This window comes from Epinephelus fuscoguttatus, linkage group LG3 (genome assembly GCF_011397635.1).
Source record: "Epinephelus fuscoguttatus linkage group LG3, E.fuscoguttatus.final_Chr_v1".
In the NCBI taxonomy this organism is placed as follows: Eukaryota; Metazoa; Chordata; class Actinopteri; order Perciformes; family Serranidae; genus Epinephelus; species Epinephelus fuscoguttatus.
In genome coordinates this window covers 40,443,629-40,553,458 of record NC_064754.1, presented here as the reverse complement: position 1 = coordinate 40,553,458, position 109,830 = coordinate 40,443,629, and the positions used below count along the sequence as shown (strand labels likewise).

The 109,830-nt window shown below is 41.3% G+C and overlaps 4 protein-coding genes across 4 annotated transcripts; 1 reads left to right on the top strand and 3 right to left on the bottom strand.

Annotated features, from left to right (window-relative positions):
• Positions 1 to 726: 726 nt before the first annotated feature.
• On the bottom strand, positions 727 to 66,682 carry LOC125883963 (ankyrin-2-like). The gene is made up of 44 exons (XM_049568648.1): positions 66,233 to 66,682; positions 40,972 to 41,073; positions 33,407 to 33,505; positions 30,684 to 30,782; positions 30,465 to 30,563; positions 30,145 to 30,330; positions 29,723 to 29,746; positions 28,010 to 28,108; positions 27,483 to 27,581; positions 26,742 to 26,840; positions 26,392 to 26,589; positions 25,890 to 25,988; positions 25,668 to 25,766; positions 25,383 to 25,481; positions 25,005 to 25,202; positions 24,762 to 24,860; positions 24,466 to 24,564; positions 23,962 to 24,159; positions 23,551 to 23,649; positions 23,001 to 23,099; positions 22,065 to 22,163; positions 21,853 to 21,951; positions 21,649 to 21,721; positions 20,091 to 20,217; positions 19,883 to 19,961; positions 19,637 to 19,740; positions 19,170 to 19,205; positions 16,861 to 17,085; positions 16,619 to 16,717; positions 15,475 to 15,629; positions 15,063 to 15,274; positions 14,759 to 14,966; positions 14,454 to 14,550; positions 14,105 to 14,333; positions 13,685 to 13,810; positions 13,431 to 13,553; positions 13,292 to 13,324; positions 13,172 to 13,193; positions 3,245 to 3,322; positions 2,930 to 3,061; positions 2,440 to 2,580; positions 2,126 to 2,336; positions 1,038 to 1,827; positions 727 to 741 (listed from the first exon to the last, which is right to left on the bottom strand). The coding sequence occupies exons 1-44, from the start codon at positions 66,362 to 66,364 to the stop codon at positions 727 to 729; spliced, it is 5,838 nt and encodes a 1,945-aa protein (XP_049424605.1). The 5' UTR covers positions 66,365 to 66,682.
• Positions 66,683 to 69,577: 2,895 nt separating this feature from the next.
• On the bottom strand, positions 69,578 to 75,546 carry LOC125885573 (histone PARylation factor 1). Its single transcript, XM_049571222.1, has 8 exons — positions 75,415 to 75,546; positions 73,298 to 73,481; positions 72,259 to 72,445; positions 71,972 to 72,070; positions 71,529 to 71,682; positions 70,619 to 70,706; positions 70,348 to 70,520; positions 69,578 to 69,897 (listed from the first exon to the last, which is right to left on the bottom strand). Exons 1-8 carry the CDS (start codon positions 75,529 to 75,531, stop codon positions 69,763 to 69,765), a joined length of 1,137 nt encoding a protein of 378 aa, XP_049427179.1. The 5' UTR covers positions 75,532 to 75,546; the 3' UTR covers positions 69,578 to 69,762.
• A 1,810-nt stretch (positions 75,547 to 77,356) lies between these two features.
• Positions 77,357 to 93,850, bottom strand: pde5aa (phosphodiesterase 5A, cGMP-specific, a). Its single transcript, XM_049572329.1, has 20 exons — positions 93,521 to 93,850; positions 92,632 to 93,295; positions 91,747 to 91,830; positions 90,895 to 90,975; positions 90,618 to 90,707; positions 90,378 to 90,530; positions 90,211 to 90,278; positions 89,890 to 90,038; positions 89,404 to 89,579; positions 89,241 to 89,291; positions 87,395 to 87,541; positions 87,078 to 87,206; positions 84,972 to 85,066; positions 84,712 to 84,799; positions 84,420 to 84,520; positions 80,918 to 80,995; positions 80,767 to 80,830; positions 80,593 to 80,667; positions 79,267 to 79,350; positions 77,357 to 78,091 (listed from the first exon to the last, which is right to left on the bottom strand). The coding sequence occupies exons 1-20, from the start codon at positions 93,802 to 93,804 to the stop codon at positions 77,918 to 77,920; spliced, it is 2,835 nt and encodes a 944-aa protein (XP_049428286.1). The 5' UTR covers positions 93,805 to 93,850; the 3' UTR covers positions 77,357 to 77,917.
• Positions 93,851 to 93,938: 88 nt separating this feature from the next.
• On the top strand, positions 93,939 to 107,257 carry ppp2r2ca (protein phosphatase 2, regulatory subunit B, gamma a). The gene is made up of 11 exons (XM_049572328.1): positions 93,939 to 93,975; positions 97,190 to 97,504; positions 97,992 to 98,362; positions 98,898 to 98,995; positions 99,195 to 99,378; positions 100,767 to 100,879; positions 101,109 to 101,286; positions 102,418 to 102,582; positions 103,749 to 103,918; positions 104,190 to 104,281; positions 104,600 to 107,257. Exons 3-11 carry the CDS (start codon positions 98,299 to 98,301, stop codon positions 104,895 to 104,897), a joined length of 1,362 nt encoding a protein of 453 aa, XP_049428285.1. The 5' UTR covers positions 93,939 to 93,975; positions 97,190 to 97,504; positions 97,992 to 98,298; the 3' UTR covers positions 104,898 to 107,257.
• The last annotated feature ends 2,573 nt before the right edge of the window (positions 107,258 to 109,830 follow it).

The following is a 109,830-nucleotide window of genomic DNA, read 5'->3' as shown; positions in this document are numbered from 1 at the left end:
GGTGCCCTTTCTTCAGCTCTCACGTGTCGTGTCAATGAATCCTGTGCATCTGTGCCTTTTTCATCCCACTGTATATCAAGAGATGATAAAGGAGCATTCATAGAATACTGCAAATAGTCTGAAGCTACAAATTCTGGTGTGACAGAGCCATCCCTACCCACTTCCTCGCCGACTGTAGTGTAAAGTGCTGATGTCAGTAGTAGTGAGGGTGGATTTTCTCCTGAATATTGTAAATAATAATCACAATATTGACTGATAAGTTGTGCGCGTATAGGTTCTGAGAGCAAGAGTTCAAGAAATGAGAAACTGCACTGAGAAGTCTGTGATTCTGGTGAGAATGGTCGGCAGTCTCTTTCTGAAAATTCATCACACTCAGTATTTGACGTCACAGGTGGGAATGTTCTGAAGTTTCCCCTTGTTGGTTCATCTTCAGGTATAGGTGTAATATATTTAGGTACTTGAGAGTAAGGGGACAGTGGCCTATACTTGTTCCAAGACTCAGAGTACTCAGAACAAATGGAATCTGAAATTTCAGCAGTGGCAAAATCCTTTGAAGCAGACACACATTCATGTGTGTGTGACTGATTGGAGTATAATTCATGTCCAGTGAAATTAACTGTAGCATCTGGTGAACTACATGCATCAGACCTTGGAGAGAGTGCCCGGCTGCCATCCAATATACTGGAAAAGTCTGCAGGCAAGACCCATTTTTCCCCCAGAGGAGAGTCAGGTGACATTGCCCTATAATCACCAATGGACATGACAGATTCAGGGGATGGCAGTCTAGCTATGGGGTCATATAATATCCATGCCTCTGCAGGGAATACACCGTTTTCACTAGCAGGGTCAAATAAGTCACACAGTTCCTTAGATGCCAAAGAATCAGGGGACAAAGGACTGTACTCTATAAAAGTGAAAGGTAATGTCACATCTTGCTCAGATGATTGGAGTGCAAGATAGGTAATATCAGTTGAGTCACAAGCCATGTGAGGAGGACCACTCATTTTCAGACTGTGTGGCACACTGTTCTTTGTTACCTTCATTTTGAATGGTTTCACCATGCTGTACTTAGCTGTAGGAATAATAGGTTCAATTGAATCATCAATGAAGGGCATGTTTTCTGGATACCCATAACTGTACCCCTGGGGTTTCATGTTTTCTTCCTTGCTTGACTTGAAGGGTTTGAAGCCCATATCCACACCTGAAACCTGTGGGATCTTGTCATGACCAGGCAGTACTTTGAAGAACTGGGCTGTTATCTCATCAGTTAACTTCTGAGAGCACCTGTTTTTTTGAGCTATTTTTGTGTCATCTTCAGTCACAGCCAGGGTTGCTTGGTGATCCGCAGGCAGCAAAGCTACCAGGCTAGGGTCAGATTTTCTTCTGAAAATGGTTTTAGCTGCATCTGTATGGTGTGGCGTATAGCTAAACTCACCACAAAGCTCACTGAAGTCAATTTCAGCTTGGTCTGACTCTGACAGGCTCAAACCAAAGTCTCTGATAGATACAGATGATGGTAACTTCAGAATTTCAGGTGATTGCCCTTGCTCATCTTCACAATCACACTGCTTCAATGGTAAGGTTTGGCTGGAGTCATCTTTGTCTTGGCACTGAGTGCCACTTTGGAAAGGTCTGATGAAATGAACTTCAACACTGCAGCAATCTTGCTGGTCTTTCACTTTGGGATCATAAACCTGGGCTGCTTGGCTTCCCAGTGCTGCTTCTTTTGAAGTGGGAAGCGTACTTACTTGCTCATCAGAGTTGTCATAACTTGTAGGTTCTTGTGTAATTACATCCTCAGAGGTCCACAGGTTAGGGTTCAATTCACTGTAACACAAAAGGAAGGCTAGATCACAAACTATGACTTTGCATCAATGTAATATGTCAAAGCCCTAATAAAACAAGACTACATGGCAACATCCACAAACAATGGGACTGGGGCCAATACCTGCAGCCTCCTGGCATCAGGATATTATATTGCTCTATTCGCCAGCATAAATATACTGGGAAATAGTGGCCTCCTTAGAAGCAGCAGTTCTGACAACTTCTTTATGTCTTGACACCTATATGGCATGTCTGGTAAGTGCAGTGGGTGTCATGTAAAGAGTGTTAAATGATCATTTACTGTGGGATCTCAAGCTCTTCCAGCAGGTCACCATGCATGCTCTCGGAGTGAGTGTGTCCAACAGGCTCTGCCCATGAAGGAATATCCAGTAGGGAAGCAACTGAGAGATCTTCTTCAGAAACAGCTGGGGGTGGTCTGCGATCTGACTCCACCCTTCTCACAACTCTGGGGCTGTCTGCATCCTCTTGCACTGAAGATAGGGCTACTGACACTGAAAAACACAGATCACATGGATTAGAGTGCTAGCAAATACAAAAATACAGTTTGCTGCCTTCAAACTGGTTGCCCATTTGAATGTTTGGAGGTATTACTACCTTCACTGTGATCCAGTGTCTTCTCTATTTCTGCATAAGTTCTGGATGTTTGCTCCTGAACTGACTTGTTCATCTGGGTTTCAATAAGATGGACGATGTCCATGCGGTTGATCTTGGTTAGTCTCTTAATCAGACAGTCCTCTGTGAAAGGAGTTATCAATCATTAATGGGTTGTAATAAAGCATTAAATAAACACAAAAAGAAATCATTTAAAAATAGCAAATGTAAGATTTTATTGAATCTACAGTATGTATATAAGTCTTCCAAATACCCAAATCATTTGATAGGTTTAAAACCAAAGTTAAAATGGACTCACTCATTGGATAGGCAGTGTTCAAGCAACTGCTTAGAGTCCAAGAAAGTAAAATGCTAATAGTACATTCAGTACCGTCATATAAATTAGCAATGTTTACAGGATTTCAAATATCCTTGTAATAGTAAATGCTAGTTTAATGTCAACTGAAATCTGTCAGACCAAATTGCCATGTACCTGTGGCATGTTTGCCTTCCCGCTCAACCCAGCGCTGCAGCAAGGCATGGCTCTGCTCTTGGAGGGAATTAGGATTCTCTGATCTCACTAACTGGATATCATCCTCACTGAATTCCAGTTCTCTTGCCAGTTCTAAGGGAATGGGTAACAAAACAAGGGATGAAAATGAAAAAAAAAAATCTTGAACCATATTTATGTGTTTTTCTGCAAGGACATGGATACATTTTCAGGGATACCCCCAGTTCTGCTCACAAATGCATCAGCTCCAATTCAGTCAAAATATTTGAAAAATGATTGCAATATCTGGCAGCTTACCAGTCCAGCTAAAGCCAAGAAGATCTGCAACGATTGCTAATGTCTCTTCTTTCCTGTCAGCATCATCCTGCCAATCCACTAAAAATGTCGTCAGAGCCAAACATTCAATTTTAATATCATGGTTAACGGTTCAAGGTGTAGCTTTTATTCACATATCAGGTAACAGTCATGTAAGACACACTTTGCAAGTGTGGATATAAAATGTCATTTCCTTAGGATTCTATGTTATGGGCTGTAATACTCTGAAATTAAATGTGGGTCTGTGATGTTGACATGGATGATAACATGAAGGTTGGATTCATCACTGCTGCTGACTTGTTTTTGGACTATAATAATTTGGTCACAATAAGCACATCATTTTTTTATCATTAGTGTAAGCAATGACATTAATGTGCTGAATAAGCAATGTGGATGTTAATATTAGTAAAGCAGTATTAGTAGTACAAATACCAATACAATAGTCAAAGTCTGCATCAAAATTGTTAAAGCTACTCCTTCTTTAACAACATGGCGACTGAATCTTGAGACTGTATATACAGTATACAAACAGATGGAAAAGTGACTTACCAACATGCAAAACACCACAACAATCACAGAGGCATGCACGTACACATGCACACACGCACGCACGAACACACACACACACACACACACACACACACACTCAAAACAAACAAGAAAACACAAGCACAATGAGACAAGACAAATAACACATGAAAACAACACAAAATGACCAATGGTGACAGTATGATCTTAGGAAGAGGAAAAGGCTCTTGCTGCCGAGGAGAAGAGAAAGGAAAGCAAAAGCTCATGTAGGTCTGGCCATACCTGGCGTACACTCTGGAGTTGGCTCATCGATGATTCTCTGCATCTGAGTTTCCACCGTGTCATCCCAGGCAGGCCTGGATTCAAATACATCCTCTCTCCCAGAAGATGGTTGCACACATGGCAACGGGGTTCCATCAGAATCAGAACTGTGTGCGGCCGGGATGTCATATGTAAAGACAACAGGGTCCGGACTCCTGTGACTACCACTGCTTATATCATCAACATCCAAAGAAGACTTAACGGATGTTTCTGTTGTCTTAGAGAGCTGTATTTCCTTCTTTTGGGGAGAGGAGGAGGAGAATGTCTGAACTGGAGGTTTCTGTTCTGTCATGACAGGAGGTTTGGAGGCAGAAAGGTTAGACTTATCAGTGGGTTGACTACTGTCGGAATAACTCCTACTGTTTTTATTGGAAGCTTTACTTGTGTCGCTATCAGCCTCAGATCTAGTCCTGCGAGCCAAAGTTGAGCTTTTTCCTGCTTTTCTTTGAACACGATCATGCTCTGATTTCTTTGGGTCTTTAATGGTAATTTTCAAAGATGGAGGTGAATCCTGATGATACGCTGGGATGCCAGCTTGTGCAGCTGAAAGGGACATCTCTATAACTGAGCATTGGTCCTCTTCATCTTCCTCCTCCTCATCATCAGGAGAAGAGTCTGAGGAATCATGGCTCTGCTCTGAGTATGCTGAATGGCCGAGTGTGGATGTGTCTGATTGAAGGTCAGCTATGGTAGAATCTAGATAGCCCAGACCAAGGCTTTCAAGGTTTACTACCTCACTTTGAATGTTGGTTAGTCTTTCCAAAGCAGTGGGAGAACCAATCTGAACCTCTATGGAGCTGCCAAGATTAGCCTCAGAAAGTGGTTTTTCACTCTCTGACTTGTCACTCGAGGGTTTGATGAGAGTCCTGGGAGTGGGAGTAGGAATTGTTTCATCGGCACCCTGAGGCAGAGATGATTTGGGGATATCTTGAGGGGTTGTGTCTATAATGGAATCACTACTCTGTAAAGTTAAATACTTTGTTTGATCTTCCCCAGCCTCCTCTGGCACAACTTCATCAACTGGATGATCCCCTATATGAAAAAATGCATATCCCTCCCCTTCATCAAAGCTTCTTCTTGTCATATCAATAGCTCCCCCTCTGGTCATTTCAAAAAGCTTCCCCTCTTGAAACTGAAATGGATCAGGGGTTCTCTCATCAGCTGGTGTTCGAACAGATGTTTTATCAGGTGTTTTTCTGTCCTCTGCAGGAGAAAGATTCATCTGTTTTTCAGCCTCAAGCTGTGCATTGAGGACTACATCATTCTTACCATCACACCCTGGAATAACATTTTCTAGTTCTTCAGTACATACCATATCCTGAGGTTTGCTAACAGAACCTGAACCATCTGTCAGCGGTGATTGAACTTCTTTGTCATCATCTGAATGGTGATCATCTCTCACACAGCTGTAAAACCGTGTGTCAGTGAGTGTCGAGTGGTCACCTTCTAAACTGTTTTTATCATTGTGTATTTCAGCTTCTCTTTCTGCTAACAGCAACATGCAGTCCTCACTTTCTGAACACAGTGAACCGTCCACTGTTTTTAGTTGTGACTGAATTTCCACCTTCTCTTTAATGCTCAGACTAATATCTGTTGCCTCACTTAGTATGTCAGTGCTGTCTATAACACATTTTTCTGAAATTTTCTCCAGTGTATCTTGTGAGGAAGACTGTATAACTGGGCCAGATTTTAGATCTAGTTCATCATCTCTGAGATCGCCTGTCTCAGATTTTTCTCTCCTCATTTTAGCCTCTTGTTCCATCTCCTCAAATGTTTTGATCTTTGCAGCCATTATAAACATCTCCTCCTCTGGGGTGAATTGTTTATTCGCGGCATCATCTTCACCATCATTTGAGTCGAGAGAGTCTTGCCTCATGAGCATGTGGGTGTTCTCACTGTCACATATTTTGGTGTCAGAATACATATTGCCAATAATTACTGCCTTGGCTGAGCAGGAATGTATGTTCTCCTCTTTCTCAGTTTCCATTTGGACGATATCATGGTTGTTTTCCTGCTCATCATGCTCTCTTTCATCTCTGTAAATATTTTTGTCGTAAGCATAACATGCTTTGAGCTGGGAGGCATAATCCTCGTACACTGCTGTCTTGTCTGGCATCTTAAGTTCTGTGTCCTTTGAATGAGTGGGACTTCCTTCAAGAGAATCTGGAGTAGGGGATTCTCTGGTAGGGCTTGGCTCAATTGAATCAGGGGATTTGTCTGAAGATCTGTCCTCCATGAGAGGACTCGCCTCTAGTGAGTCTTGATGACATGGTTCTTTTGCTGGGTCACCAATATCCACCTTGTTTAGGTTATTCAAATTGACTGGTCTTGGTATGTCAGAACTACTTGATGTGTGCAAAAATGTGTGTGTTTTGAGCACTGTATGAGCAGCAACTTCATCAATATCTTTATGATCACTGTTGAAGTCATCCATTGTCACATCTGACTTTATAATCCCTACAACCCTTTCAGTCGAGTCATTAAGACGTGACGCTGCACATAGGGAAGTTTTAGTCTCGCCCCTCTCAGATGAGAAACTCTTGGGACCTTCATCTTGATGGGTACATGTCTGCCATGCACTCTCCAAAGCTCCCTTTCTGTTGAGGTCCACGATCTCTAGATTTCTATCTTCTGGTGACATCATCTTGTGTTCAGGGGAGAATGTATGAGTTTCTGTTTCAGTGTCTTTTGTCAGTATAATTTCTTTGTAGCTCTCATGGACTACCTCCTCTTCTGGGTGGTATTTTATCTCCACTGGCTGTTCATTTAGATATTGATTTAAGTCACTACTTAGCAGTGACAACATGCCTGACATATCCCTCTCAATTGCAGATTGTTGTTGCTGTGTTTTTCTCTCGATGCAAACTTCCTGGAATGGTGTCTCCAGTACAGAACTTGGTAACAGTTCTCTGACTTCATCTATGTTGGTCTGCATGTTTTCATTTTCTCCTACATCTACCTTATCCTGTGAACTACTACTCCTCAGTACAACTTGTTTGTAGCTCTCATGGACTAGATTCTCCTCTTCTGGGTGGCACTGTATTTCCACTGGCTTTTCCTTGAGATACTCATCCAAGTCACTACTGAGAAGTGACAACATGCCTGACATATCCCTCTCAGTTGCAGACTGTTGTTGCCGTGTCTTTCTCTCAATGCAAACTTCTTGGACTGTTGTCTCCAGTACGGAACTTGGTGTAAGTTCTTTTAGTTCAACCACATCAGTCTGTCCACGTGTCTCTCCACATATATTATCCTCTACATCAGTACTAGCTCCTTCTTGCATTTTTTCACATATTGTGATTATTTGCTCCTCACTAGAGGGTTTTTGGATTTTGGTGATAATAGCTTGTTCAAATTTCTCCTGGATTGAGTCCTCTTCTGGAGGCCTACAAGTCACTGGCCTGTCCTCAAGGTACTTGTCTAAGTCAGCGTTAAGCAGTGACACCATGCCTGACATCTCCTTTACTTTTGTAGACAGCTGATTTGAAGCCTTTCTCTCTACCCACTCTTCCTTCATTAGGAGTTCTTCAATGAAGGTTGCTTGGGTCTCTTTAAAGTCCCTTGCCATTTCTTCACTTTTGCTTGTGACTTTATGTTTCACTGCAGCGTAATCTGTCTCTTGTATTGTGTCATCCACTGTCACTCCTTTATTTTCATCAGAGAAAGATGAGACACTTTCAAATTTCTCCTGCATATTATCCTCTTCTATTGGTCGCGTAGCCACAGGCAAAGCATCGGGATACTGATCCAACTCATTGTTCATGACTGATAACATCCCTGACATATCTTTTACTTCTTTCACTTTTTTAAATTCACGCTGTGCTTCTTCACCTCCCGACCCAATTTGATGTTCTTCCATTGGTGCATGAATTTCTTTATCTTTGTCCTTTGTTAAAATAATTTGCTCAAATTTCTCCTGTACATTATCCTCTTCTGGTAGCTGACTTGCCACGGGCCTAGCTTTTAGATACTGATCCAAGTCACTGTTCATTAAGGTTAACATCCCTGACATATCTTTTACTGCAGTAGATGCCTGGCTTAATGTGTTCCTCTCAATGTGGACTTCCTGAAGTTGTGGCTCCTCGATTTCGACTTCTGTTACTTCAGTGTCAGTTTGTGTAAAGAATATTTTGCTTCCATGATCAGTTGTTTTGTTATCTTTGTTTTCTTCGTGAAATCTCTCCTCCTGTGAAGGTAAGATGTATGTTTCGTCACTCCTACTAGAGTAAGTAAGTATTTCATTGGTCATTTGATCTGTCAATGAGTTTCTTTCATAATTCTCACTCTCCCCTGAGCGGGAACAAGAGGTCCTAATATCAACACTAGTGTTTGAGGACTCAGCCATACCTTCATGTTTGGGACTCTCAGGACTTAGATCATAATCTTTTATTTGATTCTCAATAAGAGAAACACCTTCCCCAAAATAACTTTTCATACAGGGACTGGAGATGGATGGTGGATTTGTATCAGAATCAGCCAAGGTTTCCTCCTCAGGTGCCTGAAGTTGGTCACTTACATCTTCAGCTGTTGATGTTCGCTTGAAAAGCTGGTACTCAGGACTTTCTTCCAGCTCAGCCTTTATATCAGCACTGAAGTCCTCAGAAGGTCTGCGATCAGGGCTTATCTGGACATCTTCAGATAAACTCCTGCCAGTGCTTATGACTGGCTCTTCTAACTGCATTCTGTTCGCACTCTTTCCTGACAACTCTAGCTCTTCTCTCTGAGGGCTAACCCTTCCATCATCAGACTGAAGTGTATCGTCAATTTCTACTGTCTCTCCAAAGAAAGCAATACCTGAAATTAGCTGTAATTCCTCAGAGTTATCTCTCTTTAAGCTCACCAATTGAGCCTCTGAATCCAGTGGTCCACATATGTCAGCATCAGTTTGGGAATGGAAAATTGTGAGAGTCTGTTTTTGGGTTTGTGATGTTGGATCCTGTGCTGGTTCAGTCGTCTGAATCTCTTCAGCACCTACAGATTCAGATATCAGTGTTGAAGTACACGAAGAAGCAATGGCTTTGTGTTCACCCAGCCCATCTTTACTTTTCAAAGTGTCCTGCCCAGTTTGGAATGCTTTCATTAGCTCCTTAACAGATGAAGTTTCTTTCTCTGAAAACTTTGTTGCATCTCTCTGTTGGCTAACACTTCCATCGTCACATTGAACTGTATCAGCGAATTTTACTGTCTTTCCAAAATAAGCAGTATCTGAAATGAACTGTGATTCCTCAGAGTCATCTCTGATTAAGCTTGCTGGCCGATCCTCTAAGTCTGTTGTGTTACACTTCTTGACATCACTCTGTTGATGGAAGATGTTGAGGCTTTGAGTTTGGGTTTGTGATTTTGGTTCCTGCGTAGGACTTTGTTCAGTCCTTTGTATATTTTCAGAATCTCCTGATTCAGATATCAATGTTGAAATGCAAGAAGCCACAACTTTGTGTTCATGAAGCCCCTCTTTAGTTTTTGAGGGATCATGCCCACTCTGGAATGTTTTCAGCAGGTCCCTCACGGACACAGTCCCTTTGTCTGACAACCCTGGTGCCTCTCTCTGTGGGCTAACACTTCCATCATGACACTGAACTGTATCAGCAAATGTTACTGTCTTTGCAAAAGAAGCACTACCTGAAATTAACAGGGATCCCTCTGAGTTATCTCTGCTTAAGCTTGCGGGCTGATCCTCTAAGGCGGTTTGGTCACATTTCATGGCATTACTCTGTTGATGTACAATTGTGAGGTTCTGAGTTTGGATTGTTGATTTCGGCTCCTGCATAGGACTTTGTTCAGTCATCGTTGTCCCTTCAGAATCTATTGATTCAGATATTAAAGTTGAAATACAAGAAGTCACAACTTTGTGGTCAAAAAGCCCTGCTTTAGTTTTTGAGGGATCTTGCCCTGTCTGGAATGTTTTCATCAGCTCCTTCACAGACATAGTCTCCCTCTCTGACAACTCTAGTGCCTCTTGCTGTGCGCTTCCATCGTCACATTGAATTGTATCAGCAAATGTTACTGTCTTTCCGAAAGAAGTGCTATGTGACATTAACTGTGATTCCTCAGAGTCATCTCTGATTAAGTGTATAGGTTGATCCTCTATGTCTGTTCTGTTGCGTTTCTTGACATCACTCTCTTGATAGAAAGTTGTGAGGCTCTGAGTTTGGGTTTGTGATTTCGGTTCTTGCAGAGAACTTTGTTCTGTCATCAGTATGTGAGCAGAATCTCCTGATTCAGATATCAATGTTGAAGTACAAGAAGAAGGCACAGCTTTGTGCTCAAAAAGGCCAGCTTTATTTTTTGAGGGGTCCTGTCCAGTCTGAAATGCTTTCATCAGTTCCTTAACAGACATAGTCTCCTCTAATCTTTCTGTCTGAGACCTGGGGGATTTAGGGGACTTGGGAACTCTGGGAAGTTCTGGCATGCCTGCCTCATTTTTCTTTATGGCGACAGAAGATTTTGCCTGAGGCGTTAGTTCTTCAGTATTTTTTTGCACCTCCTCCTCTTCAACTTTGTTCTGTAAAGCTTTAACTCTGTCCTTTATAGAGCCTATAGGTGTTTCAACCACTAAAGGAGAGGCTGGAGGATCCATATCTGTGGTAGGTACAAGGGCACTCTCCTTTAGAACAACATCACCATCTAAAGACTCCTCAGAGCTCATCCTTTCCAGCTCACCCTCAGAGCTGCTACATCCAGAACGCTCTCTGTCTCTGAGTTTTTTCCTAATAGGTTTCTTGATATCTGGGGGACGGCGTTTGCCATCACGCTTTACAATAATCTGTTCAAATCTATCTTGGACAAGGTCTTCTAGAGAACCAGATGTCACTACAGGTCTCTCTTCCAGGTACTGGTCCATGTCAATGCTGAGGTGTGAGACAATGCCTGTCATGTCTCTGACCTGTGTGACAGATCTACTCGAAGTCTTCCCCTGAATGCAGATCTCCTGGAAGACTGGTTCTTCAACAGGGGGATACTTCATTTCAGCAGTCTTAGTTTCATAGAGTGAACCCCATTTCTCTGTTTTAGCATCATCTCGATGTACTTCCTGTCCACTAACATTTATGCCACCTCTTTGAATCCCTCCAGATTTTTCCTCCAGCCCTCTAGCTCCAGTTCTCTCTTCATACATTAAGTGCTCCATTTGCTCTGCAGTTAAGGTAGCAGACAGTTTGATGTCTGACATGTCTGAGAGAAGGTCCGGACTTGCAAGAGTTGCAGGGTCAAGAGGTTGGTTAGTTCTCAGGGAGAACGTCTCAGTTGATTCAGACTCATCATCTTCAATTAAAAAAGTTTCGTAACCAAAAAGGGTAAAGAACATAAGGGACAAATGAAGTGGGGAAGAGAGACATCAGAAAACTGTGATCAAGACAATGCCATCAAAAATCCATCTTCATTTCAAAGAGTCAGGAGAAGAATGACAGGGCAGAGGATAAGGAAGTCTTGAAAAGAAGACCAAAAAGAAGATGACAAAGAGATCCAGAAGAGTTTGGAAGGGAGAAGAGCAGCAACAGCATAAGCAAAGCTGGGAGTAGTAACAAAACAAGTAGAATATGGACAAGAATAATATAAATCTAATTTTTTGCCTACATATTCTGAAAGTTAACACAAAACATACAAAAGCCAATGGGAGCAGAGAAATTTACATATGGAACAAAGGGACAGATAAAAGGATAACAGACAAAATTTCTCAAGATTGCTGCTGACATGAAGAGTCATGTCTGCTGACAAATTAAAGTTTTAAAACATAGAAAACATAATTAACTCTAAATACAAAAATCAATAGGGTTTGTAGTAAGAGGATGTGTGAGGTAAGGTAAGGTAATTCCAATCAAGTAATCAGGTCTTTGTTGTTTTTTACTCTGTTTTAAAGTTTTATAATAATACGTATATGAAAGCAATGCAAAGTGCTGAATTTACTCACTTAACTTTGAAAAAATGTGTAATATTTAAATCGTAAAACACTAAATTCATGAAAAATTACCACTTTATTTTAAGGTATGCATTTTCCATATCAATTATCTTGTAGGTTAAAATGTGTAACTGATGTTATATCCTAATTTACTCTGTTCTGTGACCTTATATCACTATTGCTTCACATACAGAAAAGAAGTGGTGACCTAAAGTAACAATAATGTAAAAATGTGAATAGGGATTTGATTTACAGTGCAAGTCAGTGAGAATGAAAGCATCTCAGGGAATGTGGTAAATGAAAGTTGCGAAAGTAAAAGTAAAAAAAAGAGATGATTGGCCAAATTCATACAAAATGAGTGATAGTAATGAAAATAAACCAGCAATAAAACTACACACTTTAACACAGAACAAACAAATCTATGTTGTTTGTCAATTATTCCTATATGGAACAACAGTTCTTCAGCATGCCACTGCTAAAAATGTTGGAATATGACATAAGAAAATAATCAGTCAAAATGAATACTTTTCATACTGTATATTATTACCACAAAACATAATTATTCTCAATATAAAATGAAATTATAACACACACCTTGAAAATCAAGGCAAAGTTTAAGTGAATTTGAATAAAAAGTATTATTTTGACCTTATGATTGATTAAAAAAAGGTCATACATGAAATTAAAATATTGTGGGTGGGAGAAAGTCAGTGGGGTTTGGAGTGAGGGAAATGCAGAGTACATCAGCCATAGCATAGCTGCTAGTAACAAACATGTAACTACACACAGTGTTAGTAGAGCAAAATAAGAGAGCGGGGTTAATCCAAATGGAAAGTAACATACAGCGTATCAATCAATGCATCTCTTAGCACATACAGATGTTCTTATTTTTTAACTAACTTTACAAACTTTATGACAAGACTTCTCATACTAATCACATGATGTGACTCCAATTTAGACTGTGTTGTACTGGAAAAATAAATATATATATATTTATATAAAATGATATATAAGCACCCTCAGTACAAACACTCACCACTGCAAAAATGATTGTCAAATGTCTCAAATGAATCAATCTATGTCTGAAAGATTCAAGTAAATAAATCAAAAACTTCTAAAAATATTTAACACTAACACAAGACATAAAACAATACAGTTCAGCTTACATTTCTTGTCACTCCTCTCACTCTGCAAAAAACATTTAAGAAAAAGCATAGTTAGCTACAATCTTAATATGATATTGTTCTTTCTTTGTTGTAGTACTACATCACGTAAACTTTATTCACCTCATCATCTGCATCTTGGTCTGAATCAGACTCCTTCAGAAAAGAATAAAAGAGAGAGAAAGCAAACAATTCAGTTACTGCAATTAAAAATAGTTTACTATTGTTACTTAAATACAAACCTAGATGTATTCAGACTAACCTTTGAATATGTTGGGAGAGTGATGTTAAGGTTGCAGATGGCGTTGTGGTTAAGAGTACGATACGTGCGTGGTTCCTTGGTGAAGGACAAGCGACCACATGGCTCCTGTGCTGTGTCTCTGATCTGTCCATTAATTAAACAGCAATTCATTCCATTAATTACATATATTTTCATGTCTATATATCTGAATTCCTGAATCTCTTAGTAAATAAGTAGAAATTTCAGAGAATTTTTTATCTAATGTGTACTCATACCTTGATGAAGAGGGCCAGTCTGTTCTCTTTGAAGGCATAAAAGCTGAACACATGGTGCTGTCCACTCTTGGTAAGAGGCACCAGGTTTCCAAAGCAGTCAGCAAATATGGGTTTTCCCTCCAGCACCTGTGTTTGAATATGAGAGCTGTTTTCATGTTTCAGACAAATCATTAAGGTCAAAAATTGTTGATCAATATGGTTCTTAGATCTCGGAAAACAGCATTGTCAGAGTTTTTAAAGTACATAAACTGTAATAATAAGAACCAGGTAGTAGGCTGTGTTTGCACTAACCGCTTTCTCCTTTATACCTTTGCAACGTGGCGACAAACTAATTAAGCATTCCTTCTCTTATTTCTTGTCTCAAGCCCCTTTAAAAAACCTTTCTTGCTTCTTTTTTTATTCCCCATCATCACACCTCACCTCAACATCTCGGCTACGGGCAACTTCAGTGAAGTTCTCTTGCTGCTCTAGTGTCTTGTCCATCTTGTCGTCCGTCATGCAGAAACAGCGCAAGCGGGCCTCAATGGGGTCCAGCGTCTTTGCAAAAATCACAAACTTGGCCATGTATGGAACACAAATGATTTCTCTGTACAGCTGAGAGCCAAAACTAACAGACTCCTGGGTCTGTCTGCAGTCAATCAGCCAGAACCTAGGAATATGAATGACACATTTTGTCAAATAATCTACATAAGTGAAAGAAACAAATCAGATCAGAGCTTCTGTGTGAGGGATAACTGACTCCACATTTAAAAACTTAGGCAGAATTTACCTCGCTGACACATTTGTGGTGAAAGAAACACATTGGTTAACAAATGTGAGAGGCGTGGAGCCAGTGATGTCCTCCCACTGGGCAGGAGTGGTTCCACCTGAAACCCAGACCCAGGATTTGTTACCCAACTTGTCACAGTTGTACACTATATTTTGAAGACTATATTTTTGTATTTAGGAAAGAAAAATGATGGCAGGATTTCTCTACCAAAGCATGCATTGATGGCAAAAGCAAAAACCCCACAAGCATGTTAAGTTTTTAGTGTTTGCTGATGTTGATGATGAGTGATGATTCTCCATTCTTACCTGTAATGCTGCAAAGCAAACGTAAGGTGGGTGTCTCCCCACTGTACACTCCACTTGATGCGTCACTATTTGAGCTCTTGGGAATAGGGATCGTCATGGTGATTGGTTTGTGGAACTTCCTCCGTCTTGGCTCCAGTGTGACGATTGCGCTGAATGTGGCCTTGTTACCAAGAATCTTTTTTACCACCTCAACATCAATGGGCTGAGCCTAGGACAAGGTACAAAATGTATCGACATAAATCTATTCATTGCTTTAACTCTGAACATGGGATTTGTATCTGTCTAAGAAATGCTCTGTATGTACCTGAAGCCCAACTCTGATCTTCTTGGTGAGTGCTCCTTCGGGGAAGACAGCCTGGACCTGGGGAACAAGAGTGCTACTGAGGACCCCGCCCTCTGGTCCAATCAAATGACTGTCCTGCTTTATCCGTGACACCACCGCAAAATATTGTGGGAAGTCTCGGGTGATGATACGGCATATTCTTTTCTTTTCAAGCTCCTCAGGGGAATCAAGTTCTGTGAAGGTCAAAAATATTTTAGTATAAATACCATATAAGCAGTCAATTTTGTGAAGTTTGGAGAGTTACGTTTCAGGTGTAAGATTATTTCAGTCTCTCCTTCATTCATTACTTCCTCTACTTTCTGCTTCCTATTGGGTAGAGCAACCCCTGTCAACAACCCTTGGTTAGCATCACAATCTAGTTAAGACCTCTTACTTTCATCCATGCCATTCAGTATCTGGTTCAATTCCTCTTCAGTGAAGTCACAGTGGTGTTCCCTCCAGCTCTCCCCCGTCTCACTCCTTAAGATCACTAGCTCTCTTTCTGTTCCCCGCAGGGCTGCAAAATGGGGAATCTCCACAATCACAGGCCTAAAAAGAGTGACAAGGCAAAGTCAAACACAAATTAGACCTAGAAGTAAGTTTGTGGTAACAGTTTGGCAGAGCTGGCTCTAGCAGATATAATATGATGTTTGGGTTGATTTATGCGACTAAACAAACAAAACAAAAAAAGAACACGATTCAGATTTAAGTTAAAAAATATCAGGTGCATTTCATGCCTGGTAAAACAAACATATCCATGAAAAATCATTTGAAAAATATTTGAAGGGACTGAAAGCAAAATTCAGAGCATATATGTTGTCTGGAAATGGCTCTTGATATGTAGGTGGCTCAGCCAGCGGCTAGCAGCTAACAGTGCTAACTTCATAAACAGCACTAAACAATGGTGGGAGGATGGGCGCTACACTTCTGTGATGCTGCAGTCCCGATATCAGCAGTAACCAGCGTATGAGCGCAGTGCAAAGTTACTGCAATGAGCTAGCCGGTTGCGATACACACATGCCCTAACATGCGCAAGCGGACCAGCTTACTACAACAAACCACAGAGAAGCTTGGATTACAACATACAGAGGTAGCATGACCTCCCTCTCTACTCAGGATGCCATTAGTTGTCTATATCTTTACACAGCAAATAGCGGTTTTCTACTATGTTAATGCTCTGAATGTTGCATACGGAACCTTTAATTAAACAAAAAGAAAAAATCCATTCCACATCAGGAGCAAAATCCAACTTGAAACAAGTCTGGTGATCAATACTATAGACTGAGGAAAGCATAGGGATACCGCAACAACACAAGGCAACAGATGGGGTGGTTTTAAACAAAGGCTTGCACTTTTATCGTGCCAAAAACAAAGGAATTAATAAATTAAAAATAAAAGAAGTTACTCATAAAAGTCATGTCACGGAAAACAAAAAAACAAAAAACAAAACAAAAACCACAGGTGGACACAGTGGAAAAATTTGGGTGGGTATGTGACCACTTCCAGAATGGTAGGGTGTCCCCCAACCATGGTCCTACCCGAGGAACTTGGTTCCTGGAGGACCCAGCTGCAGGATGCGACTGACCAGGCTCTCACCCTCATTTAGAGGGGGCGGAGCTGTGGGAAGGTGGAGCTTACTGATCCATGCGCAGCACAGAGGGGGAATGAAGAAGAAAATATGAACACACCACACAACAGTGTAAACACACTCACACAAGCAAAAACACACACACAAACTCAAACACACATACAGTACACACACATTCAATCACACACTTACCCCAAGAACTGGGCTCCAGTGGGTCCCACTTCAATGATGCGACCAGCCAGCCCCTCACCTTCCACCATAGGAGGCATAGAGGCCAGACGGTGTCTCTTCACCAGCCTGCATGTCACCCGTGTGGGTGCAGAACACTTTCTTGGTGGCACAATGATTCGCAGGCCGTTGTGACGGCAGCCACGCATGGCCCCGCCCCTGGCATCTACCATGAAGCTAACCAGGAAGCTGCAGAAAAGGGTCAGGCAAGATATCAAATTAATTGTATTTTAAGATGGGTTATTAATAATTTTAATACTTTGGGCACAGAAATTAAGTCTGTTGACGATGAGCCTCCATGCAGACAAAGCAACTAACATTACAGTAAGAAGGAACCATTTTCATGACACCATTCAGTACTGATACAACAACAAACATATCTCAGCAGATAATATTCCATTCCGGCCACTTCTCCCTCCAGTTTCATTCCACTCAAAATTTTTATCTGCAAGCCAAGCAAGAACAGAGGAGGGCACTGAGCAGGATTATTTCTGGATAATCCTATGTGTCAAGGAGCAAACACACATCAAATATTAGAGATCTAGTACAAGCCTGTGCTTACAGTAAAGATTCCAGTGCTAACTTAAAGATGCTATAGTCAAACTGTGAGACCAGTAGTACCCTGGTTGAGTAACATGTCCCTTTTTTTTAGGAAACTACTGAGTGATTTTTTTTTTATGGAACTATACAGTTGTGAACAGTCTTTAAAGGTTTTTGTCTTCAGCAGGAAGAAATGGGTTTGGAGTTTTGTTCCACAGGCAGGTAGGGCTGGGTTTCGGTACCTGATACCTTTAAGGTAACAACCACAATAACCCAGTGCCAAACAGTATTGAAATTTCTCCAGTCAAATCATACCTGCATTTGATCCTTTCTGTACCCATATCTAGGAAAAAGTAGTATTTGTATGGTTCTGCAATCACCGTATGCATACAAATGGCTCACTAATGCGGCAGCTACAGCTCATATATTCTGTAGTGTGGTGAATTTGAGCATCATGTCTTTGACAGAGTTGGCAGTTCAGCGTGCCGAGATGCCAACAAAAGTATGCCTATACTACGCGTCTGTGGCATCTGGTGCATTTAGAATGCTTCTATTCACATAATGGGTATCGAAGGAAGTACAAAAAAAAAGTATCAAATGAAGTTCTCTATTGGTATCAGTATCACTTTAAGGATGCTGGTACTGGTACTGCTGTTGTAACTTCTTAAACGATACCCAGCCATACAGGTAGGGTAAGGAAGTCAGAAGATTCTGAGAGATGCACTACCACATTACTGATTTACAGCCTTTCATGGAATTTGCTGATGATGAGAAAAACATAGAATAATACTATGCTGTGTATCAAATCGCATACATCTGTACTTACACTTACTATTTTGAGTGCATAAGTGCGTTCACACTGAGAAGTATGGAAAAATGCAGTGCACTGTGAGTACGCGGATGGTGCACTCAAAACGGTCAAAAAGTTGAGTGTGGAACTATGGACACTTCTCGTCATCAATGGTCGCCATCTTGGCTACGTAGCGGAAGGGGAGAGATCACTTTTCAAACTGGAAATAGCGGCCTACGACTGTGCGACTGTGAACGTTGCTGCATTGTACAAATACACATGTTTTTTGCACTAAGCACCCCTATACTGTTGTTGGGTATAAGCCAGCAGTATATTTAAAGGGTTAATTTAGCAGTCTGTAATGATTTGGTACCGCGAACGATAACGTGAATCCAAATTCTAGTTTGCTAACTAGCTAATTTGCGGTCGTCATTTCCGGTAAGTGCACAACAGTCGTGTTTGGTTTGAGACAACACTACCCTTTCGAAATTTACGCACTACACCAGTGAGTACATAGTGCACGTAGTATACTACATAGAAGTATACTAACGGAAGTATGTGATGTGAGACACAGCACTAGTCTTATTCTGTAAGGACTATCAAATTAAGATCCAGCTGTCATGAACGCCAATGTGCAACATTCCTCTCAACAAACAATGCTATTTTATGAGGCAGAAAAATAAAAACAGTATATTAGGTTTATGTAACAGCAGATGCTCAAGATTAAATTAGTCAGATCTACATCAAGGATAAATAAACTTGGTTGAAACATCTCTAGTAAACAAAACCCGAACCCTGAAAATATAAAGTCATGCATAATTAAATCATGCAGACAGATAGAATGGGAATGAGAAGATCATTTAATAGTGAATGAGAAAAAAAGTAGGGGCACAGAGGAGAGAAGACAGAGAGAGTAGCCAAAATAAAGAATAAAGAGTATCACCTGCTGTTGTCATGGTCTAGGCACGGAGAGGAACGGCTAGAAGCAGAATACAACAACACACACACACACACAATCACAAAGACAGCCAACACAAGAGAGTGCACAAAGAGGCAACGAGACAATAAACAAAAAGAGAAAAAGAGAATAAAGAATACGTAAAAGTGAGAAAACCTGACCAGAGACAGAAAAAAGATTGAGCAGCAAAGATAAAAGTATGGAATAGAGTAGAAAACACAGACGTGAAGGAGTGAAAAGTAATGTAAGGAGAAATTAAAATCAATTCAGAGGTGAGTCATACACTCCTGACAGTGAACAAAAGCAGGTGAAGGATGGAGTCTCCATTTCAGGAAATAAATAAACATCTTCAGTGTCACTTTAACACCAGGGAACAGAGTGAATTTGTTTGTGTTTGTGTTTGTGTGTGTGTGTGTGTGTGTGTGTGTGTGTGTGTGTGTGTGTGTTAATACCCAGAGTGAAGCAGACTGGAGGACAGCACGACATTATCAAGGTGCTCAGCACCCCAGCTCAGACGGAATGAGTCCTTGTCGTGCTCTCTAGACAGTGCCGACACCTACAGACCAACAAACAGCCAAATTGGAGTAAGAAAACATCAAAATATTCTCAAATATTTCAAACTAAGAATACCTTAAGTCAGGTTATCTTAGATATCACCAACAGAATGACAACCATACTTTTTGTATGCTTGTCCTCACCTGGTGGCTTGTAAGCATGTCTTCGATGAGAACTCCCTCTCTCTGATGGTAACTTTGGTGAATGGGAGTGTGCTGTGGCCTGTTGGAAAAGCAGGTTGGATATTCTGACTGTCACTGTATATATCTGCCTGTTTGTATGTTTGCATCATGGTAGTGAATGAAGGTATGAGTTTTTGTTAAAGGTGAGTATGTATGTGTTACTCATCACCTGTCCAGGTTGTGGCTCATGTAGCTGAACCCGTCCAGGTAGTGTCCTGGCAGAGAGTCATCTCCCAGCTCTCTTAGATCCTCTGCTCTCAGATACTCTCCTCCGTCACCTGTCATTGTGTCCTCACCTGGGAAACAAAGAAGTGCCATTTGAGATATTGCAGAGAAAAAAGATTAATCACTATGAGAAACTAAAGTTGTCCATCTGGCCAGGAAGGTCTGGATGTTTACCTGCCGTGACAACATCACAATGGCTGGTATTATTTTGACCTTGTAAGTCTGTGTGTATGTGTGTCATAATGGCGAAATGTGGTCATGGTGACACATAGAGTAACGATAACTTCCAAAGAAGCAGGTCTAAGGATTTTGCCTGGTGTTTATATGTCTGTCTGTCTATGGCCTGATCTTGTCAACACAGTAGCATCACAACTGACAAGATGCAGTCAGGAAACTTTTTACAGGTGTGCAGTTAAGATCAAAATGAAGACCAAGTTCAAAGATGGGTGTGGTCTGAGCAAGGGGGGTGGAAGTAGAGGGAAAAGAAGTTGAGAAGAGCCTATCCCAGTTGACATTGGGTGAGAGAGAGGGTACACCCTGGACAGGTGTTTATTTAGCGTCACCAATTAACCTAACCTGCATGTTTTTGGACTGTGGGAGGAAGATTGAGTACCCACAAAAAACACATGCTGATACAGGGAGAAAGAACATGCAGGAACCCTCTCTCTGTGATGCTAACCACAGCACTGCATTTGCAACTTCTTGCTTATTTTGACAAGTTTGACTCCTCAGAACACATGATACTTCTGGTACATGCATGACTGGACTCACACATTTATCTGCAATCTGTAAGTGGCAATCACTTCAGATGTGAAACATGATGTTGCCAATTTTTGTTGTTGTATTTTTGTATGTCAGCATTCCTTAATAGCAGGTGCATTCCTTAATAATCCATAATAGTCTGAAATGTCATGATCATATCAATAACCACAGCACATTCAATGCATTTAGTTTCCACCACTGCATTAAAAACACAATCAAAGTTGTAATAACACAATAACATCAAGGTGTTAGATCAACGAAGGTCTGCTTGTGTAAAATCAGGTCCATAAACTGCACAATAACAAAACTCAGCCATATTGAGGGCATAGACTCTCTGGGGATTATGGATTTGGAGTAAAATGCTGGAGACGGAATTCTCATATTTCAGTGTTTTAGCAATAAGTAAATGCTCTACTGTACACCACTGATTAGTAATACAAATAGAGCCCACACCAAGCTGGCGGAGCAGGGCAGACATTTTGTAGTACCTTCCAGCTCCACAGACATCTCAGATAATGGCTCATCTTCCAGCCTCAGAGCTACGAAACATACAGCTTTAAGACCCACAGCTACAAAACTACATCACCAACAACACATAGCTCTTTATGACTACTGAGCAAAGGGAACTAGAGCTAGCCCATTTTATCCAAGGTCAGTTTTGAGTTATAGTATCTGATGATAGGGGTAGCCTAAAAAGTGAGTTATTTGTGTTTTTGTGGTCTTTGTTTAAAGTAACTCACCTTCTTCATCAGACACATCAAGGATCTCAGTCATGGTCTCAGGAACATTAAGCTTGTGTTTCTCTGTGACCGTCTGATGTGACCCCCATTCACAGTCATGGAAAAAGACAACCAAAACAGAGAAATGTTAATTGGGTTTTCTGGTAAATTTAGGACAAAACATACTGGTTGCAGATTTGGAGTATAAAGTTAACACAAGCTTACCGTTGTGGTAGTGATGACCTCCTCAGTGACGACTTTTAATGTGTCTACGACAGAGATGTAACCCAGACGTCTGGCAATGGACAGAGCAGTGTTTCCATTCTAACAGAAAGGCAAAGACAGTGTTCATGTGACATTAGAGAGATTACTCATTAACTTTTTTTTAACAAAACATTGCTTATTAATGCGAAGAGAGTAAATACTTTTTCTCTTACCACTGTAGTAGCATTGGGCTTGGCTCCATGTTGTAGCAACACATTAATAATGTGTGTGTTCCCTTGTTGTGCTGCCTGGTGAAGTGGTGTGTATCCATTCTATATAACGAAAATTGTTATCACTGTAAAAACTAAAACAGCCGAGACTTTAACTGTATTATGTCTCTTGCAAGTGGTAATACTCAGGGCTGAAAAATGCAGCCAACCGGCAGTGCTAAAAACTGCAGTTCCTTGAATAGCCACTTGAGGCTGGCCCCAAAAGTGAGTCAATCCCCTTGTACCCCCCATTTTAAAATGTCCAACTTTACAGCAAAAATAAATATGTTCACAGTCTGGTTCAAAAAAACATTTTTATATAAGTCACTCGTTTAAATATTATAGAGGCTTTAAGTTATGTATAATTAAGGGCACAGCTGCTTTGAGTGACAGGTGGATGCCGTCTGTTGACACATCGCAACCACGATGACAATGTTAGGTTAAGTAACCATGGCGTAACCACAAATTCACAGAGTATAGGTCTAGCCGTAGCTAACGTTATTTCTGTGTGTTTTCAGTTCATACAAGTCAATTATAATGTTTTGTTTGCCTGGTTGTACTCAACGACCTTCTTACGTATGTTTCAAATGTTCAGTTTATTCAGTACATTTAGTTTGAATGGTTTTAAGTCTGTTTCTTGCTAGCAAAAAATTAACCATAGCTGTAAATGCACTGTGCTAACCAAGCTAGCAGCTAACGTTAGGGTTATCTCCACCCTATCACCCAAATGTGGTCACTTCTAGCTCAAAAAATCCAGGATTGCAACAGCCAAAATGCCCAACTCAAGGCTTCAAAACAGGAGTCCACAAACCAATGGGTGTCATTACATTGGCTATGTCCATTGTATTTTTACAGTTTAAACTGAGTTTCTACACTACAAGTTTGACATTTGAATCCTACCTTTGTTTTGGCATTGACGCTAGCACCTTGCTGTAACAGGAAGTTCACCATCTTGGCATTTCCATAGTGACAGGCCACTATTAGAGGGGTATATCCGAGCTGAAGCGTAAAGAGGATGAGGAGATAAAAAGAAAAGAAAAAAAGGTTGTTTTTTTTTTTGTTTGTTTGTTTGTTTGTTTTTTTACAAAAGTCTACTTTGTTGTATTTATTTGTGAAGAAGCTGTGCATAGCAACAAACAGTCACAGATACAAAAACCTCCGAATGATGTAGACATGTAATTTGGACATTGCCATGCTCCCCTAAAGCCAGCAGGTGGCAGATATGTTGTGTATGCATGTGCTACTTTTTATGATTTACTGGAGGGGAGATTCACGGCTGTGAATACATACACAATAAATAACATAATACACACATTAAATAGTCAGCATATATAATTCCATGACGCTCTAGGACTTCACCAAAGAATTTCCATGAAGTCATTAGTGCCTAGTCTTTGTCTGTTTATGCTCTGTAGTGTATTTGTGTGTACATTCATGTGTGTATTTGTACCTTAGTTTGCTGATCCAAGTTGGCATCATGTTTGGTGAGTATTTCTGCTGCACTGACCCTGTCCTCTTGGGCTGCGAGATGCAGTGGTGTCAGTCCGGTCTGTAACATACAAAGCACAGAGTACTGTTAGTGTCTTTGTGTCTGTGGTGGAACTACCCATAATTTGTAAATTATATATACAGTTATTGTTGTTGTTGTTGTTATGTGGGGCACGACAGGAAAACCTGTAACTCTATCCCTGTTGCATATTCTGAATGGATGCAAGATTAAAGACATACGACTCTATGCTTACGTCATGTGAAAATGTGAGAAGCAATGATGCAACCTGCACACTTAGTAATAGATGTAGTGTTCGATCAATATCAAAACAAGTGTCTGACAGAAATATTAAAACGTGTGTTTGCGTGTGACCTTGGTGGCTGTGTTGACGTGAGCTCCTTTGACCAGCAGCAGGCTGGCCATCTCAGCGTGTCCTTCCTGGGCTGCCAGGTGTAGAGGGCTGACTCCCTGCTTGGTCAGGACATTGGTCTCTGCTCCATACTGCAGCAGCGCTAATGCGATGTTCGTCTGATTCTTTTTGGCTGCGATGTGGAGAGGAGTGTAGCCATTCTGGAAAGGGAGGACGGTGAACACACACAAAATGAAACTCTGGGTGAAACAGCAGGCATTTATGTTTGTTCTCAGAGCAGCTCAACTCTTAAACATCAAGAATATCTCAGATTTTATTATCAGTTCTCTGAAGCTCTTGGTATCACCACTGTAATGTAAAACTGTCAACAAGATCTTGTGTTAATGTGAAGAGAAGGGTACACCCAAATGTAAACTGCAGTGCTGCTTGATCACTAAATAACTGCAACAGCAATGCATCACATTTTGTGAGAGTACTTTTCTCCTTCAAATCCTTTGTCTTCTAACCTTTGCCGTAGCATGAGGCGATGCTCCTTTATCCAGCAGAAGCAGAGCTACTTCTTGGTTGTCATAATGAGCTGCCACATGTAGCGGAGTCAAGCCATTCTGTAGGAGGAAACATTTGATCAGATGATTTATGTTTGTGTTACGGTAAAGTGCTTTATGTTTTTGTTGTGTTTTGTATTCCTGCTTACAACCTTTACATTCCACTCTATAATGACTCTATTTCAGAGACACAGTTGCCTGTTTCTATAAGTTATAGTCAAAATATTGTGTACAAATAATCCTGACTTTTGCTTTACCTTGCCAGCATCATCAGGAAGAGCTTTGCGTTGAAGGAGAAGTTTTGCTACATCGAGGCTTCCATACTTAGCTGCTACATGTAGTGGAGTGAATCCTTTCTGTGGAGGGAAAGAGGGAAAAGTTTGTGTCAAACCAGCATGTCCACACTGTTAATGTTTAACTGTATATTTGTGAGTCTATATAAGAATCTGTTTGTTTGATATTTCTCTGTCTGTGTGCATCATGTTCTATCCCCGGCTCACCTTCGTGGCCAGTGAGTGTGAAGCTCCAGCCTCTAGCAGCACCGCAGCAGTTTCTACCTGGCCCTCCCTGGCGGAAATGTGGAGGGGAGTGTAGCCGTTGGTGGTGGCGGCATCTGGATGTGCCATGTGCTGCAGCAGCAACTGGACTATGTCAGTTTTCCCCAAACGGGATGATATGTGGAGGGGAGTTTGGTCCTCCTGTGTATGAGGGATGAGGAGGCAACCGCATTAGAAAAGACAGACACACAGTAGTCAGAGCTGAGGCAGGCGACATGACCCGTGAGTATTTGTAAGCAACTCCGTGGATGGAATATTGCTTATTTATGATAAACAGAAGGAAAACAGTGATTGACTCTGATGATGCGACGGCTGACTCACCCTGGCTATGGCATCCACCAACGCTCCGTTCCTCAGCAAGCAGCGAACCACTTCCATTTGACCTGCTCGTGCTGCCATGTGGAGAGCTGTCTCACCACGCTGATATGCAAACACACGACATTTATGAGCATTACGATGCTGTACTGAATGAACCACTCAGGATCTCTGAAAGTACCTGCTAGGTGGTAGCATTGGGAAAAATACTGAAAATATTGCTGACTTTATGCCATACATATTTCTGACTACTGACTGTAGAGAGCTGAACAACTATTTGTCCATACTCACAATGTTACGGACGTCAGGAGATGCTCCGTTTTGTAGCAGAAGTAAAACAATGTTGAGGTGGCCCATGAAGGCAGCTACATGGATGGGAGTCAGGCCAGACTAGAAAAAGTGAGAGACAATGAGAAAGAGGCAGAAAGATGAGCATAAAATACAAAGTTCAACACAGAAAAATGTTCTGTATGTACAGGTGCTGTTCTGAGACATTCCCACAAAGTGCCTCACCTCAGTGATGGCCTGAATGGAGGCTCCGTATTTGACCAACAGTTCCATCACCTTCACCCTGTTCTTCTTACAAGCGATATGGAGAGGAGTGAAACCATTCTGGTAGAGAGAAATATAAGAGAAATAAACAGATAAATTCTGTATGTACATCTGGAGAAAATGGAGTGTCATTTTATTATTGGCCCTTTATTTGATTCTTTCAGATGATCTGGCATTCCTCAGGAGCATTTACATGGTAAGTAATGAAGTGGTAATGAATTGTGTATCAGTAAATGATCATATGATGTCTATTTCGCTGCTTGCTAATGGTCTCATGTCTTACTAAGGAGAATGGACGGCATTTTCCTATGTTTAATTTAATTTGAAAGTTATTATAGGAATTAGAAGCACCTATTATATATTACCCACTCTTCCTGTTTGCTGCATGCTGCTTTGTATCTATTTGTGATTGTTAATAGCTATTTGTTGGCCTGCACAATTGTTATTTTCTAAGAATCCCTACCAGTGCTCTAGCATTGGGATTGGCCTTCTTGTCCAGCAGAAGCTTGGTGACTCTGTAGTGGCCGCAGTGAGCTGCGACGTGCAGCGCTGTGAGGTAGTCCAGTGTGACATCATCAACAGGCGCCTTGTGCTGCAGCAGGAGTTTAACACACTCTATGTGGTCTCCCTGGGCAGACATGTGCAGAGGCGAGAGTCCGTTCTGTGTGAGGACAAAAGGGACAACAATAATAATAATAATTTATTTGTTAATTTATATGCATGGGTAAGATGCAACAGGTCAGAAAAAGCAGTACATTGAAGAATGAAAATCTATGGGTACACTGACCCAGTAATGGCATCACCATACACTACCTTAGTTCTGGCTAAGATGGGAGCTCCTCTCTCCAGCAGAATTTCCACTGCTGGGTCATGTCCACTCCTGGCTGCACAGTGCAGGGGGGTCAGCCCATCCTGTGGGACAATCACACATGCACAGACAAACACATATTTACAGTATACAGATTAATCTAGTGTGTGTGTTTAAACTAATGATGGCAACTAGATGGCACTCAGCTTGTGGTGCTCAAAAAACCCAAAAATACATTTGAAAAACTCAACAGCAATGTCTCTTTCCAAGAATCATGACCTGGTTACTCAAGATAATCCACAGACCTTGTTGTGAGCAGTTTCATGTGGGAACAATTTTACCATCATAAGTATCACCACGCATAAACATTGATGGGGTCCTCCTTGCCTGAAGTGTAATGTTAGCTAGCTTAGTGGTGCTAGGTGGGCTAGATTTCTGGAGTGAGACATAAGTGTTGAGTTTTTCAAATGTATATTTTCTTTGCGCTTTGAGCATCACAAACTGAGTGCCATCTAGTTCCATCATATTCGAAAGAAAGCAGAAATCTCGGCCGATATCTCTAACAGTCTGCAACTGACATTAACACAACTTGGAAAGATAACTAGCACTACAGAAAAGAAAAAATAGGTTCTTTGGAGTTTGAACTGTCTCTTAAAGCAGCCACTAGGGGATGGCTTGTGACTACTTACTAAAGTTGATGTCCAGTCTTGAATAAATATTAAAATTATACTGAGTAAGAGTCTCACCCTGGTTTTAGCATCTATCTGAGCCCCACGGTCCAACAGCAGGGCCACCATGTTAGTGTTGCCTCTCTTGGACGCCACATGGAGAGGCGTTATCCCATTCTGATAGGCAAAGAAAAAAGTTTCACCACCACCTCTTTTAACTTTACACAGCAAAATGTGAAAATGTTCCAACCAGAAAGTCCCACAATCAGTTTTAATAATAGTGTGTATGCTCTTATCTTTTTGTTTCTGAGTTGATAGCAGCATCAGAAAGTTATATCACAAACTACTCAACTGAATTTAAATAAAGTGAAACTAGCTTCATGGACTAATCTCAAGAAAGCAATGTATCTAGAAACATGCCCAAACAAATGCAACATTTGACAGACTATGGGGGAATGCAGTTAATAAAAGCTAAGATTAAAAGTTAAAGTTATATGGTAAACAGTAAACACACAGATCTGCAAGCCTCACACATGTCAGGTTTTAATAGACAACAATACAGTCCAGTAAATGCCTTGATTTGATTAGTGGAAATGGGGCAATACCCTGGCTGTGAAGTCCACAGCAGCTCCTCTGTTCAGCAACAGGGTGGAGACATTCACGTTACCATAGTGAGCTGCGATGTGCAGAGGGGTAAACCCACTCTGTTTGAGACAGACAAGGAGAGAGGAGGGGAGGAGAAAGTGACAGGGAAAGGGAAAGAGGTTGGAGGACACAAAGAGGAAGAAACAGAAGATTGGTTGAAACAGCAGTTGAGGAAAAAGGAGAGCAGTTGCAAAGGAAGAGCCAAGTAAAATGAAATGAGACGAAAAGAAAGAAAACACAAAAGCACTGAAGAAAGCAAGCCGGAAAGAAAAGAAATGTAATAAATAAATAAAATACAGAAAGAAAGAAAGAAAGAAAGAAAGAAGGAAAGACAAAGAAATGATAAATGAGTGAAAGTAATACAGAACACAAGAAGAAAAGAGAAAGAAAGAATAAAGACAAAATGAAATGATAAATGAACAGAAGAAAAAAGACAGGAATGAAAGACAAAGGAAAATAAATAAAACAGAAAGTAAGAAGGGCAAAGAAAAGAAAAATAAAAGAAAGAAATATAGAAAGAGAGACAGAAAGACAAAAAGAAAGGAAGAAAGAAAGACAAAATGATACAAGTGAAAGAAATACAGAACGAAAGAAAAAAGAGAATAAATAAAGAGAAAATAAATGATACATGAACAGAAGAATAAAAGACAAGAGGAAAGAAAGAAAGAAAGAAAGAGAATAAAGAGAAAAAGAAATGATACATGAAAAAATACAGGAGGAAAGACAAAGGAAAAATAAATAAAACACAGAAAGAAAGAAAGCTCAGATTGCTTTTCTGTGGCGGATACAGGACAGAAACCTGACTCTACTGAAGCAGTATTACGATGAGGCAGCATGCTGAAAAAAGAAACTAGACACATCAGTGAAAGAAGAAGCAAGAAAAAAATGAGCATACCTCAAAATAGCACAGGCAATACATAATACATGCAAAAACCCTGTAATTCTGCCATGCTTGCTTTAAACTAAATGGTGAAAAAATCAAAGCAGTTTGGTTTTTGAATATCAAAGGTTCAAAGTAAAGGACATTAAAAACCAAAACTGAAATACACAAAGCAACTATACGCACTATGTGTCTCTGCTTGGACAGACAAATGGACATTTACATATCAGCTACATATCTACGGTACACAGTTGTAGGTGGGTTCACTCCTTACCTTCCCATTCTGATAGACATGGTGCAATTTAATTAAGAAACAGAGTTAACTTAAAGATCAACAACGTGTTTCAGAGAGGAAAAACAATGCTATCAACGTGCTTAGAAGTACACATGCTGAAGGTTATGCAGAGAAAAAGCAGTAAATAAGGAAGTGAAGTTTGACTCGAACGCCGTCAGCGTTTCAGTCACAAATCTGTAACACTAATACAATTTAAAGAGTGACTCATTCATTTAAAATTAAAATAAAAAATGTAAAACAACCTGTAATTAAAATGCAATAAACCTGACATTCTCTGGGATCTATTGATACAACACAGTGTCTTATGCTGTCAGCCATGCAGGAGTGTGTAGTAAAGCATAGTCTGCTGCATGCATCATATTAATGGTACATAATTCTGACATGCAGGACTTCACAAATCCTCGTTAAATGAGGGAAAGATCAGGAAAAAAAGCTCAAAGACATGGTCAGAAGTGATCATAAAAGGCATTAAATGAAGAGTTGATAGAGTCTGTATACCTCTGTGGTTCTATTGACCATCATCTGGTTAGGACGCATAGGGAGAGAAAGGGGGATAGGGTGTAGGATTGTTAGGGAAAGGGCTTATCACAACATTCACATAAAACACAGGGTAAGTTTACACAAATAGAAAACAAAAGGCAAAGACGAGGAAGGAAACCAGAAAGCCTTCTGATAGAGGCTCTGTCCATTAATATTATCAAACTCCTAAATGGCAGCCAAATAATCGATAAAATGAATAAAACTGTCAACATGAAAAATCATCCATTCACTATGATGCATTATCATACACTTCCTCTTTCGCTCTCCCATTTTGTAATACACTCTCCCCTGCTTTTCTCCCTTCATCTCTCTCTCTCCACTTCCATTTGGCACTCCACCTTCGCCCTTCTCCCCTCTCCATCAGCGACGCCCTCCCTCACCTTAGACTGGACGTCAGCGTTGTGGTCGTTCTGGAGCAGTAGTGCAGCAGACTTCGTGTCGTCTTTGCGGGCTGCGATGTGCAGGGCCGGGAGGCGGACCTTACCCTTGGTGTCGTGCTCCAGCAGCAGGGAGACCACTGAGTTGTGGCCCTGCTGGAGAGCGATGGCCAGCGGAGTGAAGCCATCCTGGAGGAGCACAGAGGAAGGAACAAGAAAAATTAATACAATCAATTCAGAGAGACGCAAAGGAAAATAGGGATATTAGTATTATTTAGCTTCATAATTCAACACATATACAGGTACATAAGGTGCAAACTTACCTCTGTTGCAATGCTTTGGTTCCCATCATTTTCCAACATATATCGCACCACCTCCAAGTGATTCTCTTGGGCTGCCATGTAGAGTGGAGTAAAGCCATTCTGTAGAGGCAAAAGCATACAGTCCATATGTGCACACACATATAATGTACACCCTTGGTGTTGGGGTTACACACTTTTTCATGATTTATCTAATAGATTTTGATCCTTGAAGCTTCTCACCTGTGACTGAGAGTTGACATCTGCTCCTCTCTTCACCAGTAGTCTGACTACTTCTTTTTGTCCAGCCAGTGAGGCAATATGGAGGGCAGTGTTTCCTTTCTGCAGAGATAAACAGGGTTAGGGCCACCAGCCAAGTGTGCATATTGTGTGGATATAAACACCTTAAAGACTGCAGCTGCTTGAAAGGGATACAAGTGCAAAGGGTGTAATGGCACAGAAACCTCAATTCCCATCTCCTCCTTAAAACTAAATTATGCAAACTGATAATGCACTTGTGTTTATGGTCTTGCATCTGTTTTAATTTTCAGGACTTACTGACTGATTGAAGGGCAAAACCAGCTGCAAGGTAATCCCTGCGGTCAATGAAGTACCGTTAATTTATCAGTAGAACCCCCAAGAAGGGGCCGGGGGCCACAGCCGCCCTGATACAACTGCTGCCCACCCTTTCCCAGCAAAAAGAGGCTGTGGCACACTCATGTTTTAAGCTAGATAGTGGTATTTTTTGAAACTAGACAAGCTAAGGCATCCAGTGGGAACAACCTTGTCAGCACAGTGTTGGGAAGGGGGCTAAATAATGCTCCAATGTTAGGCTAAATTTTGGGGAGGGGTCACTGGCATGGCCATTTTCAAAGGGGTCCCTTGAATTCTCAATTCTCTCAAGATATCTGAATGAAAATGGGTTCTATGAGTACCCATGAGTCTCCCCTACACTTGAGAAGGCTTGTTCCCAGTAAATGTTTTGTTCCTTATAATCAATGTACTCCCTCAAATTAAAGCTATTTGTTTGTCTTTTCGAGGAAAAGGACAACTAGCCTATTTGAAGACCACTGTACAGATATACAACATATTTAAACGGGATAATTGTGGAACTCAAAACATTATATGTAGTGTACCAGTTTTAGTCTATACAAACAAGATAATTAGTAAGATTAAATGGTAAAGGTAGACCTTTTTGTTACAGAGTAAGATCCTATTTGTTTGACCAGAAACAGACCCGAAATCGCCATTGCCAAACACACCAGACGCCAATTAAATAAACAGTCATTTAGGTGAGTATAGAGCCAGCACATTTTCACATCTGACTGTATGAATGAGGGGTTGATTTCAACCACATCGGAGTTGGTAATTGTTGGGACAGTGGAAAGACAAACAAAGACTTTTTCTGTGAGTTTTATTTTGCTTATGTCCACTTTAAATGAAGTGAATTTCACCATTACAAAATTACTGTACATTTAAAAGAAGTCACCACTGTATGGATCCTTTCCATAATGTTGTCAGACACTTAAAATAAAAATGAGTGCGGTCAGTGGCCAAAACTAGCAATTTTGGGGGAGGACTAGACCAATTTTAAATTACTGCCCCGCAGTCCGTGCACTAGTCAAATTTCTCTTACAGTTTACATGCATGTCTTTCTAATCAGTTCATTCTTCAGTCCAAGTAGATGTATCTGTCAAATTTTTAAAAAAACATCCACACGGTATTCTTGAGGTATCATGTAAACAAGAATGAGACAGATGAGCTCACATAGACCTTGACTTTTGACCTATGACTACCAAAATCTCATCAGTTCATTGAGTCCAATTGAATGATTGTGCCAAATTTGAAAAAGTTTCCTCAACCTGTTTCTTCTGTTCTTGAGATATTGCATTCACGGGAATGAGATGAATGCAAGGCCACAGCAACCTTGACCTTCAACCCTTGACCACCAAAATCTAATCAGTTCATTCTCAAGTCCAAGTCAACCTTTTTCGCAAATTTGAAGAAATTCCCTTATGGCGTTCACAACATTGAGACTGACAAGGTCACAGTGACCTTGACCTTTGACCACCAAAAACTAATAGTTCATCGTTGACTCCAAGTGGACATTTGAAACAAATCTGAAGAAATTTCCTTGAGTTGCTCTTAGGATATCGTGTTTACAAGGACAGGACGTACTGTCACTTAGACATAAAATCATGGGAAATAGGGTCCAGGTGTAAAAATACCAAAGGTACTCTTAATATCAAAGGCCAAATTCATAGCAGTCCAAGGACATGGGCAGCGGGGTGACAGATTCTTTGGTGGCTGTTTACTGGCACTAGCTGTTAAACCTGACACATTAGACATCCACAGAGTCACATGACAAATAGCTTGCATTGCAGCTTACTCTCACTCACTCTCATCCCTCAATCTCTTTACCAGTAAAGGTAGAATATCTAATCATGATGCACTGCAACCTTTTTCAAAACCACCTCTCTGAGTGCCACAGTTGGCGAAACTGATTTTAAATTTTTTTTATAGTCTCAATATATATATTAAAACAGGAAACCATGAAAAAGAAGAAAATCTGGAAATGCACAACACATTCATGTTAGACTTGTTGGAGAACACTTGGTTATTGTGAATATATACAGTTACAAAATTAAACTCTTCTCACATGACTTCCTTCCACTTCAATTACCCTAAGGTCCAGCACCACCCTTGCAGATCGAGTTTCATAGCTCAGGAGAGAAGCAGTGATTTACATAGTACATCCGATACCACTATATATTACTTTTATTCATGCGCACTGCTTCCTGTCATCTCCTCCTCTCTCTTTTGGTCACCCAGCTGTCTCTGTCATCCCTCCCTCCATTCTTTTTTCCCCAAGTAGGGCTAAAGAGCAAACTGTGATATGCACGTATCTGAAAATTTGATTAAGCATAATAACTAACAGCTATCATAATATGAATATGTGTGTGTACCTTGGTTGCTGAGTCAACAGGTGCTCCCCTCTCCAACAGCTCCTCCACTAAATCCTTGTGTCCCTCCTTTGCTGCCAGATGTAGTGCGTTCAAACCATTCTGGAGAGAAAACAAACACAAAAAATAAGACTTCAAGAAAACACATGTGGTAAAGTGATAACTGAGTGGCACTCATGGAATTATATTACAAGCATGCATCAGCTTTTGTAAATCCTATAGTGTTATGTTCAATTGCTGAAGTCTTTATGTGTCATACTGCTATGACGTAATGTGAGGTGCTGCACTGAACTACACTACATTCTATGTTATTGTGTCCATCCCATTAATATTTAGTGCAGTGGTCAATATTACGTCGGGACAATGTAATATGAAGTGGACACATTTTTTGAATCAGAAAAACGTATTTAAAAATGATTTTGCATGTGAAATATGCACTAAAAAACAAAATTTAAATCATTTTTACGTTAAAAAACTGGGGTGATTTACAGTTCTAAAAATGTCGCCAAAATAACAAATTAGACGACAAGATCAGAGATGCTTATTTATAGAACTGTTTTGGGAGATCAGCACCCAGCAACTCAAATACAAGAAGTACAGTCAGAAACAATATGGCTGATTTTCCCCTCAGGCAGGTTTGGTGTGAGCATTGCATTAAAAGGCCTCTGACCCATCAACCAGAGCTACAGGTTAGTAGCAGCAAAAGGAGGAGAGCGTACATATTTCACACTGACAGGCAATTGCGGTCAGGACAACTGATGTATTCATACAACACCCATGCAGAAACATGTTTCCTCGGCGACAGACATGTATAAACACACAGAATGATTCACCTCATCCTCATCTTCTTCCATTCTGCGCCGTGTCTCTCTGAAACTAAGAGAGTATCTTAAACCGTGGCCTCTTTTTAATCCTTCAGGTTCCCTGCTCCTTTTTTCTTTCCTTTCTGTGCGTTCCCTTCCTAAATCTTTCTTTGCTCTTTTCTATTTTTCGTCTTCTTAAATGGTGCTTTAAGCTTTAAAACTGGATTTAGAAGTGATGGAGCTCTGACCATCAATGCCGGTCCCCTGCCTCCACTGCCACTGCCCCCCTGGTTTAGATCCAAGCTTCTGGGTCTGTCTGCCTTCTTCTCCCCCCCTGCAGGGAGCCACTGTGCCTCCTGGCTGTATGAGCTCTCCTGGCACTGATGTAAAAGAGGAGCCGTTATGTTGCTTACACCTCTATCATTGCCTTCTTCTTCCCCTCGCACACATACAACACACATGCACATACACACACTCTCTCTCTCTGAATTGCCAAATGCCAAACAGCCAAGGGGGTGTCATATTTCTGCACAGTCATAGAGGGTATGTAGGACATAACACACACACACACACACACACGGATACTCATATTTAGAAGCTGCTGAAAATGTCAACCTTTCAAAAAGAAAAAAAAGGGGCATTCCTCAGAGGCCAAAGTATGTGAGTGTCTAGTCAAGTGTGTCACTGTGGCAGATATATGACATGGCTTTAAAGGTTAAACATGAGAGTCACCCTAGTGTCATAGAATAAATACTTCAAAATTGAATACATGTCTTCATGCATTTAGTTCCTTTGGAATAAAAAAATGATTTGTATTACCTTATTTTGCTAACTTACTGTGACACACATGACCCTGATAGGGTGAGGCTTAAATTAGCTGTAGAACTAAGCTTAAACACCCTGGTTGCAGTTACCAGTTACACAACACATAGCACACAGACACACACACGCACACACATATCATATATATCTACCATTTAGCAACTTGTAAGCAACCGCCTTAATTAAGACACATAAAAGCTTCAAAATTCAGGAGTGGAGTATTTACTGAGGTACTTTTATGTCGTAGAACAAAGCGTGTGTTAACCACAGACTTTATTTCAGATATCTAACAAAAACCCAATTTAAAATACCCACTGACTCTGAAATGAAGGGACCAGGATGGGTAAAATGCAAACTCATTTTGGGGTTTTAGAACTCATTCCTGGGGCACTCTATAATCTGAAATTAGCATTTTAGTCACAATTTAGTCACAATTCCCAAAACCTAAGTACTGTATTGTACAATTAGCCCTTCCTAAGCCCCACCCATTTTCACCCAACTTTACCCTTTCCTGTTACGCTTAGATCAGGCTGTTCTCCAGTATTGTTTGTATGTTTTCCTATGAAAAGTAATGCACTAAAATTTGTGCTATCAAATATAACCATGAGCCAGTAATTCATGTTAACCCATGTCTGCAGTAAAGAAAGAAGTGGTGTCCTCAAGGTGCAGGTTGGGGCGGTCGATAGGTTGCAAAACACAGGACTTTTCCCAGGAGACCAGTATTTGGAACCTTGGGAACTTTGAGTCATTTTAAGGTACATGGTCAAAATGTCTCTTTCCCCACACCTAACTACAGTAACTTTACTTGCCTAAACCTAACCTCTGTAACTTTACGTTTTCAGGCTACATAACGTTATTCATGGTACGCTAATTCATAGGATATTATATGAACCGTTGCATGGACATTTTTGAAAGATGTCACAGACTCATTATATGAGGACACATTGCTTGAATATGGTATGTAATAGGCTCATCTAGGTTGAATGGCAAACCAAATTTTGATGATGGTCAAAAGATGTTGCTGGGGGACTGTCACAATGTTCACAGACACATTATATATATTCACATTGTTTGCTAATGTTGGCTAAGTTTCTAGCTAACATACAGCTACAGCAATAGCAGTTAGCCCAACATCAGATCACCAACAGTCAGGTTTGTTTACTTCTTATTTCTGTTGTCAGATTGGTTGGTTGCTGACATATTTGTCAAGATGACATGAATTATCATTCGCTAACATTCCTTTGTTAATATTATCTCTGTACACTGTGTGCCACCCCAAAGTCACTTTCAACAGTAAAGTGAGACTAAAATTAGGTCAGCACCATGGTATGTCTTTAGTAATAAATACATTTATTGATCCCCAGAAGGGGAAAAGGGACACACACACTTGGCAGCAAGTCCTTAAATTAGGAGTTTAAAAAAAGAAGAAGAAAAAAGCACCAAATCATCACATTCAAAAATTTTAATCAGTAAATTGTTAACACTTGTGCTTGAAAAATGACTTACATCATTCGTCAAGTATGAAATTGCTGTCGATGAATTTTTGGTTTATCAGTTAGCTGACCGACCTTTTAAGCACTATCATGGACAACATCATCATCATTAGATGATGGGTGTGGTCTTACTGAGCTTAGATGCTTGTCATACTCTCCTATAAATAAATGTTTATCAGGTTTGTGTAGTCACGATGTCAGTGTTTCTAATGTCTTCACTCCAGTAAATCATAAATCACATTACTTAGTCAGCCAGTCCATTTTCACTGTGGCGCCAACAGGCGAGATGAAACAACTTCCAAATGTTTGACCAGATGCTCTTTGCTTCATTTGTCTGAACATTCAGAGAGCTGAGTTTCAGCTTTAGCCGTCAGTTTTGAAATGGTGTACCCAGTGACACAGCAAGAATTATGCTATCTTATTAGAGTTTCAATCACATTTTGACCATTATGTATTCCAGGAGAGACAGGCAAAACCCACCACAGACTCACACATATACTATCTGTCACACAAACTGATCTAAATCTCCTTTACTCTGAGCTGTAAGTGAAAGCTTCATTTAGCTAATGGACGCTCAGCCCAACACAGTGATCCCTGGCAGTTTGTAGTGCTTCCTGGCAGGAGGGACACTGCTGAGCTCAGTCCAACGCAGATTAATATTCCTGCCCCTATGACCGCTGACCTTTGTTATAATCACACGTGGTAATAAATGGTCACGTTTATTTGGTGTCGTTTCATGGGCCAAATTGTCAGGGGGGATGAATTTAGAGGAAAAAGAGGAAATAATGTAAATGCGTGCAGATTAAAGAGCAATACCACTCACCAAGGATTAACATTTGGGCAGATTAAAGGGGAAGTCTGGCCTTTAATTGTGAGGACATGGAAATGAAACTGCTCACATACACAATCACACTCAAGAAAGGACACACTCATATGGAACAAACTCTGTCACACACAGATAAGCTCAAAATGTACAGATATTATATTATAAACTTTAAAAAAAAACATACTTGCGTGCTCACAAAGTCACGCCAGTCAAAGCTGAGGGCTAATGTTTTCTGTAAAGCAGGAGTTTCATTTATCTCACTTACTCACTGCAACAGTCTGAGTGTAGATTTGGCAGACAGGGAGTATGTCTCTTTCTCTCCATCTCTTTAACTAACTTGGACAGCCCTCTGCCCTTGGCGCCAAACTGGCCCTTGCCACCCTGTTGCTGCTTTCTAGGATCTGACTCTTTAGTTAGCAACTACTACACACCGCCAAGGGCAACACTTAAAATTCCTGTGTGACGTTCCAGCTTCTCATTCTGTCTTCCAGATGTACAGTTTGAGTTAAGTCAAGAAACTTCTGATGACATTATATCTTTTATTGTTAATTTTAGGATACAATTCCCGAATCATAACACTACAGAATATAACTGTATGTATGGTGCCTATAAGACTGCAACACACTCAGCTCTAAAACAGGATGCTATTCCATGACATGTGCTGTCACAAACGGTGCTTTATAAGCTGAGCTAAGTGATTGTAGCATGTATGCATGTATGTATGTAGCATGTTCATTGTTTAGCCTACAATTCTGTGTTTCTAATATGCTATTACCCACTTAGACAAGTCTTGCTGGGCTTAAATACTTGTGGCCCTTAGAATAATGAATAAATATCAAATAGACGCCCATGTTGCTGGAGAATGTGATTTCACTTGTTGCCACTGCAGATACCAATACATCAGTGGGCTGAAAGGAGAAGATGTGTTGAATAAAATCTTGTGGCTAATAGACAGTTTTACAGTTGGAAGACAGCCTCTCAGGATAAATGTAAATGTGGCAATACTCAAGGGCAGAGGCCTTTTTCTTTCTACTACTGCTGCAATGTTGTCCCCTCCACTTGCAGTCGCCATTTTTCTTAGCTCAGCTGCCCAGTTCCACCAGTAGGGACTGACCTCTGGTGGCGGGTGCTGTGTACTACAGTATATTGCCTCAATACAGCATCTCCGTACCAGATTACTAGAAAGAGGAGCATCTGAATTTGTGATATACTGCTGATAGGCTGATATTTGTAAATAGACGACTAAGTTACAGTAATTCAATTTGTATGTAGAGACAATGAAGTTCCTCAGTTTTATAGTCACTGAATCGATTGATACATTTTTGATCTATATAGCTTCACGTCTGTTGTTGCTGTTATCAACAGAGCTCTGACTCTCTTGACTGTGATGCTGACACTATTATTATAGATAATGGATCTGTAATTGTGTGGAGTGCTTTTCCACTGACATGAATCTGATCCACCCATTTCCTTGAGCGCAATTCTGCTGCTAATCACAGGTAACGTAATACGTTTGAATCATTGCCTAGGTCTCCTTTCACCATGGTAGATGTGGAAATTGTCATTTCCTTGAAATATCATTAAGCTTCAGATGGCATCACATCTACACACATGTCAATTACAACTTTCAGGATGGTCACAATAACATGAGTGCATCAAACATACTGTCAAAACCACAGCCTGGAGGAGGAATACAAGTACTGGACTTGTAAGAATGTGTGTCAGTATGTGTGTAAGCTTGTGCATGTATAGTTAGAAACTCGCACGCGTACATGCTCATGTTCATTTGCATTCATGTGATGTATATTTGAATGCAGCCATTGACAATGAAACTCAGGGATTTGTGCGTCTTCAAATTTTGAAGGGGGAACGTCACACTGCGCATTTATCCTCCCAGTAAAAACATCAAAGTAGCAGACGATTTTTTTTATTTTGACAAAATTAAAGAAATTTACAGCATATATTGATAGAGAAAATCCACAAAGTAGGTGCATAAAAATCCACCAGAATGCAGGAAATCAAGTTTTTGAAATTTTCTGACAGAGGAACCCCAGACTCCCCTGTTTCATATGTGGCCCCAGTATGTTGAAACAAAACCTACGTGCTTGAATGTACGTGTGTGTGTGTGTGTGTGTGTGTGTGTGTGTGTGTGTGTGTGCGTGCACGATCCATGTGACCAATTAATCAAGTAAAATGAGCTACAGTTACCTCATTATGAGTAAGGTCATATGAGCTGAGTGGAATTTATCTCTTGTGACTCTCTAATAAATACATCTACTGTGTTACAGTATACTGGCCACTCTCTCTCATAAACAGTCACACCCAAACACACACACACACACACACAAGCAAAGTGAGAGCATCACTGGGATATATATATGAAAATGTCACTTGCATTTTTGGGCACTTGCAAGTGCTCAAATGTGATCATCTGACCCCTGACAGATACTATGAAGGGCAGGGCTCTCCTGTTGCAAAGAGGGAGCGGTGTATGTTTGTGTGTGTGTTTGCAAGAGAGTTTGGAATCACAGCCCTGAAGAGTCAAGCTTCTCTCTTGGTACACAAAACAAAAGCCATGGTGCCCGTGACAACAAATAGCAGAGCTATGGGTGGGCAGTTGCCACTTTTCTGTATGCCAACCAATTACAGCCCAGTGTATAAATAGCTGCTGTTACACTGCTGGAGAATTACAAAAGGCCAACAGCAATGAGACAGTACAAAATACAAGGTGCTGATGAAATGCACGCCCGCACACAACACGCACAATCAGTCACACACAGTCACACTCTTTTAAGCTACCTTGTGACTTCTGTAAATCACACTGACACAGACAGGACGGGGCGGGTGTCCTGAGATCTAAGGGGAAGTATTTTACACCCTCCTAAATCCCTCCTCCCCAGTGGAAAGATGTTGAGGGTGGGTATGGGGGGTAGGGGCAGCTGTCAGAGGGGCCGTCACATACGGCTGAGATTGGAGGGGAGAATGGGTGTGGTGGAGGGTGGAGGAGGAGAGTTATCATAGATGGGAGGGTGGTTATGATCCTGTGAGGGCAGCATGGCAGGTTAAAGAATGCGCTGACCGAGCTTGGTTGTGTGATGCCGCCGTGACACAGCAGAGTGAAGGTTAGTTTCAGCAGGTTTGACAAACAGAGCAGCTGACAGCTTTGACCTACTTCTGTGGCATTAGCATGTGTTGTTTGTTACTTACATATGTGCTCGGTGAGGCAATAAACAGCAGATTTAAGAAAACAATTCTGGCCAGATGTGCTAAGAAAAAGTTAAGTTAGAGTTAAACTGTATGTCTATGTTGAAACTGCTGTAAAATGAACATGACAAACGTATTTATCAAATAAAACAAAAACTAGATTTATCTGAATATAAAACAGCTTGTTTTCCTACAAATATTCATTTTGCTGACAAGATCTAGACATTGATTGATGACAACAGAATGAGTAATAAAGAAGCACAACTAAGACTGTTTGTCATTAAGTCAAAGGGCTTAAGACTTAATCCTTCCATGACTTTTCGACCCTGCATTGTCTTCTGATGAGTTGTGTTGCACAGCGGGCATCACACAGTGGCGTAAGCAACAGCTGAAACAGAAAGGTCATCAAAGTTTCCTTACCTGGTTACAGGTGCTGATGTCTACTCCATTTTTCAGGAAGTCCAGGACTTTGTCAATGTTTCCCGCTCTGGCAGCCCGCAGGAAACTGGTGTTGCTGTCAGACTGGAGAGAAAAAGGAGGATGATATTAGGAACAGGAATACAAGAATGTTTTCAGTTTTTGGTTTCATTAAGTTCCAGGCTGACTTTCGCTATTTCTGGTGGAGGTGGAATTATATAAAGGTAACAGTAAGAGTTAGTTCAGAATGTATTTGGGTCAGACTGTATTATAAATATGTATTAAAAAACATGGTGCATATAAACATTTTTTTTTACCCAGCACACACACACACACACACACACACACACACACACACACACACACACACACACACACACACTTTTCTTTTTTGGGGCTTTTTGCATTTTGTTAGATGGTACAGCTAAAGACTGTCAGGTGAGGGGCAGGACAACAAGCTCAGGGTGTCTCAGGCCACTGCTAAGGACTCCTTAGCCTTAGTACATGGGGTGCACACTCTACCAGGTGAGCTACCAGGGTGCGCAGCCCCCCCAACACACACATACCACCAAAGATTGAATTTGGCAGACTATGAAGAGTTTTTATATGAACTGGCCTTTAATTTTGTTATTTTAAGTGATCCAGTTTTTTGTCTTAGTTCTGTTTACATCCATAGAAAAAGATGGGAGTAGCTTGTTATTACTGTGCATGATTGCAATTAATTTGATATAAAAAGCTAGTACAAAGGGCTCAGAGAGTGTTTTATGGAAGTAATACTTCCTGCTTGTATCAATAGTTTCTCTGAGTAGGCTCTTCTAAATTTAACCACCAGACATCTAGGCTGCACAAGCAGCTGCAACACACACACACAAACACAAACACACGCCCTGAATAGTGTGCTGCATTTATGTGTATGTATATTGAGTTCCTCAGACATACCTTGAACTTCACTGGAGGGTATGTTAAAGTTGTATTTAGGAGGATAAGGGTTGGAAAATGTAGAAAATAAAAATATTCATGCTTTACAATTTATATTTGTATATCTACATACACAGATGCCTATATATCTATGATAGGCCAACATCAGCCAATAATAAAAGTACCACTATGTTGATATATGTAATGCTGCAAGTAACTACTGTTTTCTTTATCAGTTAATCAGGGGATTCTTTTTTCGATTAATCAATTTAGTCCATAAAAATGTCCGAAAAGTGCATACAGACAGTTCTTAAAGCCTGAGTTAATGTCACTGTATTATGTTTTTTCCAAAAAAAACCCCTCAAAAACCAAAAGAACTCAGTTGACTGTCACAATAGCAAACACAATAATTAATTTTCTGTCACTCAACAAATCAATATATCAACTAATATGAATATTTACAAAGATATTACTTCATCAGATTAATGAAGCTTCTGTTCTGCTAAATGAAAGCCATACTACTTTTGTAAAGAACTAAGGGGTGAGTTAATTTCAGAGGGTGCTGACAAGGTTGTAACCTGTTATCAGTCTTAGGACACTAACATGTCAATCAAACACCACTGCGTGTTAACGTGTGAGGTCAGCAGCACAATCAAACTCCTCATCGCACGTCTGTGATGAGTACACACCCGTTTGGGATCAAAGGTCAAACCTCTCACATGGGATGTCACCACACACACACAGACACAATCGCCAGCAGCACAGCAAAGAGATTAACACAACACGTTTTCTTGAAAACTCCATCGACATGACAGAAAAGACATAAGCTGATGAACCATGCTTCTTTCTCCACCTCTTACCAGTGAATCATCAACTTCAGATCCAGAGTCAGCGGCTCCGTAGTAGTCAGAGTGATGGTTTAAATCGTTGTCACTCCCAGTGGTCTTTAAAGCTTTATCTGATCCACAGGCCTTACATGTTGCTGCATTGCCCATGGTTACCATACAAAATCAGTTAATAACTTTCCAGCTACACCTAAAAAACTGTGGCCTTTCTTCCCTTCACTTCACTCACTATATGGTGTTCTATGGTCCAATCCCTGCAGTTTTTCACTTTGCGTCCTTAGGTAAAAGCCTCACCGGCCCACTTTCCTGACACTTAGCTGCATCAATCAGTCTTACATTCCATTAAATCTGTCCACATCTCCACTTACTTTACTATTACCACCATCCTTTCCCCTCACAGTGCCCTTTTATCTCTTGCCCAGCAAACTCTCTTCCGCCTTAGATACCTCTGCCTCTGTCTTACTGTGTGAGCTGCCAAGGCCCAGTCCTGCCTACTACTCCTCTAGCTCTCCTTTAACCCTCACTGTCTCTCCCGCCTTGGCTATTTTTACCCTCCCAGACCCACTCCTCAATGAAGACCACAACCCCTTGCTGTGTGTACCCCGGGTGGGGATCATGACAGCTGGGTTTGAGTCTGGCTGGAGACCGCATGGCTTGTTGCACTCTCCAGGAACGTCAAAGGGTCATAATGTAGTGACAGATGTTGAGCCTGAAGACAATACTCAGATCACTTTACGCAAACCTTTGAAAACATTGTTCATAGGAGAATGTAGAAAACGTCTGACATGTATGTATGTAAGACATGCCTCAGAAAACTTGACACCTTTTACCCATGTGCATTGAGTTTCATCTCAGCACATGCTTTTATAGCCACCATTGCAGAATATTCCAGATGCTAGTTCATACTTTGGATAACACAGTTACATACCTTTTCAGATCACAAATGCACATTATAACAGACCTGCAAACACATATGTTTGTAATTGTCTGCCTGTGTTGACGTATGCTTTTTTTCCAGTCACTTCATGTTGCCTCTCTGCCAAGCAAACACACTCAACAGAGATTGGATTGATTGAGAACCAGCTGTAATCTCTGTATCTGCACAGGATTTGACCTGCAGTTGGTCATGTAACAGAGGATACTGGATTATACACTGTACTGTACTGTGTCCAAGTCTGTGCTTACATTGGAGGAACACCAAAACTCTACTCAGTATCATAAATATCTCATTAGCAGGCACAGCTGCATTTATGTTATTTTATAAGGCCACTTATGGTTATTTTTTTATCACTGTCATGGCCTGTATTATAACACACAATAATAACTTGATGGGGAGAAGTGTTGCCAAACAAAGGATCCCAATAAAGTGCGTGGCAGTATGTTTCTGTGAAGATTAGACCACTGGATCTATTTGAAGGTCATTACATCTCTAACCACTATTACTAACTGTTAGCTGTAGATCTGATTGGCGGGCATAAATTAAAACTGTTAACTAGACCAGCTCAAATGTTGCTTTGTTCAACAGCTACACCAGCATTCTGAATCAGCACTGAAGGTTTAAGGCAAAGTATTGAGCGCAAGTCACTGGAGCCCAACACAGAATCACTCTAGTTAGATACATGAAACAGATGAAAATAGACACAAAAAGTTAAGTGGCAGACAGTTTAATCAGGCTGATGTCTGTGCTCATAAGGCCGATAACAAAAATGTCTGCAGACACATTGCAGGCCCTGCTTATACCTGGTATTAACATGCCTTTTGGGGGATCTGATCAGAAGTGGACAGTGCAAAATATAAGTCTGAATAGCCACCAAGACGCATTGTGATCACACCACTCAAACCACTTGTTAAGGTGGTCTGGGACACATTTGACCACATATCTTTTATAGTGTAAATGCTAATGCATCCTGATGTGCCCCTGACAAGGACTACATCATCAGTGCAGGATGTGGTGATTGTTTGGGTGACAGCACACTCATGCTCTATAACTTACCCATTTTATGCTGAGTTGGAAAAAGTGCTATGAGACCATCTATCATTTTGCCCAGTGGAAGTAGACGTGTTGAATTCTGCTAACAGCCACACCTCCAGCTGTACTAACACAACCACTACTGTGGCTAGCAAGCATGCTACAAAGCAGCTAGCAAAAGTGTTGCTGGAATAATTGTGCACCGTGCAGACACAGATGTGAACAACGATGTATCTCGGCTGTCCACTTCTGTTCGGATCACTAAAACACGTTAATACCTGGTCTAAACAAGCTCTCAGTCTAGCTTTTGGATTTGAGAGAAAGTTATTCATGTTTACTCCGATTTTATGACTGTCTGAGACCATAAGAATGATGAGTATAAATTTTGAAAATGAGCTTAGCTACCCTTCAAAGTCACCATATTTTTTGTTTTATCCAAACAATGCTCAAAACCCCAAATAAATCAGTTCACTGTTATATACAGTAAGACCAAGCAATCCTCTCATCTGTTTTAATTAATTTTCTGTCAATCAAAAAACTGATTTATCAACAAATAATGAACATTTACAAAGACATTACTTCACCAAATTCATGGTGTTGCTGTTCTTTTACTTTTGAGGAAAACAGATGAGTAAAAATGGTGGTAGACTGATAAAAACAAAAAAAGGTCTGCAGACACATCTCATTGTGCTCTGACACTGTATTATGGGGGCAGCCCAACCTGCCTCACTTAAAAATATAGTTATTAAAAAATAAATTTGACATTTAATGTTGAAATAATGTGCCCTTATCATGTATAGTTCATGTATTGCATGAATGAATGTTGCAGTGTTATTTCTGCGTAAGCTGAGACAGTGTAGAATTTAACAGCGTTAAAGAAATGTTCATTTAAGTTCAGCACCTTTGTGGCTCATTTATTATTGACCTAATATAATTATAACACATATCAGTAGACCACTAGTAAAAACTGTTTAAAGCAGAGGCATGTTTAAAAACCCAGCAAACACTTCCTGTGTAGACCTGCTGTAACCAAACTATAGGTTAATTAGCAACAAGTCTACTTCAAATAGTGATGATGTATTTGTCAGTGATATATACATGTGATATATATTTTTTAGAAAAAATCTAGTTCTTTACTTGGTGGTAAATAAATCTGGTAATCTACCCAAAATATTCTTTTATCTCAAACATTACCAGAATGTTGCTACATGGTCTCAACATGTGAGCCGTGGTCACATCTGTCATCTACTCCACCATCATCCATCTCCCAGTACAGGATAAATCGTCTGAGAGGACAGCTGGACAGCAGCAGCAGCACACTGCACAACCACATCCACATTCCAACCCCCACAGCCCACTCTCACACACAATGACTCAATGTCTAATGTCTGAAAGAGTATGTGCTGTTGAAAATATGAGATGCACAATACATGACACAAAGTTGTTAACATAATTGTGTCAGGAGATGATATGCGTTTTACCTGCCGCTTTCGTTCAGCTCTCTCTCGGTGACGTCTCCTCCTCTCCCTGGCTTTCTGTAGAGCTCTGTACTCTGGATTTGCCTCAAGCTCACGAGCTTTCTTCAGGTGAGCCGCAGCATGGGCCATGACTTCACCTTCCTACCTTCTTTTGTCTCAAAAAGTAGTTTTACTGGGTTACACTTTAACTTTCATACGTCCTTCACAAACAGTAAAGACACATAACCACATAACCTTTGGAAATGCTAAAAAACTGTGTTTTACTGTCTGAATTTTAAAAAGTTATTAAGCCTCAATCAGGCTGTGTAAACACTGTGCTACGTTACATGAAGAAAAGCAACACATTTTGGTTAATTTTCCAAATAATTAAAAGAAATCCACCGTCAAAGTAAAGTTCATCTGAACACCTCAAATTAAATCCTATAAATGCTCCAAAAAAGATCCCATCTTCAAGGTGACACTGGAAATAAATGACAGATGGGTATTACTCCCCTCCTCTTCAATTATCCTATTTTCTTTGCTTCAGTCTTCACTCTTCTTCGCAGAAAGATCAGGAGGAAAATCCGCTTTTGTCCCCCAATACCAACAGCTGGATTTTGACATTCTCCCAAAAAAAAAAAAAAATGCTCAGAGGTCCACACATCCATACATGCCAACTGAACCATTCACAAATATGAGAGGCAATGACTGAAAAGGGTTGCTGAATGATGAGACCCATCGGCTTACTCACCACATGTCCCAACACACACACATGTTCATGAAAACCCTACTCCATGTGAACAGATGTGGCCACAAAGTGTGTGTGTGTGTGTGTGTGTGTGTGTAGGTGCATGCGCACGTGCATGCATGTGAGTGTTACTGTGTATGTGAGGAAAGTGTTTATTGTGTAAAGGGTTTAGGAGGGCTGCATGCCAACAGCCAGCTGACAGCCACCCTTGCTGCTGCAGCAAAAAATGCACTCTGTCCTGAGGGAAAGGGGGACAAATGAGGAGAAGGAAAGGTTATTGGGTGAGGAGGGAGGATGGGATGGATTAGAGGGGGAGAAAAGGATACAACAGGGGAAATGAGGTGAATATTAAAGTCATTTTGTGAAGAACTTTCCGATGTTGGTGCTCCTCAGGTGGTAGCATAAGGAAAGGTACACCCCATGGATCTGACCTAGGGACACTGAAATAAATGAGCTTAACCTCCTGAGACCCAAACTTTTGTTTAGTATGCGTTTTTATTTTCTCCTAGCTGTTTGGGATCAGTAGGACCCGATAAGTATAAAAAACAGAACATTGTCAACAATAATTAAGCCCCAGTGTCCTTAAATGTGACACTCATAAAGTCCCAAAGTCTTTATACGAGAACTTACCAAATTAACAGTGTCTTAGTTTGTTACTGTTGCTAAAATTGGTCAAATGTGTTGCCATATCAAACTACAAACACTGTTAATCACAAATAAACAAGTTTCAACCACAAAATGTGATCAGGTTTTGGACCTTGTCCACTTTTGTGATGGGATCAGCTGGAGACTGACCTGGCAGAGATGGCTGACATCTTGTTTTTACATAGATTCTTACTACCACTAGATGGCACAAAAAGTGTCCATGAACAGGACAATAGGATTAAGCAAAGTAGAATTAAGCATAAGGTCAAGTAAACCCAAAATGTAATGTCCTCATACAAGGACACGGGGTCTCAGAGGTTTAAGTACATTTTTGACTGACTAATTGGCAGAAATAAGATCCAATTTTTGGGTATTTGCAAAGGTTCAACCAACAAGTCAAATTAATAGAAATGATACAGGTACAGGGCTGGGCAATATACCAATATTATATCAATATCGTCATATGAGTCTAGATGATGTCTTAAATTTTGAATATCCCCGTATCCTAAATGTCCATGTCATGTCTTTATGTCCGAGCCTTTCAGTGCTTGACATAACTTGGTATTTCCAACGTGGTTATTTCATGTTATATATCAGGCAACGATGTGCATATCATATGACTCTTATAATCTTTTAACTTGGGCTGATCAATATCTCAACATTATATCAATATCGTGATATGAGACTTGATATTGTCTTAGATTTTGGATATCTTAATAATGTAGTCTTTTCCTAGTTTTAAAGGCTGCTTTACAGTAAAGTGATGTAATTTTCTGAGCTTTTACCCACTTATTCATTATATTCACATTATTGATGATTATATATAAAAAATCTCAATGTGTAAATATTTTGTGAGAGCACCAATAGTCAACCCTACAATATTAATGCAATATCCATATTGAGGTATCTGGGCAAAAATATCAAGATATGTGATTTTTTTTTTTTCATATTGCCCAGCTCTACATCATCATAAATTATGTCCAACAGTTAGCTGGATTTCTTGTGTCATTTTAACATTTGTGCAAAAAAATATTTCTACTATGCACAACAAAGAAGACAGTACAAAAGAAAGTGCGATACTCTGGGACATAGAGAGGATATAAAATTAAAACAAAGTTGATTACATAAATTAAAACAATAATGAGGAGTATCTGCACAGAAGACAAAAAAGAGTGGGGAGGAAGAGAGACAGGGTGAACTTGGGTACAGGCTGTCCTGTGAGCAAGCAGAGAAGACGGGACACACCACTCGGTCCAGAGGGGGATCAGTGAGCAGTGAGTGCAGAGCAGTGGCTCCCAGTCACCTACAACTTACAGGCTTCCCCCTGCGTGAGGGGAAAATGGGTCAGTCTGAATCTCAACTGCACTGCACCGTTGGTACTGGTGTCTGATGGAATATGATTTGACAGCTTGTGTGTGTGTGTGTGTGTGTGTGTGTCCACCAACCAGCAGACGGTTGTCAAGGTCTCCCTCTGTCAATGCAGCTAATATTAGGAGTTTGAAATTTCAGCACCAGGGACAGGGGCACTATCTCACACCTCTATTCACACATTTTGCCTGGTGTGTTTTCAAAGGCTCAGACAACAACAACAACAACAATAACTTCAGCAACATCTCTTTGGTGATCATGAATGGGTCAGATCTGCTGAATCTCACACACACACTGTAATGCTGTCCAAAATGCTCTACCCTGGTGCATACAGCCCGACCGCTTCATTCAGCTCCATAATGATGCCGTTTGAACATTTCTGTGGTTGTGTTCTGCTCCTCTGGCACTCTCTGCTGGTGGAACAAAGAATAAGGCATTTCTTTCTTAAGGCAACAGCTAGATATCTTTAACACAAAATCAAAAAAATAGAAGTAACAGAACATTAATACAGAGATAATGACTGTAAAAAATAGAAGAAGGAATTTCTTTTTACTTCTGATTCTTTTGCATCATTATTCCATGATACTGAAATTCCAAAGATAATTATAAAAAAAAAAAATTCTCAGATCTACCTGCTCATTTTTGAGGACAAAAGTTTAAATATCTTTACTTATCAGAAAAGGAGGGTGGCTGGAGTGTGACTTTTTTTTTTTATTTTTTTTTTTTTATGTTGTTGTTTTTTGACCCTCTGTGAAGCTCTGAGGCTTCAGCCTCCCTGGCTGAGTTGGGGAAAATGCCTGACCCTGCCTCAACCATAAATGTGTTTATTTTTTTATTCATTCATTCATTCATTCATCTTCTAACCGCTTCATCCTCTTGAGGGTCGCGGGGGGGCTGGAGCCTATCCCAGCTACATCGGGCGAGAGGCAGGGTACACCCTGGACAGGTCGCCAGACTATCGCAGGGCTGACACATAGAGACAAACAACCATTCACGCTCACATTCACACCTACGGACAATTTAGAGTCTCCAATTAACCTAGTCCCCAATCTGCATGTCTTTGGACTGTGGGAGGAAGCCGGAGTGCCCGGAGAGAACCCACGCTGACACGGGGAGAACATGCAAACTCCGCACAGAAGGGCTCCCACGCCCGGGATCGAACCGGCAACCCTCTTGCTGTGAGGCGAGAGTGCTAACCACCACACCACCAAATAAAAGGGCGGCACCCTTTTATTTTTTTATTTTTAGCCAAATTTAAAATTATACATAGAATAAAGTGATTTTGAAGGAATATCACTTTTTTAAGCTCAGGTATGGTTATATTTTTTTTTCTGACTGAAGCGTTTGTTGCATATAATGTGTCCAAGGACTGTCAAAAATGTGAAAATCCAACTATGATTTTTGGTTTCACAGTTTCTGGCTATGACAAATGGTGTCATTTTGGTGATTTTTAAAGAAAACATGCCTTCAGGTTTAGAAGGCCCCCTAACCCAAACCCGTTTTAACCCCAACCTAACCTCAACCCTTCCCCTAAACCAAAATAATAATAATAAAAAAAAAAAAACAAAAACCACAAGTCCCTTCCATGTCCTAAATAATTTATTTGACATGCCTCCCCCTTTTAGCACCACCCCTCCCCCCTCATAAACAACAAACAGTCCCTAAGAAAACCTTCCCCATGACATAGTACAGTATACTGTACAATGCAAGCAAATCTACACTTCTAAAAGTGACCACTGCTGTACTGTATTTCTCAAGTTACAGTTTTAGCAGACACAATCTATAATCTTATTGATCAGCGTGTTAGTTGAGCCTGAAACACTGTTCTTACAGTAATATAGTTACAGTTGTGTGTGTGTGTGTGTGTGTCTGTGTGTGCACACAGTATGTTTTTATGAATGCTAACTTTCCAGTGTCTATGCATCAGCAGAGGCTGATCGATGACCCTTATTGATCCCTTCCATCAATCGTGCAAGATAATGAGGATCAAGGAAATACATTATAAACTAAAGTGTGTGTGTGTGTGTCTGTGTGTGTGTGTGTGTGTGTGTGTGTGTCCGTCCATTTAGGAGTCAGATTACATTGAGGGGGTGCTCTGAGGAGTGCTGATGGGAGCTCTTGTTTCTATTGTTTCAGTGGATCTCATGCATAGGGAGGGGTTAATGGTCTGCTTTTCATTTTATGGATCCAAAGGCTTTTATATGGCCCATTAGGACTCTATGATTGACAGATATGGGCGACGCAGAGACCAGCATCCATATCACTGCACGTGCCTGTTCATGTGCTTCAAATTGCGAGTGGGTGTGTATGTAGGTTTATATATTAAAATGTAGGGGAGAGTGGGGTTGGTTGACACATTTTTGTATCGACATGAAACCTGTTACTCACAGACCACTTGAACAGCAATGAAAATAATTTGATCCCTCAACAGATACATGTATCTGACAATAATTTATGGTTGTCGATGTTCTGGGACGCCGTGTCAACCTCAGCCTGTTTCATGTAGTAGCTGATTTCAAAATACACTTCTGTTTTCACAGGAAATGTACAGTCTGCATACAGTCTCTTTCAAAATAAACACACTACGTCAGTACAACACCGTGAATTGACGTTTTTTTCCTTCAACAACAAACTCACATGATTACATTTTGCTAACACATGCATGTGGTTGAGCTTAGGAAAAAAGAAAAGGGTTTGGCTTTACAATCTTACAGGAAGCCAACACCAGCCTCCCAGGTGAAAGTCGGTAGTTGTTGGACCCACCCATCACCCCACCCACCTGCAACTACTAGGACTTTCGCTGCCTCAACTTTTGCTGTTGTCCTGCTGCGTTTCTCCTTGACACCGCCCGGTGCCATTAAACAATAACAGCGACCGGTGGCGTATCATGCCGACGTCAAAGGACTGCTTTCTTTTGTCTGTGTCTGATGCCGGAAGTCACTGACCAAGCCCCAGTTTTTGATGACTTCGGAGTGAGACTAGGTTGGTCTTCCAAGTCTTCATTTCAGTGGCTTGGTGTGGTTACCATAGGCTACATTTAGCTTATTGGTTCATGAAGACTATTGTGTTTGTTTCATTTTGAAAAGAAAGAAAGAAGGAAAGAAAGGCAACAAGTCAATAACAACAACTTGAGAGTAATAAAAAAGTTAAACAGTTGAACTTGTCAGGGGTTTAAACATAGACCTGCAGAAAAGATACACCTCTACTCTGAGTGCCCTGAAAAATTGTGCAGATTGACAAATAATAAAGTTATTTTATTTAATTTAAAGAGATTCTTGCAGGCTTTTTAATGATGACAAATTACAGAATTAACATGTTTTACCATCTTCATGTTTATTCTTTGTCATTTGTGTGTAATTTTCCAATAACAAATATTGAGAATTCAATACTGCTCTATTCAGTTCTTTCTCTGAACTCCATTATCAAGCACAAGAAAAGTAACGTTTATAAATGAATACTGTGTAAAAAAACAAAACAAACTGTGACAGATTGCCTATTCACAACCTGCTTGTCTCTGCAAGTTCATTTTCATATCATACTCAGCATGAACTAAAATGAACCGGTGGCTGCCGGGGAGAGGGTTGAAATGTGTTTATTGATTTAATGATATGCTTTGGAACATAATTAGCTGTAATGTAAAGTACATCATTTGTAGTAAATTAGCTAAAACATACAAACCCACCGGTGTGTTTCTCTAACTCATCTCCGCTCCTGGGAGCCGGTATTTGTTTTTGCTTTGTTTGTTATTTCTATGGTTGTTTTGGATATTGCTGCTGTTGTTGTTTATGATTTGTCTGCCTGCTAATGGAGCTCCAGTGCTGCTGACTAGTGGAGTTCTGCCAGTGATGAGTGTCTGGCAGCATATAATGCATGTGGAATTTAATGCAGGGAGGATCTTTCTGTTTGAGATGACTCATTTAGACTTCTAGAAGCTCATACATTTTTCATGACCGCAATTTTCAATCCCCTCCCCACTGTGTCTCACTGAGAAATGCTAGTTTGCATTGGTGCTTACATCTGTTTGGTTTAAGCGATGCATTAAGCTTATGTTAACCTGGTGAGTGAGTGTGTGAGTGGCTGAAAGGTCTTTCTGGGAGTAATACTGTACAGTCAAAGGCCTAAATCCCTTGTGCTTCACCAACAACCTCTGGACTCGAGGCAGATACAGCGGACTGGAAGGCCAAAACCAAAGAGACCCAGCTATTTCCCACGCTTTAAAGCATTTTAAATTACTATCAACACAAGTGAATCATTGACCAAGGGCCATGAGATGCTGGCCAAGAAAACTCCTGCACAGAAGACAAAACGTACAATGCCAACTTGTCAAAAAACAACACATTCTTTTCCAGAGAAAGCTCAGGTCTGAATAGTTTAGTCAGTTTCTGGTGTTGAGAAATATTATGTTCTATCACAGAGATGTCAGCGCTCAAAAGAATAGTTCCCAGGAACAGCGCCTGGGGAGAAACAGTTCCAGTGCATAACTCCCTGTAAATCCACAGCTTGTCATTTTTACATTTGAGCTTGTGCATGGATTAAACAAACAAAATGCCATGGTTACTTTGTGAGCATAACAGATGCTGGTAGGTGTATTTTGGAGCTTCGGAGAGAGCTACACTAATTGTTTCCCTCTGCATCCCATCTTTATGCTAAGCTAATTAACTCTTGGCTCCAGCTCCATACCTTCCCATTAAAGCAAAGTGAAATCTGTTTTGGTATGCTTTTAGCCTATCACAGTCAGCCGTGGTAAGTAAGACCTGCAGCCTTTGCTTCACTTTATTTTCTTTCATGGCTTCTTAATAATGACAGCACATCCAGAAATTTGGAGGAATATTTTTGTATAAGTCAATGCTCAAAACAAAACAAGAGGTCTGCAGCACTCACACTGAACTTTAGAATATACACATACAAACACACACTTATTCTTGTACTTCTATCGTTGTGAGGACCCTCAACCCTATCCTTAACCATCACAACTAATCCCTAGTCCTTCCCTTAACCTAAACTTAATTGTAACCTGAACCTTAAAACTAAGGCGCAACCCTCAAACAAAACAGTAAGGACTAGCCAAAAAATGTCCTCATTCTGTTGGTTAAAAACTTGTTTTGGTCCTTACAATGTAGCAAATACACACACATGTACACACACACTCATACTTCTATTTTTCTGAGGATCCTCAATGTTGGGCTGTCTGTTAGCGTCTGTTGACCTAGTTGGCGCAGTGTGTCCCGTACTATTGCCCCTCGTCAACCTCCCGCTGACTTTTTTTTTGGCTGATTCAGCATGCCGAACTGGCATCAGCAATGGTGGAGCAAAACAAACAGCTAAAGTCCAGAGGGAGTAAAGCAAACGTTTTATATAAGCTAAGATTATTTTTCTTTATTGATTGAGCTCTTTAGCAGAAACGTTTCGTGATGTGTTATTGTTCATTGGCACACAGTAAGAATGCTTTGTTCTTTCAACATTGGATTATGTTGTGAATGTGCTAACTGGCTAACTTGCATCTGCACCTGCACTTCAGATCACACTTAAGTGTATATTTTGTATATATTGTTCTATTATTCATACATTTTATTTTATCTTGTTTTTTATATGCCTTCTTTTGCACCGAAGTGGACAGTATCCCAATTTCGTTGTGCTGTGATACACAAGTATGACTTTACAATGACAATAAAGATTTATCTTATCCTATCTTAAGACCATCTTCCGGTTTCCCCTTTTAAATGACGAACACAGACTGCCACTATCTGCTGGTCTGCCAAAGTCGGCTTTGTTGCCACTAGCTCCTTGACATCAGTTTGGCGTGTCTGGGCCTTTACCCTAACCTTAACCATCATAACTACATGCTACATGTCCAACACCAACCCTTACCCAAACCCTAACCTAAACCTAACTGTAACCTGTACCTTAAAACCAAGTCTTCAACCTCAAGCAGGCCTTTGAAGAAGTGAGGACCGGCCAAAATGTCCTCACTTTCCAAAAATGTCCTTACGCTGTTGGTTAAAAACGTGCTTCAGTCCTCACTATGTAGCACACGCACGCACACACACACAAACACACACACACACATGCTCATCCTTTCCCTTTGGGATATTGATTCGAAACTGCAGCTGAACCCTGCATCACATGACTGTAACATGAGAAAACATACACAACTACCTGCCTGATTCCAAAAACTGTATCTCAAATTCTAACAAATGCCGTTTCCTGTTGAAAAGGTTCTTCATGTACAAGGTGAGTGTGTGCTAAAATGCCAGTTAAAAAAACAACTGATTTTGCACTGTATAATGTTGATGGTGCCACTGTATAGGCAGGCTAGTGTAAATATTCGTAATGTCTAAATTGATAGTTTATACACCATATCTGCCTTGCTTGTGAAGGGTGAACAAAATACAGAGCAGAGACAGTAATGGATCGGTTCACAGATATGATTTAAATGTCAAGTCATTTTGCAGCCTCTTTTACTGCTTAAGAAAGGTCAGAGCCATAAAGTATACAACATACATCTCTCTCTCTGTCTCTGTCTCTCTCACAAAACCAAATCACACAGAGTCAAATCTGATTGCGAGAGGACGAAGCAGACAGCTAAGAATCCAGATCGGACCACACCCAGATATGGTGCGTAATGACACCAAGACATCAGTGATGGTGGTGTGTGTGTGGGGTGGGGGTGGGGGGGGGGGGGGGGCTGGAATGAGAAGAGAGGGAATAGAGAGACGCACTGTAGATGGGACATATAACCTTGATACAGTCACATGATATGCCCAGAGAGTAAGACGACTGGAGGGCGAGAAAGTCAAGACGACCACACCCTGCTGTAACTGAAGTAGTACCATGTCTACACACCAGCCAACACACAAATAGAAACATCTGATTCGTGACTTCGCTGATTTACCAGGAACATGACTTGCTCTAATCATCCTTCAGTGTCGATACAATATTAACGACCCTCCCACTTCTACAGGCGGCAGCCGTACAGGCAGACAGCACCACATTAACTGATTGCTTGCAGCTCCTGGTTTTTGCTATATTACACCACAGTCTTCAATGTGTTTCTGTCAAAGCAAACTGTGAGGAAAAATTCTAGAAGAATCCAAAAAAGCAGAGTAAGAATTCATAAATTCCTTATTTATTATTTACTTCCTGCATCTTTCGCCAGGTTTATGAGGTGAAATATCTAAAAGCTGAGTCAGTAAAATCCATGACCAATATCCACTGCCCTTCTGTCTGTGATACAGGAGGGTTGCTGTGATACCCGCTGCCTTGGAAGTGGGCGTCATGCTAATTTACAGCATTCTCTTTTCTTTCCTCTTTGAAGCACTGCCCAAGTCCCTTGAGGACACATGACGTCAGTTTGCCATTTCTGTTAATGAGATGAGAGAAAGACCGAGAAGCCACTGGAAAACAAATATTTCCATCAAACTGGCATCCCACTGCAGATGCTATTAATGCTCAGTAATATCAACTAGGGCTGGGCAGTATATCAATTTTATATTGATACTGTAATATAAAACTAGATACTGTTGGATATTGTAATATCATAAATGTTGTATTTTCCTGGTTTTAAAGGCTGCATTACAGTAAAGTGATGAAACCTTCTGAACTCACCAGACTGTTCTAGCTGTTCTGTTATCTGCCTTTACCCACTAGGTCATTATATCCCCATTACTGATGATTATGTATTAAAAGTCTCATTGTGTAAATATTCTGTGAAACCACCAATAGTCAACCTTACAATATGTTGAGGTATTTAGTCAATTAATATCATGGTATTTGACTTTATCCATATTACCCAACCCGAATATCAATACCATGGTATTAGGGAGTTATGGACCTCAGATTGTAGGAAGTGTGTGAAGGAGCCTGCAAGTTACTGGTTCGGAGGAGCAGTTTTTCAGGCCACAGGATCTGGCAGATGTGCAGGCTATGAGTTCAGAACAGTGGGCTACAACACAAAGTATTCAGATACCCACTGAGCTGGAATTGTAAGAACAAATAAAATTATGTAGGAGTTACAGATTTCTTGCCAAAAACTCCAAATTGACTTATTTTTTAAGCACATTGTGTCTGAAAATGAAACAAAACTGAACTGAGCAAAGAATCAGATACTGTGAACAAAAGCAAACTGTCCATATGTGTAAAACGTATCTGCTTCATCTCCAGACCACATCACAAAAAGTCACTCAAATACTGCGTGCATATGCAGTACCAGAGAAAAACAGTTTTTGTTTAACCACCCTGTCCCTGACCCACTCTTTGTGTGCTAGCATTGCTAAAAATGTTGTGAGAATGTATTTCCAACTGACGGCTGATCTCATCCAATGTCAGATGACAAAGGGTATTGAGGCAGAAATGGATTTCACCTCCAAGTTGAATGTATGATGAATAATGAAGCGGGTGACCTAAAATTCGCAGCGGCACACAGTCATACCGGGAATGCTGAGTGATGCTGTCAGACGCAGAGAGAGAGAAATAACCAGGCAGACAATTAGTCAGACAGAAAGACACAGTATAACACTGTACAGGATGTGTGTGTGAGAGAGAAAATAATCCATTACAATACATTGAAAATATTTCATTAGGAGTCACAATTTTTAGTTTTGGGTTAAAACAAAACATGATAACACAATAAAAGTAACAGAAACTCCAGATCTAGATTACTGTTTGGGCATAAAGAAGGCATGAAGGTGGTCTGAACTAACCTCACTCTTCTAATTCTCCAACTGCAAGAGTTAAAAATTGCATCACAGCATCTTCCTCAGCATGTGGCAAAAACAGTCTCCCGCTTGCAGGCATATATGTGTGCTTGGGTCTGTTTGTCTCTGTCTACGTGCAGCGCTGTGAGCCCTGCTATTCTCAACAACACAGCGAAAAGCTTTGATGTGTTTTCCTGTGAGAAAACTGTCACTTACCCAACTCAAACATGGTGAGAGGCAGGGGAGAGAGAGGGAGAAGGAGAGGAGAAATGTTAGGAAGGAGATGACGAGAGCTATAGAGAAAGAGAGAGAGCAGATTTACGTTGAAGGTGGTTGAGCTGAGCTTCTGAGAAGTCCATTGATCACCAACCGCGCCCTGCTCTCTCTCCCTCTTTCTGACGGGAAACAGAGTTATAAGGCCATAATGAATAATTAACGTCTAAATGCCTCCTACTCCCCCCAGTCCAAAAACACCTGCCCTTTGCAGAGCATGACTGGCAAAGGATACAAAATCCTACATCATCCTTCCTTTCTTAGGACGCATTTCAATGATCTGTCCCTTTTTGACTTTGTCTGTGCTCTTTCGATGAACAAGCTTTCACCGAGATGACGAACTATGACTCATCAAGTGATGCTATCTCTGCCCTTCAAACATCCATCAGGGTAAAATGGGGCAGTAGGGGAGATGGTGTCAGATATAACTAGGCCACCCTAACTAGTACCAAGACAGCCAAGACGGGCAGTCCAGTATACAGTGTCAGGAGCTGTTTGCACCCAAATATAGACATACTGATGGTCCATATAGATTTTGGATCTGTGACAGGAATACCAATGCTTTCTCACCACCCTATCACTGTTACACGGTATGGAAACTCATACTTGTTGCATGTATATTGCATCAGAGGTGGCCGACAAAGTGGCTCCTTGGTATTTGAAGGCCTGATGCCAAATATGGTCACTCTCTGAGGTGACTTTACCCAAGTGGGATATGAGTATTTCTGTGTCAATTCCTCAGGTCAGCTTTGTACACTACAGTAGACACGGTTCAGAAAAACTGAGATAAGATTGGAGCTGCAATGATCTGATAACACTTCCGCCGGCATGGTGATTCGGTTGGCAGGTAGAATGAAAAAAGTTCCTACATGAAACTGCTCACAATAAGGTCTGTAGATTATTTTGAGTAACCAGATCATGATTTCTGGAAAGAGACGTTGCTGTTGAGTTTTTCAAATGTGTTTTTTGGTGCTTTGAACACCACATGCCAGGCGTCATCTAGTTCCATCAGATTTGAGAGATGGCAGACATCTATATGGCCAATATCTCCAACACTCTGCAACTAACACCAAAACAATCTAGACTGATAAATAGCACTACAGAACAGGTAGGAGGAAAAATATATATTTTCGTTTTGGGGGTTACTGTCCTTTTAATATTTGCTGTTTCTTTCTGTTTTATATCACTATAAATCCAATATATTTGAGTTGTGAACTGTTGATGGAACAAAATAAGACACTTAACAAACAATTTACAGACAAATTGAATAACTGCTTACTTGCAAAAAAAAACTGCAGATTAATCAATACTGAAAATAATCATTAGTTGCGGCCCTTAAGAAAATAACAATAATGCTTTAATGATTATGCAATTATTCCGTCAATATTTGAAAAAAAACAAACAGTTTGAATAATCAACTAATTATTTAAGTTATACCATTACACCAAACTTGCTTGTAAGTTGCTGGTCAGACAAAACATGGCAACACTTAACGTTCCATTGAAAGATGACATAATATCAAAAACAAAGAGTGCATACCAACAAATGTAACTGAATGGGTTTTGTTTTGTCAGAACTGCACTTTGGGACATTGTGGCATGACGCCATCTACTGACAATCAAGTGTTTCTGATGATGATGTTTCTAGTAGAGAGTGGGCCAGTGTACTGGACGGACATATTTTGCTAAATCCTGCCTAACTACAATAAACAATAAAGCAGTACCAAGCAGGTATTTCACAGGAAACAATGATTAATTCTTAATGGCATTTGGTAACCATCAGTAGGAGGTACTGGAGGGGTTGACGTGCGGTCATTCACAGGTCTCTGTGTAAGCACTTATAACCAGACAAGTGCTCTAACAGCTCTGGTAAATACAGCTATGTAATGCTCTATGTATGTGGGTGTGTTTGGGTGATTGTACATGTACATACACCCTGTATAACGGCACCCACAGAGACCCCAATTGGTCAAACCATTGGACATCATGCATTGGAAGACAGCTATGACTGTCAGTGTGTGTGTGTGTGTGTGTGTGTGTGTGTGTGTGTGTGTGTTTGTGTGTGTGTGCGTGGCTGTAGTTGTTCAGAGGTAATGTAATGAAGGCCATGGCTCCATTAGGACTCCCTTCCTGCAGAATCCCATCACACCACTCCCAGTGGAGAAATAGAGATAGACGGATAGGCAGGCGGACACAGAGAGGCAGAGGAGACACAGAAAAAGAGATGCAGAAAAGAGAGAGAGAAGAAAATGTCAAAGGCTGCCGTGAAATCTGACCTCCCTGGCACATCAGGATCTTGGTGTAGGGACCAGTGGTGGGGAGGAGTGTGGGGCAGACAAGGTGAAGAGAGAGGGAGGGAGATATTTTGGAGGGAAATGAGAGATGAACAAGAATAACAGCCAACTAGGGTAAAGAGTCAAAGCCCCATTTTAAGGCAGTGAGAGGAAGTGAGGCTCTCGAGGAGGAAAGATGGATGGTGAGCTGAAAAGCAAGTGGGGAAGGAATGCAGGAAGAGCTGTAAAATGAAGGGGAAGAGGGGATAATTCAGTAAGTTCACCTGAAAAGAAATCTTCCCATAAAGCTTGAAAAAGGTCAAACTGTCATGTCACACAAGTCATGTCTAGATATAACACCAGAACATGTAAAACACTGACATTTGTGTTTGGAGATTTTAAAAATGATTTTTATTCTTATGTTCTGCAGGATTCATACTTATATCTGACAGCTTACATCTAAAAGTAGCCAGCATGTCTCTCTCTACTGAAGCCTGGAGGTTCAAAGATTTCAATTACTGACATCACACTGCAGTGGACATAAAATCCAGTCCTGAATTGATCTCTGCAAACTGAGCTCTATAAGTATCCACTATTCCACCACAGGAAAGTGGACCGGCACAGTTAGAGTGTTGACAAATTATGACGCAGTCTGTGTATTGTTCAAATAGAGGAGAAAGCGGACTGCGGGGAGGCAATCACTCAGCGCCAGCCCGGAGCAGAGCGTAAATACCCAGTGACACAGGCTCAGTGAGCACAGAGACGCGGACACACAGCCACTTGGCTCAGAAGAAGCTATTTTTCTCCAGGACAATCACACGAGAGACGGGCAGTATTTTTAGATCTGCAAGTAAGAGCCTCACATCACACTGTGTCCCTCTGTCAGTTTCTCTTTTTGCCTCACATGCGTAGATCTGTTATTGCTGAGTTTTATACTCCATTTGAAGTTTCCTTTGCCAACAATTCATGTTTTCTGACTCTACCACAGAGCCTTTACCAGCATATAGAATCAGTTCCCAACCAAAATCTTAACCTTACTTAATCTCTATAGGAAAACTCAACAACAATATCTCTTCCTAGAAAGTGTCCTGTTTTGTAATTTAAAAACACTGGTGTTGACAATTTTTATTGTAAAGGTATTTTCTGTCAAAGGTAAGAGAAAGTAGAAAATAGCAAGGTCTGCAGATTAGCCTTAGAAACCAGGTTATTGTTTCTGGAGAGACATTTCTGCTGACATTTTCTGTTGTATCCAACAAATAGAATCCAAACAATCTAAGGGCCTTGGTGCAGCTACACACTCAGAAGAAGGTCGATATAATGGAACATTTGGAATACAACAGCTACCATTACCCAACTCTACGGCTCTTTAAAGTTCTCTTAGCTCATTACTGAGGTTTTAACCTCCAGCACGCAAATTTACTTCACTGGTTTCATCAACTCTAATTTGAACAGCAGCATGACATGTCTTCAGCAATAAAGCACTAATAAAACCACTGTATGCTACGTCCCCAGCACCAAACTGCACAGAGACAAATTAGCAGCTATAGCTGGCAAAGAAAGTCAAACATTACAAGAAAACAATACAGATATTTTTCCACAGGAGCTGGAGGAGACCCAAACTAGAGCTAAAAGGAAAATAAATATTAGACCCATATTTGTCAGGAAGCTAGAAACAGACTCCAAATGAATGCTAATGTTGCTCTACTGTGTTTGTAAAAAGTCAAATGTCTGCTAACATGTTAGCCAAAAAAAAAACTTAATACACCAATATTAGGGATGTTCCGATCCGATATTCAGATTGGTACCGGCCGCCGATACTAGCAAAAAACGGGCATCGGCATCAGATTGGACTGCATGGAAAAATGCAGATCCAAGAACTCCGATCCAGTTTTTCATGGAATCCGGGACCATAGACCCCACCCACTCAACTGAGCAGGCTTGCATTATTGGTCTGGCATACTTCACTGAATTTGTAATTTATCTCATCCAAACGATGGATGGACCAATGAACGCCGGGGGTGGGGGCGGGTCTAGCGATTAGCCAATCAGCGCCACGCTGATGTCAAGCTGTACGCCGGTGAGTAACTGGTGAGGATAGCAACAATGGCGACCACTACAGATCCTACAGACCACATTAACAATGCTATCGAGGTATTTCGCCACTACTCGCGTTAATGGAGGACCAAATTAAGGAAGCTGCCAAACTGGATTTAACAGCGACTCAGCTGGGCGTGCACGACGACGGAGACATTTTAAACGGGCAATGCTCGCTTGTTTTCGGTACCTCCGAGGCATGGATACTAATGACGTCAGATTCTGAGTGAGTCGTTGATCTCTACTGATTGGTTAGGGAAAAATCAAATTCCCTCCCCCTTGTAAATCGCCTTCAGTGGAAGCCATGTCAGACTGAAGGTTCTGGGAGCTTCAGTCTGACACTCAGGCTAGGTTTTCCGGCCAGCCCAGTGCTCCGTGAGTCAAGCAGTCTATTCCAGTGATCCGCTCCAGCTCTTACTATCAATCCACCAGGCCAGCATGCAGATGGCAGACACACACACACGGAGGATAGGAAGAGTAGCGGTCAACTTAGTTAACTGACTATTTGTTTTCTGCTCTGGTTTTTTGATATTTTTATTTGGTTTACACTCTTACTGTTTAAGTAAAGAGCACTGATGGCATTGTTTTGGGCACAATTAGTGAAATTGGAGCCATGGATGGACTACAAAAACACTACTAAAATAACTGAAAAGGAAAGGCTGCATTGTTTGTTAAATGCCAACAATGTCTTGTGGTGTTAATCTTTTTTTTTATTTATTAGGGGAGCAAAGCACAAGTGTGTGGAGTCTTGCTGCTATTTTAATTCCATTGTTAGACATTTTAAAGATTTCTTGTGTTGATTTATTTTCTATTTATTAAGGGGCCAAAGCAGCCAAAGCAAACCAGCTATATTTTTTATTTAATGTTAATGTTCAAATTTAAAGTTTGTTTATTTAACCCTGTTAACAATAAACAGGTCAGATTCTCATACCAAGTGTTGTGGATCATTCTAACTAACCCCATTAAGTAGTTGTTCTTGTTAGAGTAATACTGCTTGATCAAACCTTTTCTAACATGACTGACAACAAAATAAGTGAATATGTATAATACGCGCTTGGATCAGATCTGTATCAGTATTGGCCAAAACTCAAGGCTGTAATATCAGTATCGGATCGGAAGTGAAAAAGCTGAATCGGGACATCCCTAGCCAATATGTCAGTGTTGTGGCAGCTTTGGAGTTCTTCTGCCCCTTAAGTCGCCAAAAAAGAGCCACAACAAAAAACTAAAAAATGGTCTGCTCATACAGGTGTTTTCACTTATCTGGCCTGATTAGATCTCTTGTCAGGACTGTGAGGGCATGGACCAACTGTGCTTGATGGGCATTGTCCTCATTCATTGTGCCTATTAATGAAATGAGGAACAACTTAGGCCAAATATTCAGCTATGGTTCACTTCCATTCAATGCAAACAGAGGGGCAAATGAAACATTCGCTTCTGGCAGCAAAGCAAACTTATATCTTCACATTGTGGAGAGTTCAACTTTGGTGAACTTTGACTGGTGAAGTCACAGCCTCAACCAGTAGCAAGAAAGTATGTGTGAAAGAGGACACTGATTGTTGCTGTGTCTGACCAGCTCATATTTTGTATTGGCCACAAAAAATACAAACTGCCCCACATGAGAGATGCTGCCTGGCTGGCAGTCAGTCAGGGGCAGGCATGGATTGTAAGAAAATGGAAAATGTACCACTAACATTTTATTTCACTGCATTTCTTAGCAAGCTAGCTATGGTTAGTTAGCTTTCTACGTTCGTCACATCAGGCACTGCCCACATTCAGCACGAATATTACCTTGGCAGGCATTCACCACTCACCTGCAGTTGCTCATGCATGGCCACACCCTATAAAAGTTGCTTAGTCGTGTTTACAGCCAAATAAAAGTTTGACTTCACAGGTATAAAATTATCCAGATCTTCTGGATTGTTGGGCCCACAGAACAAGCGCACCACAGACTTTCGCCAGTCAAGTGTCTGCTGCTGATCTGGTGACTAATTTCCAGTTTAGCCCTCCACTAACTTGAATGGGGATAAATTATTTATTTGTGCTGCTCTTCTAGACTTTAGAAAGGTTATCAGACCAAATGGATCAAATTCCGATAGCAAAACGGGTCATTTCGCGGGAGTTGTGACGCTCATAATCAAACATATCTCACTGGCTTGAAATCCTGGCACTGTTCTTCAGCGACTGGTAACCTATGATGGTACGTTGACATTAGTGACCTCACATAATTCCCAGCATATTCTCACCCAAATTAAAGCTTCTGGTGGGTGTAATGAGCCTTTAAATAATGGTATAATCAAAAAGCAGTTTTGGAAATCAGAGTGACAATTTTTGGTATTTTAGTACTTTTGCCTTCCAATCTCAAATTCTACCTAGCAGAGGCAGCTGAAGTCAAAAGCACAAACCACAGACAGATCAACCAGTAAGACTCTCTGGTGCCATGACAAGGACATGATCATTCATCACCACTGCCACTTGTGATCGATCAATAGGGCCTATTGGAGGCACTGCTGCTAGAGACTAAGCATGGATCTCTGCAGTGGTAAATGATTACTCCCCTGCACCATCCTGGCACTTAAGCTAGTGTGCTACCTTAACAAATTTGAACCCTGAACTTTCCAAAAATATCTCTAAGCCTTTACTGTGGATCAAAAGGAAGACATTTATTCTCACGTGCCTTTCATGGGATATTGATGTATGTTTAGGTAGAGAATGAACCTCTCTTTAGTTTAATTGGTAAACAGAATGACTTCAAGCTGAAGTACAACTGTAATTGTGTTTACTTAATCTCGAACGCACCAACACCTGTTTGAGCAGAGTCGCTTTGGATTTCTAAATGCGAATAACACAGTAACTCCTAATTGCATCCAAGTATGTGAGCATCAACGGCCCCACCCAGAAAGAAGACACTAAAGTGTGTGTCTATGCGCGTGTGTACTTGTGTGTGTATATGTGGCACTACAGTCCATTACTGAAATCACATTAGGCTGAGAGAGTGCACTGAGACAGGAAACAACCATCTACCATCTCCTGACTCACTTTCACTGAATACACAAACACACACATTACATGATCGGATCTAGATAGTAACGCTGAACGTTGTTTTTCTTGTTTAAGCCGATGCATTTACGACATAAACAGACTCATGGATATGAATAAAATAGGTCTGACATGTGATGAAGTTGTTTTGTGGAGAGGAGAGGAGAGGAGAGGAGAGGAGGAAGCTGCATAGTAATACCAGAATTTCAGTCCACACAAGGTCAGAAATACTTACTGGCAAACCAACCAAGCCCATGAGTGGCTTGAGAGAGCTCATAGTGGGAGCACACACACACACTTTACCCATCAAGGCATTATTCCTAAAGAGAACCACAAACAAGCAGACTTTATACACAGTGTGTGTAAATATGTCAGCTTGTGCATCTCAGATAGAAGGCTAAAAACTACCAATGTTAGACACAGTACGCCCACTAAAATCCACAGCAGCCTAGTATCACAACTAGCCTACTTGCAATATGTCATGTTTGGGTAGAAGGGTAAATGGACACAACTCAAGGACCAGTAAATATGCTCCATGTAAACAGTAAACCTCCAATGGTGTACGTGAAGTTGTAAACGCTCCTCACTGCAGCATGTAGTAGTGACTAGTGAAGTCAGTGCAAGTCTGGTGGTGTTTATTTTGACGGCCGTAACAACTGGCTCTATTGCCTATCTGGTGTCACCACACTCCTCTGCCTCTAAGTCTGTTATCAAAACAGATGGCATTTTCTCCGCAGAGGAGCTTGCTCCTATTAGCAGCTAATTTAAACACAATCTATGCAACATCTGAGAGAATCTGCCAGATAACCAGCATCGATGTTGCAAAGCACGGCAACGCCTTTGACTGCTCTCCCTGAACGCACCCATCAGCAGCGGTTCGGGCTGCTCGTTACACGGCTGACTGGGCCGGTCAATGCAGAAGAACAGGCTGCGGACGGACACCCACCTGCCGTATACGGTTCTGGTGCAGCGGTGGTGGAGGTCCACCCTCAGGGGACGTGCTGTTCGAAGAGGCCATTTTCAAGTCACGGTCGGAGCCGCCGCCCCTGGAGAGGCTTCCTTCAGGGCTACTTGACATTCTGACTCGGGCTGCCTGCTGCTGCTGCTGCTGCTGGAGGCGACGCGGTCAGTCAGAGTCCTCTTTTTTTTGCCGGTGCAAGGTGGATCTCTGTGCGGGGCCTCAGAATCCACAAGGCTCGGCAGGGCCCGGGATCATTCTGCGGCGTCACACACAGTCTGTTATGAAACGTGACAATATGTAAGACAGTGATTCTTCCAGACTGTCAACCCGAAAAGAGCGCTCCCTCCGTTCAGGGATGCTCCCCGTGTGTTGCTGTAGCCTGCGCGTGTGTGTGTATGTGTGTGGAGACGTGAACGCGCCTCAGATGCGCTTCCCCGAAACTCCGCAGGATCAATGCTGCCTTCAAGGACAGTCGGAAGCTTCGCAAACGCACCTTAATTAGAAAGATCAGTCGGAAACACTGTCATTTTCTGACACTCCAGTTGCAAAAATACGATCTGTAAGGGACGAGAGGACCAGTATTAAATGGATGTAAACTACCGCGTTGGGTCTACAATCTACAATGACTAAATAGAGTAATTACACTCTTTGTTTGTGTTTAATAGTAGGCTATTTGTTATTAACATACTACACCATTTAAAATAGTTATTATACTGCCATAACAGGTTTTACTAATATCTTATTACGACAGTGACAAACAGCTCTGCTCCACTTGAGCCCTACAATAAAAATCAGACCTATAATAATACATTTTGTGACTATCCCATGAATAACCAGTGGAACATGAACGCACCGCGAAGCAGCAGTGCGCTCCTGTTTTGCTTTTTGTGTCCCCCACCCCTCAGCGCTCCTGCAGCAGCACTAAGTTAACAGTGAGCTCATGATGTCCCACGATTAAATGAAAACCGTAAGACTGCTTACACCAATAAAAAATCATCGAAGCCCAGGCACACTGGGATGGGCTTACATAATGTGAGCTCCCTCTTTAGCAGTCTTACGCCCCCTCCTTGGCCTGTGTGTCCTCACTGAGCTTCAAATTTAATGGGGGTTGACAGGGCAAAATCAATAAGGATGGAGACATTTGAAAACCAGGCAAGCCTTGGGTGGAGGAGGGCGTGGAGGAGAAGGAGGGGTTAGAAACCGTGTTAAACAGACCCAAAAATGTGCCAGTCTTCAGTCTTTAAAGTGGGGCTGGATAGAATCATATTGTTCCAAGTCAGATATTATTTTAATTACCTTCTTTAAATATAAAAAAAAGTAAAAGATGGAAATGTGGGAATAAGGAAATGTTTACTGTTCAGTAACTTACTTTGCATTTATCTATGTTTTTCAAAAAGCACATGTATGAAACATAACATGTATTTAAGAGACTGACTTTGCATAGGTGTTCCCCTGCCCTGCCTTAGACCCTGGAGGTAAATCTGAATTCATGACTACTGATTTCAACAGGAAGAAACTTTTGGCACTGTTCCTTTTTAAAGATTCAGTGCACAGAGTTAGATTGCCTTAAAGCACTTTCTTAGTTTTTGGGCCCTCTGCCACTGTAATGGTTTGATTTTGGACATGTAGCTTACTGCCTTAGGTCTTGTGTAAGATCACCCAATCTGTATCAGCAAGCATCCAAAACACATGAGTTAAGTTAATGAACATGTGACCAAATCATTGAGTATAGTACAGACTAAGTGCTGAAGCCTTATTTGAAATGTAGCTTTAGAAAGTAGCAACAGAAAGCAATTACTGTGGACATAAAGCCTATCACTCAGGGTTTAGTCATCTTTACACTAGTCCAGAGAAACTTTGTCAAAACAGACATACACATTTTAATGGTTAGTTCAGGAACATAGGTTGCAGAGACTTTATCACAGCACAGGGTTTTGTTGGTCACGCCCTAAAACCCCAGCAGTGTGGCCAGAGAGGAGATGTTAAACTACGGTACCAGAGGCTTACAATTATTGCATTTAAAAAAGAACTATATCATGCGCAAGTCATAACTACAGAAAAAATAGGCATAAAAGTAAATGTGCAACTTTACAATACATGGAAATGACTGGAAGCGTGTTCATATTCTGCATGAAATTACTTAGGGCCATAAGCTAAGCTACTAAAATAAATAAATAGGCTTAGTGGTGCATTCAGAACTGGACTAAATAACAGCATACCTTAGTGCACTGATACTCAATTTATCTGGTCAAACCTGGTCGCTATATGGTGCAGGGTGGCCTGGATTCTTTGTGTACTGGTTGTAAATAAGGTGCCAGAGTGCATAAAAAATCATTAAAAGAGATTGTTAAAAAAAAAAGTGCTAAGGCAGGATCCCCTGGACCCCCAACACAGATCTGGGCTGAGCCCCAAAAGACCTGTGCGGGTCTGCTGCGACGGGATTGTCCTCGTTTATTTATTCTATCTGATAAATATCATTAATGTTTGTTTATTAACCAGCTCCTGGCCTGCTGTCATTTTGCAAAAGTGGCCGCTATAGTGCAAAGCAAGTTGAATGTGACTGCCTTAATGAGAAAGTTCAATCTTCAGACCGACAACTGTGCTCATGAGTCACATTCATCATAGGCCATGCTCATGAGGGTTATCTTAATGTTTCCTGTATGCAGCAACTCATTGCTAATTATGTTAATTGCACTTTCCTTCAATTTCATACAGCAAGACCCTGTAGTAACAGTTCTTATTTAAGTACTATATAACAAGAAACCAGTTTAAAGTAATGACTGAATACATGACATCTCAAGAGTCACAGTCATTAACATGTGGGCGACTTGGTTGGTTGAGATTACTGAAGTAAGGGCAGGTGATCAGACATAACCTGTTACATTCTAAATTATTTTAAATTATTATTATAAAGTTTTAAAGTTACATCCTTTGATGTTAGTTGTTGGATGAAATGTTACATGGTGGTTAAAGACAACCTACTTTCATTTAAAATAAAATGCTAAAAAAACCCTAACTTCTCAGCTTTTACCCAGATCAGTGCAAATGATTGCTCACTGACTACTGAATTCATTTTAACTATAGGAGCTGATGACCTGAAGTAGAGATGTTTCACAAGCACATGTGATGCTGCTTTATGTGTAGTTGTACATGCAACACTGCCCTCTGTTTCTACTGCATGGTATTACACCCAAAACACAAGCCATGCTGTATAGGTTTACCTATCATGGCAGGGGCTGAAGCAAAAGATTCTGCCATGATAATCTAATAGTGACATGTAAAATTAAAAGCTACAGTATACACCTTGAACACAGCAATCAAACTGGTAAATATATAAAAATACTTTATTAGACATCTACCTTTTACAAACAAGATTATCATTGAACTGGTTCCAATCAATGACAGCAGCACCAAAACCACCAAGAAACATTAACAGTGACAAACAACAGAAGACAAGGACACATGGTGGGGAAAGCTTATAAGAGCTAGAGCTGGTATGTACTTCTGAGTCTTTTTTAATGTGCGGAGAGTTGGTCCAGGTCGTCATGGCTGCGGCTGGAGAGATGGGCCTCTACAATTTCCCCAAATAAGTTTCTTTTCAGGAGGTTGTAGGCCATGGGCAGAAGTTGCCTGATAACCTTGTGGAAATACTGTGGAGACCAACCAAGGAAACCAAAAATTAATAATTTGTTTCTTCCTACTACAGTCTAAATGGATTTGCAACATTCAGGCATTTAAATGGCCTAAAGCATTGCTTCCATAACCTTTGGGCTTTTAAATCCCACAAATGAAAACAAATTTGTGTGGCAGAAATGTGTTTTTCTGTCTGTCATATCCTATTAAATCCCACCTTGCTACACTCAGATTCATTCTGTGACTCACTGGAGGGGTGCCGACCCCTAAAAAAAGCTATTTGGCAAGCGTTTGTGTTGACTGTTTTAACTTTACTCCTGCAAACCCAAGTGCATCTAATGACACTGAGGACGCACTGTGCAGGACTGATAAAGGAACCATTTCTCTGTTTTCTGAATATCTGGTTTCATGCAGTACATTTAAAAGGATGGTCAGGAAGCAGAGAGACACTATTTCATGAGACTCACATGGGATCCGTAACAGAAGAGGTCCATTCCTAGCTCATAACCCATGCCATAGTCACACTCGTCGTTGGCAAACTGAACAAACGTGATCATCTCCTGGAGAGGTCCAAAGGCTTTGACGCGCTCTTCATCATTCCGGGCTTCAGCAATTGCCTTGAGGATCTTCTTGAGACCAGCTAGATATGGAGGAGGGACAAAAAAAATATCAAGTAATCACCCATTGGTTACATACCTGGTCAAAGAGAATAACTATATATACAGTATTTAAACTCACCGTCTGTTTCTGGTAGTTCTCTGTATCCTACATCATTCTTGTCTACAGGTACAACGATGCCGGCACTGTGGAACGTCTTGGTGACCACCTATGGTGTGAGAGGGTAAGGGATTACCTGCTAGTTTCAACTTGGAACACAACACTTTGGTCAAACATATTTTTTGTTTTGTATACATGACTGCAACCACTTTGTAATGATATACCCACATTTTTAACAGCACATCTCAAACAGTTTTTTTTAATCCACCGTGACTGTACATTAAAACCAATATAGGCCCTCTTTACACCTGGTATCAACATGAGTCCTGGTCAGACCAACAGGTGGACAGCTCTAAGTACATGTGTGAATGCACTAAACGCATCGTCAGTGCTTCTTGATATCCGATTGCTAGGACCACATTCGGAGGTGGTCTGGGCCACATATAGCTACATTCCTTCAGAAATGTGTATGCTATTGTGTCCTGGGGCACAGTGAAGGACCAACTACTCAGCTGACGTCATTGCTTATTTGAAGTCCCACCAGATAAGAAAACTTTCTGTTAATGCAGTTACACAGACACAAAGCTGAAGGTCCATCTCCAGAGCTACTCTCCTTCCGGCAAAGGGTCAGTTCAACATCTCCGTGGCTAGCATGAGCTATCACAGCTGCAGCTGTTAAAACGATCCCAACAAACTCACACTGACAACGAAATGGCTCGATTCTAATCCAGGTGTGAACAGACTGACATAGAGCTGTCCACTTGTGACTGGATCACCCAAGGAGCATGTCAATGGATATTATAATTTCTAGAGGTATAAAGTAGAGGGGCTTTTCACTTTTATAATGTGGTAAACATAACTGTACATTGGATTAAGACACTGCAGTAGTTTAAATTTACAAGGTAGAAGACAGAATCACTTTGTAAGTTACCTTCTTGTCCCTCTGCTTCATGCCTTTGGTCTTCTGCTCTAAAGACAAGCCCAGAGTCTCTGCTCTGTCCCTCAGCTTTGTCTCCAAGGTCTCCAAAGCATCTCCCCCTTCTTTCTTGCTGCCCCTCTCTTTCCTCCTCTTCAACAGATACAGGCTGATGAAAGAGGGAACAAAGGGATCAACAGTGGGTACGATGAGATGCATGGAAGGAGAAAGACAGTGTGAAAAAACAAAAGTCTTATTCAGTAGCATGAAGACAAAGGCACACACACAAGGCAAATGCTCTCTATTTCTCTATTGACTCATACAGATCATATTCTGCGGTATACATTCAACATTTTTTACTCATTGTGCAATTTAAACTTTCTTAACCAGGCAGCTAAATCTGATCACTAGTATAGAAAATGTCTCTGTATGGTGAATATGTGATGGTTAGTACTCACAGGACAGCAGCAAACACATTGTCCCCCATCTGTGTGATAGTGCAGCCTTTCTTGGCTTCATTTTCTCCAACAAACACAGGAAGGGAGTCCGGAGTGTCTCTGGTGGATTTGGGGAACAATAAAATTACATAAATCAGAACTAATAATTCTTATGCAGATAGTTACCGCTGCTTCTATAGCATCAGCCCCTCCCTAGCTAGATGCAAGCTGCAGATATTTTATTTCTTCACCTAGAGAGAAAAAAAGGTTCAAGCATTGTTTCACAGACCAAGCTGTGTGTTCTCTACCTGTAGTAGCCAATGTGATGCTGACTGTCTTCACTCCCCCGAAGGATGGTCTGAAACTCCGGTGGGTCGTATAAATACCTCCAGTGAAGGTGGAAGTTAGGCTGAGGGTTCTTGGAGATTTTATGGGCTCCTGCCAGGATGTCAAAGGGACCAACCAGCTGCAAACCCAGAGTGTCTTTCAGCGCAACTGTATAGATTAGGATAAATAAAAATAATATACTGATACAGAGGTCGACTGACATACAGACATCAAAGTGCTTCAGTGCATTTGCTGCAAACTAGGCTTTAATGGAGAGTTTTGATGTTTACATTGATATATCTTGAATTTATATATGCTATTATTTGTTCTAGGTTTTAGTGGAAAAATAAAACAGAATGAACAAAACCGAAGAAAACGCAAAGAAATGTTCAAGAAACCATATTCTTCAAGCAGCGTCCCATACCTTGGTATGGACTTGAACAACACAACTTATCCAGTTAAATATGTGAACAGGAAATAAGTCATATGGGAGAAAGACAGAGAATATCCAGCACATGCCTGAGAAGTGGAAATTATTGTTGGATCAAAATAATCTCTGCAAATTAAAGGTTTCTGGTTTCTGCATGTCACATGTTGAGATTTCAATTTTTCATTAATACACTTGGACTGTCTGACTGTGGGTCACACAAAATCATCAGTTTTCAGATGTCTCTTTGGGACGTGCAAATTGTAATGAGGGATTGCTGAAATGTTCTGACTCTTAATAGATTAAATGATTAAAGACTATTAGTAGCTGTCCTCTTGTTTATACTATCATGGACAGGCAGCACTTAAACCCAATGCCTCTCAATGAAAAACTGGCAAATATAGAGGCATCATCGAAGAAAAACACTTGTGTCAACAGGTACTGGGCTGGTTCTGTGTATGTTTTATAAGGAGTCTCATGGTTCATCCTGTTTTCTCAATGCCTACAGACAAAAAATTGATTAAATGTCAGATGCACCTTCTATCCTATCAGTATTCACATAACGAGATACACTGTTGGTGTGAAGAGCATACCACAGGGACTGTCAGGACAAAGCTCCTTGCAGAAGTCCCAGAAGTGGTACAGATCTTCTGGCATTTGAAGCTTGTACAGTTGCGCCACCTCTTCTCTTTGCTCTGAATCCACCTCTGACAGCGGCATGGCTATGGATTCATCAATACAGGCTTTCTTCAACTCCCCATTGCCTGTAGCTGACTCCTAAAGAAATGTATTGAAGAAAAAAACAACTGAGTTGCTAGATTTATTTGGTATACTAGACTACAATGAATGTTTTTTAATACAACAGCCTAACAATAAACTGCATCGGGTTACTGTTATTGGTATAGGTAGGTCTTTCTAAAAGTCTGTCCTCCAACCCATTTATATCAATGAGAATAGTTTAAACATCAGAAACACATTTTATTAGGAAGATAACAGGACTTAAGCCAACACAATTAGACAAGGATCACAGGGGACTCATATACCCTGTTGTTTTTTTAACCCCAATAATGTCCCATTTGTACTAGTCACACTACAATAAATGAATGTTGCCAATTAAATCAGATATAGAAACATGGGAAGAACTGCCTCATTACATATATGGTGAGCTTAAAAACACTTGAATTAACTTGAATTTTACCCATATCGCTTTTCTCATTTCACTCCTCGTCAATTTCTGTACCTGGATCCATATTTAAAATGTTAGACAAGCTTAAAAGTGAATACATGTGACACAAAAAAATGAGGGGCTTGGTGACTGAAGATGTTGAGACAAGATAGACAGAGTGAGCAAAATTCAATATCCAAAGGTCATCTCTCAACAGTACTATTCCTGAGTAAAGCCCAATGGAAAACATTTAGGATTAAGAATAAATGAATATGACTAACACAGATTTCCCTCCATCTGTACAGGATAATGATTTTAAAAGATGGGCAGACGCAGGACTGGTATTGATTAACAGATGCTCATGTGCTAAGATCAACAAAACAAACCCCTCATAGGTCTGATATATACCTATGAAGGATTTGTTATTCCTTACCTTTTATATTCCGTTTTAATTAGATAGATAGATGCAAAGATGCACCTTACTGATCCTAAATTGGGACATTCTTTTAAAGTATGTGTGTGTATCTATGCATCTGAACTTCGATACTGAACTTCCATGTGTGTGTGTGTGTGTGTGTGTGTGTGTGTGTGTGTCAACATCTTACACAACAACAGTTTCTGTTGGGGTAGGAGCATTCACGATACCCTTAGAGGGTTCACACCTGAATACATTTACTTTTCCCCTCCATTATTTTGATGATGATTTAGGACATGTTAGTGCTGATACCTGAGCATGCGACTGTTTCAATTAACAAATCTATATGTTTTGTAAAAAAGAAAGAAAATAAACACCTTTCAGTGTCGCACAATCAAAGCCAACAGCATAGTAAACTAAAACTAATAAAATGACCATCAAGACGAATCGACTCATTCTTACGTTAGTTGTAACAAAAATTATCCCTCATAAAGATATTGCTTAATGCATACGCCCACACTCGCACTTATAGTGGAGTTGTGTTCAAAGCTTTGCACCTAACGTCAATACCCGTCAGAGGAATGTTAAAGGGACCGAGAACGTCTCATTTTGAGATCCTCTTATACAAGGTGAGGATCGTAATCTGAGAGTTGCGCGAAAGCTTTGCTAATCAATGTTAGCACTGAGGACACTGATTTATGGCCTTTGTTAGATCAAACCACGAATTAAATCAACACGCACGCTTTTTTCTACACCAGACTTGCCTACAAATGTTAGCCACCTAGCTAAATACTGCTAGTGTCCGTATCTCAGCGCTGCTGACTTGTGAAATACAACCAACGTCGAAACACTATGTCATAACGTTGAATGGCTGTTTTACTTAGCTAATTGTGAACATCACCGAATATCGGCTCTGCGGTAACGTTACCAGGCAGCACTTCTGCTGCCATGTTGTCGTCTGACCGCTGCTGCTCACACAGCGTGCCCAACAGTTCTGCCCATAGCGTTAGACTGAAGTTGCTTAGACGCCATTATAAACACACGCTGCACATCTTCTTCACTGGTAAAAACACCTTGCAAGCGGACGTTTCCTCATCCCAACAGAGAGGGTCAAAACAACATAATATTACCTGAATGGATTTGGGTTTTCTTTTTGCGCGCCCTGTCATTTTCTTCCTCTTGTCTCTCCGTCGCCTTCTTCTTCTGCGGGTCTGAATCGGCAGCAACTGCGCCGCGTTAAAGTGCATCACTGCCCCCCAGAGGCTGAGCCTGCTCACTGCAGAATCCCGAACACAATGTAACAGACGTTTTTACTGAGCTGGGGCCTCATTTATAAAACCTGGCGTAGGATCCATACTAAAAGTTTACCTACGCTGAAAAGCTGAAAAGTGCGTAAGCAAAAAAAAAGTCGGATTTATAAAACCATGCCTACGCACACCTGCAAGCACTTTCCCTTTATAAATCACAGTCCAACCGGAAAGTTGCGCAGCAGGATTTGATTCATGTTCCTCCCTCTCCACACCCACAATTCACCATGTATGGTCATGCAAATTACCTCATGAATGTGTTTTGCATATAAATAGGCATGATGGATCCACGGCATTTCACGCTGAATCATGGCAGCAACCAGAAGAAAGAGGAACTTTTCTGAGACAGAGATCGAGGTGCTTGTGGATGAGGTGTCAGCGAGACGGGAAACTTTATTCGGCGGCCATTCAAGTGGCATTACCAACAAACGAAAAGCCACTGAATGGCACGCTGTGGCCACGGCAGTAAGCGCGGCTGGCACAGAGCGCAGTGTCGCCGAAATAAAAAAGAAGTGGTCGGATTTAAAGGTGGAGGCAAAAAAAAAAGTGGCTTTGCACCGCCGGAGCGTGGCGGCTACAGGTGGGTCCAGAAAACACATGAAACATGCACATGTGGTGAAAGTTCTGAAGCACTGAGGGATGGCTGTGATATCCCAGACCTATTCGCACAGGATTTATTATTAATTTCTATTTCCTGAATAGAACAGAAATCTATAAATTGAATTTATATCAATAGACAATAAAAGAAATAGGCATACCTGTCGGATAATTCCCTCTGGAACGAGCCCGTTGCTAGGAAACCCAACGCTGTCAGCACTTTAATGTGTGCCGGTATGGCGCGGTTCCGGTGGGTTGGTCGCTCTAAAATTGGACTCAATTCAGCAATCAGATCCAAGAGCAAGGCTCTAGGTAGTCTGAAACGGCTTATTAGCCAGTCATCATCATGAGCCAGGAAATCTTCCCGATCTCGGAATACCCTCTCCAGTCGGATCCGTCCATTGGCATGGTCTTCGAGAAGTGCAAGTGCATCCATTGTGCCTTATTGCGCACGGCTGCCACTGAATGGCTATTTATATGCGCTCTTTCCATTAACCAGTCGTTCTCACCTTGTCACAATTGTCTCCAAAATGTGCTTAAGCAAGGTCTGTAGTTTGCTTAAAGTTACGCACATTCCTACGCTAGTCTTTTTTTTATAAATCCCAATTCTTGCGTAAGAAGTTGCGTACGCACTTCCAAGCCCGGTTTTGTGCGTAAGCAGGCTTTATAAATGAGGCCCCTGACCTGTACACACTGATACTGAACGGGCCCACCCCACCCCCCCCCCCCCCCCCCCCCCCCCCATAACCAAATAACCAAAAGACACAAAACCACAAATAAAATGCATAAAGACTACAAAGAGATGCAAGATCAGGTGGTGGTTCCTTTTGCATATCTGTACCAAGGGGCCCATTGTCTCGTAATCTGCTCATAATCATATTGTGTGTTTTCATCTTCATCCTGTAATATAGATCCATACATTTAAAACTAGATACATATATTGGCTGCATTTTCTCCCATTATCTAAATAAAAAAAGGATGTTCCAAAAAAGGAAACAGCCATGATGACGTGTGCAAACAAATCAGTGTGAATTTGAGATAATGCTTTGGGGTTTTCCGACACAAAGACCATATTTATTTGTTATATTTTTTTTAATTTAAATGATGTGTTAAAAATTAATCAACTAATTCATGTCAGCACAAACAACAAAAGTAGTATGCCAAGAAATTCATATTAAAATCCATACATGTATAAGGACTTTATAAACAACACTGTTCCTTTTGGGTGACAAAAACACCTTGCAGGATCACATGCTATGAAGTAAATGTGTGATCAAACTGAATCATACTGTACAGCCATCCATAGTTTTAATGTCTACTAGGTCTAAAAAGCTATACACACAAGGTTTGCAACTATGCATTACATGACAATGTTCTGCATCGACACATTAGTGCGGCTATACAGTGGAAAATATTATTTTCACAGTTTGTGTAGCTTCAGTCCTTTAAATACAATGAAACAGATCAATGTTACTTATATGAGACTTGGGACTACTGATAGGTTTGACATTGGCCTTGCTGCAGGATATGCTCTTTGCCAGGTGTTTGGGACATAATGACAACATTGCTTGCATTCGTCAAGATTGTTGTATGTCTCTTCAACATATTTTGTAGTCAAAGTTCTGATGTGTGGACACTCTGATCATTTTTAGACAAGATGTGTCCAAGAGAGGATGGAGAACAAACTGGTGCAGGTGGGAAAAATTCCTTTTGTCCTCTGTCCAGTTCTTTATTCCTCTGACGGCTTCTCATCCTCATTGCTTTGGTGCATTTCCACAGTTACACAACAACAATTTTCACAGCCTTCTTTCTCTGCTTTCTTAGCTAGATGCATCCAGTTTTCTCTGTTCTTCTTACAACCATTCAGCAGTGGGGTGCAAGTGTCAAACAGTCTCGATACAGCCTGAAGGAGACAGAGACAGAGAGTGTGATGATTGGAGTGAAAGAGAAGTGCAAATTAGATGATAAGATAATAGAACATCATTGAGGACAATGTTGTGGTTTTCATATGTGTGCATGTGAAAACCACAACATTGAGGACAATGTTGTGGTTTTCACATGTACGCATATGTACTGCAGAGTATTAGACATGGGAAAAATGATAGGAGGAAGATTTTCTTCATTTTGCACTTTGGAAATAAAGTCAAAATGTCAAGAACTACCGATACCCTTGCATCTGTCCATTACCAGCTATTTCATTTTGCACAAATGTGGTCACTTCATCCAAGTTTGTGTGTTTCTCCTTCTGAACAATGCCATTGACCATACAATCCCTTGAAAGTTCTAATACTTATTACAACACTGTGTTTATGTGTTAAGAGAAAAATAATTTCCTTGTTGCTAAAACTAAATTCTGAACTACAATTTCACCAAAACATTTATACAAGGCATTTTGTAGCCGCATCACTTCATTATTTTTTCTTATTAGACATTTGTGTTAAGTTTTGTCTTAATTACCATATAAATTCTTGAGTTATGGCCAAAAACACATTTTGTGAGGTCACACTGACCTTGAACTTTGACCTTCAATCGCAAAATTCTAAATCTAAGTGGATGTTTGTGTCAAATTTAAAGGTGTTTTAAGGTGTTCTTGAGATATGGTGTTCACAAGAATGAGACAGATGCAAGGTCACACTGACCTTGAGCTTGACCTTTGACCAATCAGTTCATCGTTGAGTCAAAGTGAATGTTTGTGCCAAATTTGAAGAAATTCCCTCAAGATGTTCTAGATGTCACATTCACAAGATTTAGACAGACAAGGTCACAGTGGCCTTGACCTTTGACCTATGACCAACAAAAACTAATCAGTTCATCGTTGAGTCCAAGCAGATGTTTTGTGCCTAATTTAGAGAAATTTCCTTAAGGGGTTCTTGAGATATCGTGTTCCCAAGGATGGGACATACGTATGGATGGACAACCTGAAAACATAATGCCTCTGGCCACGGCTACTGCCTACATGGAGGCATAAAAAAAATCCTCCTCCTCATTTTTCCCCTTATGCCTGGCCCTTACACACTTCCATACATATACATGCACGTACCACATGTATATATCCACACACATGCAGAAATAACACACCTTGTACAGTGGATAGCAGATGTCACTGATGTATTCAACTTGCATGTTTGGCAGTCGAGTGCTGTTTTCTCTGTTCATTATGTCCTGGTGAGAAGAGAGCATAAAACTGGCTGTTAGGACGTCCAGAACAACTGTAGTCGATCTAGTCAAACATATTATTATTTTGGGGCTGATATATTACACAAGAAATCACCAATGATTCCACTATGACTAAAGTAAACCATCACCTGAGACTTTGCCTTTTGGAAGATACACAAGACAATGCATTTGAATGGCAAAAAGAAAATTATGTGTACTTCCTCTAAACTGTTATCTAGGTTTGACATTGACTGGGTAAGTGTGATGCTTTTCAAAAGCAACCTTAAAGGAATACTTCAGCAACAAAATTAGTATATCAGATACTCACTGTATATTACCTTGAATTAATGAAGAAATCGTTGGTTTTCTCACATGCCTCGACGGTGAACAGAGAATCCAAAAAAGGCGAACATTCTTTATGTATTGAAATAATAAGGGTTCACTTTTAACAATAGCAAAACTATATCAAAATATATGTTTGCAAACTCTCACACAATTCATGCAGTATAATTGAAGTCTTATTTATCCTTCTTATGCTTTATACTCGGTACATCCCAAACACATGCATTTTCACGAAAACCGTCACAATATAAAACACTTCAACCTACGCATAGCGCGCCCTGACATGTCGGGCGTGAGATTGTTTGTACTGATGTGTTTTAAATCAGAATATTTTATCCAAAATGCATGTGTCTGGGAAGTACTGGTAACAAATGGATAATAGACTTGATTACATTGCACAATTTGGGTGAGAGTTTGTAAATGGATGTTTTGATATGGCTTTGCTGTTGTTAAATGTGGTCCCCATTTACTTCAATTCATGAAGAGTGTTTGTCTTTTTTGTATTCTCTGTTCTACGAGGAGGCATGCTAGAAAAACTTTTTTTTTTCCACAAATGAAAGATATTATGCAGTGAGTAATTAATATGCAAATGGTCAATTTGCGAGTGAAGTATTCCTTTAAGTTATATAAGTTCAAGAATGAGAATTGAACAGGGACGAAAACATGCCTGAAAGACTTTTCATCGTGTAGAAAAAAGGCTGCATCAGGAGGTAAAATAACATTTTTGGGATGAACATGCCTCTTATTTTACCAACAGAGGACTGTGTAGAACAAATGTGATATTTATGGTATTACGCATTTTTTAAAAATTGATTTAGGCTTTATGAGTATATTTTCTTTCTCCTTTGATAACCATTGGTACAACATTAAAATCTAATAAGACAAAATCATGTTAGCAAGACTTACAATGGGTTGGATTTTGAACTCTTCTTTCTCTTTATCCCCCTGTGCAAAGAACTCCATGGCAACCAGGTCTGTAATCTGTTTTGGAGGAAGAGCGAGGTCAGGGTTGTGATGAACTCAAAATGACTGAGTGATAAAGTGGCAAGTATTGAAGTGGAAACTCTCTATGAGACCTACCCTTTTTTGTTCAGGCCAAGGCTTTGTGATAGCAGAGAGGTCACTAGCTGTCATCAACATCGACCTGTGGGGGGGGAATAAATATCTTAAAGGAACAGTCCCTTGGTCCATTCCACCAAAGATATCATTATCATATATCCCTGATTCTCACCTCAGTAAATCTCTTTGTTTCTCACTCTTCCAGTTCACTCTGCTTTTCTTGGAGAGAGAATGGAATTCTTTTCTTCTCCTAAAAAGACGAGCACAAAAAGTGTGTCAGGGGTGAAACAAGACGTTCACGGCAAAGCTTGACCTACATCTGCTTTGACATTTTCTGTTTTAACATACTCCTCCGAGAACCGTCACCTTATCGTGGTGGAGGAGTTTGAGTGCCCTAATGACCCTAGGAGCTATGCTGTCGGGGGCATTTTGCCCCTGGTAGGGTTTCCCATGGCAGATTGGTTCTGGGCGAAGGGTCAGACGAAGAACGGTTCAAAAGACCCTTCATGATGGTTATGATCAAGGATACGTGTACCCGGCACGGAGGGTTACCGGGGCCCCGCCCTGGAGCCAGGCCTGGGGTTGGGGTCCGTGGGCGAGCGCCTGGTGGTCGGTCCTTCGCCCATGGGGTCCTGCTGGGCCCAGCCCGAACCGGCTACATGGGTTTGTCCCCCTGCAGGCCCACCACCCGTAGAGGGATCCAGAAGGGTTCGGTGCAATGTGGATTGGGCAGCAGACCAAGGCGGGGGCCTTGGCGGTCCAATCCTTGGTTACAGAAGTTGGCTCTTGGGACATGGAATGTCACCTCTCTGGCAGGGAAGGAGCCAGAGCTTGTGGAAGAGGCTGAGCACTACCGGCTAGATATAGTCGGCCTCACCTCGACACATAGTTCCGGCTCTGGAACCCTAGTCCTTGAGAGGGGTTGGACTCTCTCCTTCGCTGGAGTTGCTCCAGGTGAGAGGCGGAGGGCCGGGGTGGGCTTTCTGATAGCCCCCAGACTCTCTGCCTGTACGTTGGGGTTTACCCCAGTAGACAAAAGGGTTGCTTCCCTGCGCCTTCAGGTTGGGGAACGGGTCCTGACTGCTGTCTGTGCTTATGCACCGAACAACAGTTCAGAGTACCCACCCTTTTTGGAGTCCCTGGGACGGGTGCTGGACAGTGCCCCGACCGGGGACTCCATTGTTCTGCTGGGGGACTTCAACGCTCACGTGGGCAATGACAGCGGGACCTGGAGGGGCGTGATTGGGAGGAATGGCCTGCCCGATCTGAACCCGAGTGGTGTTCAGTTATTGGACTTCTGTGCGGGTCGCAGTTTGGCCATAACTAACACCATGTTCAAACATAAGGATGTCCATCGGTGCACGTGGCACCAGGACAGCCTAGGTCGCGGGTCAGTGATCGACTTTGTAGTCGTATCATTTGACCTGCGGCCATATGTTCTGGACACTCGGGTGAAGAGAGGAGCAGAGCTGTCAACTGATCACCACCTGGTGGTGAGTTGGATCAGATGGTGGGAAGGCGCGCGCAGACCTGGCAGGCCCAAAGCGAACAGTGAGGGTCTGCTGGGAACGCCTGGCGGAAGAACCTGTCCAGATGATCTTCAACTCCCACCTCCGGGAGAGCCGACCGCATCTCGAGGCGGAGGACATTGAGTCCGAGCGGGCCTTGTTCCGCTCTGCCATTGTTGAGGCGGCGGTTGCAAGCTGCGCGCGCAAGGCCGCTGGTGCCAGTCGCGGCGGTAATCCCCGAACCCGCTGGTGGACACCAGAGGTGAGGGGAGCCGTCAGGCTGAAGAAGGAGGCCTACAGGGCATGGTTGGTCTGTGGGTCTCCAGAAGCAGCTGATGGGTACCGGCGGGCCAAACGGAGCGCGGCGGCGGCAGTCGTGGAGGCAAAAACTCGGGCGTGGGAGGAGTTCGGTGAGGCCATGGAGGAAGACTATCGATCGGCTCCAAAGAGGTTCTGGCAAGCCGTCCGGCGCCTCAGGGGGGGAAGGCGGCAACTTGCTCACACTGTTTACAGTGGGGGCGGGGAGCTGCTGACGTCAACTGGGGACATTGTCGGGCGGTGGAAGGAATACTTTGAGGAGCTCCTCAATCCCACCAACATGTATTCCAGTGAGGAAACAGAGACGGGGGTCTCAGGGGCGGGTCGTCCAATTTCTGGGGCAGAAGTCGCCGAGGTGGTGAAACAACTCCGAGGCGGCGGAGCCCCGGGGGTGGATGAGATTCGTCCCGGATATCTCAAGGCTCTGGATGTTGTAGGGCTGTCTTGGCTGACACGCCTCTGCAGCATTGCGTGGACATCGGGGGCAGTGCCTCTGGAGTGGCAGACCGGGTGGTGGTCCCCATTTTCAAGAAAGGGGACCAGAGGGTGTGTTCCAACTACAGGGGGATCACACTCCTCAGCCCACCCGGTAAGGTCTACTCCAGGGTGCTGGAGAAGAGGGTCCGGTCGATAGTTGAACCTCGGATCGAGGAGGAGCAATGTGGTTTTCGTCCCGGACGCGGAACCGTGGACCAGCTCTTTACCCTCGCCAGGGTGCTGGAGGGGGCATGGGAGTTCGCCCAACCAGTCCACATGTGTTTTGTGGATTTGGAGAAGGCTTACGACCGTGTCCCCAGGGGCATCCTGTGGGGGGTGCCCGGGAGTATGGGGTGGGTGGCCTTGCTAAGGGCCATCCAGTCCCTGTACCGAAGGAGCATGAGTCTGGTTCGCGTGGCTGGCAGTAAGTCGGACCTGTTCCCGGTGAGGGTTGGACTCCGCCAGGGCTGCCCTTTGTCACCGGTTCTGTTCATAACTTTTATGGACAGAATTTCTAGGCACAGCCGAGTGGGGGAGGGTGTCAGGTTCAGTGATGGGAGAATCTCGTCCCTGCTTTTTGCGGATGACGTGGTCCTCCTAGCTCCATCGAACAGTGACCTCCAGCTCTCGCTGGGACGGTTTGCAGCTGAGATGAGAATCAGCACCTCCAAGTCCGAGGCCATGGTCCTCAGCCGGAAAAGGGTGGATTGCCCACTCCAGGTCAGGGGGGAGGTCCTTCCTCAGGTGGAGGAGTTTAAGTATCTCGGGATCTTGTTCACGAGTGAGGGTAGGATGGAGCGGGAGATTGACAGGCGGATTGGGGCAGCGTCAGCAGTGATGCGGGCGCTTAACCGGTCCGTTGTGGTGAAAAGGGAGCTTAGCCAGAAAGCGAAGCTCTTGATTTACTGGTCGATCTTCGTTCCAACCCTCACCTATGGTCACGAGCTCTGGGTAGTGACCGAAAGAATGAGATCGCGAATACAAGCGGCCGAAATGAGTTTCCTCCGCAGGGTGGCTGGGCTCAGTCTTAGGGATAGGGTGAGGAGCTCAGACATTCGGGAGGGACTCGGAGTAGAGCCGCTGCTCCTCCACATCGAGAGGAGCCAGTTGAGGTGGTTCAGGCATCTGGTAAGGATGCCTTCCGGACGCCTCCCTTGGGAGGTGTTTCGGGCATGTCCAACTGGGAGGAGACCTCAGGGCCGCCCCAGGACACCCGGCTGGCCTGGGAACACCTCGGGGTTCCCGCGGAAGAGCTGATGGAAGTGGCTGGGGAGAGGACTGTCTGGGCTTCCTTGCTGGGGCTGCTGCCCCCGCGACCCGGACCCGGATAAGCGGAGGACGACGAGTACGAGTACGAGTACGAGAACATACTCCATGTAGACAGTCAGGTCAGTTGCGAGGATTGCCCTTTTGATCATGTGTAGTACAGCTTTGTAGTCCTCTGCAGACAGGCCGCTGAGAATCTGACTCCCCTGGGAAAAGGATGAGAGAGACAGTGAAGTTAAGTGAAGACTTTGACTCAGTGACTACCAGACACAGTGTATGCAGAGACAGTTAGGCATGACGACTGTCTGTTGAGAACAAAATTGGAACTACACTTTGACTGAGATAAAAAAGAATTAAGACCACTTAGATGGACATTTGGCAACATTTGAGGTCTTACAGTGTTGTTTAGGATGAAGAGGCACAGGTTGTAGTGGTGGTTTTCAAGAGAGGAGTGTCCATACAGCTGAGCTAAAGGCTGCTGACTCCTGAGAGAGACAGAAACATATACTGGCTATATAAGAAGGCAATGACCGAAAGCATAACCAGTATTATAATAGTAGATAAGAGAAAACAAATAAAAAGAAAATCTTCTTCTTTGAGCAAATATGCAAATATAGAAAACTGACTAAACATGAGAGAAGGGGAAGTAGTGTTTACCTCTCTATGTACGAGTTACTGACCCCCCTGTGATCAAGATCATGACTCAGAGTGGCAATCATCAGTGCTAAGATTTCCAGACGGGAAAAGATGGTCTGAAATACAAACAGAAATAGATGGAGAGAGAGAGAGAGAGAGAGAGAGAGAGAGAGAGAGAAATAGCAAAGAAAGTTATTTACTTGTTTCTCTTCATGGAAGCATGTTTAATTGTGTACATTTTTGCAGTTTTCCCACTGGAATAGAGCAGTCAAGGAGGGCCGGCACACTTGCAAGTTCTTTGTTTTGTATATAACCTTAAGGATCCGGAATCAAGCACAAAAACATTTCACAGAGATTCTGTAAAGGTAATTAAATTTAAATAAGGCATATTTATATTTAGGGATGAACGATACTGGATTTTTGCCTATATCCGATATGCTGATATATAACAACTCATTTGACCAATAACCGATATCGATATATCCCTTTTTTCCCCACCTAATTTTAATTATCATCAAGTCTCTTCTGTAGTCATATTATGCATCTATACTCTTAACATGATGGTCCACCAGCAGATGGAGACATGAAATACAATACTTTTCAAAGTGTATAATATTCATTCCTTGTGCAAAATAAGAAAAAGCATGTTGGCCGATCCACATAATGATTCACTTTAAAGCCAATATCAGCTGATACCAATGATGTGTCGATATCATCATGCATCCCTATTTATATCGCACCTTTCAAGAATGAACATTAAGTATCAAACTAAATGAGCTCATGAAAAAATCCCAAAAAAGTGAGATGGCAACATGAAGATAATGTATTATTTTGGACATGTTGTAGTTTAGCATTAAAAGAACACCACAATTATGCTAGCTTGGTCAACATAAAACTTTACTAATTTCAAATTTCAAGTATTTGGATTTTTTAATAAGTTGGCACAGGTGCTGATGTCTTATAATGGTCCATGTGCTAGTCAAAGTGTACACCACTTAATTTAAAACATGTTGATAAAGGACCAAACTCAGGCTTAAGAAAACAGATGCTGGTGTATGGTTGAAATGAATTATACATCCTAAAGACAACTGAAGTGTACTGACGGTAAACTTCTCTTTGCTCCATATGTCATATCAGATCTGACTGATTAACCCAAAAAATATAAAAAAAACACCAGACCACACTCATAAACATGGGGTGTACAGTTTTTAACACTTAAACAGGCTTTGTGTGAATACCTGTAAATCAAACAACACAGAGTACAGTCAACTTACTGTTATTCCAATTCCTTAACTACTACAACAACCCACTTTAACATCCAATAAGCAAAATGCTCACCTCATCAAACTGAATGAAATGACTAATCTCACAGCACTATAATACAGTCACAATTAATCGTGTCAATAAAGACAGAAGGAGAGACTGAAATTAGTGAGAAGTCACTTAAGTAGAGATTTAGGCTGGAGAGCAGTTAAGAGGTTTTGGTGGGTTCTACAATGAATCCTCTTTTTAAATAATCTGCTCTCTACTGGAGAAACCCTGCAGTCCCTGAATGCCTTCTCCAAAGATTCTAGTTTAATTTAAGAACAAAGAAGTTAGTTAGTTATATAACTACCCTGTTTACATAGGCTTAAAGTTATGCACCATGGCATAACCCCAGATTCACAGACTATGGGTGTAGCTCTAGCTGTTACTGTTTCAGTTAATGTTTTTGTTGTCTAAAACATTCTTGCTCAGAGTTTGGTTCTACTCAGTCTCCACTATACCACTGGCCATACTAAAAGACCCAATAAGAAGTCAAATACTCAGTTTTTCAGTAAGAACATTTAGTTTGAATGGTTTTAAGGCAGTTTTTCGCAAGCAAAAATGAACAACATTAGCTGTAGTTGCACAGCACTAACCAAGCTAGCAGCAAGATGGCAACAGCCAAAGGGCGAAACTCAAGGCTTCAAAACGATATCTGCGAACCAATAAGTGAGGCCACAGCGGCTACCTCCATTATTTTATACCGTCTTTGTTTGGCTCAGTTAAAAAAAAGTTACATTATGATCTTTTCATATCAGAGTTTTGGTAGTGATGTTATCATGTATACACATGAGCATACACACAACACAGGCATGCACTAACCTGGAGTTGGTCTGTGGCCATGAGTATAGCAAACATGCTTTGAGCAGTGCACAATGCATGGTTCCAGTTGTGATATGGCACATTGTTCCTGTAGCCACGTTTCACGGTCAGAACCCACTGACAGAGCCCCTGGAGGAAAAAGACATGTGCAAGAGATGGTAAATAATTGATGAAGCATCAATTAGAATGACCTGAATTTATTATGCTTTTAATTTCTTTGCTTTTAAATTTCAGTTTGCCAACTGGTAAACTCTTGAGGTGAAACAATGGTGCTACTACTCTCTACCATAAAGCCTAATTATAAGCAGGTAACTTACCTTGTAATCAATGTTAAAATCCTGCACCAAATTGAGGTCCAGGAACATACGGATGGCAGCCTGAGAGGTCACATCTTCTGGCATGCCAAAATCAGAGAAATGGAAGTCTAGAATCTTCAGTGATTCAACAGAAGGAATAGTGGCCTCCTGAAAATAGAAAATAAACAAAAAAATGAGACTGAAATATACACTTACAGACACTGATCTTTCATACATCCACAAACAAAACTAAAAATACATGATTTATATTTCTACCTCCTGCCCTCAAAACATGTGCAGGGAAATTATCTTGATTTGACCTGGATGAGGAGGTCACCATTATGTGTGCCACTTACAGGCAGGTAGCCAAGAGCTTTAATTTGGTAGAGCATTAGTTGTATGATAGGATTAAAGCGAGTTAAAGGATAACTTCATTATTTTTTAACCTGGACCCAATTTTCCCATCTTTTTGTGTCTAAATGACTAATGGGAACAACATTTTTTAAATCTAGTCTGAGTATGAAGTGAGAGGGTTGTGGCCGGCAGCCATGAAACAGGTTTCAATGTAACCACTCTGGCATGTGCACACTATCAATTTATGTCCACTAACAGAGCATGTTTTTGCCACTGCCAGGCTCATATTGTTATTCTTAATGTCTGAAAACATTATGGAAAGGACAGGCATAGACCGACCTGTCTATTAAAAAGTAGGATCCTTTTGGTTTCACCAGACACAGCTCAAAGATTGTTATCGCCAAACCCACAAGACTCCATTTAAATAAACAATATTTTTATCATCATTAAAAAACACTTCCTTTAAAGCTGAAATAATAATAATAATAAGAAACAAAATAAAACTCACAAAAAATGTCTTGGTTTGTCTTTCCACTTTTCCAACATGAAATTAACTCTTTATTTACCCAATGTGATGTGAAAAATTGAGATTGCATGTGCCCAGAGTGGTTACATCTTGGTGCCTGCTGCAGTGCTCTCGTTCAATCCTGGACCAACTTCAAAAACTGTGGTTCCCATTAGTCACTTAGACATAACTACAATTACTGCCCCCTGGTTGTATGCCTCCGCGCACCAGTGAAGTCACACTCCTAGTTTAAATCTATGTCTGTGAAAACATGGATGCTTCGCACAGTTTCAAGGTGGACACCCTTTATAAGTGTGTCACTAATTAAGTATCTGACCAAATATTTTCCCTTCTGATATGATGTTGCGTAGTGGCCAGAAAAGTGTTTTATGCAGAATATCATGATGTCACAGTGAAGTTGCTCTTTGACCATCTGGATATAAAAACTTATCACTGCATCATTTTATCCTCTTAGACATGTGCGTGAAGTTTTGTCATAATTAATTTAGTTATGGCCAAAAACCTGTGACCTTTGACCTTCAACCACAAAATTTTAATGAGTTTATTCTTCAATCCAAGTGGACGTTTGGGTCAAATTTGAAGAAATTCCCTTAAGTTGTTCTTGAGATATCGCGTTTATGAAAATGAGTCGAATGCAGGGTCACGGTGACCTTGACGTCTGACCACCAGAATCTAATCAGTTCATCCTTCAGTCCAAGTAAATGTTTGTGCCAAATTTGATAAAATTCCATCAGGGTATTCTCGAGATATCACAGTCATGCTATGCTATGCTATGACCACCAAAAACTAATCAGTTCACCACTGAGTCCAGGGGGACATTTGTGCCAATTTTGAAGAAATTCTCCCGAGGTGTATTTGAGGTATTGTGTTCACAAAAATGGGACGTATGTACGTACATACAACCCATAAACTTAATTCCTGTAGTGAGGCTCAACTTGGCTGGCAGAAAATGTTCATTTCTACCAGAAAAATAAAGTTAACAATCACCTGCAATGCTTGGATTTCCTGCTCTGCTGCGGTGATGTGGTAGGCAAGAACCTGGGAGAAGGAGAGAGAAGACACATACCCCCAACATTATAAGTTGCAGCCACCTAAATATGTTCACTTGGCTGCAAGCTTAAGATGTGAGTGGACTAACTGGGTTACTCACCTCCTGTGTGACCTCTATACTGGCCCTCCGCTCCTCAGTCATCTGCACAGCCTGAGCGTACTGAAGAGCCAGGCCGCAGTACACTGCCAGGTCCTCTAATAGGCGCTCATCATATCTGTTAAAGGCCTCCATCTCTTCTGAGTCTCTGCTCCTCTTGTTCATGAGCTGGCACACCGCTATGTGACAATAAAGACACAGATAGAGGACAGATGTGCAGCATGAGGAAGATGTTTAATTAAACCATTATCTCATAGTCTTAATCACACTACTAGCAAACAGCTGACTTTTCCTTCCAAGAAGTCAACATCAAACAACATTTTGTATGTTTTCGAGAGCCAAGCATGACTGACTGTACCATCATGATTAAGAGAAGGCAGGGTTTATACAGTAACATCCTGAGGCCTAGAGTTTGTGATATGATACCATGAGTGCAGCAGCAGCTGATGAAAAATGTATCATGACCTTTGCCATTCAAAAGAGACTTACCAATAACATTTTCAGACCTCTCATTTCTGACAGGACAGCAGATCAGACTCTTCACTGATTCCTCTGAGCCCTCCGACATATTGAGTGTTTCCATAGCAGCCAGAGTTTGGAGGGCATGTGATGGGTCTAAATCACTGATATCATTCTCCCTAAAAAATAACACGGAACCAGTTACACTGTGTCTGATGCTAGATGAAGAAAATAACATTTGTTTGATGTGTATAAGTATTACAAAACTGATATTAGTAAAAATTTGTCAACATAGCTATGGACCATGCAATAATCATTCTTTGTCTTTAAGGATCAAGCAACAGGCAGAACCTTCTGTAGATCTGGCAGGTTGATCCGAGCTCCTCACACTCCAGGTGGATCACTCTGGAGAACGACACCTGAAAATAAAACCATCAGAGGAAAAGAAAACACAGCACATTAGGAAAGATATGATTTGATGTGCAATTATCTAATCAAACTCAAACAAGATAACGCACCTTGTGTTTCGTAACTGGGGTTTGCTCGCTGGGGATGAAGATGGTGCAGTACTGAGCACGTGTGAAAGGCATGATGGTGGCAGCCATCTTACTTAGCAGAACTTCAAAGGAACGATGCTCCTGTGACAACACCTGTGCCATCTCTATCAAAGCCTGACACACACAGATATACAGATACTGTAGATTACATATACATACATAGACATAGATAGATTTCATATTGTTCTCTGTTGGTGTTACCTGGCTGCGTCTGGCCTCCTGTCTTGCGCTCTCATGCAGCTGGACATTATCCAGGACCATCCCCAACACATCCATATGATATGACAGCACCTGGCCAATAAAATTCAACTCAAACTTAACTCAAGTTTATTGCCAGCAGCCATTAGTCACTTCTTAACGAAATGTGTATATACATTTAGTCAGCATTAAAATTGGAGACTATTACAAGTATTGCAACAGACAAGAGCTCTAACATTTGCTGCCCTGTGGTGACGGGGCCAAGCTTCCCATCCCTCACCTTTTCATCATTGTTGGTAAAAGCAGAATCTGATCCTTCACAGACATTTCTCTTGTTGATCATAACCACAACACCTACCACCTGTACACAAAGAGAAGACATGTTTTATTATTACAGAATCTGTGTTTGAACCTCTATAATACATTGCACTGAAGGTTCCATAGGTCTGTGGTTACTTTTTGTCTTATTTACTAAAACTTAGACAATATCCACACAGAAGACCATGAGACAGACGGTCTGTGGGGAAAAAAATCAGGTTCTTTCACTCACTCCTTGTGCTTTCAATGGCATTTCCTTGAATGTACCACGGCTCATGGAAAACAACCAATCAGAGCCGAGGAGTTTCTTACGCAGCTGTCAATCATGTCAATACCTGCTTGTCAGCTGCGGTCAGACTGTCAAACTAGGTAGCGCTTATTAAATATGAATCAAGATTCTGTTACTGCATTGGCTATTTCTTGTCTTAAATGTTATCCGGAAATATTTTAGTGTACTGTTTAGCTGTAAAATGAGAAACTTTGTGACCTAGCTGCCGCATTGGAAACAGCTGGAGCATTACCCACCAGCCGAATCAAACTTTCTCATTTTACAGCTAAACAGTACACTAAAAAATGTTTCTGAAGACATTCGTATGCAGCTCTAGAGTTTGCTGAATGCCAGTAGAAGAAAAAGGAACAGGAGGAGGAGCCTGATATTTTTTTCACAGACTATCTATCTCATATACGACTGTGTGGATATAGTGACAATTCTAAGAAATATGACAAAAAGTTATTTTTATAAAAGTCAGAAAAAGGCAAAAAGCACATATCATATCATCTTAAAATAAAAGCAGAAAGTAGTTTCAAATGTTACCTCTCCCCTGTGGTTATTAATGGGAACACTCAAAACAGTCCTGATCGTGGATGATTGATCGTCATCTATGTCGAATCTGGGGACCTGAGGAGGTAAACAATGAACTCTTAAGTACACGATACACTGCAGACAAACACATCACTTATTTTTTACGTAACTGTTAATTGCAACATTGTGATTAAGATCTTTATGTAGCCTAATTTAGTCGCAACAGACTCCATCCAAACGTTACTCCATTCATAGCCTTGTGTCCTTAGAATACCTGGTCAATATTGCTCAGTGGCTTTAGACACACCCAGCCAGGAATACCCATGTTTCTCAGTAACCTTGGTGTCACACAGGTTATTAGGAACTACCCATCCACACCCACGCTGACCAGGGATTAGCTTCCATCTGTGCCAGGTGTTGGCACTGGTTCCTAATCACATTGGTAAGGACAGGGAGTGGTGGTGTGGGCACCACCCGTAAGCCCTTTAGTAAGCTGTACCGTCTTTTCTCTTTGCGTGGGTGTGTGTATGCGTGGGTGTGTGCAAGAGAGGGACATTATAACATAGTAGGGAACTACAGTGTCTCGCTAATCAGAGGTTAATTAGTGGAGGAAGCCTCTAAAAGGATTAGAATCAAGTGCGTCATCTGGGATTCCCTAACACACCCCCACACAACATAAAATCACCGTGCCATCGTCTAAAAACAGGTTATCAGGAAATGGGTGACTCATTTAGTGTAGCCTTGAGTTCTCATTCCTAATTTAAAATACCTGGTGCCAACAACAAACTAACAACTTGGCCATGTGTAGAAACTTGTCAGTCTGTTGTGTTATACAAAGCATGCTGCAAAATCAAGAGTCATGACGACTACGAGTAATGTGTGAGTTTGACAGTTTACCTCTGATGCATTTCTCAGGTTCATTGGTAACCCTGTAGCCAGTACACATCCCATAATACCCTTCACCAGGTCCAGGTGTGCATGGCTACCTTCGCTCAAGCACCTCAACCCTGTCAGGGCGACCACCTCCTCCAGGGTGCTCCTTCTACTGCTGTCTTTCTTAACCAGAGACAGGGAGCAACACTCAGCTGCAAGCAGCTCCCCAGCGTGCAGGACAGCCCCCTGGCAGAGCTCTGTCACAGAACCCATCCAGCTGAGACCTCCTCTTAGGAGCTCCATCATCCATGGGCAGTACTCACCATGGCCACAGGCTTCAGTGTTTGTGGCAGTGAGAAGCAGAGGATGGGGAGAGCGGGATAAGTCAGGGGAGCCGGGGCAAACGGGAGAAAGAGGACGGCAAGGAGAAAAAGAGTAGCGAGAAGAACGAGCAGAGCGTGGAGAGCAAGGGGAGTGACAGCCAAGAATATCTGGACTGAAGCGATCATTACACTCAGGGGCACTGAGATTGGAGGCGAGGGGTTTGAGCCTGTCTGCCAAGGATGAAATGTTTAAATGTGAGCTGGACAGTGGAGAGGAAACTCTGCGATGATGAGGCTTCCTGAGCAGGCCAGAGTGGTCAGAGCTGCTCCTGGGCAGTGGAGACTCTGTTTGTGAAGTGCTGACCCTGAAACCACAGAGAAGACATATAACTGATCAGAACATGAAATTTTTTGTGTGGAAGAGACATCATTGCCTTACTGCACTTTTGTAATTTTCTAAAGCTACATTTTCTTGGCTTACAAACATTTACATCATCATACAGTGTATCATTAAGCGCACACTTCTGTCTAAATTGTTTTGTACTGTAGGCTACTTTTCAAATAAAGGGCTATACTGTAAAATATCTTACGCGGAAGCTCTGCGTAAAAAGTACGCCCTCGTAAAGTCGGAGTGGTCGTCCAGCCATGCCTCCACTTGCTCGCTTCTCATACCGTCTGCAAACCTCTTGCTGCGCGTCTTAGAGCGCGGGCTCCACAGCGGAGAGAAGAACCAGCCCATGCCTCTCACCATCTGCGGCTCAGTCACTGTTTCCCTGAGGAGGGACTCCTCTGTCCCCGCGGCAGAAGATGCTGCTTCTGGTGTCGCACCGTCAGGCTCCATGGACTCTAGCGCTTCGGAGTGGAGGCAGGGCATCCCCTCGCTCAGGTAAAGCGAGAAAAGGTCGACTAAACTCAGTTTTTACGCCTGATGATGCGCTATCTGGGAGGAACACCTGTCATGTGGAAGTAGTGAAACAGACTGAAGTGACGTGACAGAGAGGAGAGCGATGCTTATGGAAGAGCCAGTGGAAACGATTGCGTCAAGGTAATCCCCTGACCTTTACTTAGCCGATCTGGCACCCCAGGTGTATTCATTAAACGGAGCCGATTTAAACTTCATCACGGGCGGAGCCAGACCTTGTAGACATTTGGGGCTCAGGGCATGCTCCCACAGCAGATTTTTTCCCAGTGGTACTGGGTTGTTAGGCACTTCTAAGCTTGATAACAGAATTAATGGATCAGGTCCATCTGCAGGCTCTGTTCCATTATTAATAAGCTCATTAGTCTCCCTTTCAAATTTTGCTAATGTGGCACTAAGAAAGTTCAACTTTCCCATCAATACTGCCTACCCTGTTTATAAAAATGCTGTAACCTAATTGACATTCATTTCATCACTTATCATTCACATACTGGGAATGGCCGTACAAAAAAATAACAGGATTGTATTAAGATAAATGTAATAATTGTCTATGAAATCAAAAGTAATGCGATGAAGACGTTGCTTTAAAGTAGGTTTTTTGTTACTTATTGTTGTATCTGTATGTTTGGTTCACTTTGGTGTTAGAACGTGGGTCTCAAAAACAAGATATAATACACATTTTTAAGTTATAAACACTGGTGGGTAGAATTAGACGTTTAGATAAATAGCTGTCTTAAATTAGACTTTGCAAAGTACAAGAATCTTGAAATAAACTTAAGGCCTTCCTTAAATTTTATGTTTTGTTTTGTTTCTTAAGTGCACCAGACCACAGTGGTCTGTGAATTATTTAGACCTTAAGTAAAAGTGGAAATACCACAATGTAGAAATACTCTGCCAAAAGTAATAGTCCTGATTACAACTACAAGTGTTAGCATCCAATAATCTTACTGTAACAAGAGTAAAAGTGCCCATTATGCAGAATGGCCCATTTAGAAAAATGTTGATATTATATTACTGGGTTATAGTTAGTGATGCAATAACATGAAAGCATTCCTTTAATGTTAAAACTGCTAAAGGCTAAGCTCATTTCTTTCGTTTTATATACTGCTGGGTATTTTAATCTATAGTCTGACAATATGTCAATGGATTAGATGATTAAAATCTGTAATAATAATCTAAATCTGCAAAGTAACTAAATAAAGTTGTCAGATTGAAGTACTAGGAGTAAAAAGTAATATTTGCCCCTCAAGTGTTGTTGAAATAAGTGTAAAGCAGCATATTAGTACAAGCAGCTCCAATTTGTACTTAAGTAGAATACTTGCATAAATGTACTTAGTTACATTCCACCCAGGGACGTAAACATAGACAGTGCAAGCAGTGAGGTCGCACTGGGGCCTGTGGGGTGGGGGGCCCTAGAGAGTGATTCAGATTGCCTTCTCAAAAATACAACTGTAATTACATAAGAAGTCATAGTAAACTTTAAGTGGTGCCATTTGCTATTTGTACCCACAAAAAGGCCAAGAAGGCCAAGTCAGTAGCAGTCTCTAGCAAAATGATGTGCTTATTCTACATAACCTATAAAAACTAAAAACTAAAAATTAAACTACAGTACATATATAAAAACACTGATGACACAATTATGACTGCTGGGGTAATATTTATGTTGATGCTGTCCTGTGTAAAGTTGTTATTTGATCATGTGCTGAGATGTTAGGATGTATGGTAGCTAGTTTAAACTCAAAATCTGGCTCTAGGGCCCATCACAGTAATATGCCCTGGGGCCCATCATGACTACCTTACATGACTGATTCCACCACTGGCAAAACATGCACACAAAATATGACCAGTAATGTATAAGACGGAAGAAATACATGCTCGTGTTAGTACTGTAAATGGTAATGGTGAGGGGTGACCTCACTTGGCAGGCCTTAAAGAATGGAGTGCTGGAATGGCAGTAATGTACAGCTTCTAAAAAGAGATGTGAAATTCTGTTTGATTTTAAAGCTACTTTTATATAACTTTTATAAAAAAAAATTTGCTTACCCTGTCATTATTCACACAACAGTACATGACATAAACTTTATGTTCAAAAAGTGGTTCCTCCTCCCTCTCCTTGTGCTTTAATATCATTTGCTGAAATCTACCGCAGCTCACAAAAAATAACCAATAAGCGACTACCAACTATGCCAATAACTGCTCGTGAACTGCAGTCAAATTGTCAAACTAGGCAGTGCTGATCATATACGAATCAAGATTCTACAACTGCATATTTCTCATCTCAAATGTTTTCAGAAACAAATTTTAGCGCACTGTTTAGCTGTAAAATGAGAACGTTTTCTCCGGCCAGTGGGAGGTGCTTTGTTTTGGCTTGACTGTTTTCAACATGGTGGCAGAGTCACAAATGTTCTCTTTTTAAAACACAAGACACAGGACATTCAGTGAGGATAAAAATGAGCTGGGAGATCAAGTTCAACTATTTTGTTGGTAATCGACAAAGATACTTGGAAGTGTTAGCCGAGCCTGTAGTCTTGCTGGCATCCTCTCTTTCTGTCTCTTCTCCCTCCTTCGCCTCCATCGCCTGCTGGGCCAGCTAACAAACCACTTTGACTCTGGCGGTCTGGCGATGTCCAGCGGGATGTTGTTAGCCCTCTGGTTATCACTTGAAACGCACATAATATAACATGATCTGATGTCGCTTAACTCTTGTCGACTGTACAGGTAGTCTGTCTGATACAGAGCTGAATACGCAGACAAAAAACACACAAACTAGAGCCACTAAGTGCGCGCCGCCATCTTGATCCCCATTAGAAGTGCTGCAAGACAGAGTAAGCAGAGTATTATGATTTTTTATTATCTATCTCGTGAACTGCTGTGTGGCTTCAGAGACCGTTTCAGCAAAAATGACAAAGTGTTTTTTTGTTTGTTTGTTTGTTTTAAATAAAAGTAGTTTTAAAGGGACGTCTTGTAAATAGTCACTTTAGAGCAGCGTAGTAAGGGAAACTTAAGAAAGAGTCAGTGCAATGCTTGTTTTTGAGTGAATGCCAAACAGTGCTATTCCAGGAAAAGGCTCAAACAGTCTGTTAGTGAAGGAAATATCCATTTCCACTAATAGACAGCCTCTGAGAGGGCCACTGTTGTGTCTGGAGAGAGCAACAAAGAAATCAACACTCATTGGTATGTGAGCATTTAATTCCCTTTAAAGCCTGGCTCTGTGTTGTAATTCAAGCCTTTCCTTTTAAATCCCCTTTATTTCTTTATGCATATCACCAGTGTTTAACCACACACCACTCAGTGTCTAACTGCTCCCTCTGCTGGCCTCTTCCTCCTTCATCATCTGCAGTGGGTGGATCCACGAGTGACAGCTGTGCCACGATTGGCTGCTCCAGGAGGAGGCTGCCATGACACAGTGGATGCTGCACGGAATCAGTTCCACAGCATCAGCAGGCAGCGGACCTCCATCCTCCTCGTTATCCCTCTCTCTCTTCTCTTTTTTCTCCTCCTTTGCCTCTCCTCCTCTCACCACCACCACCCTTGCTCTCTCTTTTCTCACCCTTCTCCTCTCCCTGGGACAGACACGCAGGCCTGCCTGGGCACTCTGCAGCAGAGGACGTACACACGCCAGCAGGAGCAGCAGCAGCAGCAGGCGGACTGGTAGGTGTGTTGAGGCCTGTCTCCTTCCTGCAGCATAGGCAAGACATCGCGTTCTCCTCTGATCTCCGTCAAGGACTATCTATTTGAGAAGTGTGTGTGTGTGTGTGTGAGAGAGCAGGGATCTGGAAAGTAGGCAGAGAGGACTACCACACCCTGAGAGCATTTACTGCCACTGCTGGTGCTCCACTGGTTGAATGTTGCAGTAGATATTTTCATCCTCACATCCTCTCCCCTGTGCTTGTTTCTGTGTGCATACACAAGGATGTATATTCTCTGTTTCTCTGCTGGAGCTGTTTGTTGTTTTATCTCCATGCTACAGCTCTGGGATTTGCCTCGGCGTTGACTAGGCCTTGTGCGTCTGCACACGTGTGTTTTAGCTAATGAGTGTGTTGAATGTCTAACAAAGGTCACACCATTTGGCATGCTGTGTGCACGTATTGTCAGCCCACCTAATGACAGCCATCCTCTTTTCTTCCCAACTTCATCACCAGCCTTCCCATCCACTTTCTCCCCGCCTCACATCTTCTACTTCACCACTTTCCTCTTTTCTGTCCTCCTGCATCTCCTTTTTCTCTCATTCCATTTCCTCTCTCTCCTCCCTCTCCATCCTCATCTCCATCTCCTCTTCACGCCTCTTCTCCTTCCTTCCTGGCTGGCTGCTTTCCCAGGATGCCTTGTTCCAGGCCGTTCCGCTAGGCCCTAGCAGCATGGGCGCAGTCTGGGTGGGGAGAGAGAGCACGGATTGGAGCCTTCCCCTCAGGACGGGCGCGCTGGCGGGTCACCCTCCCTCGGCTTCAGATGGGCGAGGACGCTGAGAGCCCCAAAATCAACCACACCTTCCTGCGAGACTACGTCACTGAAGGTAGAACAGACGGTGTGTCATTGCTGTCTCTGTGGTGTCAGATAACATGCTGCTATGATTGAATGGATTCATTTCAGCATCATGGGTGCATTATCCCTGCACTGAGAATGGATATTGACATTAATCATTCCATGACTTACTGGACAGCTAATGAAAGACACTTGACTGTTTTACATATGATTTTGGCATTGTATTCTCTTATGACAGATAAATATTTGATCATTATCATTTGGAGTTTAAGGAGCTGGTAGCAGAATTAACATTTGGTGCTTATTTTCTTGTCCTATTGAGAATGTATCCACATCAGGCCCAAGCACCATGAGTAAGAGTTATTCTGGTTAAACAGGATACTTTCTATTGATCCAGTATTTTTTTTTCCTGTCCACATTTCTCTTAATTCTCTGTGCCTAATTTTCCCTGTGCCTACTTGATTTCATTCCTATTCTATCCTCTCGCATCTCTCCTTCAACCCTATATCTTTTATTCTAACCATTATTCTGCCATATCACCTCAAATGTTCTTGGTCATCTTCTAGCTGATGTCATCTCTACGGTGGAGTTTAACCAGACAGGGGACCTGCTGGCCACGGGGGATAAAGGTGGCCGAGTGGTCATCTTCCAGAGAGAGACTGAGGTCAGTTTTACATTTAAAACTTGAAATAATCACCACCATTCTATATTCAGGATATCAGCATGGATTAATAGTTACTACCTACACCATAACTACAATATTCTGGGCCTCACTTTTCCCCAAAGAAATGTTCTTTCTGTTATATCTTTACACATAAGTGTTCTTTCAAGGCTGTGTTTTCTTCCTTCTCTGCCCCGGACAGTCTAAAGGAGAGTCGGAGGAGGGAGGGGAGACGGGTGACTCTGGGGAGTACAATGTCTACAGCACGTTCCAGAGCCACGAGCCGGACTTTGACTACCTGAAGAGTCTGGAGATTGAAGAGAAAATCAACAAGATCAGATGGTTGCCACAGCAGAATGCAGCACATTTCCTCCTCTCCACCAATGGTGAGAAACCACTGACACCAGGAGATAAACCAGGAGCCCCATTACAAAAAAATATCCCCACTGCTTGTCCTTTCTTAAGTGTCTTCCCATTACAGATGCAATTCCTAAACTCTGTATCCTATCCTATCTGAGACCTCCTATCTTATGTTAAGAAATACTAACTGTAATTGTAAATTTGATTTGTCAATCGGCAGTCGTCCTGTTAGACATGTATCTATGTTTACCAGTAGGCCACTTGTTTTATATTTAGGACCGGCTCTATGCCATCCTAACTTAAGATTTCTAACTTGGAAAATCCCTAAGTTAGTAAAGTTCTTAAATAGCTAAATTTCTATCTGGAGATAAGAGGATTTTTCCTAAATGTAGTTAGGAAACATAGTCCTGTAATAGCAGAAATCCTAAACATCATCCTAAACTGGGTTGAGATATAATTTCAGATTTAGGAAGTTTCAGTAATGAGGCGCCAGATCTCTTATTCCTAGCTAGGCTAAAGCTCAACTTGTAGACCGGTGCACAGTTGTACTGTGAGATATCCACTGTGAATGTGCATGATTTTTGATTGATATTAGAAATGACATGACTGGCTTCATCTTCTGTTACCAAAGTGAGACAATGTAACATCAGGCCAGTCGTTGAAATCACATTTGTGGCTACAGTATTGGCACCAAACTGCCAGTGTAAAAACCACAGAATCTAATCTGGGCTTTAATGATATTCCTGTCATGAGACTGAATCGTCCTAAAATGCTCATCTGAATTGCCATAGAAAATTGTCACTTGAAGAGGAAATCATTGTCAGGTCTCTCCTCCGCTGATACCCCTTTTCCACCAACATGAATCGAGTTCCATTCAGGTCCCCGACACTTTTTTCGAACCATTAGGAGCATTTAGACAAAAAATACATTGGTTTGGGGAGTTGGTTCCAAGCTGGAACCAAAAAATGTAAAGTTTTTCTTACCTGAAGTGTGAACTCAGATGACATCAGTGGGAGAGGAGTCTTGAATGTAATAATATTCTATTTCTTCTTATCATTAATTGGTCCATGCTTGCTTTTTGGATAAAAACAAATATCTGTAATAACAGAGCAAAAGCTTGCAGGTAATCAATCAAATCAGCCATCTTGCTACTATCAAGTACTTCTATTGTGCATCGTGCAATGCCCTCTGTTGTATCACAATCTTGATTACAATGGTTTCACTCAAATCTGGTGGAAATATGAGCTGGTTTGGTTTGATAGTACCAAGGTTTCGAAAAACCTGAATGGAAGTGGTTCAAGAACCGGAGCTAATATGGTGGAAAAGGGGTATAAATTGTCTGTGGCATTTATCATCAGCTTTCTCTCAGCATAATCAACTTGTGGTGATGTGCAAATCTTTCTGCCTGTCACAGATAAGACCATTAAACTGTGGAAGGTGAGCGAGAGAGACAAGAGACCAGAGGGATACAACCTGAAAGATGAGGAGGGACGGATCAAGGACATCTCTACCATCACCTCTCTGCAGGTGCATGCGCATGCACACACACACACACACACACACACACACACACACACACCCCTTTATTTTGGTCAGCACGTATCAGGTTGATGCCCTCATATGACCCCCTTACTCTCATGTCCTCTAATTCTGTCTTTCTAGTCTGCCTTGTTGTCTTTCTATAACCCTAGTTTTTACCCCTGCTCTCTTTCTGTCATCGCCTCTTTCATCAATCCTCTCTATTGATGTATTTAAGGTGCCGGTACTGAAACCCACAGATCTGATGGTAGAGGTTCGTCCCAGACGAGTATTCGCCAACGGACATACCTACCATGTTAACTCCATCTCAGTCAACAGTGACGGGGAGACCTACCTGTCTGCAGATGACCTCCGCATCAATATGTGGCACCTGGGCATCACAGACCGCAGCTTCAGTATCCTTCCCAACACTAACTCGTTTTATATTATATACATTTTATCAGTACCACTCTGCTTGTAAACATCATGCTCTGCTTTGTATAACCCTGTAGTTCACCTCTGATTTTTGTGTGTAATGTAATCTTTCACTGGAGGAGGTGACTCAGATTTCACAGGGTATAAAATTCCCAGAAGTGAATCATAGGGCTATCTTTTTCACTGTTATGAAAGTATCAGTGTGTGTCATCACAAGCAATTCTGCAGCATCAATGTGAAAATTGTAATAAGATAATTTTTAAGTAAAAATCAGTTTCTGTAACAGGAATATGGGGACAAAATAAGAAGAGTGGAAGTGATTGAGCCTTTTCCTAAAGCTTAAGGTTGAAATACTATCATAATGAGTCAATATTTTGGGGTTCAGTTTACATCCATTTAATCATTTTTTAAACCTAAAACGTCCCTATGTATGTTAAAGCGTTTGACTCGATCACATGAAGTATATGCACCACATGCAAGTCTGCCCCCATGTATCTACATGCTCTCTGATGCTCACACACACAACTCCACCTCTTGAAATATACATTCAGATGAAATATACTTTACATTCCTGCTCATCTGAATTCATCCTTTATCTATATTTAATGTAAACAGCCCATGACTATGTTTGGATTTATGTTTTTCGATTAAAGTGCTGCGCGTCGCCTCAGAGTGTGTATTCAGCGCAGGCTGTAGCGTGTTCGACGGGGGTGCATTTGGTGATTTCCCATTCAAATGGAGGCTGACCTAGAAAATCACAGAGGCATCTATGGAAGAAGAGTTTAAATAATTCACTCAGCAGTACACTTTCTACTGAACCACACAGGACTACCACAAATAGAACAGAGAGAGGAGCAGAGTGTGCATGCATATTGGGGGTTGGTTGGGGAGCATTTTTTTGGGTTGTGATATGAAGTGAGGTGAAAGCGTGGAGAACATGTACTGAAAAATATGTCTCATCACTCTACTGCAAAAATATGATAACATACATCATGCCATGTGCATAGTCTTAATACCTTGTCTGTCCTGGAATACCTTTGTTCAGTTCGATACCTCTTAAAAATGTGGTGCTATCTCTGTGGTGTTTAATCCCTAACAGACCTTTTTCTCAGATATTGTGGACATCAAGCCAGCCAACATGGAGGATCTGACGGAGGTGATAACAGCAGCAGAGTTCCACCCTCACCACTGCCACTTGTTTGTGTACAGCAGCAGCAAGGGCACTCTGCGCCTCTGTGACATGAGAGCCTCCGCACTCTGCGACAGACACACCAAACGTGAGCATACTGACATTAGACATTTTATTCTCAGTGATGAAAACTTTGTTACATAGAATGGAGCATGAGGCATGTTGGTCACCCAAAACATAATCTGCAACTCCACACACTTAGAAATAAAGGTGCTTACTAGAACCACAAAGAGTTCTTCGGCTTGTTCCCATAGGAGAACCATGTAGAGCCTTTTATAAAGGTTCTACCTGGAACTATTTCAGAGGTTTATACCTAGAACCATCTGTGAAAGGTGCCACAGAACCCCCTGTGAGAGATTCTACAGAGAATTCTTATATAGTTTAATTGTTCAACCCAGATCCCTGTTTGGGGGTTCTATCCAGATCCTTCCCACCCTCCAAGGAGGTTTACAGGAACCCACCCAGGGGGCTTTACTGAGAATCCTTATATATTCCAAGGGTTTTATCAAGAGCCCATTCAAGGGGGTCTCTAAAAATAGTTTTTGACTCGATAATCCATGGATCTCTGTCCCACCAATCATGGCACAGAGATCAAGGAACCCATGTAGAGCAGTGTTCAGGGTCAGGAGCTGATGTTGTCCAGCTAGACCAAATAACAATAATGGTTCACAACCATGTTTTTAGGGAAGTGGAGATTTCCTGAAATCACTACTACCACTACAGCCTTTACTATTTCAATGGTGCAGTAGGGTTGGGCATAAAGGACTTGGTCCCAAATTAGAATTGAATACAAATTTCTAAGTACCAGGTACTGTGAAGAAAAAAAAAAGACTAGGATAGGATAGGATAGGATAGGATAGGATAGTGGCAGACCATGTAGTATTGTATGGCATGAAATGATGGTAAAGATATCAACTATGCAAAAAATGAATTGATTAAGTGGAGGCTGGACACATCTGCATTAAAAATACCATTTGAAACCTGGGTCAACATTTGAATATTTGAGGGTAAGAATATTCAATTTCAACAATCCTTGAAGAACTCTTTCCACCACAAAAGAGTTCCTTGGATGAAAAGGGTTCTTCATGGAACTGTTAGTGTTACAAGGAACCCTTGAAAAATGCTTTCTTCAGAAAAGGGTCCTTCAGAAGCAAATTGTTCTGGGTAGAACCTCAGCCCTTCAGGAAGAATCTTTTGCAACCCTTATTTCTAAGAATGTATTTGTGAATAATCAATCACTCTTTTGTTGGTCAGTATTTGAGGAACCTGAGGATCCAGGGAGCCGGTCCTTCTTCTCAGAGATTATTTCCTCTGTGTCGGATGTTAAGTTCAGCCACAGTGGACGGTACCTGCTGACCAGAGACTACCTCACCGCCAAGGTGTGGGACCTGAACATGGACAAGGGCCCTGTGGAAACATACCAGGTAAAGTAGCACATCTGTTTCCTGATCTGTGTCCCTTCCACGTGTCAGTTACAATCTGTATCTGATAGAACGTACGCTCACCAATCCAGTTAATGCATTCCTTGTAGCCTGCGTTTGTCGTGTTGTTGAGGAATATGACATCTAAGCAGAATTTAAACTCATGCAGTCTGCTGTAGATGTTGTGCTTTGCCTGTGGTCAATACACTGGACCACCATGTATAATTCTGCATCTACCCCAGAAACTAAGGTTGACTGTGTGTTTGATCCCCAGGTCCATGAATACCTAAGGAGTAAGCTGTGTTCCCTCTATGAAAATGACTGCATCTTTGACAAGTTTGAGTGTGTTTGGAACAGTTCAGACAGGTAAGTGGCAGAGATAAAAAGGAGAGAAGGACAGACAATGTACAGTATATTTAAGTCCACTTGAAAGCAAAGGAGCAGGGAGTGCGTCAGCCTGTTTCTGCTTGCAGTGATTCCCTAAATGCTCTGCCTCTGCCATTATCCGACATTTAAATCAATCCCAGAGACAAGCTTTGCAGACATCTAATCAATCCCTGCGCCTTCAGTTTTGTTTACTTCCTCTCCACTTCCTCACCCTTCCATGAACCGTGCTTTTCTGCACTGCATTCACTTGCCCTTCTCAATATGACATCTCATTATGCCAATCTCTCCTCTCCTCAGCGTGATCATGACAGGGGCATACAACAGCTTCTTCCGGATGTTTGACAGGGAGACGGGGCGAGGTGTAACCCTGGAGGCTTGGCGAGAAAGCAGCAAGCCTCGGGCCGTGCTGCGGACCCGCCGCGTGTACACCGGCGGCAAGCGTCGCCGTGGAGATGTGGGCGTTGACAGCCTGGACTTTACCAAGAAAATCCTGCACATGGCTTGGCACCCTTCTGAGAATATCATTGCCATAGCAGCCACCAACAACCTGTACATCTTTCAGGATCGAGTCAACCCTGAGACGCAGGTGCAGTGACAGGGCTTGGAACATGGACAGTGGCAGACACAGAGAAACACAAACAGCGACCCAAATATATTTGGATGTCTTAGAGATGGCATGGGGAATGGACAGCCCTTATGAGAAGATTAAGTCAGAGCCAAGCTGTTTCACAAAATACTGCACCATCTGTTTGTGTTGATAGAAGGTCGGATTATTGCTAAAATCACAAGACTGTTAATTTATTTGATCCCCAAGGAAGGTGTAGAATCATTTTTGTTCGATGCTGACACAAACTGACATCTCCGGTACCCATCAGGACATGTTTTTGGTCCCTATTTTGGAAGACGTTTGTGTAACTGCTCCACCGTAGGGGCAGTAAAAGAGGTGCGGGGACACCTCTCCATCTGCATTGACTCAGTGCTGTTGACCACACAATGTTGCACTCCTCACTGATGTGCTCTGGTACCTTTTGACACAAAATGGAAGATAGGTAATGACAGGGAATCATGCTACAAAACATAAAGGTCATGAGTTGACGGATTCCCAAAAGACTTTGCCAGACAGTGCATCTAAATCTAAGCATTTTTTTTCACTATTGTGGAACATTAGGAGTGGTGTTATTGTACAGCTCTTCACAACAACATCCCAAACCTTTTTTTTTCTCTTTCAAGCGACAACAGCAGCTGAACCCCTCCTTTAGAGCAGTGCTCTTGGAGATTTCACTCATAAATGCCCCATAATGTTTGCCCTATTCACTTTGCAATAATATAAGCACTAACAGAAACACAGTGCAGCAGTATTTCTGCTTTAAAACGTGAGCTCTTCTTCTACAGGTATACACTCTTTTTACTCTTAGCTGTAAATATTCTGTGTTCTTTTTTTAAGGTGGTACCAATTTTGGTTCCAGAGAGCTAAAAGATAAAAGATGCATTTTTATGTCTAGTACACTGCAGATGAAACTGGGATCTCATGTATGGAAATATTGCGGAATCACACTATTTCTGTTAAAGAAGGATTTTTTTCTTGTAGCAGTACATAGATAGGTATTGCTGGCTGTGGAGAGGGCGGATTGCATTGTGCACAAACCAACACCTACAGTTTTGTTGTGTATATTAGGCCCGTATTGGGTTTTAACTGATGTAATTTCATTGTCTAAAGTCTACATACCCATGTGGTAAATTACTGAAAATGAAAGAGACGTTTAGCTCTCTCACAAACGCTTAAATTGAAGTTGATTGGTGGTTGAAAATAATACGTACAAAAGTTTAATTTGTGTTAAGTGTTATGCTAATTTAAAATGAGCTGTGTTCATTTTATAATGCATAAGCACATCTTGAAAAAGTACCTTACAATCAAGAAAAAGATGGAAGCACATTGTTCCTAAATGAGGCCCCTGATTTAGCCAAGTTTTGTTGAGTGAGTTTGTGTCCAGTGTATTTGAGGGTCAAAGGTGATCATCAGTGCAATAGCTCATTATGTACATTGCTGAAATGTCTTTAACATTCAAACAATAATGTCATCATGTGAATTTATCATATCACAGGTTCATAATGTCATTACACCGTATACCTCACAGTGCCACACGCTACTCTGGAGTGAAAACCCCGGTATGTACAGCAGGAGGTGGAGTTTGTGTCGACTGAATTCTTGGTCAAGATTTGATTGTTTACAGTGAAGTGCTTTGATTTTAAGTGACCTTGGCCCTGATGGCATAATAAGTGGTCTGGATGTTAACTGTAGCAGGTGGAGTAAGAGAATACAGTGCAGAGGTGGAGGTTGCACTTTTTCCAAATCTGTCTCTGTCTGATAGATCAACATCAGTTTCACTGTGTAAACCGTAAACCCCAAGAAAACAAGGCAGTTGTTGATATATATATGTTCTGCTTGTCTGCTCTCTCCTCACTTTCCACCTCCTTTGGTTTCAAAATCACAGCTCACAGACATTTCTGCTACAGCCTGTGGTCTAGCGTCTATGTTTTGGTCTTCACCGTCCAAGTGTTGTTGAATACCGTCACAGTCTTGCACTGATTGGTTTCACAAAGTGTATCACAACAAAATCCACAATGACAACCCACAGGAAAATGGTTTACATAGTGACAGGCCACCTGAAGCATTATATAAGTTCCAGGGCTCAGTCCTCCAATGGTGAACTGTAGTTTAGAGCAGGTCAGTTGTAATCGCATCATAACCACCAACACCACAAGCAAACAGTGAGAGGATTTGTATTCAGGAGCACAGCAGCAGCAGCAGCAGCAGCAGCAGCAGCATGTTGCCATTACTCAATGCTACTAGCGTGTATATCTATCATACTTTAAAAAAGACAAATCTAACAATACAAAAAACATAACTCAAATGAGGTGAATGAAAGGAATGTGCATTAATAAAATAATATGAAATCTGACAAAAAAAGAGTGTTGGATCCTTTTATGTCTGTGTCTCTATATTTAATGGAACACTATTTTTCCCATTCCTGAAACACATCACTGAAATACTCAATCTGAATCAAAGCATCCACAAGGTGTTTTTTTTTTTTTTTTAAAGACAAGCACTTTAATAGTCATTGCACACTCCCAGAAACTCCATCACCAAATAAAAAGGCACTCAATTTCACAATATACAGGCTCAACATCAATGATTGTCACATTTCACATGTAAGTAGAAGTTTAACACTGTTCACATATATGGCTTTTAAAAATGTCTTTAAATCTGTGTATCTAAAAAACAAAAACAACAACAACAACAACAACAAAAACTAGAATTACCACCATGTGGTTGTATGCCTCCGTGCACCAGTCAAGTTGCAGTTACAGTTTCCATCCATGTCTGTGAAAACATGGATGCTTGACACGCATCTTCCCGCCGGCAGCACAGAAGATCTATGAAGTCAGCACAGTTTCTAGGTGGACACATCATGATGTCACAGTGAAGTTGACCTTTTGGACATATAATGTCATCAATTCATAATTTTATCCTGTCAGACATTTGTGTGAAAATCTTATCATAATTAGTGTATGAATTCTGAAGTTTTGGCCAAAAACATATTTTGTGTGTGACCTGTGACCTATGACCACCAAATACGATTAGTTCACTGTTGAGCCCAAATGGACATTTGTGCCAAATTCGAAAAAGAAATTCTCTCAAGGCATTCTTGAGATACTGCATTCAAGAGAATGAGATCGATAAGGTCATAGTGACCTTGACCTTTGATCTATGACCACAAATTTCGATCAGGTCATTGTTGAGTCCAACTTGACATTTGTGCCAAATTCGAAAAAGAAATTCTCTCAAGGCATTCTTGAAATATAGCATTCATGACAATTAGACGGATGAGGTCACAGTGATCCTGACCTTTGACCTCTGACCACGAAAATCTAATCAGTTCATCCCTGAGTACAAGAAACAGTTGTGCCAGATTCTAAAAAATTCTCTCAAGGTGTTCTTGAGATATCGTGTTCACAAGAATTAGACAGACGAATGGATGGATGGACAGACAACTGTAACCTTAAAAAGGTAGGTGGAAAAAAGCCCCAATTTCAGCTTTGTGACTGCATTTTTCAGATAGTCAGATTTCAATAATTGCTTTATACATTGCTTTTTTTTGCATAAAAAAGAGAAACACGTAATACATAATAATTGTTTATCTGCTGTGACAAAAAGCTAAGTTAAAAACTGTGACATTTATTTTGTCTTTATAAATGTGACTAAATTATCATGACATCAGAGCAACAAAAAGGCATTCAGTACTGTAAAGCAAAACAAATCACTTAAAACATTCAAACTATTGGCACTCTATTTCTACGGAATGAACAAAACAATGTTTTGTTGGTATGTCTAAAGTCGGAGATACCACCAAAAATAAACTTTAGGAATTAATATGCTATTAAGTTTTGATAAATGTTTGCTTCCTAGGTGATTCCTAGGTATTTATTTATTTACATTTATTTTGGGTTTGTACTAGAACAACATGCTTTGATGGTTAAAAAACACTTTATTTTCCTCATACAATTTCTGCTGGAACATCTGTATTCACCCTGTCTGAGATGCTCAGTGTAAGCGCCTGCGTCGTTAAACTTCAATAACAAAAGTGTCAAAATCTTCATAACCAGACATGTTCCAACAGGAATATGATCTGAAATTGGGGTGAAATTAACAACATTGGCAACCAAGATTACATTTCCCTGACGACAGCATGTAGCTACATTTAGCAGTGTACTTGCAGCCATGGGGAAGACTGTAACAGAGTATAGCTGCACATTCTACCATGAAAAATCCACAACAAAAGTTTTTAAATCAAAAATTTTACAACTGGAAATGTTCCAGCAGAAATATGATGCCATATCAGGGAGAAATGAACAACTTTGGTGACCAAAATCACATGTTTTTCTGACATTAGCATACAACTACATGTAGCAGTGTACTTGGAGCCATGGGGAAGACTATAACAGAGCACCATGGCCCTTTCTACCATGAAAAATCACCAATAAAAGCTTTTAAACCAAATTTTTCACAAGTGGAAATGTTTCAGGAGAAATCTGATCTGAAATCAGAAATTATCAACATTTGCAACCGAGATTACATATTTCCCTGATGTTAGCATATAGCTACATGTGGCAGCGTAGGCTAAGTGATGTGAGCACTTGCAGTAACGTGCCTGGAGCAGATGACCATATTAAGAAATCTGTCACAGCTTTTCTAAAACGTATGGGGAAAAAAAACAGAAACAGAGCATTTAGACCTGTCTGAAGAATGGTTTTTGCTCACAGGGATTACTTTTACATACATTTACCTCATTATTTTAAACTTTGGCTACGTTTAATATGAACATCAGACACTGCAACATTATAAATATATATGACTGAAAATAAGGAGAAGCTTAATAGGTCCCCTTTAAGTTGCTGTGGCATTTGGTGTGTGAACGTGAACCATGACATAGATGACAGCTGCATACTTTGGCAGGTTTGTGAGCTTA

What these genes read in the sequence shown, in the direction of transcription:
- LOC125883963 (XM_049568648.1), bottom strand. Translation starts at nt 66,364, where the DNA reads ATGTCAAGTAGCCCTGAAGGAAGCCTCTCCAGGGGCGGCGGCTCCGAC. An exon ending in ACTGAATGGCATGGATGAAA is followed by an intron (nt 15,275 to 15,474) that starts GTAAGAGGTCTT and finishes TGACCTTCACAG; the next exon opens with AACTTGATTCCCCTGAGGAG. An exon ending in ACCAAGATGCAGATGATGAG is followed by an intron (nt 13,194 to 13,291) that starts GTGAATAAAGTT and finishes TGTTTTTTGCAG; the next exon opens with AGTGAGAGGAGTGACAAGAA.
- LOC125885573 (XM_049571222.1), bottom strand. Translation starts at nt 75,531, where the DNA reads ATGCACTTTAACGCGGCGCAGTTGCTGCCGATTCAGACCCGCAGAAGA. An exon ending in CATCACATTGGCTACTACAG is followed by an intron (nt 72,071 to 72,258) that starts GTAGAGAACACA and finishes CAAATCCACCAG; the next exon opens with AGACACTCCGGACTCCCTTC. An exon ending in AATGTGTTTGCTGCTGTCCT is followed by an intron (nt 71,683 to 71,971) that starts GTGAGTACTAAC and finishes CTCTTTCATCAG; the next exon opens with CCTGTATCTGTTGAAGAGGA.
- pde5aa (XM_049572329.1), bottom strand. Translation starts at nt 93,804, where the DNA reads ATGCCCTGCCTCCACTCCGAAGCGCTAGAGTCCATGGAGCCTGACGGT. An exon ending in AGGAAATCCAAGCATTGCAG is followed by an intron (nt 87,542 to 89,240) that starts GTGATTGTTAAC and finishes TTCTATTTTCAG; the next exon opens with GAGGCCACTATTCCTTCTGT. An exon ending in TGGCCACAGACCAACTCCAG is followed by an intron (nt 85,067 to 87,077) that starts GTTAGTGCATGC and finishes TTTGTATTTCAG; the next exon opens with ACCATCTTTTCCCGTCTGGA.
- ppp2r2ca (XM_049572328.1), top strand. Translation starts at nt 98,299, where the DNA reads ATGGGCGAGGACGCTGAGAGCCCCAAAATCAACCACACCTTCCTGCGA. An exon ending in CTACCATCACCTCTCTGCAG is followed by an intron (nt 100,880 to 101,108) that starts GTGCATGCGCAT and finishes GATGTATTTAAG; the next exon opens with GTGCCGGTACTGAAACCCAC. An exon ending in GTTTGGAACAGTTCAGACAG is followed by an intron (nt 104,282 to 104,599) that starts GTAAGTGGCAGA and finishes TCCTCTCCTCAG; the next exon opens with CGTGATCATGACAGGGGCAT.